At 44.3% G+C, this 143,570-nt stretch overlaps 2 protein-coding genes, 1 long non-coding RNA gene and 2 other non-coding genes across 9 annotated transcripts; 3 read left to right on the top strand and 2 right to left on the bottom strand.

The window, feature by feature from the left end:
• Nucleotides 1-40,296: 40,296 nt before the first annotated feature.
• Nucleotides 40,297-48,815, top strand: GGCT (gamma-glutamylcyclotransferase). The gene is made up of 4 exons (XM_028119289.2): nucleotides 40,297-40,548; nucleotides 44,593-44,738; nucleotides 45,827-45,962; nucleotides 48,026-48,815. Exons 1-4 carry the CDS (start codon nucleotides 40,408-40,410, stop codon nucleotides 48,167-48,169), a joined length of 567 nt encoding a protein of 188 aa, XP_027975090.1. The 5' UTR covers nucleotides 40,297-40,407; the 3' UTR covers nucleotides 48,170-48,815.
• A 12,470-nt stretch (nucleotides 48,816-61,285) lies between these two features.
• Nucleotides 61,286-124,551, top strand: NOD1 (nucleotide binding oligomerization domain containing 1). Of its 5 annotated transcripts, none has more exons than XM_088018300.1 (13): nucleotides 61,287-61,485; nucleotides 81,422-81,651; nucleotides 83,236-83,547; nucleotides 84,668-84,842; nucleotides 86,836-88,660; nucleotides 91,519-91,602; nucleotides 93,942-94,025; nucleotides 94,898-94,981; nucleotides 98,782-98,865; nucleotides 99,755-99,838; nucleotides 102,991-103,074; nucleotides 106,592-106,675; nucleotides 109,634-109,695. In XM_088018300.1, exons 3-13 carry the CDS (start codon nucleotides 83,347-83,349, stop codon nucleotides 109,641-109,643), a joined length of 2,799 nt encoding a protein of 932 aa, XP_087874426.1. In that variant the 5' UTR covers nucleotides 61,287-61,485; nucleotides 81,422-81,651; nucleotides 83,236-83,346; the 3' UTR covers nucleotides 109,644-109,695. The 5 variants fall into 5 exon arrangements, with proteins under 5 accessions (XP_087874427.1, XP_087874426.1, XP_027975158.1 ...); XM_028119357.2 differs by lacking the exon at nucleotides 109,634-109,695 and adding an exon at nucleotides 123,535-124,551 and having other exon boundaries at nucleotides 61,289-61,485; nucleotides 81,422-81,474; XM_088018298.1 differs by lacking the exon at nucleotides 109,634-109,695 and adding an exon at nucleotides 123,535-124,551 and having other exon boundaries at nucleotides 61,290-61,485.
• LOC114221227 (uncharacterized) lies at nucleotides 109,095-125,530 on the bottom strand. The gene is made up of 6 exons (XR_003611705.2): nucleotides 124,653-125,530; nucleotides 123,928-124,093; nucleotides 121,566-121,694; nucleotides 119,345-119,461; nucleotides 118,468-118,631; nucleotides 109,095-110,910 (listed from the first exon to the last, which is right to left on the bottom strand). It is a non-coding gene; the product is annotated as an uncharacterized LOC114221227 (long non-coding RNA).
• On the top strand, nucleotides 115,650-115,742 carry LOC114221261 (small nucleolar RNA SNORA24). Its single transcript, XR_003611717.1, has one exon. It is a non-coding gene; the product is annotated as a small nucleolar RNA SNORA24 (small nucleolar RNA).
• Nucleotides 125,531-135,014: 9,484 nt separating the features above from the next.
• On the bottom strand, nucleotides 135,015-135,084 carry LOC114221263 (small nucleolar RNA SNORD2). Its single transcript, XR_003611719.1, has one exon. It is a non-coding gene; the product is annotated as a small nucleolar RNA SNORD2 (small nucleolar RNA).
• Nucleotides 135,085-143,570: the final 8,486 nt, after the last annotated feature.

Below are 143,570 nucleotides of genomic sequence, written 5' to 3'. Positions count from 1 at the left end.
CTGCACATATTCATACCTGGAACATTTTCTTTCATCTCTATTTCCCATTACACCCTCCCACCTAGCATATGCCTTCTACCAGGAACGGTTCTTGGATACAAACAAGATCCCATTCAGGCCAGCCCCAGTGACAGGACATGTATTAGGGAGACAGCAGGAGGACTCACAGAGTCAGCAGGAGCCTGGAGGCCACGCTCAAGAATGAAACAGCTCTGAATGGCCAAGAAGCAGAGGCCGGGGTATTAGTTAGAACTTGCATTTGAGGGACGCCTGGGTGGCTCAGTCGGTTAAGCGGCTGCCTTCAGCTCAGGTCATGATCCCAGGGTTCTGGGATCGAGTCCTGCATCGGGCTCCTTGCTCAGCAGGGAGTCTGCTTCTTCCTCTGCCTGCAGCTCCCCCTGCTTGTGCTCTTGCTCACTCTCTCTCGCTTATGCTCTCTCTCTCTAGCAAATAAATAAATAAAATCTTTAAAAAAAGAACTTGCATTTGACTGTAAGTCACAGAGACATGAAATACAGACACAGAAGAACGCAGTGCTCTATTTTTCAGCCATCTACAAAGAAGCTCAAAGATGAGAAATCCAGGGCAGGCTCAAGACTTGAGGATGTTGGGGCTGACTTCTCTGATGGTTGATGAAGTTCTAAGTGATGTAGGAAAGACATTAGGGTTCGAAGCCGATGGCCAAAAAAAATTCTTGAGACTCTTTGGTGCAAAAAGGTGGTTTTATAAAGCATGGGGACAGGACCCGTGGGCAGAAAGAGCGGCACTGGGGTCGTGAGGAGCGGCCCATTATATACTTTCAAGTTGGGAGGAGGGTGGGGATAGCGTAAGTCTCTAAGGAATTTTGGAAGCAAGGTTTCCAGGACCTTGAGGGGCTAGCTGTTGTTGGGAAAAGGTCATTTATTACTGTCTTTTACTGAGTCATGAGAGCCTTCAGATGTATATCGGTGGATCGTATGCTTGGGGGGTTATTGCCAACATGTATTTTGGGGGGTTTAGAGATAAACGAAATTTCTAAAGGAATTTTTATATGTTAAAGTAGACTTACAGGATCCTGGGGGGTCGGGCTAAGATTGCTTTGCCCTTAGCAAAGTATTAACATTGAGGCAGCTGAGTCCCTAGAGGAAGGTCACTCTGCCTGTTTCAAGGACTTGTCAGTGGGCTGTATGTAGGTAGTAAGGAAATTTAATACTTTTTCTTCTGCCTTTGTTTCCCACATCACCAAGCATTAGGCCCACGTCTTAGGCAGAAAGGATAAGGAAGCAGGACCAGCACATGGACCCTCACAGCTGCCTCCCTCCTCAGGGGCACTCACAGAAGCCACATGCAACAACTTCTGACATCTCATTGACAAGGCAGGAGGGGAGGGGAGGAAACTGGCATGAGAGCAGAGGGGGATACTGGCAAAAGAGAAGTCCTTTAAATCTTCCAGGGACAGACGAAAGGAAATTCTTTGATGTTACTCAACCGTTCACCTGCCTGGAAGAAAAGGGTGAAAAGGTCTGGTTAGCTGGAAAGGTGTCTGCCATCTCAGGGTCGGCCTGGCATGCTGGCCAGATGCTAAAATGCATTCAGCTCACTGTGATTTGTTCCTCCTGAAAACAGCAGATGGAGACTCTCTCTCAGCACCATGGCAACCAGATCTCTCCTGTAACAGGAGAATTGGCGAGTGCCCCTGCAGGCGCTGATCCATTAGCGTGCACTAAGCTCCGTTCGAGGCCCGGCCCTGTGCTGGGTGGTTGGAATGCAGAGATGCATAAACCGAAGCCCCCTGCTTTATGGGCGTCCACAGGCTGCCAGAGGAGACAGACATGCACAGCCAACAGCATACTAAGTAATCCACAGAAGGGACAGACCCAGTGCTGCCAGAGTGGCGGCTCCTCCATGAGATCCAGTAACTGACCAGCGGGGCTTCTCCGAAGAGCTGTGCTTGACTCGAATTTGGCAGAGTCGGTCACAGCTGTTCAAGAGCAGGAGCTGGGGAAGCTTGAGGGTTGTGGCACCTTTGAAGAACAACAGGCACAGCCAGAGCCCAGGGCTCTCGAGGGTGCTGGGGACAGACCGGGAGAGACGCACGGGTGCTAATGCAGAGCACCCTGCAGCCACTGCCCTCGCTCCTGTCAGCCACAGCCTAGTGCCCAATCCAGGCGCCAGGTTCCAACCCCCCCCCTTTTTTTAACCCCTTCCCTTCTTTTATTTTTTTTTAAGATTTTATTTATTTATTTGAGTGAGAGAGAGCACAAGTGGGAAGGAGAGGGAGAGAGAATCTGAAGCAGACTCCACACTGAGTGCAGAGCCCAACGTGGGGCTCGATCCCACAACTGCGAGATCATGACCTGAGCCGAAACCAAGAGTCCAGTGCTTAACCTTCTGAGCCACCCAGGCGCCCCACCCCTTCCCTTTTAAAAAAATCCTCTCTCGATATCACAATGATCACGATAGCATGATACCACCTTCTCCTCCACCTTCTTCTGCAGTTCTGGCTGCCCATTCTCACTCTTCTTATTTCCTCCCTCACCTCCTTAAATTCTGACCTTTTTCTCAGGCTACGCTGCCTCTGGACATATTAGAAACCTCTCCATCTCTATTTTTCCTTGTGTATTGGTCTCAGTTTCTTCTACCACAAGATGAGCCCTCTACACATGTCTGGAAACATGACAGCAACAGTGTGGCAAACATTATGGAAATCCATTTCCCCCATATCCATCTGTTGATCCTGGGGAATGATTCTGATTGGCATTGGTTGGGTCATATGCCTGCCCTAGGACCTGTCACTGCTATCATAGTGATGGGGCAGTATGGTTCATGATGAGGGAAATCAGGCTCCATGACTGGCCCCATCAAGGTCACATGGAGTGAGTGAAAGGCAGTTTCCAAAGGCAAGTGTGTCAGTCAGGGCTCTGGTCAGGAGACGGAAACTACATGATATTAACAGGGAGAGTTGAATATAAATGATTATTAACTGATAACAGAGGCTTAACCACCAAGGGATAAAGAGAGCTCTAAAAAATACAGGAACAGATGAAAACAAAATGTGGTGTATATGTGTTGTAGAATATTATTCCACCATTGAAGGAAGGAAATTCTGACATACACCATAGCACAGATGAACCTTGAAAATAGTATGCTAAGTGAAATCAGAAAGATACAAAAGGACAAACACTGCATGATTCCACTTCCATGAGATCCCTGGAAAAGGCAAGTTCATGGAGACAGGATGTAGAATAGAGGTTACCAGGGCCTGGCGACAGGGAATGGAGATGGAGTTTCAGTTTGGCATGATGGAGAAGTTCTGGAAGTAGAGAGTGGTGATGGTTACCCAACATTGTGAGTGTACTTAATGCCACTGAATTGTATACTTAAAAGTGGTTACAATGATTAATTTTATTTATGTAGATTTTACCACAATTTTTAAAAGTCTGCAGGTGTGGTGGATAGAGTAGCTGACACTAATCTAGCACTGAAGTAGAAGACCCAAGGAAGAAACCGACTGGGAAGGGCCTTCCCCCCTGCCACGCTGAGACTCAGATCCCCTGGAGAGACATTCTGTGGCCCTTCTCCCTCACACACAAAGGTACAGTTTAAAGGGGCGCAGGTCACTCCAGTTGGGCTTGTTGTTGAGTTTGATTTGGACCACCGTTGCATCAGTTTGGTTAAGGAACATGAACAGGTCTCTGATTGCCATACATGGCCTCACCCAAGACCCCTTGAGCCTGAAGATAAGCAAGTGAATTTGTATCCATCAGGGAGAAACAAGGTTGTCCCAGTCAGGTGTTTGAACAATACGAGGGGATGTTCAGAAGCATGTTCGCCGGTGCTGTCGGAGCATCAGGCCCAGAGGAATACTTGAGAAACATCCGTGACCTTGTGAATTTTCCTATTTCTGTACCGTGCAGGCAAGGATGACCAACCCCACAGGAGGGCAGGCGGGAGCAGTAGGGGCTGCCTGGCCCAGGCAGACCATGTGACCTCGCCCAGTTTCATGGACAAGGTATGGGGTCATTGCACCCCTGCCCTCACAGCTCAGCACCTCCAGGGTCCAAGGTGTGTCCTCCCCAGGTGCTGGGGATTGCTCTCCCTCTACCCCACAGAATCGGCACAAGCCATTCTAGCGCCTGTACCTTCATCTTTCGTTCAGCCATCCCCACCACGTGCCCAGACCTTCTGTCCAGAAGGGACAAGTGCAAGAGTGACAAGGGCATTTTTACAGAATTTAAAGAAACCTACTACAGAGCTGTATGGGTCACTGCAGGAGGATTCGGGGAGCAGGGTTCTCAACCAAGTGGCCATTATCTTTGAGATCTAGGACCATCTCAGGCCAACAAGAAAATCCAGGTAGCTGAAACAGCATTAAGTTTGTGTCCTCTCATTCCATTTTGGGGTCTCTTTCTTGCTATTAGGGGAAAAAAAGAGCACTGTGACCAGGAATGGTCAGGGTAGAATCCCAAATTTTCAAAATAGGCTTATATGGCTCACCACCCCTTTTGTCCTGATCATTCCTCGGAAAGCACCAGGGAGAAATGATCCCATGCTAGGCATGGCACATTGAGGGACCGTTAGTCGGCTTGAGCTGCCATAACAAAATGCCACAGCCTGGGTGCCTTAGACAATAGACACTTACTTTCTCACCCTTCCGGAGGCTAGAAGCCCACCATCAAGGTGCTGGCGGATTCATGTTCTGGTAAGAGCCCTCTCCCTGGCTTGTAGGGGACCACCCTCTCACCATGTGCTCACATGGCCTTTGGTATTAGCCATGCCCTGGTGTCTCTTCTTCTTTTTGTAAGGACACCAGTTCTACTGGATCAGGGCCCCACATATGATCTCATTGAACCTTAATTACACCCCTAATGGCCCTATCTCCTAATACAGTCACATTGGGGGCTAGGGCTTCAACCTGTGAATTTGGGGGGAACACAGTTCAGCCTGTAACAGTAACCCAGCTGAGGAGGAGGTGACAGGAGTAAAGTTAGATATCTGGATGTTAAGTTTGAAGGACACTGTTCCAATGCCAGATAACGCCACATGCCTGCAGATGACAGGAGCATGACAAGACCGTGACATACCTTGACAATGGGCTATCTCTTGGGTGGCCTTTGCATTATCAACCGCAGGCGATATGGAAAGCTGAAAACAAAACACGGTTTTGTTTCAAGGGCCATAAGGGCCCATGTCGGTTATGGAGCTGCTGTATTCCTTAGTGCCTAGAACAGTGCCTGGCACATCACATGTGCTCGATATATTAATAGTCATTGGGCTTCTTTGCCTATCTCATTCTTTTAAACTCTTTTATTTCCATTTTATTTTGTTGAATTTTTGTCATTCCTGTCTTCTGTGTCCCTAATATTTTCAGCAGTGTTTTTTCTCCCTTGGGCTGTTTTGTTTTTCTTTTATTTCCTTTTTCCACTTTTTCCCTGAGCTCAGGTTCACCTCCTGGGGTCTTCCCATCTTTTCACTGTACTCTTTCTTCGTAGAGGCAGTCCCTTCATCAAGTCTTTTAAATGCCTGACAATTGTTTAGTTACAGCTTTTGTCTGCTCTATGGCAGCATTTTCCTGGTAAGCATTTCACATCTGCCCCTCGCTTTTCCTATCCCATTGCTGTGCATGGAGAGATCCTCTGCATTTTCCTTTTGATGAATCATCTTTGAACAAGTGGAGTATTCCCTGGACCAGCTCTTTGCAGGAGCATCATGTGGGATGGGTCAGAGCAATGCTCCTCCCTAGCCGGAATTTTTCCTGATGACCCAGGGTTCACACATGAGCTTGATCAACCTTCACTTCTCAGCTCAGGCATGTCTCGGCAAGTTTGGCAACCCAGAATGCTGGCCTCTGCCAAGGAGATTTGCATGATTTGATTTTCATTTATTTATTCATTTGTTGCCTGAATGACACGAGAGAAGAAGTTTATGTCCCAGTCCCTGGGGGCAGAGAGAGAGGGTGGAAAGACAGGGTGTCTGCAGGTGTCCTCAGGAGGACCAGGTTTGTAGCCGTCTTGCTGCAGGCAGCAGAAGACAGAGCGCTTCTGCTTTGGGGCCAGATGCTCGTGTGAGAGGCCACAGTATGGCAGAGAGGGCAAGCGCTTCTCCCAGCTCCTGCCAGGAGCAGGGGCTCAGGAACAGGGGCCGAGAAGAATGCAGCCCTGCTTTGGCATCATGTGAACTGAAATCTTGGGTTACAGGGGACAGAAGCCAGCCTGACCAATGTGTGCAAGCACCCAAGCTTTTCTTTCTCCTTCCACCTTCTCCACATTTCCTGTGCCGCCATCAACAACAGGACCACCCTCCCCATATCTTGCCAGCCTGGCCTCCTCCTGGTCCTGGACCAGGCTTGGCCTAGCACCTTTTAAGACCTAGTTAGGAGTCTGAATGTTTGAACATCTTAATCAAAGAGGAATCTATTGTAGATCACAAGATCAAAGGAGGAATTGAGTATCAGACTCTGTATAGATGGGGCTCTGCCTCAGGTGGCTCAGCTGGAATCCTCTTTGGACTTCCCTTTAGGTTCAAATTCCTGGAGAGAGAGTCTTATGTTTATCAATAATGTGAGGAAAGAACTAAAATACATCAGCCGCCAAGGGCTAATGTCATCTTTTTTGTGTTTGCTTTTATAGAAGAAACACCAGTGCAGTATCATGCTTGAGCCTGTCCTTCCTAGAGATTACCTGACCATTTCATTTATTCAGTTAAGATCAAAGGAACCAAATGATAGCAATGGCCAAACTTTTTTTTTTTAAGATTTTATTTATTTGAGAGAGAGAGAGCACGTGAGTATGATCGGTGGGGAGGGGCAGAGGGAGAGGGAAAAGCAGACTCCTGGCTGAGCAGGGAGCCCCATGCAGAGCTCAATTCCAGGACCCTGGGATCATAACCTGAGCCCAAGACAGATGCTGAACCGATTGAGCCACCCAGGCATCCCAGCAATGGCCAAACTTAATCATCAATAACCCTATATTTTGACATGGGTAAAAATCAACCAACCACTCTTTTCACTATGGGTTTCAAGTTAAAATATGATATTTCTTTGGAAATGTCTGTTTCCTTTTATAATCTTTATATAATCCAGGTTACTGTAGCCCTTGGTTCTTCATTTAGCTACTAAAAAGATTTGATCTCAACTCAGTCCCATCCATATCACCTATTGGCATGAGTTGTGTGGAGCTCAGATGAAAGGCTTGCTGAAAGCCTGCCTAAACCCAACTCAGCAGTCTAAGGGACATTCTGATGGGGAGAATTTGGAGAGGACTAAATTTGGGGAGGATTCAATTAAATCGATAAAAGGATTAGAAATTGGACCTAAGTAAGAAAAAGGAATTCATGAAGAAGAAAAAGATGTTTCGTTACACAGAGAAATTAAAACCTGAAGCAATTACCATTGAGATTTTTGTTCAGGAAATGAGTATCGACTGGTGCCAAATAATGTACTTCATGCTAACAGTACCAAAATAGATAAGACCTAGGCCCGGAGCTCATTGAGCAGTGGAGAAAGTATTTGCATGTTTCTGAGGAATCATCAGGAACTGGGATCAACAGTCTATTATGTTTTAATTGCCATTTTTTTCCTGATTATAAAAACAATGCATGCTTATTGAAGAGAATTTGGGAAACAAAGAAGAAATTTAAAATGGTCTCTGATGCTGCCAGCAGAAATAATCACTGTTAATGTTTTTTGTAAATATATGTGGTTATAATAAACACTGGCATTGATTAAGTGCATTCCATATGCTAGACTCTCATTTCATCATTAGCTCTATGAAGTGGGTACCATCATCATCATCCTCATTTTACTGATGAGGAAACAGGTTTTGAGGTTAATCTCAAAATCCCATGGCTAGGAATTGGCAGAGGTAGAACTAATCCAAGACTCATCTTGTCTTCTTCTCAAGCTCTCAAAGCACCCCCCAGGGACCAGAAGGACCCAGCAGCCAAGCCTTTGTCATCAGAGGGGCAAGGCACTTCTGAATATAACCCCATGGCTGCTGCTCAGCTCTGACTTTCAGGGGCCTAATGCCCAATTCCTGTGGAGAGACAAGGGCTGAACTAGCTGTACTGTCTAAAAATAAGAACAAAACAAACCAGAAAAACTTGGTCTCTTTGGGGACTCTTCAGTAGTAATGCAAGGGGCAGAAAAGAACGTTTGTCACACTCCGGGAGGAGGGCACTGTGAAGCCGAAAGGCAGTACCTGCTGATGTAGTGCTGCCACCTGGTGGTCTTAGTGGTATAGGACACTGTCCAGCAAGACCAGCCCTGAAAACACTCCGTGGGAGGAGGAGAAATATTTGGAGAGAACTTTACAAGAAGTCCGCAGTCTTGCATTAGCAGGTAGGGACAAGAGTTATAACTGCTAATGTCACCCCCTCGCTCTCCCTATATCCTGATGGGGGATGAAAAAACTCAGATGATGTATATTTTCCTATAATCATAAAAAAGTGTTTTCTTCGATACTTTATTATAATGAAATTACCTCTGATGTTCACACACCTTAAATACTTAGTAGATCTACTAGGTCATTGTCAGGAGTTGGTGGACTAGCATCTAACATCAAGAGCAGGGCACAGAGTAAGGGATCAAAAAGTGCCACCTGGGGGCACCCGGCTGGCTCAGGAGGTGGAGCGTGTGACTCTTGATCTCAGGTTTGTGAGTTTGAGCCCCATGTTAGGTATCGAGATTACTTTAAAAATGAAACAAAACAAAGTGCCATGTGTTGGGTTCATCCGTTTCACCCCGCCTGGGGTGAGAGGCTCTCAATCTTGCAGTACTAAAGAGAGCAGAAAGCCCTCCTGCCCAGACACTCATGTATATTGACGACCTGACTCACTTGTCCTGGTGAGTCCCTTTTTGAATATAACTTAGAGGATTGTGATCATTGTTTTACATCTCCGTTCATTAGACAAAATAAGTTGAAAATAAAGAGATGTACGTCAAAAACGAAAAAGTGTTGGTTTTCTGGGTCTTCTGTCAAAAAGTGAGATGAAATTCCCATGCAGGACGTCTGTGGGATTAGATATATTGTAGAACACAGGCACGGAATCTCAGGTTCAGGGGTGGACTTCAAGGAGTCTACAGAACCCCCAAAATATTAGGCAAAATGGAATTTGTCTGAAACTGTGGTTGTTTGTTTGTTTGTTTGTTTGTTTTCCCTGGGGAGAAGATCAAGAGCTTTCATCAGCTTCTGCAAATGATACATACCCAAAGAAAAGGTTCAAAATCATTGCTGGGAACCCCTCGGAAGGTCCCTCAGATCATAGGGTTCTCTACTGTTGATCCAACATCACATGCACTACTGTTGGGAATTATCAGAAATTTTAGCTTTAAATAAGAAAGTGATGATGGTGGTCAGGCAGACTTTGATCCTTTTCCCCTTTAGACCTGCAGACCCAACTAAAGACAGAGGGCACTGGGCAACATTAAGGGCCCCCCACCCCCTGCCCCCGGTTCTGAGTTTGGCTCTGCCCTATAAAAGCTTGGTGACTTTGGGTACTTAATGCCCCTGGCTCTCATTTTCCTTATCTGAATAGTAAAAGCATGTGATGATATAATTTTTAAGTTCTTTTGCATTATTAAAATTCAATGATTTAGGAGAATGGCTTTCAAACTTTTTTTTAGCTTTAAACCCCATCCTAGGTTTCTGAAGAGTCCCTTGGGCCACTCCAAAGATTTGATTTAAATTTGGAAGTCCTAGGGGCTCCAAGGAGCACAGTTTGAAAATTACTGTCTCTGGATAATTATGTGAGTCATTGAATTGATACGTGAAGAGGGAACTAACATTCTTAAAGAAGATTTTGCCAAAAAGTTGTGTTTAAATTGAACTTGGATGACCTAGTAAGATTTCCTATTGATTTAAATTAAATCTAGAATTAGGAGCCCCTGTGTCTTTCCTTTCCAATTGAATTTCTGATTGATAATCAATTAACAGAGTCTTCTCATTTAGCATTTTGCATTTTTTTGCTTTCCAGACTGCCACACATCTAATGAAAGAAAACACTTAAAGATTATTGGGTTTAAATGAAGTTCTGGAAAAAGCAAATTTAATCTATGGCAGAAAACCAGAAGAATGGTGGTTGCCTCTGGGAGGAAGGGTGAGGGTGAGGATTTGCTGAGAAGGAATACTGGAACATTTGGGGGTGATTTGGGGTTATGTATCGGTCAAAACTTAATGGATATGCACAAAGATTTTTTTTCATTTCATTGAATTTAAATTTCACATTTAAAATATGTGAATACAGGGGCGCCTGGGTGGCTCAGTCGGTTGAGGGTCTGCCTTCAGCTCCGGTCATGATCCTGGGGTCCTGGGATGGAGCGCCACATCAGATTCCCTGCTTAGCAGAGGGCCTGCTTCTCCCTCTCCCCCCTGCTCATGCTCTCTCTCCCTCTCAAATAAATAAATAAAATCTTAAAAAAAAAAAAAAGAAAACTAAAGAAAATCTTGTCACTTGCTATTATGAGGATGAGCCTTAAGGACATCATGCTAAGTGACATAAGCCAGTCTCAAAAAGGTCTTGTTCAGATGTAGCCTTATAGCATCTGCTCATGGCAAACTGACCATCTCTGATTTTTGCAGCCAGGTACTTAACCCAGCAACCCTATCTAGACGAGGATACTACATAAGTCAGGATCTGGCAGGAGAAGGTGACTCACTCAAACAAGGCAACTGAGGAGAGTTTAATGAAAGGTCTATCAATAGAGATGTGAAAGGTTCAGGAGATGGTTCCCCTCCACCAGGACCCCACCAAGGTCCCCACTCTTTATACGACCTTATGCCCCAGCCCTCTCCCTACTCCATCCTTGTTCAGGTGGCCCATCTTTAGTCCCTCTGGGGGTGGAGGTGTGGGCTCTGCCAGTGGTTGGCAGTCGCAGTGAGCAGGAACCTTACCTGGGGAACCTTTAAAATATGTCAGTGTCTGGGCCCCACCCCCAGAAGCTCTAATTTAATGGGTCTCGGGTGCAGCCCGGGCATTGGTGCTGCTTAAAAGCTCTCAGGAGATTCCAACAGGCCCAGATCAATTATTTCAGACTCTCAGAGGTGTAGGAATGGGTACTTCTTCGAATCTCCCCAGTACAGCCAGAACCGAGAAGCTCTGTTCTGTTTTCTATCAAAATCTGTTGCTTTGGCATAAACTTGCAGGCATAAACTCTGTTGTCCTCAGACCTTCCTTTCAAAGTGGATTTCAGAAGTAAAATAATTCAATTTAAAAACGGAGCACTGATTAATTTCATCTTAATAACACTACTTGGGGTATTGTCAGTAGCTCTGGCCAGAGCAGAGTCGAGAACAAGGGAATAGAGAAAAGCAACATCCATATTTCAGAGCATCATTATGCACAGTATCCAAGAGGTAGAAACACCCTAAGTGTCCACTGATAAGTGAATGGATAAGCAGAGTGTGATGTGTGCATAAATGGAATACTACTCAGCCTTGAAAAGGAAGGAGCTTCTGACACACGCTACAATATGGACGAACCTTGAGGACATCATGCTGAGTGACATAAGCCAGCCACAAAAGGTCAAATACTATTTAAGAACATTTTTAAAGCAGGAATATTTAAATAGTTCAAAATACCTTCATACACACGTTAGATGAGAAAAACTCCTCAGTCTTCCTCCTGCCCCAGCGCCTGGGCTTGCTCTGGATACTGGGAGAGCAAATTTTACCATCTTCCTTTCCTCTTAATCTGGCCTGGTGGGAAGACCCCACTAGTCCTAAGAACATGAACTCACTGGAAAAGAAAAACAACTTCGCAGGGTCCTCCTAATTCACCATGTGGTCAGCGAGGGTGTCCAGAGTGAGGGGCTTAGCTGTCCAGAAGCAAGCCAGCAAGGACTCCATCACGGGTGGGACCACCTGGGGCAGGGCTGGATAGTGGAAGAAGAGAAAAGTGGGAGTAAAGCTTCTCTGCATAGTAAGGTAGAAGGAAGCAGATGTTATTTCCATGCATACTGCTGCAGGAAAGTGTTCTTTGTTGACATGGATTCCCCACTGGACTGTCTCTGAGCAGTGTTTATCCTGCAGTTGTGTATGTGGGCTTCTGGCCAAGAGTTACCCACAGGAGGGCTGGAGGATCCCAAGGGAAAGGAGGCACCATGACGTCACCTGGCCCTGGGGAGGAGAGCTGGCAGGGCCTGAGAGACCGGGAGCAATGCCCATGCTGGGCTCCTCTGTTGGAGCTCTTTGGTGACCAGATTCTAAACTCACCCTCAGGGAAAGGGATTGCTGTGGTTTACTGTGTTCCACTGTGATGTTCAGGATAAAGGTACAGATTCCAGAGCAACACCAGTCTGTGTATGCTTCCCTGGATGGCCTACAGAACCGAAGAGGAGGGTTCAATTTGAGAAACCGAAAATGAGGCTAGAGTTCGCTATGCCCATGAGAGGACTCTTATACAGCATTTAACATTTTCCCCCTTTTTAAAATTTACTTGTTTTTATTTTTTTTAATATTTTTATTTATTTATTTGAGAGAGAGAGAGAATGAGCATGAGTAGGGGGCGCAAAAAGGAAGAAGCAGACTCCCCACTGAGCAGGGAGCCCGACGTGGGGCTCGATCCCAGGACCCTGAGATCATGACCCGAGCTAAAGGCAGATGCTTAACCGACTGAGCCACCCAGGTGCCCCTCGTTTTCCTCTTTTGATTTTAGGAACAATAGTTAGCATCTAGTTTTTAGACACTTTTTCTGCTGTGAAAATCAACAAAGACCAACCAAATGAGATCATTTATTCAGGGTTTGCTATAGCAAAGGAGTCAGCCACCATCACACGTTTTGGCAGACCCAGAAGCAGGCAGAGGCATGGGAAAGCTTTATCATGGAATGAGGGGAGGGCTGTGGCCAGCCCCAATTGGAGGCTATTGGCCTGTGCGAGCTGTAGGCTGGCTAACTAGAAGTAGGGTGTTTTATGTGACTGGTCAGGAATGTATACTTGCTTTCTCTGGAAAAAGGAGGGGCAAGAATTAGGGAGCCTGTCAGTTATTAATAAAGTACTGACCCTTTGGGTCTGATTGTTCCAGGGATTCTTGCTTGATTTCCTGGACTGGTTGGTGGAGAGAGAGGTCTGACTTTTCTTTACAAGTCTGACATAGAGAGTAGATCGGCTCCCTGGGCTGGTTGCTGCAGGGTGTAGGTTAGAGGTCTCTTGGTGTATGTGGTCTGGCCATTGTCCATTGGTATATTCAGTCTCTCACTACCAAACCTTGAAGTGTCTCAGCCCAACAGTCTAGTGATGGTGGATTGCAGGAGTACGAAAGGGTGGGCAACCGTGGGAAGCGGAGCTTTCTTTGCTTCCCCTCTGCTCAGGCCATTGTGGCAAAGGCCATATCAGATCAAGGGGACCAGTGGTCCAGAAGTTCCAGGTGTGGCCACCACCAAGGCCAAAATCGAGGAGTGGCAGGTAACAACAGGGAAGCTCCCTCCGCAGTGTGAACCGGCTCAGGAGTCACAAATCTGTAAGAGGAAGGTCACCTTGACGGCAAAAGGAAGCACTCCAGTTCTGCTGGCTTTGGAAGATAAGGGAATTCCCAGAGAGCAAAACCCTTTGAGAAAATCCCTACTACCCCTGAGTTATTTCAGAGTTTGCCATTGAAAGTGATGTCAATCAGTCAATCTGTCCTAGCATCAAATTGTAAACAGCTTCTTTGCCCCCGCCCCTACCATCAGCTGGGCCCAAGCTCTAACTAGAAATCTTTAGAGGTGTCTCTGAGAATCATTTTCCGCCATCTGACACCCTAAGATTTGGTTTGATTCTCATATGGCTTCTGGACTGCTGTATGGCTTGTTTCATTCATATTTACTTCTCTTAACCTCCACCAGACTGTAAGGTCTCTTTATCATCTGCGGTGCTGGTGCAGGCATTGCAAAAACACGGACTGATCCGTGTCTCTGTGACAGATGACACATTCATTCTCCCAGTACATACTGAGAGGCTTTTTCCTGCCAAAGCAGAAGATAGGCGCTGGAGGACACAAAGACAGCCACTGCCCACTGGCCTCAGGGTGTGAGAAAGCAGCCAAGTAATTAAAGACAATGTGGTAAGTGCTAAGTAAAGGAATGGAAGTAAGTACAAAGTAGCTTGGGAACACAAATAAGGAAGTGACTTGCTTTGATAGGCAAATCAGGTCTCCCAGAAGAAGAACACTTGAAGGCTGAGTGGAGGTTTTCCTTGGCAGAAAAGGAGTTAAGACATCCAGGTGGAGGGGGAGGTTTTGGAATGCAGAGTAGCTCAAGTGGTGGAGTACCTCAGGTGGTGGAGTACCTCAGGTGGTGGAGTACCTCAGGTGGTGGCATCCAGGGGACAGGGTGGATGAGGGCTGCTGGAGATGGAGCTGCCCATGTCCACAGGAACCAGACTACGAAGGGCCTTGTTTGCCTTTTTTTTTTTTTTTTGAGATTTTTATTTATTTGTCAGCGAGAGAGAGAGAGAGAGAGAGAGAGAGAGAGAGCGAGAGCACAAGCAAGGGAAGTGGCAGGTAGAGGGAGAAGCAGACTCCCTGCTGAGCAAGGCGCCCAGCTAGGCGGGATTCAATCCCAGGACCCTGGGATTGGGACCTGAGTGGAAGGCAGACGCTTAACTGGCTGAGCCACCCAGGCGTCCCTTGTTTGCCATTTTTGTAAGGCATTTGAATTTTATTCTAGTGACAACATGGAGTCTAGGCAGGCTGCTAAGCAGAGGAATGTCAAACACCTGTGTTCTATTATAATTTTGGTGTCTGTGTGGCAGATGGATGGGGATGCCCAGTTAGGAGACCGCAAATTATAAGGACCTGAACTAGGACAGATGATGAGGGTGGAAAGGGAAAATGGGTTTAAGAGGTATTAAGGAAGCAGAATTAATGGGACTTGGGAAGATGATATGGTTTTGGAATGTTGGTGAGGTCTAGAGCCCACGGCCAAGAAAGAATTGTTGAGACGTCTTTGGTGCAAAGAGGTGATTTCGTTAAAGCGCAGGGACAGGACCCGTGGGCAGAAAGAGCGGCACCGGGGTCGTGAGGAGCGGCTGATCACGATTATATACTTGGGAGCTGGGGGAGGTAAGGAAGAAGGAAGGTTTTCTAAAGGACTTCGATATGCTAAAGAAGACTTGGGATACTGCCCGCCTTGCTATTGTCAAGCTAAGGTTGTTTTCCCTTCTAGTAAGGGTTTAACTTTGAGACAGCCAGGAGCTTCCTGGAGGAACGTTATACTCTGCCTGCCTCAAGTATTTGTCAATGGGCTGCAGGTTATAAGGGCATTTCCTATGTTTCCTTCTGCCTTTGTTTCCCACATTAGAGGGAGAGAAACAGAAAATTGGGGGTGCTAGGTTTTTAGCTTAGACAACTGGATTCGTGGTAAGGAATTGAGAGGTTCAGTCCTGGGGCGCCTGGGTGGCTCAGTTGGTTAACAAGGTCTGCCTTCAGCTCAGGTCATGATCTCAGGATCCTGAGATCGAGCCCACGTAGGGCTCCCAGCTTAGCAGGAAGCCTGCTTCTCCCCCTCCCTCTGCTGCTCCGCCTGTTTGTGCTCTCTCACTCTCTCTGTCAAATAAATAAAATCTTTCAAAAATAATAATAATTGAGAGATTCAGTCCTGGCTCACGATGGACATGCCCAGGGAAGGGTACCAGTGGCCATTAGAGAAGGAGAGCACACCATATGCACTCCATAGCCGAAATCACAAGGTGTCTCTGAAAATCTGTAAATCACTGCAATTCCCTTCTGCTCCTGTGGTGCAAACTAGATCTTCCTAGGTAGTTTTCAGGCAGTCAGCTTGCCAGAAGGCAAAAGGGAAGTCCCACGGTATCACCTCCTGTGTGGTGTTTACCTTGATAGACCCCACCCTGCCTCTGTTCTATGATGGTCTGTGCTTGATTTGGTCTCCCGCATATATGAGTAAGTATCTGCTGTGAGAAATGTCTCTGAATTATGCCTTGAGAGTTACTTCTGGAATCTCCATCGAGATCGGCCCACTTTGTTCCCCAATTGGAGCCTATATGTGGCATCTCTTCTGGATACCTTGAATTCTGAATTGTCTTCCCTCAGCCCCTCTGGGGGGCCTCTTTGGGTGGCCATTAAGATTTGGGACTCTTGCATGCTAAACCTGGTTTCTGAACAGTTCTGACTCCACAGCAGCTGGTTTGTTGTCGTTGTTGTTGTTTCCACTGGTGGAAGAAAAGCTGGTGGTTAAGCTTTGATTATCTGATCTCTGTCAAGTGACAAATGACTGGGAGCCTGGTGTCTCTTTGTCTTTTTTTTGTTCCCTTGAAGATTCTAACACTTGGGAAACCGGTATGTATACCTTAACATCACAAGACAATGGTTTAATCAAGCACTTGCCACCCTCAACTATAAAGTTGAAAATTCAGTTATGTCATATCCAACACTGTTGATTTATTATATTTTTTGACTATTAATACAATCCTTTGTGTTCTTTGTCTTATGCTCTGTGTTTAGTTTTGCCAGTGTTCTGAGTATCTATAAATGAAAAAAGCCTTGCCCCCCTTGCAAAGGAAGGAAATGTTTTCTTATTTAAACAGTCTGTTAATAAGTATATTTCTCTCGTATTTGTGGAAATTTATTTTTTTTAGTGATATTTTCTTATTTTTTTCTTTTCTTTTTTTTTATTTTTTATTGTTATGTAAATCACCATATATTACATCATTAGTTTTTGATGCAGTGTTCCATGATTCATTGTTTGTTCATAACACCCAGTGCTCCATGCAGAACGTGCCCTCCTCAATACCCATCACCAGGCTAACCCATCCCCCTACCCCCCTCCCCTCTAGAACCCTCAGTTTGTTTTTCAGAGTCCATCATCTCTCATGGTTCGTCTCCCCCTCTGACATACTCCCCTTTTCTTCCTCTCCTGTTATCTTCTTCTTTTTCTTTTTTCTTAAAATATGTTGCATTATTTGTTTCAGAAGTACAGATCTGTGATTCAACAGTCTTGCACAATTCACAGTGCTCACCGTAGCACATACCCTCCCCAATGTCTATCACCCAGCCACCCCATCCCTCCCACCCCCAACCACTCCAGTAACACTCAGTTTGTTTCCTGAGATTAAGAATTCCTCATATCAGTGAGGTCATGTGATACATGTCTTTCTCTGATTGACTTATTTCACTCAGCATAACACCCTCCAGTTCCATCCACGTCGTTGCAAATGGCAAGATCTCATTCCTTTTGATGGCTGCATAATATTCCATTGTGTATACATACCACATCTTCTTTATCCATTCATCTGTCGATGGGCATCTTGGCTCTTTCCACAGTTTGGCTATGGTGGACATTGCCGCTATAAACATTGGGGTACACGTACCCCTTCGGGTCCCTACATTTGTATCTTTGTGGTAAATACCCAGTAGTGCAATTGCTGGATCGAACGGTAGCTCTAATTTCAACTGTTTGAGGAACCTCCATACTGTTTTCCAGAGGGGTTGCACCAGCTTGCATTCCCACCAACAGTGTAGGAGGGTTCCCCTTTCTCCGCATCCCCGCCAACATCTGTCGTTCCCTGACTTGTTAATTTTAGCCATTCTGACGGGTGTGAGGTGGTATCTCATTGAGGTTTTGATTTCGATTTCCCTGATGCCGAGCGATGTGGAACACTTTTTCATGTGCCTGTTGGCCATTTGGATGTCTTCTTTGGAGAAATGTCTGTTCATGTCTTCTGCCCATTTCTTGATTGGATTATTTGTTCTTTGGGTGTTGAGTTTGATAAGTTCTTTATAGATTTTGGATACTAGCCCTTTATCTGATATGTCATTTGCAAATATTTTCTCCCATTCTGTCGGTTGTCTTTTGGTTTTGTGGACTGTTTCTTTTGCTGTGCAAAAGCTTTTTATCTTGATGAAATCCCAATAGTTCATTTTTGCCCTGGCTTCCCGTGCCTTTGGCGATGTTTCTAGGAAGAAGTTGCTGCGGCTAAGGTCGAAAAGGTTGCTACCTGTGTTCTCCTTTAGGATTTGGATGGACTCCTGTCTCACGTTTAGGTCTTTCAACCGTATTTGTGGAAATTAAAAAAAAAAAAATTTTTTTTTCAAGTAGGCTCCACGCCCAGAGTGGAGCCCAACATGGGGCTTGAACTCCCAACCCTGAGATCAAGACCTGAGCTGGGCTCAAAAGTTGGACACTTAACTGACTGAGCCACCCAGGCAACCCATGTATTTGTGGAAATCTTTTTAAGCAGCTTTATTGAGAGGTAATTCACATACCATGAACTTCATTCATTTGAAGCATAAAATAAAGTATGTTTTAATATTAGCCAGAGTTGTGCAGCCATCACCACGCTTTTAGAACATGTTTATCACCCCAAAAAGAAACCCCATACTCATTAGCAGTCATTCTCTTTTTTTCCCCAACAGCTGAACCCGCACCCCTAATCCCAAATCCTAGGCAACCGCTAATCTACTTTATATATAGATTTCCCTAATCTGAACGTTTCACATAAATGGAATCATACAATATGTGGTATATGACTGGTTTCTTTCACTTAACACAATGTTTTCAGGGTTCATCCATATTGTAACACATATCAGTACTTTATTTCTTTTTATAACCAAATGGTATTCCATTGTGTGGATATACCACATTTTGTTTATTCACTCATCAGTCGATGAGCATTTGGGTTGTTTCCACTTTTGGGCTATTATGAATAATGATGCTGTGAACATTTATATACAAATTTTTGTGTAGACATGTGTTTTCATTTCTCTTGGGAATATGCCAAGGAGTGGAATTGCTGGGTCATATGGTAACTCTATGTTTAACTTTTTTGAGGAACTGCCAAACTGTTTTCTAAAGTGGGTGCACCATTTACATTTCCATCTGCAGTGTATGAGGGTTCCAATTTCTGCATATCCTCCCCAACCCTTATCACTGTCTTTTTGACAATCCTAGTGGTATAAAGTGGTATCTCATTGTATTTGGCGTTTCTCTGATGGCTACCTATGTTGATCAGATATATGATTAGCAAGAAGTTTCTCCCATTCTTTGGATTTTCTTTTCACTTTCCTGTTGGTGTCCTTTGAAAAGCAAAAGGTTTTAATTTTGATGAAGTCTAATTTATTTTTTTTTTCTTTTCACTTGTGCTTTTGATGTCACATTTAAGAAGGCTTTGCCTAGCTGGTGCAGTCACTCTGGAAAACAGTATGGAGGTTCCTAAAAGTTGAAAATAGAGCTAACCCTATGTGATGGTTAATTTTGTGTCAATTTATAGGGTGTTTGGGATGAAATTAACATTTAAATCTGGATTACCCTCCAAAATGTGGGTAGGCCTCACCCACTCAGTTGAAGAACTGAACAGAGCAAAAAGACCAGCCTCCCTGAGCAAGAAGGAATTCACCAGCAGACTTTCCTTGGACTTCATCTGCATCATCCACTCTCCTGGGGCTCAAGCCTTCTGGCCCACACCGAAGATTTGGACTTGACATCCTCCCTAACAGGGTAAGCCAATTCCTATAATAAGTCTCTCTATATATGTATACCTCCCATTGGTTTGTTTCTCTGGAGAACCCTAATGAATACAGGGTATAAATAATTTCTAAACAAATGGATTGGTGTATCTTTGCCTACCTCCAGAGAGAATTTATAGATTGCATTATAAAACACCTTAAAATTAAAGGCACCTCTATTTTGATTGACTTATAGGAACTAATTATCTTTTTTTTTTAAAGATTTTATTTATTTATTTGACAGAGAGAGACACGAGAGAGGGAACACAAGCAGGGGGAGAGGGAGAGGGAGAAGCAGGCTTCCTGCTGACCAGGGAGCCCGATGCGGGGCTCAATTCCAGGACCCTGGGATCACGACCTGAGCCGAAGGCAGATGCTTAACAACTGAGCCACCCAGGCACCCCCTAATTATATTTTTTATTGAAATGTAATTGACATACCATGTTATATTAGCTTCAGGTGTACAATACAATGATTCAGCAATTCTATACATTACGCAGTATTCATTATGATAAGTGTGCTTTTAATCCCCATCATCTATGATGGGATTCCCTCTGGCAACCATCAGTTTGTTCTCTGTATTTAAATTTCTGGTTTTTTGTTTGTCTCTTTTTTGTTTGTTTGTTTTGTTTCATAAATTCCACATGTGAGTGAAATCATGTGGTATTTGTCTTTCTCTGTCTGACCTATTTCACTTAGCATAATACCCTTTAGGTCCATCCGTATTGTTGCAAATGGCAAAATTTCATGCTTTTTTATGGCTGAGTAATATTCCATGGTGTATATACACCACATCTTTATCTATTCATCTACTGATGGACACTTGGGTTGCTTCCATATCTTGGCTGTTGTAAATGCTGCAGTAAACATAGCAGTGCATATATCTTTTTGAATAAGTATTTTCATTTTCTCTGAGTAAATACCCAGTAGTGGAATTACTGGATCATATGGTAATTCTATTTCTTATTTTTTAAGGAAACTCCATACTGTTTTTCTTTTTTTTTTTTTAAGATTTTATTTATTCATTTGAGAGAGAGAGTGAGAGAGAGCACAGAGGGAGAGTGAGAGGGAGAAGCAGAAACCCTGCACCCAGCAGGGAGCCCAAGGTGGGACTTGATCCCAGAACTCCGGGATCATGACCCAAGCTGAAGGCAGACACTGTACCGACTGAGCCACCATACTGTTTTCCGCAGTGGCTACACCAATTTGCCTTCCTACCAATCGTGCAGTAGGGTTCCTTTTTCTCCACATCCTCACCAATGCTTGTTTTCTCCTTTTTGATTCTAGCCATTTTGACAGGCGGGAGGTGATATCTCATTATAGTTTTCTTTTTTAAGATTGATTTATTTATTTTACTTTGAGAGAGAGAGAGCACAAACAGGAGGAGGGCAGAGAGAGGGAGAGAGAATCTAAAGCAGACTCCATGCTCAGTGCGGAGCCCGACACAGGGCTGGATCCCACAACCTCGAGATCATGACCTAAGCTGAAACCAAGGGTCTGTCGCTTAATCTACTGAGCCACCCAGGCGCCCCTCTCATTGTGGTTTTGATTTGTATGTACTTGAGGATAAGTGATGGTGAGCATCTTTTCGTGTGTCTGTTGCCCATTTGTATGTCTTCTTTGCATGTCTATATAGAACCTCTCCCCATTTTTTATTCAGATTATTTATTTTTTTGGTGTTGACTTTATAAGTTCTTTATATATTTTGGATATTAACCCCTTATTGGATAGCTACATCGTTTGCAAATATCTTCTCCCATTTGGTAGGTTGTCTTTTCATTTTGATGATGGTTTCCTTCACTGTGCAAAAGCTTGTTATTGTGGTGTAGTCCCAATAGTTTAATTTTGCTTTTGTTTCCCTTGCCTGAAGAGACATATCTAGAAAAATGTTTCGGGCACCTGGGTGGCTCAGTCATTGAGTGTCTGCCTTCGTCTCCGGTTGTGATCCCAGGGTCCTGGGATCGAGCCCCGCATCAGGCTCCCTGCTCGGCGGGAAGCCTGCTTCTCCCTCTCCCACTCCCCCTGCTTGTGTTCCCTTTCTCACTGTCTCTCTCTCTTTCAAATAAATAAGTAAAATCTTAAAAAAAAAAAAAAGGGGGGAGCGCCTGGGTGGCTCAGTTGGTTAAGCGACTGCCTTCGGCTCAGGTCATGATCCCAGCGTCCTGGGATCGAGCCCCGCATCTGGCTCCCTGCTCAGCAGGAAGCCTGCTTCTCCCTCTAACCCTCCCCCCTCTCATGCTCTCTCTGTCTCATTCTCTCTCTCAAATAAATAAATAAAATCTTTAAAAAAGAAAAGAAAAGAAAAATATTTCTACAGCCAATGTCAGAGAAATTACTGCCTATATTTTCTTGTAGGAGTTTTATAGTTTAGGTCTGAGATTTAGGTCTTTCATCCATTTTGAGTTTATTTTTGTGTATGGTATAAGAAAGTGGTCCAGTTTCATTTTTTTGCATGTAGCTGTTCAGTTTTCCCACCATCATTTGTTGAAGAGACTGCCTTTTCCCCATTGTATATTCTTGCCTCCTGTGTCGTAGATTAATCAACCATATAAACATGGGTTTATGTCTGGACTCTCTATCCTGTTCCATTAATCTGTGTGTCTATTCTTTTGCCAGTACCATACTGTTTTGATTACTACAGGTATGTGGTATAACTTGAAATCTGGGATCTTTTGTGGTTCCATATAAATTTTAGGATTATTTGTTCTAGTTCTCAGAAAAATGCTGTTGGTATTTTAACGGGGATTGCATTAAATCTGTAGATTGCTTTGGGAAGTATGGACATTTTAACAAGATGGGTTCTTCCAATCCATGAGCACAGAACCAGAAACTAATAATCTTTCATATAAATATAGGAGAATTCAAGAAAAGAAAAATATTTAATTCCATATGCCATAGGTCTACCGACTTGACTATTTTGATTTAAAAACAGTAATATGTTTTCTCTGTTTTTAACAAGGAAAAAATAAAAAAATAATGGTAGCTAATATTCTAGCTTTTGCAAGACCTGGATTTATTTATTCGTGGAAAGTTTTACTAATCTGAACTTCCTAAATCATGTACTGGTCTTGCTCTTCCAATACGCTTACGTTACTAATTATTTGACAATATGAAAACGTTAAGAAATGCATATGCCCAACTACACTGAGTTATAATTAGATCTTTTTTAAAGATTTGTTTTTAAGAATTTTAAACAATGTTAAAACCTACTTAGAATGAATCACTCCACTTCCACATAAAATTCATAATATCACCTCTCTGACAATATTTGATGGCAACAGTGATTGTACTATTCTATAGCCTCGGCTTAAATCATAATACCAAGATCCTAAATTGACTTTGAGACCCTGGACTAATTGACTCAATTAATAACTAACCATCTTTGGATGCCCAATTTCTTAACAGATCAAAATTTCAAAAAGTAAAGAATATAAAAACAAGCAAGCATAATTTTAATATGTCTGCTGGTGCTTCCTACTTTTATGCTTTAGAGAGTGACCATCAGTTAGTAGATTAATAAGTGATATACCTATGCCTTCGGGTCATATTAGCATGCATGATACCATTTGCTACACTAAGGACTTGCAGAATGAATGAATGTGGAACGTGTGTTTACAGTACACAACCAGGTGTCCTCGTAGAGTGCTGGTCTGCTAAGGTACTTGAGTATGGTAGAGTGTCCCCAGTTACTTCCCTCCCAGTTTTCTCTGCACCTGAGAGGGAACAGAAGTTAGTTTCTTTGGTTAAAAGCTGTCATAAAACGAGTACCTAAATATTATTTGCAAGGAGATATAAATATGTAAGGTGATGGGTATGTTTCATTGGGTTTTCAAGGAAATTGCTGTAGTTTTATTACGATGGTAAATTCAATGTGTATGTTTTATCTTCTAAAGCTATAAATTTATCACTTAACTATATATGTATGTCTAAACATGTATGTCTAAAGTCATGTGAATTAATAAACAAAGTTTGTGAATGATAAAAAATAGTTCAGAAAAAGATGATCTTTGAATATCCTTTATTTTGCTTTTGCCATGCTTCAGGATCATTTTTAAATAAAAATTCTTTACTTCTGAGAAAGTTAGGATTCTTAGGCATTATCATTGCTTTTTCCTGTTTTTATTATAAGTTGTCCATCTGACAGAGAGTGTTATAACTTTCCTATTTTTAGGTACCTATTATTTGTGCTCTTATCTTTAAGTATGTTCATATCTCATCTAATAACTCTTCTATTTCCCATATTCAAGCTCTAATTCAAGATGGTAAAGCTGTTAAGATACCCTCTGCAATCTTGACACTCTTCAGGTGACTACTGAGTAGCACCATTTTTTGTCTCTTTACCTTTCAAGGAGAGATACTAGAGATAATTAGACATGTTTGGCTTTTCCATATTTCTCTTAGCCAAATCACCACAAGAGCTTCCTAAAACACATGTTCCAGAACCCCTCCCTTGGGAACCAGATGTTAAATAGGCCTTTTCCTTTCCTGAGCAGACACTATAGCAACTCCTGACTTCAGGCAACCTGACCATGCTAAATCATTTGCATTGCTTGTACAGAAAAGGCGAATGCTATGCAAAAGCTAAAAACACATCGCAAGCCTATGGCCTACCTTGGATAGGTTTCTGTACCTTGTTTCTTGCTGTAGCTAAGATAGTTAAACCTCGGCAGGAATTATTCTAGCTCTCCTTCTCACCCACTGCCCTCATCAAATTTGTCCTTCAAACCTAATTGCTTCAAAACAATGCACAACAGTTATCTGCATTTTTTTTTTTAGTTATCTGCATTTTACCTGTGACATTTTTCCATTGTCCACTTCCCATGTAATTGTCAAGTACCACTCCAACCTCAGCAATCCAGTCTAAGGAAGCCATCTCATAACGCCCCCTCTTAATACAAGTGAATCCCATGACTGCTGAACTGCTCTTCAGACTCTTAGCATTCCCCCTCTTGACTGATATTACCTTGGCCAATGCTGATGCATTATTTTTTCATGGTTCTGATATTAAAAATGATCAAAGTAACGTTCTGTGCCGCATAAACTATAACTTCAGAACTCTCTGCCTCTTGACAAGAACATGCCATCCCTTTAAAGATTTAAGAATTCAAAATGCCCTGATAGTAGATATACCTTTGGATCGTTCAAGATCTTGGCATGTTTTGAAAGCAAATGGGTCTTCTAACTTCCTTGGGCACCTGAATCAAAGATGGAAAATGAATTAATAACTAACTAGAGACAAGACAACACCTGAAAAAAATATTATTTTTAAGATACTATTAAAAATACTGCTTAAATACTACTACAGATACATACGAATAATACTTTTGAAGCTAAAGTAAATGCCCTAGCCATCTACTGTGCAAAACAAACAGCCCTTACTGATTTTCCCACGATTGTTATCATAGGGAGAGCTACTTAATATGATTTCATCAATCCAGAAGGATTTATTTGAATACAATGATCTGCCTCTACAGAAGGAAAAAAGGTCATAACTATATCCTAACTCTCATACAGAGCTTTGGGTTTGGGACTTCCCATGATGGCCACCTGGTGGCTCCCAAGTACACCTACAAACCTTTATTACATTCGTTACAGGGAAGAATCTGTGAGGCCAAGGATGGATTCATCTAAAATGCAAAAATACAGTTGGGGAAATTTTACCTGAGGCCCAATGGGTGACTGAAACTTCCTTTGTCTGTAAGTATCAAAATCCAGGAAAAACTGTAAAGAAAGGGCAAAGTTCAGAATCCCACCTAAAGATTCACTTAAACATTTACAAGTGGATTCATTCTTTTTTTCTTTTTTAAGATTTTATTTATTTATTTATTTATTTGAGAGAGAGAGAGAGAGAGAGAGAGAGAGAGAATAAGCAGTGGGGAGCTGCAGAGGGAGAGGGAGAAGCAGGCTTCCACAGGGAGCCCGACGTGGGGCTCGATCCTACAACCCTGGGATCATGACCTGAGCCAAAGGCAGACACTTAGCCAACTAAGCCTCCCAGGCATCCTACAAGTGGATTCATTCTATTGCCCAAGTCATAAAATTTTAAGTATGTTTCAGTAATAGACTTTTCTTATGCTTTTTCTTATTGGGACAAATGCTTTGTTCTGCTAAAAGGATAATACTTTAATTGATTTTAAAAAACAAACGGGATTTTGTTTTTTTCTACCTGAAAGGAGGAGCTTACAATTTCTATACTTAAGGATCTATGTAGAATCTTCAAATAAAACAGAAACTTTATTGTCCCTTTTATCCCCAAAGTTCTAAAAAGGTAAAACTAACTAATGATATTTTAAAATCAAAACTGTTGAAATTTCTAGAAGAGCTTAACCTTTCTTGACCTTAAAGATCAAGAAATAATCAGATACGGGGCACCTGGGTGGGTCAGTTGGTTAAGCGTCTGCCTTCGGCTCAGGTCATGAGCCCCGGGTCCTGGGATCAAGCCCCGCATCAGGCTCCCTGCTCAGCGGAGAGCCTGCTTCTCCCTCTCCCTCTGCCTGCCACTCTGCCTGCTTGTGCTCTCTCTCTCTCTCTCTCTCTGTCAAATAAATAAATAAAATCTTTAGTTAAAAAAATAATCAGATAGTAATGTGATGTACACTACAAAAATCTCAAACTCTCACCATAGGAAATTCATATAAGAAGACCCATAAGGGGGGCCGCCTGGCTCAGTCGGTAGAGCATGTGACTCTTGATCACAGGGTTATGAGTTCAAGCCCCACGTTGGGCATAGTTTATTTAAAAAGCAAAAGAAGAATAAGATTGATGAGGCTCAGGTTGACTCCTCCAAGAGACTTCACCTTGTTAAACAATCCAAACTTGTCAGCTATTGTCAAAACTAATACCATGTACTCAATCACAAGGTGCAAGCTGCACTTGTGACGTGACAAGTGACAACATCAAACACATTCCTACATGATATAAAACCAGGAAACTGGGTATATCGAGAAGGACACCAAGACACCAAGACATCAGCCTTGGAGAGGTCATATCATGGACTTTGAACTGCCAATTCCTCTTAAATTCTAGGGATTAATGATTCCCACTGTACAGATTCTACAGCGTAGACATCCAATCCCACTGGAGATATATAACTCTGAGGCTTAGTAAAAAGCTTTCAGAAGCATGCAGCTCTGGAAATAGATAGCTACTCCGAGATTTATGAATCAAAATGATGATATGAGATGTAGACAGTTTCTACATAAGGTTTCCAAATTAAGATCTGTGGTTAGGACTGTGTTATTTGTTTCCTCCTTTATTACTTCTATGCTTTCCTTTGTGTGGGTCAAAGGATGAGATTATAAAATGACTGCCATAATCCTGTTTGCTTTTCCCTCAGCTATCTTCTTTCCCATAGACTCTTTGAACTTCCTAATTAACCTATCTCAAGCAATGGCAATGGCTGCCAGTGTTAATAATGGATGGATTTGCCAATGGCGTTAGGCTCCTCTAATAAGACCCCCTAACATATCTATATATCTTAACTGAACCGTTGGCCTCTAACCACTAGCTGCTGTTACTGAAATCTACATAAGCCTCAAAGAAATGCGGGATTTCTTCGCCTGGTTTGGTCTAAGCCAACTGGGAAACTTGGATACAAACTGGATTTCAAATGTTTTTTTATTTTATTTGTGATTGTTCTCATACATCGTGAGCTCCTCCACTGTCTGATATCCAGTTACTTAAATACTACTCTGAGCTATGATGTCAGTGCAACATCCAGTGGGTGATACTGCATCAGGAAGACACTCAAGTCTTCATGGTCAGCCATGGCTCTGAGTTTGACCACAAGAAAGGAATGAGTAATTATAATGAGAGAAATGGGACAGTCATAGCTTAACTATGGTATAGATACCAAAGGAAGGACATCAGCAGCCAACACCAAAAATGAATATACTCCCTACCTCTTCCACAGCTGAAATCACAGGATTTCCGTGGGGGGAGGGAATCACAAATAACTAAAATTGTCTATCCTGGTAATAATGCAGTCTGCTTGGGTGCAAATAACCCCCTTGGTAGTTTCAGCCGATTAGCATGCTTAAGTTCAAAACAAAAGAAAAAGCTTTCTCATTTTTCCACCGACTAAGGGTTCCTGTTTTGCCTCTTTGGTGACAATCTATATATGACTAGATCTCCCCATATGATAAATGTCAGCTGTGCTTTAAACTACATGTCTGTGAGATACTCTTCGACAGGACGTTGTCAAGATCCAAGACAGGCGATAAAACCAGGACAGATAGTCTGGAAAGGGGTTAAGGATCAGCACATGCAGAGTTTGTGGTACTTGTAAAACGTACAGGAAATAAGTAATTAATTAAAAGGGAAGATGAGGCTGGAGAAGAAATTAGGAGTTATTAACATAAAAGTGGTATGGGAGATATTTTAAAGTAGATTACCCACAGTGCAGGAGGAAAAAGAGTGAATCACCATCAAACTATCTATACTGTCATCTAAGGGTTTGTCTGAGGAAGAGGAGTCAATGAAGAAGACTGCATAGAGCTATCAGAGGGGGAGGAGGGAAGCCTGTTCACAGGGATGTCGGTGGCACAGGAACAGAGAGTTTCTGGGAGAGGGGAATGGGCACGGTATGAAATATAAAGAAGGGCGAAGAAATGGAATTTTCCAAATACAAATACAAAGTACCATTGATTTTAAGACATCCTGCTCTCAGAAATGTGAAAATTATGTGTGTTAGAATTGATTAAACACAGCAGAATGTGAGCTGAAAAGAAAGCACTGGATTTGGAAATTAGGAAGGCATTGCTTGCCTTACTTAGAGAAATCCCTTTTGTGAAATTGCTAAGTGTAGAACTGATGGCTGTGAGCTGGAACAAAAGGGAGGTGTGGAAGTAGGGACAGCACGCTGACCACTATTTTGGGAAATTTGTGATGGGAAGATGTGATGAAACTGGAGATGAGGTAGAGTTTAAAGGAAGGTAATGTTTGTATGAGGAGGAATAGAGCCTGTTTGAAAGTGAAGGAGAAGATGATGGAGGGGAAGAAATTAAAGATCCATGCAAGGCAGTGTAGAATAAATTAGTGGAAGGAAGCACAGCTATGGAGTCAGTCTGGGCTGGATTTAAATAGTGACTTCTCTACTTGCTAGCTCTCTGACATTGGGCATCTCACTCAAGCATTCTGAGCTGGGGTCTTCTCATTTATAAAAGTGGAGTAATCATTCCCCCACCTCATGTGGTTGTACGTACTAAGTGAGATTATCTACATACAGTGCTTAGCACAACAGCCAGGATATATCAAATGCTCCATAAATGGGATCTACTATTAAGAGATTAAGAGAGAGCATAACTGATTAGTCAAGTCCAGATGGGAAATGATAGAATCAAGCTTATAGGTGGATGAATTACCCTGAAAAGGAAGAGGGATCCCTCTGTGGTGGTTCTGAAAGATGGCCACAAATTCTTTGATACCCCTGCCTTCAAAATATAGAGGCTAATTCCCCTCCTCTTGAGTGTAGGTGGTACTTAGTGACTCTAATAGAATGAGATGGAAGTGACAATGTGCAGCTTTGGAAAGGAAGTTATAAAAGGCATTGCCATGTTTCCCATGCTCATTCTCTTAGATCATTCAGTCTAGGGGAAGCCAGCTGATATTTCATGAAAATATGCAAGCAAGCAACCCTGTGAAAAGGCTTATGCGGCCAGGGACTGAGGTTTCCTGCTAACAGCCACATGAAATTTTCACCTGGGAAGTTGGTCCTCTGGCTCAGTCAAGCTTTCAGATGAATGCAGCCCCAGCTGATATTTTGACTATATGAAAGACCTAAGCCAGACCATCCCAGCTAAGCTGCTTCTAAATTCCTGACTCATGGAAACTGTGAGATAATGAATGTTTATTCTTTTTTAGCTCTAAACTTTAGGATTGTTACACAGCAATTTGTTACCACTACTTTCTCTGAGTCAGAAGGAAACTGAAGAATGACAGGTGAAGACATGCATGATATGGAAAAGGAAAGAAAGTAGATGCCTGACAGTGTCTCTTTTCTCTGTAAATTAAAATATGAGCGACGCTACTTGCTGAGCATACAGTCGCTTGACAAGACTGGCGGGAGGTTGAAAGCCATGCAGAAAACAGGAAAGGAAATCAATGAGGAATGCACATAAGATTGATGGTTTTCTTTTGTGCTTGTCTTGCTTTATGCCACACCCAACCACAGAAATCACACTTGCCACTGAAACTAGATCAGACTCCACGTAATAACCTTTCATCTCAAGTGTGAAATTCAGAGGCATTGTAGCCTGTCTGGGCCAGCCCCAGAGACTGCGGTGTGGGCAAACTGCTGACGGGCAAATTCAAGGCTCAGAATGGCTCAGGCTCATCTTGGAAAAATACTCCCTGCTGTCAAAAATGATTTGCAGCAGCTATGTAGGGCCTAGCACATTATGAAGAGAGAGAGAGAGTATCAGAGGAAGTATTGTAAGAGAAAAATCAACAGGCGTTATGTTTTCTGCAACAAGAGTATTGCAGTATGGGGGAAACCCACAGGCTTTTAAATGTCTTGTTTGCATTATTCTTTCCTCCTCAATCCAGTGCCCCCACCCACCTCTCTCTTTCTCTCAACCCTAGTTATTAGCAGGGGAGCCCTGGGAATTCTCCTGATTTAGCCAGCCTTCATTCTTATCTCAGAACCGATCCAGCACATAGAAGACACCAGGCTAGGACTGCGCCCTTCTAAAGTTATACCACTTTATAGCCCTTGGTATCTTTAAACCTCTAAGGTCCCCTAGGAATTGAGTCATTGGTCTCCTTGCAGAATGATAGGTCTTGCTCTCCTTGAGAGCTTAACTTCTCTCTGCACTGATTCTGTTTGCAAATTGGGAAGCTAAAACTTCCTGCAAAACTGGTGCCTTTTCTACCGTATATAATCAAGTCCATTCATTCATTCATTTATTCATTCATTCATCCTTTCACTCACTCAGTTACTCAATTATTTAGCAACTCATAGCTGCGTGCCTACTCAATAATGGGACAGTCAGGTACTTAAGTGTTGGGAATAAAAAGATGAATGTTGCGGTTTTAAGGAGGAGGAAAATGGCCCCTGCTGGCCCATAATAAGCACTCTATAAATATGTACTGAATGAGTAATGATTCTCACCCTCTGTGGGTATCTAGTCTAGTAGGGGAAGAAAGCATGTCGACAAATGATTAAAATAAAATGGTTTTAGTGCAAGAGTAAAGGAATCAATCAAGTGTTATAAACATTGAAGACTGAATCTAGCTAGAAGTTAAGGATGGCTTGACATAGGAAACAACATTAGTTTGATCTTAAAGAACAAATAAGAGTTTTCCAAGAAAGTAGGAAAAATCTTTGCAGACAGACTGAAACTGTGCACAGGGCTTATTTTTAGCAGGTTTATTTCACTACAGCCCAGTCTTACTTTGCTAATGTAAATATTAACCAGTATCTTGTGGGTTTCAGTCTTTTGAATTTATTTTTGCTTTTGTTCCCTAGGCAGTGATAGCTTGGCAAAGTAAGATTCAAAACAATTCTATAAAAGAGATTAATTTTGACAGAGTGAATGAAATTAATTCAAGGAAAAAAAGGATGTATTTTAAGTTTCTTCCTGATAAATATTCTCATTTCTAAGCCAGATGGAAGATATTCTTCTTAAAAATGGTCTCCCTGTTACTTCCAAGCATTCCTCTCTGACACCTGACTGAAAACCCAGGAAGCACCCCTGTTCCGTGTCACATCGGTGTTTACTGTCATTTGCTCCCTTTGGAGAACATCAGATATTGTACACACTAAACCAGATTGGCAGAAGGACTTGAAGCAGCCAGATGCAGTAAATCTGATTTGTCATTATCAATTCATTAGTGATTTTATATGTTGAAGAAATTCTTAATTGCATGGCAGCTTGGAAAATCATATTACACCAGGGAGTAGAATTTGCTAAGCCAACACTTTTCTCCAAATGGGAATTTAGAAGAACTCTTATTTGCAACAGGAAACATGAATCAGTACTGACATTTACTAAAATGTTTTAATGAGTAAGCTCAAGCATTTTGTTTCAAGAAGCTACTGGCCTAACAAGACCTGCCATTGTTATCAATGGTAATTAGGTACATTTCCATGAAGTTGTCTAACCTGTTTTATTAAGCCTGTAAACTTCTTTGACAATCTTAAAGGAACTAAGAAGGGATAAAATAAGAAGGGTGGGAAATAGAAAGAGCCAAGGAGCCGAATGTTTTTCCAGTTTGAGAATTTTGGAAACTATCACTTTTGCTTTCAGCCTTGCAATCAAATTCTTATTTTCACCAGCTTACAGCCATTATTGCCTTTAATAGAAGTTGGTGGTTGATGGGTGTTTTTATACATGACTCTGCAGCTTCAAATTATCAGTTATCTTCAGTTTCTGGTTATCAGGTCTTTAGCCAGCAAAGGCATACACCATTTCCATGAGTCAATCCGTGATAAGAGGTTATCTATCACCCACCAAACCAGGCAGTAGCAAACCAGAACAGTACGATGATTTAGATTCTTCCCTTTCTAGCTCACACACCATTATTGCTTGTCTTCAATTTTCTGGATAATTTAGGGTTTTATTTAATATGATTCTTCAAAAACTTAATAGTCATCCTAAACAAATCAAGGTCAGCCTATCAACACAGAGCAGCATTTTCCACACTCTGAGTAATATGCTTTCCACATCCAAGGGGTTCTGTAACTAAAGAGGTGTGGACAAACATGTCACCAGGTTTCTTTACTACAGGCATTCTCAGATTCCTTCATGTGGTAATAGACATCGTGAATCTCTAAGAGGAAATACAGAGTATACTGTTTTCCAGCTCATTTGACTACAGAGCTGTTTTTGGATGGAGGACCATCTAGTGGGGTCAGTGTCCCAAGCATCATACTTTGGGAACTGTTGCTATTCAAGTATAATTGTTATTCTTGGACACCTCCCTATTGTTAATGGAGCACCAGACACTATAAGGAGACTCCAAGGAAGGAGCAGCATAGTAGGTAATGATCGATTTTCCCTTCCCACAATATCCACCAAGCACCTACTGCAGGCCAAGGTTCTGCCATCATCCCTTGAAAATAGTAAGGGCATCACATTCCTTCAGTGAGTATATATGGGAACCAGAGTGACCTGTCAGGGAGACATGTCAAATCTGTTAAACTCCTCACCCTCACCTCATATCAGAGGAACTTGATGTCCAAGTTATCCACCAACATTATCATTTTTTTTTTTTGTCCTCAACTCCTACTCCTTGATCCACCAACATTTTACTGTCACTTCTCACAGCACTGATGAGAAATCCTGGAAAATAAATGGGGTTTTTGGCTTTTCCTTTTTTTTTTTTATTAAGGTAAAATTCACATAATCTAATATTAACCATCTCAAAGTGAACAACCTGGTGTCATGTAGTACATTCATAATATTGTACAACCACCAACTCTTTCCAGTTCCATTTTCATCACCCCAAAATAAAACCCTGTACCCAATAAGTAGTTACCCCTCTTCCCCCCCAGCTCTTGGTAACCACCCATCAACTTTCTGTTTCTATGGGTTTACCAGTTCTGGATATTTCATATAAATGGAGTCATATAATTTGTGACCTTTTATGTCTGGCTTCTCTTGGTTACCATAATGGTTTTTTTTTTTTGGACTTATCCATGGTGTAGCAGGTATCAGTACTTCATTCCTTTTAATGGCTGAATAATATTCCATTGTATGGATATACCACCTTTTATTTATCTATTCATCAGCTGATGGACTTTGGGTTATTTCCACCTTTGGGCTGTCACGAGTAGTGCTGCTATAAATATCCGTGCACAAGTATTTGTTGAGTCCCTGTTTTCAATTTGTTTATATACCTAAGAGTGGAATTGTTGGATCATGGAAATAAAATTCTAAAGCATATGGATTCTAATAAAATTCATATGATTCAGCTAGCTTGAGACAGTTTTTAATGCATCTAAAAAAGATGCATATAAAATGCACTACCCTCAGGGAGCTTAGAGGATAACTTGCTGAAGCAAGTTTCTTCTCTACACAAAACACACCTATTTCTCCCATGAACAACTGTCACTTTCAGTGAGCCATCGGAGTTTCTGTTACTCAGCTATCTAGAGTTTCTGTTGTCTTCTCATCCAATAAGCATTTAACAAAGACAATAAGTAGAGATGCCTTTTGGGAGCTCTATTATTGGGATGTGTTGTATTCATGTGAAAGCAGAAAATAATGAAGAAGAAAAAGGGTTGACACCAGCACTAGGTCAGCTATTCTGGAAAGATTTCCAAACATCCAGAGTTGTTTTATAGTCAAGTAAAATGCTTCATTTGAGTGTATGTCTCTGAGAAGTGTTAATTGTTGATTAAATATTGTTGAATAGACTGAAAACATGAAATCCAAGCATATTAATTAAGCAGAGAATTCAAGCATAGTTCTCACTTTCCATAAATGTTTCCAAATGCTTAAACTAGGCCTCATTCCAAAGCCGTTCTTCCTATGGGGACATGGAGAAAACCTTGGCTCTCATCTAATTATGATAATGATATTAAGAATTTACTGAGTTTAAATTTCCAGGAAGAAAAGAATGAGGCCTATCACCAAGGGAAACACTGGGATTCTCACTTAAGTAAATCTATATTCTAAAGTGTTGTTGCTTATATTACAGCTGTTATTGGCAGTAGAAATATGCAGCAATAGTCTTCCTTTACGTTTTAATTCAGTTAAACTTAAGATGTTACAAATATTATGGAAATATAAACAGAAGAGGTGAATATATTAATTATGATACAGTTTGTCAGACTTTAACATTAATGGTAGTAGATCTTGGGATTGGTACATCTTGATCGAATGTAGCTATGGTAAATGACATGGAGATGGCTGAATTGCTATTATTTCCAGAACTTCCTGGAAGGGACTTAAGGTCGGCAGTAGGATCTAGCAGGTCATTGTCCTAGAATATCTGTGTGGTCTTCCCCAAAACCAGACTGGGAAAATAGTCTGGGTCTTGTATCCACTGGCATCTCACAGGGCAAAGAGGGACTAACCGGATAGACACATGGAGATTCTGCCGCTGCAGGCCTCTCAGAATGGGGTTGCACCCTTCCGCAGAGCAAGGTTGACCTGCTCTGGCCTAATTATCTGATGTGTTGAGAGGCGAGCCACTTGGGAATGTGTTTGCTGGGTCTGCTTTTATTTTGGACGGTTTATTTAGTCATCACCCTCTTTTTACCCTCCTGACATTAGATCTCCAGATATTGACTTAAAATTCCATAGGATATGAATTTAAGAATTTATGTATTTTTAAATAATAAAAGTAATACAGGAATGCATGCTCAAACATGGAAAAAATACCAAAGAATACAGAATGAAGAAAATGAAAGCTTTTTGTCCAAACTGCTCCCCTATTCCCCACCCCTCCAATTCCGTTTCCCTTCCCATAGGTAAGCCCTGTTAGCAGTTTGGTGCATGCCTTTCCAAAGTATATGGTTATAGATAAAAATACATATAGATATAAAGATAAGCACCCTTTTTTTACTAAGCACTAAGCAGTAAAAAACTGTATTGGAACCACTTCCCAGGGTTAATCTCAAAACAAGAATACGGATTATCTGTCAAACATCCTGAGAAATTACTGCCTACCAGAATTTTACTCTTTTTTTTTTCCCCCAGAGCACTTCTGATTTAATATCTTCTGGCATGCTTCCCAGTCATGTGGCCATGAGCTGGGAGGAGATATAAATACCACTATGGCTAATAAAATGTATGCAGAATCCTGTATGTTAAAGCATTAGTATGAATTTTTTAAATCTTAGAGCTAAAGGACAAATGCCTCTCAGTAAGTCAAGGAAAGCTGGAAAAAAAAAATCATAAAGAAAAAAAGGTTTGGGCATCTCTGTGAAGGGCAGGGGAGATTTTGACTCTGATTTGATTAATCAGCAAATATTTATTATTCATCTATGCTGTGGTAAGCGCTGTAGGTGTACAGAAAGATGAGCTGTAGTCCCTGCCTCCAGGGGGCTTACCATCGGCGGGAAATCAGACTGGCCAAATAGAATGGAATCAGGTGAGAAAAAGTTTTCACAAGAGCTTGAACTTGATAAAGTAATAGACAGCCAGCCTCACAAGGTTTCTGCACAAAGGAGTGATACAATAAAAGCAAATTAAAAGAATATGTCTTTGGGAGCCCCTGCATGGCTCAGTTGGTTAAGTGTCTGCCTTCACCTCGAGTCATGATCCTGGGGTCCCAGGGTCCTGGGATTGGGCCATTTCAGGCTCCCTGCTCAGCGGGGGAGTCTGCTTCTCCCTCTCCCTCTGCCCTTTCCCCTCCCTCACACATGTGCTCACTTGCTGTCTCAAATAAAGAAATAAAATCTTTTTTAAAAAAGGAAAAAATATGTTTCGGGCGCCTGGGTGGCTCAGTCAGTTAGGCGTCTGCCCTTGGCTCAGGTCATGATCCCAGGGTCCTGGGATCAAGCCCCGCATCAGGGAGCCTGCTTCTCCTTCTCCCTCTGCTTTCCCTGTCTGCCTGCCTGTGATCTCTCTCTCTCTCTGTCAATAAAATCTTAAAAAAAAAAAAAGATTCTCTCTCTCTCTCCCCCTCTGCCCCTCCCCCCACTTTCCATCCCTTCAATTCCATTCTGTAACTACTGCCTTAGCTCTGACTTTTAGGACCTTGCCAACTGCAATGAACTAGTGTCCAGCACTCAGCTATCTCCCCATCCCACTTCTTCCCAGGCCATCCTACGCGCAGCCACAAGAATGTTTCTAAAGGTGCAAAGGGCCCCTTTCTCTTCAAAGGTCAAAAATGTCTCCCCTTTGACCACCAAATAGTCTGAGCTTTTTAGTGCAAAATTCAAGACCCTCCCATAAATTATGCTATCCTCCTTCCAGACTTGTCTCCCATTCCCTAATATGAACCTATTACTCCACTGAAATTGAACTACTTACTATTCCCCAAACCTCTTCCGTGCTGTCCTCATGTGATTCCCCCACCCTTACCCCACCTCCAGAGAAAAGCAGAGTCGGGGAAAACAGCTGGGAAGCTGTTGAATAATCCAGGTGTGGGCTGATGCCACCAGGGAGAGGGTAGTGAGTGTGAGAATGCAGAAGACGGCTGATGGCAGCAGATCTTCCTGATTGGACACAGGGTTTGAAAGAAAGATGAGTCAAAGTTTAACTCATTTTGGGCTTGAGGCAGCAAACACAATTCCTTCTCCATAACTGCTTTTTCCTCATCCTTGCAGTTGTTGGAGGTTCATATTTATTTCATACTGCCTGTGTAACCTGGGACCACATATAATTAATGATTTCTCTATACTTTAGGTCACTAATATATATTTATTTAAAATAATACAGGCAGGGGCGCCTGGGTGGCTCAGTCGTTAAGTGTCTGCATTCTGCTCAGGTCATGATCCCAGGGTCCTGGGATTGTGCCCAGAGTTGGGCTCCCTACTCAGCGGGAAGCCTGCTTCTCCCTCTCCCACTGCCCCTGCTTGCATTCCCCCTCTTGCTGTCTCTCTCTCTGTCAAATAAATAAATAAAATCTTTTAAAAATACAATAAAATAATACAAGCAGAACAAAATACTTTAGGAGCTAGAAGTCTTCAAGACACACTCTAAAATAATGTTGTGGGATTAAATATGCCACATTTCACATAACCTATGTGCATTTAATAGAATCTTTCATTTCATTATCAGTGTGGTTTGGAATATAAGGCTTATGAGACTATCTCATGAAAACCAACATGAGATATTCATGTGGGTCTGGTAACAGCTGGAGCCAGGCACCTCAAAGCTCAGGGCTTGGGTTTCTCGAGCTCCCTTCTCTTCTTAGGTGGGGTCAGCTTTCTTCTCAGTCACTCAGGTCACCTGCCTCCTCTTCCCATTCCATCTGACACCAGCTCTGAGACCACCAGGTTTTACAGTTTGAGAAATCTGGGAGTCAGTACCCAGTAATGACTCTTAAAATCAGAGGGCTTGGCTGTTGAATTATGTGCCTGTCATTGCTAGCTACAACCTGGGGCAAGTGAGTTAACCGACTGACCTCAGTTTCTTCAACTGTAAAATGAGAATAATATTAGTACTGTCTCAATAGGGCTATTTTCAGGATTAAATGAGTTAATATGTATGAGTTTAGATTGGAGCCTGGCATTTGATAAGTGCTCAGTGAATGTTAACTACTAACCAAGCTTTGATTAAATTTGGAACAAAAACCCTTGCTATCTACTAACTTAGCCAACAGGGGTCAGTACACAGCAATCCACATGGGAAGCTAAATAAAATGATTAATGGGCGTAAAAAAAGATTTTCAGTGTTTGAGGAAACATCAGTGCTTCAGAAAACTTTTGTAAAATGGTGTTAAGAAAAATCAGTAACCATAAAATTAAGCAATTAGTGAGAAACATAGGAAGAGAAAAAAAGGCAAAGTAATTAAATAATAAATACATTTAGAATGTCTAAAAGCAATTTAAAATGCAGAAGGACATTTTAAGTGGGAATGCTCCAAAGCAGAGGCCTTGAGGATCCATGATGCAGTAGAGTACTATCTTGCCAACAAGAGCAACTTGCTCACTGAAGTAACCAAGTACGTATTTCAAGTTCTACCTTGATGTTTGGGGGATGGGAGAGGGTATGAACCGTCCTATTTTACGATTACATGACAACAGTGTTACTGCTTATTGAGTGTTCACTGTATGCCAAGTGCTTTACACACATCACCATATTTCTTTGACTTTTTAACATGAAAATATTGAAATATATAGAAGAGGATAGAATAATAAAATGAACACCCATATACACATCAATCGAGCACTGAACACTTTCCCTATTTTAATTTTTCTAAATTATTTTAAAATAAATATAGATACCAAAATTTTACCCCAAAATACATTAATATGTATATCTAAAAATAGAGACGTTTTTCTACAACGGCACAATGGTTTTATCATATCTAATAAAAAAGCAGTTGTTTAATATCATCTCATGCCCTAGTTCGTATTCAGATTTAATTGTCCCCAAAATATCCTTTATATCTGGTTTATTGAACCAGAAACAAGGACAAGCCATTGCATGTAGTTATTGTGTCTCTTAGGTTTCTTTTAATCTAGAACAGCCTGCCCTCTGTCCTGCTTTTTTGTTTGCTTGTTTTGTAATTACACTGACTTAAGAGACAGCCATTGGTTCTGCAGGAAGTTCAGAATTTTTCTGTTTCCTCTTGGTATCGTTGTATTCTTCTATCCTTGTACTTTCTGCGTGAGTATGACTATATAGAAGGGAGAGCGTTTGGGAAACAATCCTTCACAGACAAAACTGGGGCATCATATTGTATCACATCAGGAGGCACATAATGTCCGATTGGTCCACTTTTAGTGATTATAAGATTGATCTAGGTTAAGATGGGAGGGACCAGATTCCTTCATTGTCATTATGTTTTTCTTCTGACTACAGCTAGCAATCCCTGGAGGATAATTTGGCCCTAGGTGACTATTCTGTTCCCTGTCACCCTTTCACCACATGGTTTCATTGATGGTCCTGGCATGAGAATCAGTTATTTCATTAGGGCCTACAAGGTGGTGATTTTCCAATTCTATCATTCATCTTACATTATTTAGCTGGAAAACTTTTGTAAAGAGAACTGTTTCCTCATCAACTGGGACTATTTGGTTACCCTGAAATACAGCTTTAAGTAGGAGGGCAGGATAAATGTTTATTTTCTTAAATTACCACTTTTCAGAGTAAAGAGTTGCTGTAACAGTCACCATGGCAAATGAGGCTTTTAAAAAATTGTTTTTTATATTTGGTTTATTCTTTTGGTGGGACTTCTTTGTTTGACATTTTCAATCAATTGCAGTCATTATTTTTGGTGCTCAAATTGTTCTAATTTTGGCCAGTGGGCATTCCCTCAAGCTGGCTCCCGTGTCCTTTTGAAAGGACCTCGTTTTTTTTCTTGGATACCTCCAGACTTCACTGTCACAAGATGTCCCAAGCGCTCCTATTCATTCCCAGCTTTTGACCTGGCATAAATCATTTCTCCAAGGAGCCCTGGGACTTTTTAGTGGAGAGTGGTATTTATTTAGAGATCAAAGTCTGGGTGCCAAGGATAACCACTGCCCTGAGTTCAAATTAATATTTTCATTTCAAAGTTAAGATAAGGTTTTATTTCTTGTTTTTATACTTTTATATCTTATTTTACACTGGAGTTTTTGCGCCTAATAACATTAACAAAATTATTCTTTAAATACTTAAACCAACCCTATGAGATAGGGGATAAGTTATATAACTGTGATCATAATTTATGTTAAAATCGCTGTTTTACGAGGAGGAAACTGACAAGAGGTGCCCAGGCTTACGTGGCCAGTAAATGGCAGCGTCGGGATTTGAACCCGGCACGCTACTTCCACCAGGGAAGGGAGTCCCAGACATTCAGAGGGTCTTCTCCACTTTAAGTGATCAGGGCTGGGGATGCGAGAACCAGCATGAGGGGGAAATTGACCCATCGTGACCGACTGCTTCAAATGAACCGGGAGGGCAGAGTGGGGGCGAGTGCCCTAAAGAGCACGAAACGCCTGGAACCACACATGCACCACCTGAAGGTGAGAAAGCCTGGTTCGGAACCACGCGGCGCAACCCCCAAACCCAACCCACCGGACCTGACCCGCCTCCGCGTAGCGCCCGCCCACCCACCAATCGCACGGAGCCTTGAGCATCGGGGCGGGACAACAGGGGAGTATGTCCAATGAGGAATCGGCTCCCGGTCGCCTCAGAGCTGAGCACTTCAGAGTACTAACTGGAGAGCGAAGAGGAGGTGGCGGGCTTGGCCAATCATAGGGGGAGACTCAATATTTGGGCCCCGCAGCCAATCAGAAGAGCGGTCGCATCCGATTCGTTCGGCCCACGCTTCCCGCCTTTACGCCAACTCCAGAGGCCCCGGCTAGTTGGCCACCGGAGTTGGGGCGCTCGCAGTCCTCTTCTGACAGTCGTACCTCCGACCCCGGGGCCGCGCGGGTGTCTGGTGGAGCATGGCGAACTCGGGCTGTCAGGACCTCCGGGGCCAGGAGGGGGAGAGTTTTCTGTACTTCGCCTACGGTAGCAATCTGCTGACCGAGCGGATCCACCTCCGAAACCCGTCGGCCGCGTTCTGCTGCGTGGCCCGCCTGCAGGTCAGTGCTGCCCGCGCGCGGCCCCTGCAGCGTCGCGCCCACCCTGCGGACGAGAGGGCAGGATTTCGGGAAGTCGCTTTCTCGGGGCTGGGAATGCAGCTCTTGCTGATGAGAGCACGTCGGAGCTGTCTTCACCGTCTGGCTTCTGCCCTCCTCCCGCCTCGCCCCCACAGCGTTGTGCCCGCCTGGCAGCTGTGCGCCCCCGGGCCGCCCTGAGCCCCCTGCTGACTTTCCCTGGGAGGCTCGTTCTGCCCGGACCTGGCCGCCTCTGTCTTGCCCACCGACTTAGGGGAGCGCTCACAGCATCCATCCGCTCCGTGCCTCCCAGACGCCTTCTCTGTCCCAAGTCAGGGAACGCGTGGCTTTCTCTTCCCTACCACACACCGTCGCTGCAGGGCTTGTCCGCTGGTATTGTAAAACTCAGTTCACCTGGCTTTCGCTCCCGATGCCAGAGGTCCTGACAGCCGGCACCGGCACCGGCACGTATCGTAGTCATAGTAAGAGCCGTGCTCAGTTCAGTCAGGTTGCTGGGTGAACCATAACACACCTTGGTAAAAGTCATTGCTCTTCAGGGGCGCCTGGCTGGCTCAGTCGGAGGAGCATGTGACTCTTGGTCTCAGGGTCTGAGTTCGAGCCCCAGGTTGGGTGTAGAAATTAAATAAATAAAAACTTAAAAATAATTGCTCTTCAGTACAATCCGTTCATTCCTTTGGTGGATTTTTTTCCCTGCAGATACAAAAGTGATAAAGTGGGCTGCCCGGAGGACCTGTCCATGTCTGTAGGAGGGACACACCAAAAAATTATGTACGAAAGCTTTTGACATTGTCGGATTAGACAAACATGGTCTCTGCTGCCCTTGTCAGGGTTCTTAGTTGCAAGCAACAGAAAGTGGCTGATTTAAGCGGAAAAAGAATGGGTTGAAAGGCTGTTGGAGGGCTCACAGAATGACCAGGAAGGTAGGACCACAGAACTGACAAAACAGGGAGGCATAGGGGTGCCTGTCTGAGTCCGTGGGTGGAGCATGGGACTCTTGATCTCAGGGTTGTGAGTTCAACCCCACTTTGGATGTGGAGCCTACTTTAAAAACAAAACAAAAAACAGGCAGGCATAAAGGGCGGTACAGCAACCACCACAGCCAGTATCACAGATAGACCCAGCCCAGGAGGCCACTGGTGCGCCTCTGCTGAACTTAGTAAACATGGACACTAAGTTGTGCATCACTGACCCTGTCTGCTCCGGACCTTGCCTGCTACTGTCACTACACCCCTGCAGTTCCTGAAACCTAGATGTGGCCACCACCTCCAGGATGTAGTTTCTGCTGTCCCTGGGCACTAGCACTAGCTTCTATTTCAGTTGCAGGTGGGTGTCCTGATTGGCTAACCCATGGCCACGTGCCCATGCCCTGACTGCAAGCAAAGCTGCGAGAACCAACTGCTGGCATTTGAAGCCTCAAAAATGGGAGTTGGGCTCTAACACTTTCTATTACCCAGACTCCTAAGGTAGGGAACTGCCCAAATGTGGAAAAGAACTTCAGATGCTTATAGTTGGGACAAGTGGAAGAGCTATCAAACAAGTGATTATTCAGTTACAGATATGGTGAGTTTAAAAAGGAGACATGTTGTACCTTCCTCTCAGTTTTGCTGTGAACCTAAAACTGCTCTAAAAAAAGTGAAGTCTTTAAGAAAAAGAGACCTACAAGGTGCTATGGGAGTGTATGACTTGGAGGTCCTGTCCTAAGAGCTTAGTAAAGCTCTTCCTGAAAATACGACTTTAAAGCTGAGACCTGAATGATTGGGCAAGGGGAGACAAAAGAGAAGGAACAGCATGTACAAATGACCTCAGGAAAGAAGAAGCTGGATCATCAGCTGCTGTGGCTGGAGTTTAGTGTGTGAGGAGGATATTGCTTGACAACTAGAGAGGTAGGGAAGGACCACATGTTACAGGATCACAGAGGCCAAAGAGGACTTTGGTCTTTATCTTGAGAGCAATGAAAAGATCCATTGCAGAATTTAAGCAAATGAAAGATTAGATTTACAACTTTGAAAGCTCATTCTGGTTGCTATGGAAAATGGATTGGAAGGAGAGACAACAGTTGATGTGGGGAGCCCAGTTAGAAAGCTTTTGTAGCAATCCATGCTAAAGATAATGGCACCTTGAACTGGAGTGGTAGCAGTGGCAGGTAGATGGGTTGGGGAGATATTTAGGAGATAATAACGTTAGGCCTTGGTGATTGATTGTGAAGGGAGGAAGAGGTAACGGGTGACTAAGGTTTTTGGTGCAATAGGGTGGATGATGGTGATATTTGTAAAGAGGAGAGTCCGTTTTGGAGGGAAAGTCAAGCTCAGCTTAAACATAACTGAGTTTGAGATGTTTGTTATACATCCAAGTGAGCAGAAAAATATTAGTGAGCATTTATTAAGTACTCACTGTGTGGTAGGCCCTGTTCTAAGCATTTTTGAAGTTTAGAAGAGAGATCTGGGTTTGATTAAAAGATGATTGGAATATTGGATGGTATTTGAAGTTATCAGAAGGGATAGATTGTCTTGAGCAAATTGATGATGAACAAGAAAAGGGGCCTAAACTGAGCCCTTAGCAACTCTACCATTTAAAGACCAGGTATGGAGGAGGAGTTAGCAAAGGGAATTGAGATCAGGGAATAGTCTGAAAGTCAGGAAGGAGGCAGAACAAGACAGGGTGGTTAACTCTGTCGGAAGCAGCTGAAAAGTGGAGCAAGAGGAGGAATGAAAATTGCCTATTGGATTTAGACAACCAGTACCTAATGTGGTTGTGACTTTTTATCAGCTCTCCTGATGTCCTGCCAGGGCTGCTTGGCCCTAAAACATCTAGTATACCGATTGAAGATATTGGTCGCTCAAACCAACCTTTTTCCTGAAATGTGACATTTTTAAGAAAATAAAGGTGACAGGGATAAAATATAAACCTTAAATTTAGTATCTAGTCCAACCTTTTTTTATTATTAAGGAAACTAAGCTCTGGAAAGATGGAAAGAAATTTTCTACACCAAATGGCCAAGTAAGAGTTTTTAATCTTCCCCAAGATTCTCTCCTCTGATTACCCATCTCTATAGGGAAGAAGCTAAACTAGAAACCTGGCAGGATGCCTGGGTGGCTCAGTCGGTTAAGCGTCTGCCTTCAGCTCAGCTCGTGATTCCAGAGTTCTGGGATCAAGTCCCACACTGGGCTCCCTGCTCGGCGGGGAGCCTGCTTCTCCCTCTCCCTCTGCCGGCCGCTACCCCCGCTAGTGTTCTCTATCTCTCTGTGTGTCAAATAAGTAAATAAAATCTTTAAAAAAAAATAAAAATAAACTAGAAACCTGGCTCCATTACTTATTAGTTGTGAGACCTTGGGCAAGTTGCTTAATCTTTATAAGCCACAGTTTTTCTTGTTAAATGGGTATAATAAAGTTGTTGGCAGGATAAAAATGAGTCCACATAAAGCTCATAATGCAGTTATAGAACCTAGTAATGTACTAGTATTAGCTGCTTTTAATGTTTATTATAGATATGATAGTACAATTCATGAGTGCTAGATTAATCACCCTCCAATGCTGGCTCCTTGAGGGCAAACATGGTGATATATGCTAGTAGGATACTCTCTATATACATGAAAGTAGGTTGTAACCCCTATGTAGCTACCCAGCTTCAACAATTATGTATACTATGGTTGCCTCTAAGTTAAAATCTATGCGTATGTAGGTAGACTGGGAAGAAATTTTTAAAAATGAAAATAGTTACATTAAGGCATTGGGATTATGGGGTTTTTTTTAAACCCATTTATGGTAAAATATATATACATATATATATTCAGTATACATTTCATTTTTAAAGAAAAATATGAAAAAATATAGTCCTTGAGATCCGGGTCTTTGTTTATCTTTGTATTTTTTACAGCTTCTTATGCAGAGAAAGAACTCAAAGTTTATGTTTTAATTGCATGGAGTTCAAGGTAAATTTTTTTTTTACACTGAAGAGGGAAATTTTGGTTCAAGTGGATATTGATCGTATCATTTTGGTTTCCTTTGTAGGATTATAAGCTTGACTTTGGCAATTCCCAAGGCAAAACAAGTGAAACTTGGCATGGAGGTATAGCCACTATTTTTCAAAGTCCTGGCGATGAAGTATGGGGAGTAGTATGGAAAATGAACAAAAGCAATTTGAGTTCTCTGGATAAGTAGGTGCCTTCTAATTATAAGTTAAATAATAACTAATTCAGAAAGTGGATCATATGCAAAGATGTGTGTGTGTATATATATATATATATATATATATGTTGGTTTTTCAAAACCATATACTACATTCTTTACACTGTAGCATTAACATAAAAAGTATAATGTGCATATCCTAAAAAGAAAAGCCTAGGGGTGCCTGACTGACTCAGTCTGTAGAACATGCAACTCTTGATCTCAGGGTTGGGAGTTCAAGCCCCCCATTGGGCATAGAGCCTACATTAAAAAAAAAAAAAAAAAGCCTAGAAGGGTCACTTATTCCAGTTGAGATTTGGGGGATAGTTATAATCTCTTCTGTAAAAAAAATGGAAGTCTTTATTTTTGTTTTATTTATCTTTTATTTAAAAAAATCTCTTTGTAGTTTCATATTGTGAAAAGGCATGAAGATGTTTGTAATTGTTATATCTTTTTATCGGTTTCAAAAGCAGTTCAGTTTTTACTAGAGTCAGTTTTTAAAAAATAATTATTTAAGGTGGCAGTTGAATCAGTAAAAAAGTAATAATTTGTAAAAACTTTGACAACATACTAGAAATGTTTTGATACTGTTTATAACTAGAACTCTCCAGTTGTGTGGCAGAGCATGTATGCAAAGAAAGTTGGCAGAAAAGAGTAGGACTTGAAAAGAACACATTTTCTGATATGCATGATACTTTAGGTCACTGGTGAATAAGAGGGAGCCATTCTCTCTACTTTTCTCTGGGTGGATATTCTCTTGTTGTCAGAACACATAGTCATTTTTTGTAGCCTAGAGAGCAGTGTTGAAGGGGTATAAAGATTGAAATAACTATATTCAAGCATGGGTTTATATAGGATAAATGTAGAGATCTGTTAGAAGTGTACTGAGTAATACTAAATCTGAGGCTTTCCAATTGAAATGCTGGGTTTACTTTTGATGTGGTAGTATTTATAATATGTTCTACCATATCCTAAAATACAAAGGGAGCAAGTACATCCATATATAGTCAAATTTTTAATCCAATAAACTAACTTGGCTAAATCATATATGGTTAAAATTTGACTGTTCTGGTTTCAGGCAAGAAGGGGTTAAAGGTGGAACATATGTCCCAATAGAAGTTAATGTTTATACTCAAGAAGGAAAAGAAATAACCTGTCGAAGTTATCAGATGAAAAATTATGAGAGTGCTCCCCCATCCCCCCAGTATAAAAAGGTAAGCTACTTACAAAGACTGTTGGAGATTCCTTTTTTTCACTGAGCTAAACTAAAAAATATCTTGCTTTAAAAAGACTATGTGTGCATTAAATTCTACACGAACACTTATTTTTTTGCCTGCCCTACCCCTATGAACACTTCATTTTAATAAAAATGTTTTTAATGCAAAAATGATAGTTATTTACCTAACATGCAAATTGAAAAATATTCAGATTTATTTGTAATGATAGAACCATGTTCCTAAAACAGATTTATTAAAAAAGACTTCGGAAATCTATATGAGCCATAATTCTAGATATGTGTTTTCTTTCCTAAAGTAGAAAATAACATGTATGCATGTATTTTTAGTGGATTTATTCTATGCATAGGCTTTTATAATCATTTTTTCTCCACAAAACAGTATTTCATAACACCAAGATTCATTTTTATGGGGAAAAAACACATTTCCTATTGCTGAAATGTTTTCCATCCCTAGATGGAGGGAAAAAAGTCACACTTTTTTTAAGATTTTATTTATTTATTTGACAGAGAGCGAGACAGTGAGAGAGGAAACACAAGCAGGGGGAGTGGGAGAGGGAGAAGCAGGCTTCCTGCTGAACAGGGAACCCCCCCGATGTGGGGCTCAATCCCAGACCCTGGGATCACGACCTGAGCCGGAGACAGATGCTTAACGACTGAGCCACCCAGGCGCCCCAAGTCACACTCTTTCAAAATCAGAGAAACTACTCCCACAAGCATAGGAGAAGAATGTGGGATAGAAACCCCAACATCCCTTTTTAGAAACCCAAACTTAGGTACTATTGGAAGGCCCAGTCAGGACATGGCACGTGGAGTGGATCACCCAGTTCCTCGGCCTAATCTGGAATTTTCTAGTATGGAACCTAGAGGAATTAGCCTGGTATGGATCTGGGAAGTACCCACCGAACATGGTTGCCATCTATTAGCTCATTTCATATCAGAGGTAGAGTAGACTCCCAGATTAAACTAAAACTGCTCCCTGTAAACTTTACATTTTTTTTTAAAGAATGGTGCTTTTTCTTAATAAATCATGCCAGTTCTATACAATAAGTTTTTATCTTAATATAAAAATATTTTAAATTAGAATGACTAGAATCAAAAACACAAGAAATAACAAATGTTAGCAAGGATGTGGAGAGAAAGGAACCCTGATGCGATGCTGGTGGGAATGCAAGCTGGTACAGCCACTATGGAAAACAGTACGGAGGATCCTCAAAAAATTAAAGATAGAATTACCATATGACCCAGTAATTCCACTTTGGGTATTTACTCAAAACGAAAACATTCATTTGAAAAGATATATACACCCCTATTTTACTGTAGCATTATTTACAATAGTCAAGATATGGAAGCAACCCAAGTGTCCATCCATAGTTATGGCTAAATAAGACGTGTGTGTGTGTGTGTGTGTGTGTATACACATACATACATACAATGGAATATTACTCAGCCATAAAGAAGAATGAGATCTTGCTATTTACAGCAACACGGATGGACCTAGAAGGTATCATGGTAAGTGAAATAAGTTAAACAGACAAATACCATATGATTTCATTCATACATGGAATCTATGAACAAACAAATGAACAGACAAAAAAATACCCAGACTCTTATCTACAGAGAACAAACTGGTGGCTGCCAGAGGGGAGGTGGGTGGGGGATGGCTGAAATAGGTGAAGGGGATTAAGAGCACACTTACCATGATGAGCACTGAGTAATGTAAAGAATTGTTAAATCATTATATTGTATACCTAAAACTAATATAACACTGTATATTAATTATACTTTAGTTTTTAAAAATATTTTAAGCCATATTATCGAGTAAAATTAGATACTCCATGAGAATGTATCATGTGGCCTTGAAAACTCCCTACACATTTATGCTCACTCTAAGAGGAATGACTCTATTTTGTTCTATAAGTGTTTATTCTAGAGTTATCTGAAAGCTAATATTTCATACTTTGATACTGCACATAAAGCTGTGGTATATTAAATTGTGTTCCTAATTAAAAGGTGCTTTTGGTTTCTTTTAACCATTTCTAGGTCATTTGCCTAGGTGCAAAAGAAAATGGTTTGCCACTGGAGTATCAAAAGAAGTTAAATGCAATAGAACCAAATGACTACCAAGGAGAAGTCTCAGAAGAAATTGAAGACATTATCAAAAAGGGAGAAACAAAAGTTCAATAGAACATAATAGATATTTTAGATAGAAATCTAAATTATAATAGAAAATACAGATATTTCTGTATGTGCTAATATATTTTTAACATTTAGAAAAGAGATCTGAGGTATCTCTATGTTTAATATATTTTCAACAGTGCTCTAAAGGGATATCTTACTTAGGTAATTCCTTGTTTTCAGACGCAAAAAAGAAACTTGGTTAGAAATTAGATAATTGAGGGGCGCCTGGGTGGCTCAGATGGTTAAGCGTCTACCTTTGGCTCAGGTCATGATCCCAGGGTCCTGGGATGGAGCCCCACATCAGGCTCTCAGCTCAGCGGGCATCCTGCTTCTCCCTCTGCCTGCCGCTCCACCTGCTTGTGCTCTCTTTCTCTCTGTGTCAAATAAATAAATAAAATCTTAAAAAAAAAATTAGATCATTGAAAAGGAGGCCATGATGCACTGGAATGCATGACAAATGGATGTGGGTACTCCTTCCATGAACACTTAAAGTTATTTTCTGGAGTTGAGTGTATTCTTGCTCTGTGACAGAGGAGATATTTGCAACTTAACGATCGTGCCGGTGAATCGCTCTGCTCTGGGATTTTTTTAAATCAGCTTAATAAGAGCAAGCAAACTACAGAGACAGTTGATAATTTTTTTTTAATTTAAAAATGGCATACTGTTCTTAGAGAAATAAATGTATTTGTGGTTTAACCTGTCTTCCCTACTGAAGTACTATATTTCACTTTGTTAGAGACTCATATCCTCACCCATACTGGGTCTGATGTTGGCTATACACAGTCCATACTAGAGGATTATTGCACAGACTCTGGAACCAGACAGACAGCCTAGGATCAATTGTCAGTTCTACCACGTTCTAGCTGGGAGACTTTGGGTTATCTGACTCTTTGCCTCAGTTTGCTCATCTATAGAGTGAGGGCAGTTGAAACACCTATGTCATAGGATTATTTTGAGGCGTAAATATATGTAATAAGCTTAGAACCGAGCCTGGCACGTAATAAGTATTAGAAATCACTAATGTTCTTATTGAAGAATTAAGTTTATACAGAGCCATCCTTGGAACAGGATTTTAAAGTAGAAGAGTTAAGATTATGAGCGGAAAACGTTTTTTGAAAGCTCCAGTTTGACTCTTGGCTTCCTAAATTTATTTACTGAACAAATGGAAGAAAGAAGAGTCATGAATAAAACAGCACTGGTTATCAAAAAACCAGGTCTCTGGAATGCAGTGAGCTAGACTTTTGAAACAGGTTATTGGAATGAAATGAGCTAGCTGCAGGAACATAAAGATTTGTTTCTCTTGGGAAAAATAACCAAAGAACTTTTCAGCTACAGCTGCTGAAGTGGAACTGAACCATAGACTTCAGGTTAGATCATGTTTTATAGCTGTTACACTTCTAATATTCTAGTTTCCTCCAGTTCGTAACTCCTCCCAAGAAGACCAAGTTTGTCAGTACCTAGAACTCAGTTATGGTAATATAATGAGCAAGGCTGAGCTTTGATGTAAAAATAGAATATTATTTTCGTAATCTATCTCACCCACCTAAAATGACAAATTTCATTAAGGAATTTAAAACACTAACAATAAAACCTTCATGTCTGGCCTTTTAACGAAAATCTGGTAATCATGAGGAATACTGTTTCTCCAGTCATTTTCAAGGTAGTAATACCAAATATCATATGTAAGGACGTTGCATTTCTACTGGTGATTTTGGCCCTCTAACCACAATACAACCAACTGGATAAACTGTAACTGAAGAGCATTTCTGGGCTTGCAAGAAAATAAGGGAAATCAAGATATACCTGTCCCTGTACCACAAAAAGAAAAAGACACTTTTCCAGCACTGGTAAACAAGTGACGCTGACATCTTTGGGTACAAATGCCAATAGTAGCCCTGGAATTTGACTGTTAACCCTTGAGCAATCCCGCTGCAAGACAGGAAAACAACCTGAAAATTCTATATGAAACTGGGATCCCTGAAGAGAACTAAAATGGTCTCTAGTAAGCCTCGTAGCTTCCAGCAGAGATGCAAAACCTCTCTGAAGAAAGCAATTCTAATTTAGGTCCTCAGAATGTCCACCTGAAAATTTAAAAGATAATAGGAAAATGATGCATCATAAGTGAGAGCAGGAAAAACACCTAGATCCCCAAGGTTTTGAGATATTGAAATGATCAATAACAGTATAAAATAAGCATATATGGAGACTTTGACTTCTGGAAAGATGGAGTAGACATACTCTTCCTTATTCCTTCTGTTAAGTACAACTAAAATCCCTGAACATTATATATAAAACAAGACTCTGAGAGGGAGAGAGAAAGCAGACTAGACAGAGACAAGACACAACATGGTACTGAATTCCCTGGGTTTTCTCTTGCCTCCTACATCTCAGAAGGAAAACTAAAAAAATTTGTTGCTAGCAGGAATGGCTTAGAAAAGGAATGGCTGAAGAAAGTTTTCTAGACAGAAAAGAAGAAATAAAAAAAGGAACTGGAACATCAGAAAGGAAAAAATAACATGGTAAGCCAAAATATGGGTAAATATGATAGACTTTCCTTCTCTTGAGTTTCTGAAATAATGGTTGAGGCAAAAATTATAACATTGTGCTTCTAAATATATGTAGAAGTCATATTTAAAATAATTATTAAAGGACTGGTATGAATGATGACACCAGTAGACTGAAAAATTATATGTATATATTGAAATAGCTAAAGAAATAGCTTAAAAAGGTATACAAACAGATAACACTTAAAAAAAACTATAGAGGGGCCTGGGTGGCTCAGTCACTTACATGTCCGACTTGATTTCAGCTCAGGTCATGTCTCAGCGTCCTGAGATTGAGCCTTGTGTCAAGCCCCACGCTCAGCATGGAGTCTGCTTAAGACTCTCCCTCTGTCCCTCCCTGCCTGAACACGCTCTCCCTCAAAATAAATAAATCTTTAAAAATTTTTTAAAAAAGAATATGATCCAACCTTATCCTGTCTATAAGAAACTCACTTCAACTATAACAATGTAAGCAGTTTGAAAATAAAGGGTTATAGAAATATATATGCCGCAAACATTAATTAAGGGAAAGAATGAGTGGCTATATTAATACCAAATAAAGTAGATTTCAAAGCAAAGTATCAGAGATGGAGGGGCATTTTGGTAACCCTTACCAATTCATTTTAGGAAGTTAGTATTACCCTGGTACCAAAACCAAAGACCATAGAAAAAAACAAGCAAACAAAAATAAACCTACAGACAATATCCCTCATGAATATAGATGTAAACATTATTAACTAAATAGTCATAAATAGAATTCGATACTACATAAAAAGAATTACACATCATGACCAAAGAGGGTTTATTCCAGAGATGCAAGGCTGGCTTGATACTTGAAAATCAAATCCACTGTATTAACAAGCAAAATAGTAAAGTCACATGTTCATATCAGTTGCAGAAAAAGCATTTGGCATCGTCCATTCATGATTTAAAAAAAAAGTTCTCACGACGCCTGCCTGGCTCAGTCTATTAAGCATCTGACTCTTGTTTTTGGCTCAGGTCATAATCTCACAGGTTGAGATGGAGCCCCCTAGTTGGGCTCTGTGCTCCGCGGGGAGTCTGCTTGGAGATTCTCTCCCTCTGCCCCTCCCCCCGCAACATTATACTTAATTGTAAAAGACTGAATGAATGCTTTCCCCCTAAAACCGGGAACGAGGCAAGGATATCTGCTCTCACCACTATTATTCAAGATGGTGCTAGAAGTTCTAGCCAGTGCAATAAGAAAAAAAAAAAAAAAATGAAGGCAAACAGATTGGAAAGGAACAAATGAAACAGTTCCTATTTACAGATGACATGAATTGTCCATGCAGAAAATTCCTGGGAATCTATAAAAAAAACTATCACCTAGAACCAATAAGTGAGTTCAGCAAGGTCACAGGGTACAAGATAAACACAAAAATCAATTGTATTTCTATACACTAAGATACACGGACACTGAAATTAAAAATGTAATAACCATTTGCAATTTCCTTTTGTAAAACTAATATTTCTTATTGAGATGAAATTCGTGTAACATAAAATTAACCATTTTAAAGTAAACAGTTTAAGGAGAACACACTAGTGGGGGGGAGGGGCAGAGGGTGAGAGAGAGAGAATCCTCAAGCAGACTCCCTGCTAAGTGTGGAGCCTGATGCAGGGCTCGATCCCAGGACCCTGAGATCATGACCTGAGCTGAAATCAAGAGTCAGCCACTTAACCAACTGAGCCACCCAGGTGCGTCAAAAATGCTCTTGATATTTTTATAGGGATTGCATTAAATGTGTATATTGCTTCGGGTAGTATAGACATTTTAACAATATTTGTTCTTCCAATCCATGAACATGGAATGTCTTTCCATTTTTTGGTGTCACCTTCAATTTCTTTCATCAGCGTTTTATAGTTTTCAGAGTACAGGTGTTTCACCTCTTTGGTTAGGTTTATTCTTAGGTATCTTATCATTTTTGGTGCAATTGTAAATGGGATTGTTTTCTTAATTTCATTTTCTGCTGCTTCCTTATCAGTGTATAGAAATGCAACAGATTTCTGTAGATTTGTATCCTGCAACTACTGAATTCATTTATCAGTTCAAGTAGTTTTGTTGGTGGAGTCTATGGGGTTTTATATATATATATATAGTGACATGCAGTGTCATGTCACCTGCAAATAGTGAAATTTTACATCTTTCTCACCAATTTGATGCCTCTTATTTATCTTTCTTGTCTGACTTCTGGCTTGGACTTCCATTACTAAGTTGAATAAAAGTGGTGAGACTGGACATCCTTGTCTTGTTTCTGATCTGTTTTTTTACTATTGAGGGTGATGTTAGCTGTGGGATTTCAATATATGGCCTTTGTTATGTTGAAATTTTTTATCGTGAATGTGTGTTGTACTGTGTCAAATGCTTTTTCTGCATCTTTTGAGTTGATCATATGGTTTTTATCCCTTCTGTTGTTAATGTGATATATCACATTTAGTGATTTGTGACTATTGAACCAGCATTATATCCCTGGAATAAATCCCACTTGATCATGGCAAATGATTTTTTTTAATGTATTATTGAATTCAGTCTACTAATATTTTGTTGAGGATTTTTGCATCTATGCTCATTAGAGATACTGGCCTGTAGTTTTCTTTTTTTGTAGTATATGTGGTTTGGGGAGCAGGGTGATTGATGCTGGCCTTCTAGAATGAATTTGGAAGCTTTCCTTCCTCTTCTATTTTTTGGAACAGTTTGAGAAGAATTGGTATTAACTCTTATTTAAATATTTGGTAGAATTCACCTGTGAAGTCATCTGGTCCTGGACTTTTGTTTTTTGGCAGTTTTTTGATTACTAATTCAATTTCATTACTAATAATTTGTTCCAATTTTCTATTTCCTCCTGATTCATTTTTGGAAGGTTATATGTTTCTAGGAATTTATCCATTTCTTCTAGGTTGCCCAATTTTTTGGCACATAATTTTTATAATGTTCTCTTATAATTTCTATGGTGTTGGTTCTTATTTCTTCTCCTTTATTTCTGATTGTATTTGAGTCCTCTCTCTCTCTCTCTCTCTTTTTTTTTTTTTTTTTTTTGATGCGTTTGGCTAAAGATTTATCAATTTTATTGATCTTTTAAAGAATCAGTTCCTGGGGCTCCTGGGTGGCTCAGTTGGTTAGGCATCCAACTCTTAGTTTTGGTTCAGGTCATGATCTCTGGGCCGTGAGATCGAGCCCTGCATTGGACTCCACGATCAGCATAGTCTGCTTGAGATCCTTTCCCTCTGCCACTACCCACCCCCCCCCCCAGTCAGGCCTAGAGCTTACTTAAAACAAAAAACAAAAAATGAAAATCAGCTCCTGATTTCATTGATCTGTTCTATTTTTTTAGTCTCTATTTCATTAATTTCTGCTCTAATCTTTATTTTTTCCTTCATTCTAATGACTTTGGGCTTTGTTTATTCTTATTTTCTAGCTCCTTTAAGTGTAAGGTTAGGTTGTTTATTTGAGATTTTTCTTACTTCTTGAGGTAGGCCTGTATTGCTATAACCTTCCCTCTTAGCTTTTGCTGCATCCCAAAGACTTTGGACCATTGTGTTTTCATTTTCATTTGTCCCCATGATTTTTTGATTTTCTCTTTGTTTCTTGGTTGACCCATTCATTGTTTAGTAGCATGTTATTTAATCTCCATGTATTTGTCTTTTTTCCAGATTTTTTATTGTGATTGACTTCTAGTTAAATTTCTAGTTAAATATGATTTCTGTGCATGATATGATTCCTATCTTTTTAAATTTATTGAGATTTGTTTTGTGGCCTAAAAAGTGATCTATTCTGGAGAATGTTCCATGCGCACTTGAAAAGAATGTGTATTTTGCTGTTTTCACATCCATCTGCATGACAAATGTTTCTCCATCCCGTCACTTTCAATCTTCATGTGTCTTTAAGTCTGAAGCAAGTCTCTTGTAGGCAGCATATAGATGGGCCTTGCTTTTTTATCCATTCCATCACCCTATGTCTTTGGATTGGAGCATTTAGTCCATTTACATTCAAAATAATTATTGATGGGCATGTACTTGTTGCCATTTTGTTAGTTGTTTTATGGTTGTTTTTGTAGTTCTCTGTTCCTTTCTTCTCTTGCTCTATTCCCTTGTGGTTTGATGACCTTCTTTAGTGATATGCTTGGATTCCTTTCTCTTTATTTTTTGTGTATCTTTTACAGGTTTTTGATTTGTGGTTACCATTATGATATATATAACATCTTATGTATATAGCAATCTATGTTAAACTGATGGTCACTTAAGCTTGAACCTGTTCTAAAAGCATTAAATTTTTACTCCCATCACCCACATTTTATGTATGTAATATCGTACTTTATATCCATTTATTTTGTGAATCCCTGGACTAATTTTCATAGATGTAATTGATTTTACTGCTTTTGTCCTTTTACCTCTGTACTGGTTTTATAAGTGATTAATCTACTACTTTATTATGTTTATAGTTGCCTCTGAAATTTTTCCCTTTCATAATTTTTTACTCCTGATTATGGCCTTTTCTTTCCACTCAAAGAATTCCATTTAGGGGCACCTGCTGGCTCAGTAGAGCATGCAACTCTTGATCTTGGGGTAGTGAGTTCAAGCCCCATGTTGGGTGTAGAGATTGCCTTTTAAAAATTTAAAAAAAAAAATTCCATTTAATGTTTGTTGTAGTGCTGGTTTAGTGGTGATGAATTCCTTTAACTTTTGTTTGTCTGGGAAACTTTTTATCTCTCCTTCTATTTTGAATGCTACTTGCTGGGTAGAGTATTCTTCATTGCAGGTTTTTTTCTTTCAACACTTTGAATATATCATTCCACTCTCTTGTGGCCTGCGAAGTTCCTGCAGAAAAATCAGCTGATAGCCTTATGGTGTTTCCTTTGTATGTAACTGTTTTCTTTTTTCTTGCTGTTTTTAAAAATCTCTCTTAATCACTACTTTTTTCCATTTTCATTATTATACGTCTTGGTGTGGACCTCCTGGGGTTGGTTTTTTTGGGAAATTTTTAGCTATTATTTCTTCAAATACATTTTCTGTCCCCTTTACTTTCTCTTCTCCTGGGGCCCCTACAATGTGAATGTTATTACACTTGATGATGTCCCTGAGTTCTCTTAACCTAATCTCATTTATTATTATTATTTTTTGCTTTGGCTGGTCAGCTTGATTATTTTCCATTACTCTGTCCTCCAGGCTGCAGGGATCCATTCTTCTGCCTCCTCTAATCTACTATTGATTCCCTCTAGTGTATTTTTAATTTCAGTTATTGAGTTCTTCATCTCCAGTTGGTTCTTTTTAACATTTTTAATCTCTTCATTGAGGGTCTCATTGAGATCCTCCACTTTGTTCTCAAGGCCAGTAAGTATCTTTAAGACCATTACTTTGAATTCTTAATCAGGCATATTGCTTATCTCCATTTCATTTAGCTCTTTTGCTGTGGTTTTGTCCTGTTCTTTCCTTTGGGACATATTCCTCTGTCTCTTCATTTATCTAACTCTCTGTTTTTCTTTCTACATATTAGGAAAGTCCGTTACATTTCCTGATCTTGAAAGTAGTGACCTTATGAAGAAGGGTTCCTGTAGTGCCCTACAGCACAATGTCCCCTATTCACCAGAGCCAGGTGCTTCAGGGTGTCTCCTATGTGGCTTTCATGTGCTGAGCCTTGTTTTGCCTTCTGTGCAGTTGACTGCAATGGCTCATTTAGTCTGTGGTGGGCTAGGTTTTATCACCGTGCTGTTAAAGGGCCAGTCTGAGACTGTGGTGGGCTTGTATTTGGGTGGTGTCAGCAGTTAGACCAGATGCCTGTCCTCAGCCCATTTGCTGGGGCTGCAGTGCCACCAACTTGCAAGGTGCTCTTCTTGCCTCATCCCCCGAGAGGCTTTTGCTGGTGGGTGGGCCTGGCACCAGGCCAGATGCCTGCTGGGGCTGCAGATGCACTGATCAGCAGGGCACTCTCTCTGCACTGCCAGTTTAAGGTTGGGCTGCTAGGGCTGTGAGTATACTGCTTTGTTGTTATCTTCCCTTCTCCCTGGGGCAAGATTTACTTTGGAGTGCCAATGGTCTTGCAGGGGCTGCTTGCAGGATGAGATGTGGCAGGAGCTACTTTGGAAGCACTCCTACCTAGGGGGGCGGGTAGGAGGGCCAGATCGGCAGGAGAATGTGGTGTTACCAAGTAGGTGGAGAGTGCTGGTGCTGTTTCCTGCAGGTGTCTGGCTATCTAGGCTGGGGAAGTAGAGGGGGAGAGAAAATGGCTCCTGCCAGCTCTTTTGTTCTTAGAGAGTCTCCTAAAGATCTCTGCCCCTCCAGCACACATTGCAGGATTAGTAAATCAACCTCCTTCACGCATACCCCAGGTGCTTTTCAAACTGCTGCTTCTATGCTGTGTCTCAGTGGGGTTCTTTGTTATACTGTCTCTTTCAGAGTGGGGACTCAGTTTCCTATCACGCTCCAGGCTGTTGATTTTTAAAGTATGTGGAGTTAAGCCCCACTGGTTATGAAAACTCATGAAGTTAAGCACCACTGGTTTTCAAAGCCAAATATTATGAGGACTCATCTTCCCAGTGCAGGTTGCCCATGTCTAGGGTGCCTGATGGAGAGTCTGCTTCTTTCCCTTCTCCGTGCTTGTGGTTAATTTCCCGAGGAGTTTGGTTCCCAACCCCATCTCTGCCCCTCAGACCCTTTTTGATGTGGCCTCCTCTCTATGATTAACTGTGGAATGTCTGTTCTGCCAGTCTTCAGGTCATTTTCTGGGTTGGATGCACTGATGTGGCTATTATCTGGGTGTGCCCATGGGACAAGGTGAGCTTAGGATCCCACTAATCCATTACCTTCCCAGGACTTCCCAGAACTTCTCTTTTCAATTATTTTGGGTTTATTCCTGGGAGTGGAATTGCTGGATCATATGGTAATTCTATGTTTAAACTTTTGAGAAACCACTAAACTATTTCCCACATTGACTGAACCATTTTACATTCCTACCTGCAATGTATACAATTGCTTTTTTAAAAAATGCAATACTTAAATGTAAATCTTACAAAGCATATGTAAGCCTTGTATGCTGAAAAGTATAAAATACTGATGAAAGAAATCAAAGATCTAAATAAATAGGCATACCATGTTTGTGGGTTGTAAGGCTCAATACAGTAAAGATGTCAATTCTCTCTGATACAGGTTTAAAACAATTCCTATAAAAATCCCAGCAAGGGGCGCCTGGGTGGCTCAGTCCATTAAGCGGCTGCCTTCGACTCAGGTCGTGATCCCAGGGTCCTGGGATGGAGCCCCGCATCAGGATCCTTGCTCAGCGGGGAGCCTACTTCTCCCTCTCCTGCTCTGCCTGCTTGTGTTCTCTCTCTGTGTCAAATAAATAAATAAAATATTTTTAAAAAAATACCAGCAAGATTATTTTTCCAAAATTTATGTTGAAAGTCAAAGGAGTTAGAATAGATAAAACAATTTAAAAAAATTTTTTAAGATTTTTATTTATTCATTTATTTGGGGGCGGGGGAGGAGCAGAGGAAGAGGGACAAGCAGACTCCATTCTGAGCACAGAGCCTCATGTGGGGCTTGATCTCAGAACCCTGAGATCATGACCTGAGCTGAAATCATGAGTCGGATACTCAACTGACTAAGCCACCCAGGCACCCTAGGTAAAACAATTTTTAAAAAGAAGAATAAGATGGGAAGGATCATCCCAATTTTAAGACTGTATAGTATTGGCAAAGGGATAAACACATAGATCAGTGGAACAGAAGAGAGAACCCAGAAATAGACCCACACAAAGTTGCAAAGGTAATTTAATGGAGGACTGGAGGGAAAATAACCTTTTAACAAATGGTCCTGGAGCAGCAACTGGACATCCACAGGCCAACAACAACAAGGGAAGAAAGGAAGAAAGAAAGAGAGGAGAAAGAAAAAATTAACCTTAACTCAAGTCTCCTACAAAATTTAACTTGAAATGGATCATGGGCTTAAATGTCTGACATAAAACCATAAAACTTCTAGGGAGAAAAAGAAAAATCTTTGAAATCTAGGGCTTGTCAAAGAGTTCTTAGACTTAATACAAAAAGCATGATTCATACAAGGAAAAATTGTTCACTGGACTTCATCAAAACTAAACCCTTTGCTCTGTGAAGGATCCTATTAAGAGAATGAAAAGACAAGCTGGGAGTGGAAGAAAATATTTGCAAACCACATATCTGACAAAGGGCTGGTATCTAGAATATATAAAGAACTCTCAAAACAATAGTAAAAAAGCAAACAATCCTCTTCGAAAATGAACGAGAGATGTGAAGAGACATTTCACCCAAGAGGAGATAGCAGATGGCAAATAAAGCACGTGGAAAGATGTCCAAATCATTAGCGAATTAAAACCACAATGATATATCACTATCATGACACACCTCTCAACATGGCTAAAATAACACATTGTGACAGCATCAAATGCTGATAAGGATGCTACGAAACTGGATCACTCATACATTGCTGCCGGGAATGTAAAATGATACATCCATTCTGGAAAACAACTGGGCAGTTTCTTGAGACACTAAACATGTCGGGGCACCTGGGTGGCTCAGTCATTTGAGCATTGGACTCTTGGTTTTGGGTTAGGTCATGAACTTGAGATGGAACCCTGCATGGGGGCGGGGAGCGGGGTCTGTGCTCAGCGGGGAGTCAGCTTGAAGATTCTCTCCCTCTGCCCCTCCCCCTACTCTCTCTCTCTCTTCTCAAATAAATCTTAAAAGAAAGAGAAACTAAACATGTGGGGCGCCTGGATGACTCAGTCAAATGTCCGACTTTTGATTTTGTTTTTCTTTTTTTTTAAGATTTTATTTATTTGAAAGAGAGAGACTGAGAGAAACACTGGGGAAATTGGGTTAAGGGTGAATGGATCTGTCTGCATTATTTCTTCCAGCTGCATGTGAATTTGTAATTATCTCAGTTAATGAAAAACAAAAAATAACTATTTTTTAAAGTGATGGAATTAGCAGACTATTAAAAATGACCAAGAAAACCGGAAATAGAACCAAAATTCTTAGAAAGTAAATATATTGTTAAAATTAAGAACTTAAGTGGATGGTGTATTGTTTCCTAGTGCTGCTATAACAGGTTACCACAAATCTAGTGGCTTAAAACAACACAAATTTATTTTCTGACATTTCTGGAGGTCAGAAGCCTGAAATTGGTCTCACTGTGCTAAAATCAAAGTGTGAGCAAGACTGTTCCTTTGGAGGCTCTATGGAAGAATCCATTTTGTTGGCTTTTCATCTTCTAGAAACCTCCTTAGTCCTTGGCTCAGAACCCCATTCCTCCATCTTCAAAGCCAGCAACATCAGGCCAAATTCTTCTCTGCTTACCATCTCTTTGATTCTCCTTTTTTCTGCCTCCCTCTTCCACTTATAAGGACCCTTATGACTACATTGGGCTCACCTGGATAATCCACCATAATTTTCCCATTTTAAGGTTAGCTGATTAGTATCCTCAATTCCATCTGCCACCATATTCACAGTTTCCAGGTATAGGCCATGGACATCAGGGGGCCGGGGGAAGGGTATTACTCCGCCTACCACAGATGCATTAAAAAGCAGATTAAAATATTTGCAAAATAACTGATGAATGGAAAGACAGAAATGAAGAGGTTACTCAGAATGCAGCCAGAGAAACAGGATATGGAAAACAGTTAAAAGCCGTGGAAGATAAAATTCAGAATCCTAGAAGAAAAGAGAATTTTTCTAACTTTTCTCCCAGAGGTTAATATAAGGGTAAACTGAAAGAATTAGTATCTTTTTTGTCTTCGTTTTGGTGTTTACAAGTTGCACTTTGTATCCCATCAGTTTTACATTTGCAAAGTTTTTTACTTTTGAGTTATGAACGTGTTTTTCTCAGAAGGCAGCCTTTGGTAAGAACTTAAATATTCATGAGCATTTGTGGTCACATGACTGAACGTATTTTAGTGTGAATGACAACTTACAGAATCAGTATGCCTTCTGTAGACCTTCCCCGTTTAAAACGTTTAAAAATACTTTACTGGGGAAATTAAAACTTATTTTATTGGGGAAATCACTGATTAGTGTATACAGTATAAAATGTACACTGCCAAGAACAAATTTAAGAACAGGAAGAAAGGCTTGGATTTCAAAAGTATAAATCGAAGTAAATGGTCTATTGTAAAGTTTGATTACTTTGAGCCACTTTTCATCCAGGCGCACGTGTCCCATGTTTCACAGTCGCGCCCAGGCTTCGCCTCTGGTTGCAGGATCGGGGGTGGTACTTTTAAGGGGACTGGCTGAGCTCGTGGCCACCGTGGCGCAACTGGCCCGTTGAGTTCGCAGGCGTGAACTTAGGAGCGCCTCTTCAGGTTGCTCGCGGACACTTTCCGCGCGTCGCGTCTCCAGACTTCCAGCGAGCCAGCGGCCGGAGCGCCGACCCCGCCTCGTCCGCCGGGCACCGCCTCCGCCCCTCCGCGCTGCCCGCGAAAGCGAGCGGGCGCGGCCGCCAGTACCCTCCCGGCCAGTTCCCGTTCCGGGCCGGGGCGCGGCTGCTCCTGCTCCGAACCTCCCGCAGCTGCTCGTGCTGCGAGATCCCCCGGCCTCGGCGCTCCCGGGCCTCGGCGCTCCCGGGTCTCGGCGCTCTCGGGCCCCGGCGCCCTGCGGTCTCGGCGCTCCCGGGCCTCGGCGCTCCCGGGCCCCGGCGCACCGCGGTCTCGGCGCTCCCAGGCCTCGGCGCTCCCCGGTCTCCGCGCACCCAGCTCTCGCTCTGGTTCCCAGCTGCTGCGAGGTCTGCACACGTGGAGCCCAAGTAAGTTCCAGCGACCGGGGATGGTTCGCACGGGGAAAGAAGTTTCCTAGGGTCCTGGGCGCTGCCAGCGAGGAGGCGCAGAGAGGAGGGATTCTGTTTGTGGGCGGAATGCAAAGCTCCCCTGGAAAAGCTCCTGGTGGGACAAGGAGGATAAATAGAGGAATGCAGAAAAAGTTCAAACGGATGAACTTCAGCCTCTGCGGAATCATTGATCCCTCGTTAGGGGATTTTCTTAAATCCTGCGTGCAACTTGGAATGCCCCGTCCGCATCCCAGACCACTTACATCCGAAGGCGTGGGGGTGGGACCCTGGCCTCTATAGCGTTTCAACTCCCCAGGTGATTCCAATGTGCAGCCAGGGTTGGGAACAACCAATGACCAAATAAAGGACGGCTGCCAAGGAAGGTTTGGCCAGGGACCTTGATGGAGTCCGGCTGCAAGACGGATCCCGCTGCACCCAGTGTCCTGTGTGGTCTTGGGGACCCGGCAGCGGGCTTCCCTCCGGCTTTCTGGGCTTCAAAAAGGGGAATGAGGATACGCTTGACAGGGTGAATAGCGTGTTCAAAAGAACCTCCTATATTCACCCAGTCTTTTGGCCCATTGTGAAAAATAGAAGGACTGCCGGCTCCTTCTCTTATGATCCCCGATTGGTTCTGCATTCTGGAAAATGACGCCATTGTTGCATTTGACATGAAGTTGGGGGAAACCAGTAATCTCATGGCCTCGACAACTTCTGGGTGATCTGCTTTAAGGGTGAGGCCGGGTGTGTTTGCCACAGCTTGGCTTTGTCCCTCCTTCTGAAAGCCTCCATGTGGGTTGTACCATATCCAGCGAAGGGTAACTCTACTGTGAATATCTAGAGAGGAGTGGATTTCACAGGATGGACCCTTCCTCATCCCCCGGGGAGGTGCTGGGGGCAAGTAGCTATAATCTCAGAAGCAGGGCCATTGGACAAGACACAGACTTGTACCACATGTGCAGGGCAGATAAAAAAGGTGGATTTGAAATAAACAACAGCCAGGAGGTAGAAGAAAGGACTTTAAAAGGTTTTAAGAAGAGTACATTTAATTTTTGTGGAGTGAAGAAATAAGTTCAGAGTTTTGGAGTCCATCAAACCTGGACCCGAATTCAGATTCTGTCACTTCTGTGATACCATAGGTAAGTTACCTGAAAACTGGGGGTAAAAATAGTAACTCTGTCCTGGGACTAATATAGTTAAGTGTAGCAAATACCTGGCAGGGCAGGGGGCACATGGCAGGTGCTCTGTGAGCAGTGGTTATTTGTGTCCAACAGCTGTTTTCTTTCTTCTTTTTTTTTTTTTAAAGTATTGCAAATACATCACTACCGATAGCCGTTTTCTTAGCACGGCCTGGGGTGGGGGGGGGGGGTGTTTGTCCAGAAGCTGTCTCCCTCAACACTCCATTCCCCAGCTCTTCTCCTGCCCTGCTAAGGGGAGGGCTCCTTCCCCCTTGGGCCTCTGGGTGCTTTGATGTCTAGAATCTCAGGCCACCAGGTCCCCCCACCCCCGGCCCCCAGGGCTAATTGATGGCTCTGGAATATAGCTTTACTGCATGTGATGGGAATGAATTTCTTGACAAAAGAAAGCAGTCCTGGGCACCTGGGTGGCTCAGTCGTTAAGCATCTGCCTTCAGCTCAGGTCATGGTCCCAGGGTCCTGGGATTGAGCCCCGCATCGGGCTCCCCGCTCTGCAGGAAGCCTGCTTCTCCCTCTCCCATTCCCCCTGCTTGTGTTCCCTCTCTCGCCATGTCTCTCTCTGTCAAATAAATAAATAAAATCTTAAAAAAAAAAAAGCAGTCCTTAATCTTGAGACTTCTCCACCCCGCTGTCACATAGATAAAAAAAATGGGCCCCCAAAAAAGCTGGGCTGTCTGTAGGGTCTCAGACACACGCACACACACGTGGCTCTCTAGCTGGCAGCATCCCCAGACAATACCCAGGCTGCTCCTGTTTTGCCTCTGACTCTTGGCCTAGGGATAATGAATCAGTGAATGAATCCTGACCAAGAACAGTCAGGAATTCGGGGAAGGGGGACCCAGATCCTACGATTGCCAATGCCAACACCCCAGATGAACCTTTCACCCTGGGACCTGCTGTGTGTGTCACTGACCATTAGGATCACTTACGGTAACAGCAACACTGTTTAGACATTGGTAATATACACAGTGATGTCGCATAAAAATTAAGATCAAGTGTTTTTACAGTATATGTGCAATTGCTGATTTTTGCTTAAACAAGAATATCAGATTCTTGTCTTTAAAAAAAAAAAGATTTATTTATTTGTCAGAGAGAGAGCACAAGCAGAGGGAGTGGCAGGCTCCCTGCTGAGCAGGGAGCCCAATGCAGGACTCCATCCCATGACCCTGGGATCATCACCTGAGCCGAAGGCAGACGCTTAACCGACTGAGCCATCCAGGCATCCCTTCTTGTCTCTTTTTATCTAAAGAAAAGAGTTCAATATTTCTTCGAAATCTAAGGCCTAAGCCTAGAATTTGAGGTTTAAGTTACCAGTTTATTTTACGATTCCCTTTTTTGGGAGGATTTTAGGCAAGATGAAATTAGAAAAGCTAAAATTTGTCCTTGTGCTGAATTTTTGTCCTGCAGAAGCTGTAGATACTTTGCACGTTTCTGGAAGTCCTGTTTTCTTTCATCATCTGGGCAAAGTCAATTGTGTCCCACACAAAGGGCCTCCTTTCATCCAGCCACAAAGTCTGAACTTGTTTGGAGGAAAAGTCTTTGGTGCATCAAATGCTCATTGAGGGCAAGTGTTTTTTTTCCAAACTTGCCTCTTATAGTAAGAAGTGAGTAGTCACTGCCATTTCAGTTAATTTATGGTTTTTACCCAGCGCTATAGAGTTTGTCAAAGCAAGACTTCCTGGCTTGAATACTTGTTCTTATGTTTTATCTAGAATGGCCACAGACCAAACTGTGGGCTGAGATTATGTTGCAGAGTTGGCCAAGCCAGTCTCGCTACCACCCCTGCCTTTGCCCTCCCCCGACCTCTGATGCCAGCCGCATCTGGGGGGCGGTCACTCTGAGGGCGTCTTGGCCCTCTAGTGCCCTCACAAGGGGCAAGCTGTTGTAAAGCCAGCAAGGCAATTTTGTGTTGCACTTCATTAAAATCTGAAGGGTAGTCTAGTAAACTGCCATTTTGGAATTTGTTAGGCTGAGTAGTCCTTTTCCTCTAAATTATAGAATACTATAGTTTAAAGAACTAATAAAGATGTCATCATAAGGGCCCGGGTAATTGCAAAGTGAGCACCAGATTAGCACCGGGTTTTAGTGGGTCGTTATTTTATTTTTTTATTTATTTTATGTAGGCTCCATGCCCAGCGTGGAGCCCAGCATGGGGGCTTGAACTCACAACTCCAAGATCAAGACCCAAGCTGATATCAAGAGTCAGACCTTTAACCGACTGAGCCACCCAGGCACCCCTAGTAAGTGGGTCGATACTTTAATAAAACACGAGAAGTCACGACATTCTTTTTGTTTCAGGATGTTGGTAGTTGCCCTCTTTATGTGTCTTCATCACTAGGCAGGTATGGGGCAGAAAACAGTTGGGACGATTGTAGATATTTTCAGAGCCACATGCAACCCGGTAGGACAGTCCTGCATTGCTAGGGAAAATCCTTCCATGGCAGAAGAGCTGTGAGCAGATGATGATTTACTTGAAAAAATATTTGTGTTGTTCTAATTACCAAAAGGTTAATTTGTTTCATGACTAAGAACTCCCTGTGCTTTGTTTTAACACATCCCCCAGTTGCTGCTTGTGACCCCAAACCAAACCTTCTAGAAGGAACTTGGTGGAATGCTAGGCTTTTCTTTGGAGATATCCTTGATTCGTACAGTTCATGACAATGGGCTCTTTCATTGGGATGGAGCCACTCATGGACCCCATTTATCAAGGAAGTGTTTTACATTTAATAGGAATTCAGGCACGTTGATGGTTTCAAGTAGAGATAGGAGGTCTGTAACAAAGACAGGCAGGACAGAAATGGAAAAAAACTATGGAATTGGGGTCAGAACTGAGCTCAAGCCCCTGCTTTGTTCCTTAACTGTGTGACCTCAGCCAAGATATTTAACCTCTTCAACTCTGTGTCCTCCTTTGTCACACAGTTATAAGCATTCTTTCTTTACAGAGTGGTTTTGAGTATTTGATGAGCTAATTGGTGTGAAGTGCTTAGCACACCACCTGGCTTTCAAGAAATGGTAATTATTATGATAATGTTGATGAAGATCGCTTGGGTTGGAGGGCTGGTCTTGCCCTGTCTAAGCTGTGTGGCTTTTGATAAGGTACCTAACACTCCTGAGCCTCAGTGTTTGTATATGTAAAATAGGGATAACTCTACCCGTGTGGAAGGATTGATTTGAGGCTTGATGAAATGATGATGCACCTGACCTGGTAGACCCTAAGTAAGAGCAAACACTTACATAGATTTACTGTGCACAACCCTGATCCAACAGCCCTCTGGGCTGGTTATCATTCCGCCCATTTTACAGATGAGACAGCTGAGGCTCAGTGAGATGAAATAACTAGCTTGAAGTCAACAGATAGTAAATGCTGCACCCAGGATTGCAAGCAGAACCCTGTTACCGGCCCGAAGCCGAACTCTGGGAGCGCCCCTCCCTCTGCTCACCTCCTCCACTTTGCCATGCTCGCCTCCTGTAATCCAGGAGCTCTGTTTCTCACACAGGACCCCAGCTTCCAAAGAATTGTCTGCTTACGGAGTGAAAGTGGGACTCCTTCCCCACCCCAGATTTGCAGCTTTTCAATCTCAACCGTTGCTTCCACTGGTGGAGCTAATATCCACTGGGTGTGGTGGGGTTGGGAGAGGCCTGATACTCACCTGGACTACTGTCCTTAAGAGTGGGTTGTGATGTTTATTTTGAGAAAAACGTCATCTCCGTGCACTGAGATTGTTAGCCTGGGTGTAATAAAACCTACCTTCACCCAGACAGGTGTGCGGGGTACTTGGGGCCACAAAAACCGGGCCTGGAAGTTTCCGGTGGGGCTCAGGTGGGCACAAGAGTATTTAAAGGACATCCCCCTCGAAAGTGTAGGGCCTGTTCCAAGTAGATTGCCTTTTCTGAAATTTCTTACTCCTCTCCCCTCTTCTGTACACCTCCGTAGCTTTGCCTCTTTGGGGAATCTGGCAGTCTTTTAAAGATTTTACTTATTCATTTGAGACACAGAGATAGAGAGAGAGAAAGCACAAGCAGGGAGAGAGGCAGAGGGAGAAGCAGGCTCCTCACCAAGCCAGGAGCCCGATGTGGGGCTCGATCCTATGACCCTGGGATCACGACCTGAGCCGAAGGCAGACGCTTAACCGTCTGAGCCACCCAGGCGCCCCGGGAATCTGGCAATCTTTCAAGAGGCCTGAGCCAGTGGAGCTGGGCCCAGATAAGCAGATTCTCCATTGGGTGCATTGTGGATGCTTTCGCCTTTCAGATAATGAGGTGGTAATGGTTTTTCTGGCTTTCCCCTGGGTGTGAAGTGCTTTGCTGGCTCCCCAGCCTGGTGTTGGGGGCTGCTAGAAAGCTCTTTGTAGCTCCTGGTTCCTCCTGGCTCATGGGGCCTTCAATTCTTCAACACATTAATTCAACAAATATTATCAGAAGACCTTGCCAGTGCCAGGAGTCTATGAAAATATTTGGGCTACAGCAGTGAATGAAACAGACCCAGCGTCTGGCCAAAGGGAGTTCACAGGCTAGCGGAGGAGGAAGGGGTGTGACACACCAGTACATAGTTCTGAACAGTGCTAAGTGCTGTAAGTGGACACAACAGTATGTCAGGAGACAGTATCAGAGCTGGACTAGGATTCAGGAAGTCAGGGATGTGCCTTTCCAAGAACGAGCCTTTTCAACTAGGACTCGGCATGAAAAGGAGTTAGAGCATGCCAGACACAGGGACCGGCTTGTTTGAAGGCTCAGAGGTGGGAAAGCATCAGGTGTGTTGGGGAATGTGCAGAGAGAGCTAAAGAATGAACCAAACTCAGGCCAAGAAGAGCCTCCTCGGCTGGAAAGGATTTGGAAGTTTACTGTAAAAGGCAATGGGAGGCCTCGAGGAGATCCTCCCTCCCCCGCCTTTTCTGTTAGTAATCTACAAGAAAAAGATAATGAGCAACCCCTATTTGTTAAGCTTGATAAAACTTTTCTCGATGTGTGAGACAGTTCTGGAGACAGAAATTATGGTTTTCAATTTCTAGATGAACCAACCAACTAAAGCTCAGAATAAAGTAAAAGCGGGCAGAGCCAGGAATCAGAGCATCAGCTCTGTGGTTCTCCGGGGCCGACGTGTAAATGCGTGTGGGCCTCCTAGGTGCCAGCATCCTTCAGCAGGAGCCTCCACGGGTGGATGCTAGTGGATTCCAGGCCTTCCTGGCTCCTTGAAACAGGAACAAAAGGCCCTGAAGAGCAGAGGCAGGTTGGGAGTGTGGTTGTCAGAGCATCAGGGTCTGTAGGTACAAAATGCTGGGAATCCTGCCCCCCCCCCGCCCCCGGCCAAGGGCAGGGGCATCGGACAGTTTTTTATGCTAGTCTGCTCTCCCTCTGGCTTTTGCCCAAAAGCCCTGAAAGAGGTGCTTTCTCCGCCCTGTTCGTCAACCAGGGAAATTGCATACACTTAAAAGGCACCGGGTTTGGAAAAAAAAGAAAATTATTTGGAGCTTTCAGGTCACAGAAAAACCCTCCAAACCAGAAGGGGCTGAGACCTCACCACGTCATGCCAGCTTGCTTTGGGGGGTCCGCACTGCCCCCTTTCTCCATACTCCTGTGATGTTTTCATGAAGTCCCAGAGTGAGAGCCCATGGCAGGTCAGGTGTATTTCGGTTGGTGAGGGGCCTGTTCCCTAAAATAGGACACACTGTATGAGGACTCTGGAGGGCCCAGGCCCTGAGTGTTGCTGCCTCGGGAGAACTTGGCATCTTCTCAACCTCTCAGCACCCCTCAGGGCCACCCTACACACATCCCAGATACCCTGCGGCCAGGCTCCGGGGTAGATTTGTGTCCCAGGCCGTTCTGACTGTGGCTACATGTTCAAGTGGAGTGAGTAAGAGTCTCTAGTCTCAAGTGTTTTGACCAGCGGTCAGCAGTGTTTATTTACTCAAGGTCAAGTTTCAGCTCAAGCCTCTGAGATGACTAACATATTCTGTTCTTATGGAGCACCTTTCCTTTGGGAAGCCCCAGACACTTTCTGTGTTGGTTCTAAATGCCATCTCCAGATGTCCTGGGGCTTCCGGACCTGACACTTTCTTCCACCTAAGTACTTAAACCCCCTTACAGAGTTCCAGATCTGGGTCTCTGATTCAAGGCTCTGTTGTCTTCTGTTGGCTTTCTTTATTGAGATATTTCTATTCACTGACCCCTCAGAGATGAATACCAAGCAGGGTGTTTTTGGAACTTTGTTTTTCAAAGCCTGGAGAACACCAGGAAAATATAAATCAACAGTCGCACATCAGCCCCCTAAGGCATCGTGGGGGGCATTGTCACAAAGCAGAGGTGATTTTGTGCTGAGAGTGTGCATAGACAATGCCCTGGAAGTTGAGAGCTGAGCTCTGGGTGAGCTTTTTAAGGTAGCAGCTAATATAAATGCCTTCGAGTAATAGAAAGTACTGGTGCCTGCAAATCTGAATTTATCCACTGATGAGCTTAGCAAGTGACCTCCCCTAAGCGAGTGTGTGAACTCTGGAAATCCACATGTTCGTTCAGTGCATGTTAACGAAGCACCTGCTTTAAGCAGGGCATTGTGCCAGATTCATTCATTCAGTTTTTTATCTAGCAGCCTCTATGTTCTAGAGAGATGGTGACTAACCAGAGAGACACCACCCCGCACAGTCAGATGCCGGGCCTCAAGGATGAACCAGACTGAAGTCCTAGCCCAGTCTCCCTTCTTGACGGTGATAAGTGCTCACAGTGGGACCAGTGCTGTTCCAAACGCCGTGTGTGTATTCACTCATTGAACCCTCACAGCAGTCTTAGGTGGTAGGTGCTAGTATTATTTTTTTTTAAAGATTTTATTTATTTATTTCAGAGAGAGAGAGAATGAGAGATAGAAAGCACAAGAGGGAAGAGGGTCAGAGGGAGAAGCAGACTCCCCGCTGAGCAGGGAGCCTGATGTGGGACTCGATCCTGGGACTCCAGGATCATGACCTGAGCCGAAGGCAGTCGCTTAACCACCTGAGCCACCCAGGCGCCCCTAGGTGCTAGTATTATTATCTGCATTTTCCGGATAAGACCACTGAAGTGCAGAAGGGTGGTATGCTGTTTGTCCAAATCACACAGCTCGTGACTGGAATCAGACAAGCTGGTTTTAGAGTCTTGGCCCTTCACTGCCACCATCAATCAATGTGAAGGGAGAAGTCAGGGAAGAAAAAAGTAAAGTACCTGCCCTCTGAGAGAAATGGGAATAAAGGACTGTGGGAGTTCCCAGCAGGGAAAGCGGGGCTGAGGGGAGGAACAGGGTGAGGGGGGCCCCCCCTTCCCCAGTGGGACAGCTGTCAGTCCCTGCTGGGGAGGGGGGGAGGGGGGGAATGTGCTGCTGCCGCCCAGGCAGCTCTTCTAACCAGAAGTAAACCAAAGAAGGATTTGCCTCAGTGCCAGGAGACCTGGGTTCTGGTTCTGGTTCTGGTTGGCCCACTCTGCCCTGGGCCTCAGTTTCCTCATCTCTAAAATGGGGGCATTGAACAACATTCTGTTCCACCCTGGAAGTCCGTGGTTCCAGCAGATAAGGGAGGGGCTGGCTCTGCATGCATTCTCCACAGGGTTTCTTGACCAGAAGGTTTGACTCTGAGTGATGTGGAGTCAGACATTTGACTTCCCAGAAGGTCCCGGCAGTGTGACAGGATGTCTGCGTTTCATCAGCGTCCAGCCCATCCTGAGTGCTTACATCAGCTGGGGCTGCATTCCTTCCTTTGTAGGCAGGGTGGCAGAGTCTGCATCTGGAGTCCTGTGGCACTTTCCCAAGAAAGGAAGATAGAAACTCAGATAGATGGAAGGGGAGGGGGTGGGGGAAGCCGGAGGGAGGAAGAGAGGGGAGGTTATGAGAGACTGACTGATTTCTATATCTGCTTTGAAATTCTGAGGGATTAAGGGCTTTCAGATACTTAAAGTAAATGAGTGTTAATGGAGCTCAAAAGCTTCAAATAATAACTGTAGCCTCATCCATCTGCTAAATTTTCTCCAGAGGGAACTGTCAGTAGTTTTCTGGTGTGACAGAGGCATACAGGAGTTGGCTTGTTTTCCAGGATAAGAAACTAAAAAGAAAGAAGAAAAATGAAAAGAAATAACAACACCAAACCCGAGAGAGAGAGAGAGAGAGAGAGAAGAGAGAAAGAGAGAGAGAGAGAGAGAGAGAGAGAGAGCTGTAGACCCATTAAAGAATGGCAGCTTGTGTTTATCTGTCAGAAGCCTGGGAGCATGATTGAACTAATGTTTTTGTGGATTGTGCAGCACGGAAAGTGGGAGCCAATTTGAGTTGACCCATTGCATGTGTTCTCTGCACAGCTCCACCAATATAGTGTAGAAATATGCTGGGCATTTGCTTTCGGTGAGATTGCCGTTGGGATGGGTTAGTCCACCCACTTGTTGGGCACCTTGAGTATCCAGGTGCTTCAAGTCAACAAACACAGTATAATCTTCATCGTTTTAAAACTGGTCTGAGGAAGCTGTGGATCATATTCACCAAAATGAATCTTATTCAAGAGAGGAGAGATTTCCTTGAGGAGAATCCAGATAGGACCCTCAGTGCTCATGGGTGTGGGGGTTCAAGTTTTGCTGGGATTTACCATCAGGGTGGCAGGCTCTATTCTAGTTGATGTGTTACAATCTGGTAATATCTCTGAAGTAGGCAGGGAATGGTGGCTTTATTGAACTCATCTTAAATCTGAATTCAGTAAATAACTACCAGTTGTCTATTATCTAATGTCAGTGATCGATTTCTGTCGTCCCGCTCTGTGGGAGTGAGAGTGTTTTAGAAACCCATATCGTGCATGGCAGCTTGGGGCTTTGCCAGAGATACTGTTTGCTGGTTAGACCTTCATGACTGGAAAGAGGAAAGAATCTAAAATGGTTTCATTGGTAATGATACCTTTTGGGTGGGGAGCAGATATTGGGTGGAAAACTCTGAGGTCCTTTGGGCATCATCCATCAAAATGAAAACATCACTCGGGGTCAGAACGTTCCACAGAAAGCAGTTGAGCCGATATTGTTTTAAACTGTGCAGAGGTTTGTGCTGCATGAAAGGAAGGGAAAAATACAAAGGGAAATGAAGTATTTAGTAATCATGGAGTATTTCTTCAATAAGATATTGCTTGAGGTCCTAAGATTGAAAAAAATCTACCCGGAAGTCAGTTTTGTTGATTCTTTTGCTCTGTAATTTTTGTGTGAGGATTGATATTTTCAGTTTAGATTCCTTGTTTCAAACCAGACTTAATGGCAGTACCATGAGTGGACAGCCTCCTACTAAATTGAAGACAAAATAAAACTGTTCCCACCCACAAACCTGTCAGCTTGACTGTGATATTTCACCAAACCAGAAGGAGCATTTCATTTATTTACAAGTGTGCAGAAAGAGCCGTAGCATCCCATCTGAGTTTGTTTGGTTTTTAACGAAGCATCACTTCATTTAATGGGGATGGGGCCTTTTTGGGTAGGGGGGTGGGTTTTTTGAGTTGAAAGTCAAAGTTCCTTAGGACAAAGTGATTGCTGAGAATGTTTCGCTGACCTGTCTCAAAATGGCCTAAGATGCCCTGATGATTAAAAAGTTTCTAAAGTGGGGCTCCTGGGGGGCTTAGTTAAGCATCTGACTCTTGGTTTCAACTCAGGTCGTGAGCTCAGGGCTATGGGGTCAGGACCCATGCTCAGCTTGGAGTCCGCTTGGGTTTCTCCCTCCCTCTCCCTGTGCCCCTCCCCACCACAGGCATGCATGCTCTCTCTCTCGCTCGCTCTCTAAAATGAATAAGTAAATCTTTAAAAAAAAATAAGGCTCTAAAGTAACTTTAAATGACGCAAGTATATATTCTTTTTCTGAAAAGTTAAAACATTACCAATAAAAGTACGACACAATCCTGGTGCCCTCGTTCCCCGTCCAGAAGTAATCTCTACTCATAGAGTGCGTTGTCTTCCAGATATTTTCTTTGCATTTATGTTTACAGATGTATGCTTGTAGAAAATATATAGTGTTTTGTGTGTTTCTAGGGTAGGTGATATGGGCAAGTTATATAAATGTTATACTCCGTATTTCTTTCAGCAACTTGCATTTCTCAAGTGACGCCGTGCCTTGAAGATCTTTCTGTGCCAGTACATACGGTTCTGTCACATCCCTTTTCATCACTGATGATGGTTCATACCCAACCATCCTGACAGTCATGGTGGTGGTGGCCAGGGCTGAGGTGCAGCGGTTCTGGGGCCCGGAGCTGGGTGGAATGGCAGGATGTGGGACCACAGCAGGCAGAAGCGGCTGCCCCAGCCCCAGTCAAGAGTATGCGTGACTTCCTTGTGTGCCTTTTTCCCTTTTTAATATATTAGTATTTTTTTAATAGGTGACTGTAAGCCAGAGGTAAGCAGAGGATGGTGTTTTATTTTAACTTTTAATAAATAGAGTCAATTTTATGGTACCTGAAAAACCATTGTAGCGGCTTATCTTTACTCCAGGTGGTCCTTCAATGTCATGGGGTTGTGTCTTAGAGAAACTGCCGTCTTGTGAAGGAAGGGTGAGGGCTGTGGTGTGCCTCCTGCCCTGCCTCCAGCCGGCTGTCTGGCCTGTGACAACTCACTTCACCCGCTGGGCCTCAGTTTCCTAACGTGCTGAATGCTTTTCTTGCCCAAAAGCATGGTATCTGTCAGGCTGGGCTCGGTTACAGATAAACCCCAAATCCCAGCAGCTCAAACAACAGAGGTCCGTGTCTTGCTCGCACTGTGCCCATCACAACCTGGCAGGAGGCAGTCCTCACTGCCCTGACTTGTGGGCCCCGGGCGGATGAAGCAGCCGCCATCTTGTAGGAGCTGGTCAGAGAGCCGGAGGAAGAGGAGTTGCATGTCAAAGCAAGGGACTTCAACGGGGGAGGGAAGTGTAACCCTACCCGGTAACTATTTGTTTATTTTTTAGATTTTATTTATTTATTTATTTATTTATTTATTTATTTATTTATTTATTTCTGTGAGAGAGAGAGCGAGTGACCATGAGCAGGGCTGAAGGGCAGAGGGAGAAGCAGGTTCCCCGCCGAGCAGGGAGCCCATCGCGGGGCTCGATCCCAGGACTCCGGGATCATGACCTGAGCCAAAGGCAGATGATTAACGACTGAGCCGCCCAGGTGCCCTAAAGATTTTATTTTTATTTAATCTCTACACCCAATGTGGGGCTTGAACTCACAACCCCGAGATCAGGAGTTGCATGCGCTGCCAACTGAGCCAGCCAGGTGCCCCATTAGTCCAAACTATTTAATGAGCCACCCACTTCCATCCTTCCATCACTGTGCTGTTCTGTAAGGAAGCAGGAGAGTCTGTGAGACTGTCCCATGGTCAGTTAACTCATATCCCATATGCTGATCCTCTCTATGTATAAAACCATTGCCCTTTTTTGTTTCCTGTAGCCTCCCAAGTTTCCAGAAAGCAGCAGCCTGTTTGGGAAACTCACGTTTTGAGAAATGAATAGAACTTGGCAGCAGGGGTTCAGGGGAGGGTGGTGGCAAGTAGCGATGGGGTCAGTGTAAGTGCAGAGGCTCAGAGTCCTGGCCAGATTCCATAGCACCTGATGCCAGCAAAGCTGGCTTTGATTTTGCTCATGTTTGTATTTTTTTTCCAGTCTCCATGTGGCAAGTGTCCGCAGCAGAAATGCTTGCAGAATGGCCTGACTCCACCAAGCTCACTGTTGAGAGCGCTCTGGGTCATAACTCTAAGTTGGCCTCTGCTGCATTGTTAAGGAATGTTTGAGGGAATAGGCCTCAGCTCTGTTAGGGATCTTACTTGGTGTTGAGACACCAATTTGTGGAAAGCTATGTCATTTATTCTGAAATCTCTTATCTTTCAGGCCCACGATGAATGATGATTCCCAGCAACTGGGTGTCTAAGAAAAGAATGAAATCATGGGTCCAGCGTAGATGACGGGAAAGGATTTTCTTGAGGTTTCTGTTCTTGATCTAGGCTGTGTCCGTTGGGATGGAAGCCAAATTCTGTCTACTCATTCTGGGAGTTGACGTTCACAGTTATACTGTGGGCTGGATGACCTCCGCGCCCCGGCTTTGCTGGGTGATTCTGCGTAGAGTGGACGTGTTTGCCAGCGTCTAACTGACCATCTCACTCAGAGATAACCCCGACGCTCTCTCTGTTCAAAGAGGTTTATTATAAAGATGCACAGGATAAGGGGTGGCACCCCTGGGTGCCCGAGGAGACTGTGTCGCTCAGCAGTGGGCTGCCTTGACCGAGCACTCGTGTGCTGGGGGTTACTGGGACTCCATGTGTTTCACGTTCCAACTCCTAAGGGACAGGGGCTCTAAGCACTTGTCCCGGTCACCTGCCGCCGGAAGCCCCGGGGGAGCTGCAGGCGGTCACTCTGGCTTCATCGCTCATTTGGTGTGCTCACTGCGCTTGAAATCTCTTGTTCTATCCCATCTGTCCTGCCAGATTATAAACTCTGTGACTCTGGGAAGATAGTTAACCTCGTGGGCCTCATTTGTAAGTCGGCGGTAACAGTGACCTCTGCCACCTCGTGTTGTCCTAAGAATTGAGTGAGATAATAGAGAAGATTAAATCAGGTGATCATTACTGAGTAGTTACTCAGTGCTTGGTCTAGACACTTTGAATATGAACTCAGTCCTCACAGCAATACTTTGAGGTGGGGACTGTCCCTGTGAGGAAACCAAGGCACAGAGAGGCTGGCTGGCTCCGGAGACCACCTCTAAGCCCTGTGTTACTGTATCTGAGTGGAAAGCATTAGCTGGATGCTGGGCCCCCAGTAAAGGGCTTATTCAGTGTTAGTGATGGTCCTTCTGTGTCCTGCTGGGGCCACCACGCAGCGCAGGGCTTGACACCGGACCTCTGGAGAAGGACGCAGGAGGCCGGCATCCTGGAGTCTTCCCAGCGCCCCTCCCCCGCCCGGTCCCTGGTGGCCCTTCCACGGGTCCCGTCGGTGATAGCAGGTTGTCCTGCCGACTGGCCGCAGATGGGAGCATCTGGGTTTGCTGAGGTGGTGCAGGCAGGCAGGCAGGCCGTCCCAGGCCAGGGTGGGTGTTACTACTACTGGGTGTCATCTTTGATCCTCCAGTTTGGCACGTGGAATTTCTCGGTTATGGGGCTTTGAAAGATCAAAGAGTGGCAGGTGGCTCTTACTTTCCTTTATAAAATAAAAACCCAGTAAGTAAAGTGTCTGTCAGAAACTAGCTTCTGCAGCTTGAAAGAGGGCCTTGGCGGTTACCTAGAAACACAAGATAATGGTAAAGGTACAGCAGATGTATACAGTGTGAGGCCAGCAAGCAAAGGATCAGTGTAGGCAGAACTGCACATAGAGAAAAGCAGAAAGGGAATATTCCAGAATGGTAACAGTGGTGTAGGTGATTTGGTTTTCTCTCTCTCTCTCTCTTTTTTCTTTTTGCATATCCCGAAGTTTCCACGGTGAGCAGATAAATTGCTTTTATACTTGGGGAAAGTTATTAAAACATAAAAAGGAACATCTGTGGAGATGAACAGCTTTATAAAGTGCTTTTTATCTTAGCATCTCGGTTACAAAGAATGCACATTGACTTTCAGGGTCCCTGGGGATAGTAGAGAAGGAAGAAAGCAGCGGCACTGGGCAAAATCCCTCTTTAGAAAGTGAAACGGAGTGTGGGGGAAGGGCCTCCCCAAGACTCCGGGACTGAAAGGCAGCAGGTCTGCACAGGAGGCCCGGTTGCTCTGTCCCCAGGTGGGATTCCTTTCTCAGTGAATCCTTTCCCCGACGTGCCCCTGTGACCTCCGCACAGGCATTCTGACCTTGGGTCAGCCACAGAGCCCTGCTAAGCCCCCCGGGCCTCCCCGGCCTCCCCCAGACTTCTGCCTAAGGCAGACCTCCCTCCATTCTGGGGTTCCAAGTTCACCTCAGGTGGAAGTCTTTGCTCTGTTTCCCCCATTCTTCAGGTATTTCGTTTTCCTTGCATCTGGTGCCGCTAGGTTTCTGTTGATGATGTCGTCTCTCTTGTCTGTGAGCCCCTTGATGGCAGGGGGACAGTGGCCTTTATGCCTGAGGAGTGTAAACGAGCCAGTGAAGGACCCTGAGGTCTCTGCTCTCAGGCAGGCCTGCTCACCTTCACCGTGCTCTTCAGCTGGGAGGGTGCCCCGGCTGAGCACTGCCTTGCAGTAGCGCTCTCTAAGAGTGGCTTCATAGTACTCCTCACCTACTTCCCCTCCAGCTTCTCCTGGTGGCTGGCCAGCGAAGGACAGTGCGGGGGCAGCCGGAGAATACAGGGACCTGCAGTGGCCATGTGCTTGTTCTAAATAAATTCCTGATCTTAGAGGAAAAGCTCTCAGTTTTGCACCATGGAATGTGACGTTCACTGCGGGTTTTTGACATATGGCCTTTATTATGTTGACATACGTTCCCTCTAAACCCGCTTTGTTGAGAGAATTTGTTTTTCTTTTTTTGAGAGAGAGAGAGGGAGAGAACAGGGGTGGTGGAGGGGCAGAGGGAGAGGGAGGGAGAGAATCCTATGCAGGCTCCACGCTGTGTGTGGAGCCAGATGCGGGGCTCCGTCTAACGACCCTGAGATCATGACCTGAGCTGAAATCAAGAGTTGGACCCTTAACCGATTGAGCCACCCAAAAACCCTTGTTTTTCTTTCCTTTTTTTTCTTTAAGATTTTATTTATTTATTTGAGAGAGACATTAAAAAAAAAACAAATAAAACAGTCATACTTTTGCCTAGCACCAGAAAGTGCTTTGACCTTAGAACACCTTAAGTCCATTTATTCTCCTCCACCTTTTGTGTTATTACTGTTACACATGCTAATTCTGTGTGTGTGTGTGTGTGTGTGTGTGTGTGTGTGTGTGTGTGTGTATTATTTATTTATTTGACAGAGAGACAGCGAGAGATGGAACACAAGCAGGGGGAGTGGGAGAGGGAGAAGCAGGCTTCCCGCGGAGCAGGGAGCCCAACGTGGGGCTCGATCCCAGGACCCTGGGATCATGACCTGAGCCGAAGGCAGACACTTAATGACTGAGCCACCCAGGTGCCCCTAATTCTGTATATATTTTAGACTCCCCAAGATATTAATTAGTGTTGTTTTGTTCGGTCAAATCACATTTCTATTTACTCACGTTAACCTTTCTGTTGCTCTCATTTTTTGTCTTAGGATCATTTTTCTTCTACCTGAAAAACTCATTTCTATACACATACCCACATATATGTGACCTATATATAGCACTTCAGTCAAGATAAAGGGTATTTCTATCTCCCCAGAAATTTCTCTTATATCTCTATGCAGTCAGTTTCTCCTGTCTTCCCACCCCCCACCACCCCAGGAAACCACTGCTCTGATTTCAGGGTCAGAATTCTAAATTATATGATTGGAATCATATATTATATACTCTTTTCAGTCTGGTTTCTCTTATGCAGCATAATAGCTGTGATGTTCATGTTGTATTTCATTCATATTTCTTATTGAATTGTGCTCTACGGTATGAACGTACCCCAATTTGTTGATCAGTTCACCTACAGTTGGCCTCTGTAGGAGTCACAAGCTACTGTATCACAGCCAGAAGTAGAAGAAACTTGTTTAAAAAAAAATCAAGGCGCCTGCGTGGCGCAGTTGGTTAAGTGACTGCCTTCAACTCAGGTCATGATCCTGGAGTCCTGGGATCGAGTCCCGCATTGGGCTCCTGGCTCAACGGGGAGCCTGCTTCTCCCTCTGACCCTCTTCCCTCTCATGCTGTTTCTCTCTCTCTCTCTCTCTCAAATAAATAAGTAAATAAAATCTTAAAAAAATAAAAATAAAAAATAAACACAAAATTGTCAGAACCTCTGAATCTTTTCAGAAGGCAGATTTCTAGAACAGGAAATATTTGCAGAAGGCAGATTTCTAGAATGAGAAGTTACTAAATCGAACTTTTCACAGGCTCTTGATACATACTGTTAAATGGGTTCCCAGATGGTCTTTACCAGGATACATTCCTACCCACAGTGTCCGAAAGTCCCTATCTCACTGTACTATCAGTAGCATTTTTGACAAAAATGCTTTGACAAAAAATTGTTCTTTTAATCTTTTCCGCATGCAAAGCTTGGATTTGTTATCTGATAGTTGAAAGGAATCATATGCCGACTATAGACCAGTAGGTGCCATACTTCTTTCCTTTCTGAGTTCACAGAACTGTCTGTGATCTCACCTCTTTAACTACCTGCCTCAGTGACTTTCTGAGAAATGAATCTGAAAAGCCAATTCAGAGTCCTTCCTGGCATCAGTCTTTTAGATGGCGGTGGGGACGGGGCAGGAGCTGTGATGTCTTCCTACCCCGGCTTCTAGTTGTTGCTCTGGATCTACACCATCCAACACAGTAGTCGCGGGCTGCAGGTGGTTGTAGAGCACCTGAAGTGGGGCTGGTCCAATTCGAGAGCTGCTGTAAGTATAAAATGCACACTGGATGTCAGAGCCTTAGTATGAAAAAAATGAATGTAAGACATTTCATTTAATTCTGTATTGATTACATACTGAAATAAGATATTTAATATACTGGGTTAAGGCATTATGAAAATTAATTTCATTTCTCTTTTATTACTGTGGCTACTAGAAAATCTTAGATTACACACATGGCTTGAATTTTGTTTCTATTCAGCAGTCTGTTCTATAGTCTTACAGAGTTTCTCTCTCCTGTCTCTACTTTTTTCCTCCGAATGCCTGCCCTCTTGTTTTCTTCAGAGAAGCTTCCCTGAGCCTTTTTTTGGAAGCTCTGCAGACTTTATATTTAGTTCAGAAGATCATATTGCAAGATGGGACCTAGGCACAGATCTCCATAAGGAGCCTGAGGTGGTGGATTGAACCTGGGATTCGGTTACCTGGGGACTAAACCTCTCTGAGGGCAGATCAGAAAACCCGGAAGAAGAGGAGGGGTTGGGGGTGCCATGTAACCCCTCAGCTCCCAAGGGGCTCCCTGCCCACCAATAGGCTCTACCCCCACTTGCCTTTGTCTGAAAGATGGCTTTAGGTGGTAGACCAGCCCTCCCCTGACCTTTTCTGCTTCATTTCTCTGCTTCATCTTCCTCTTTTATTCTGTGATGGGTCTTGTTTTCTGGCCATCTCCACTGGCTTAATGGGGTTTGTTTGGTTGTTTCGTGGCCTTTCCTCACCAGGATTTCCACCTGCAGTCCTCTCTGCTCTACGCCACTGCCGCAGGGGAGCTCCAGCCACTGGAGCAGGTCCAGCTCACTAAACCTGACTCTGGCCCAACCTTGCTCTTCCTGTCTGCCTGGACGTGACAACTTGACCGTCTTCACTAGCCAGACCCACCTTTTACCAGGTGAAGACCGTAATGGATCCCCTGTGAGAGCCAGGAGATCCCCAGTTCGGTTTGGTATTTTGGTTACCAGATGCCCATGAAGTGCATTTCTCTACAGTGCCCCAGGATATAGATTTGGTCTACCCTTGGATTCTGTTTACCAGGCCAGGTTCAGCCTTCTGTTTCCTCTTTTTTTTTTTTTTTTTTAAAGAATTTATTTGAGAAAGAGAGAATGAGAGACAGAGAGCACGAGAGGGCACAGAGTCACAGGGAGAAGCAGACTCCCTGCTGAGCAGGGAGCCCAATGCGGGACTCGATCCCGGGACTCCAGGATCATGACCTGAGCCGAAGGCAGTCGCTTAACCAACTGAGCCACCCAGGCGCCCCTTCTGTTTCCTCTTCTACCATCCACACCTTAAGTTCCCACTGAATTGAGCTCATTCTGCAAACCTGATTAAATCTCCACCAACCGGGGCTTTGGAAATTACAGAACAGCCTCCTTGCTCGCTGGCTGACATGTGATTTGTTGCTTTGCTTAGGTGGCCGTATATCAGGGCATGGAAGTTTCTGCCTTGGATGGCAAGAGGAGATGTCTGCGGGGTTACCATGGGCAGGCTGAGGGGCAAAATCACTGATTTTGTGTGAAATCACAGGCTCAGAAGAGACAAGAGCTGTGAGTAAAATGGGACGGACGTGGACTAGGTCTGAACAGATGAAACGTAACACCCATTCCCAGCCTTCTTCCGGCACGGCAGCTACGCCTGCCCAGCGCTGACTCATGAAGTAGGCAGGCAGCTCTCTTTCCAGTTCTCGCAGATGAAGGATCAGCGCAAAGAAATTCTCGCTTTTGTGCTATTATGTCTTTAACACCCTCAAATGCTCCTGCGAGCAAACAGGCCTCAGACCTCGGATCTTCCCATGCAGGACTGTTGAGGTGGAATACAATAGCATAATTTTATTTCCAGCAAATTTATTTTTGTGTTACTTTCTATTTATTGAAATGATAGTTTTCATTTATAATGGTGATATAATATTTCCTTTAAAATTAATCTGAGTTTTAAAATAGTCAATTTATGGGGATTAAGGAGTGCACTTGCTGTGATGAGCACAGGGGAATCACTAGAGTGTCCATCTGAGGTTAATATAACACTGTGTGTTAACTATACTAGAACTAAAACAAATGAAAAACTAAATAAATAAAACAGTCCATCTAAAGCACAAAGTTAAGCAAATAAAGTACAGCTAGGACTCAGTTATAACCAAAAATAGATATATATAAGTGAATATGTTGCCCGAATGACATTTAGAAAACATTGTCCTGAAGGAAGAAGGTACAGAGAAGACTTCAATGTCCTAGAGTTCTGGATTTAAAACTATCCCGTCATCAATTTCATTTGTTCGTTCACCATTCATTACAATAGTATTTTCAAAGAAACCTGTCTTTTTTTTTTTTTTTGATTTTGCAGATTCCGGGAAGAAATTGAAAACTGAAGATTTCAGAAGAGGAAGTTGTTTTAAAGTATTTTGATTTACTTCAAAGAATAATGCCAGAAACTTAAAAAAGTATCATTAACCCCTAATTTAATTTAATATTACCCACCGGTATCCCTTCAGGGAACCAGTTTTCTAAGCCGTGGATCCGAAAATTGGTCATACAGTTGACCACAGTGGAAAAGGCTGAATTAACATCTAAGGGGCAAGTATACATCTAGTACAGTAGTAACTAACCGTCATTTCCATCACTGAAAGTTCTTTTCAGTAAGGGTGTCCCGCCCTCCCGCTGCTTAGAAAGTTAAATTGTGCTATCTCTTGCTCAGTCACTCAGGTTATAAAAGGAAAGTTGTTGTGTGGGGTTCCATTGAGAAATCTCGGTAAGGCTTGCAAAGTTTAGGAAATTGATAGATAAAAGAAGGAAAAATGGATGTGTGTAAAGACCAGGAGACTCATCTGTGACTTGGGGGCGGAAATCCAGAACCGCTGGACTTGACTGTTAACAGATGTGGGCTTATAAGAGCTACAGTAATGACACTGACAGGGTTTAGAAGTCTATCATTTTGGGGGCGGCGGGGCTCAACGAAAAAGTTTAAGCACTATCTCTCTGGAATGTGAGTTTTCCTACCTTGATGAGGCACTAAGTGGCCTGTTCAAGGCCTTCTACTTCCAAGACAGTGACCCAATTTATATATACAAGGATGAGTGGAGAAGTGGAAGGGTCTTTTGGGACAAGAAAGGGAATCAGTGCAATTTGGGGGTAGGGCAGATGAACCCAAATGAGTTTTTAATACACAAATAAAACGGCTTGGGTCCCCGTTTCTACCCAGATAGGAAGTTCAGCAGGTACATGAGATTTTCAAGGATTTCCAGGGAGATGGCTTTTCCTGGTCATCTGCCACTTGGAAGTCCAAGTCCCCTTCCCTCCTGCCCTCCCTCTGCCCCGCTAAGGGGTGTCGTGTGTCACTCCACACATGGCCATTATTCCTCCTTCGTTCCCCACGGTGCTTGGTATATGGCAGACTTTGCTGGAGGTGTGAGGATCGCTGGAGCAGTGGTGCAGCAGGGCTACAGAACAACCCGAAACGGGCAAGAGTGATGGCAACATCCCTGTTCCCAGGTTCTTGGGCTCTGGCTGCCAGAGGAGACTTCATGCTGGCTGTCTCCCTCCTTGGGCCATTTTGGGCTCAGACCTTCTCTCCCACCAACCCTCAACACCCCCCACAACCAATCATGGTTCCTTTGCTCCCAATTCTGGATGCTCCCACTTCCTTTTTATGGAACATAATATACCTTTTATCTCTATCGCAGGCTGGGATTGAGGCACGCTTTTATTATTATTATTATTTAAAAGATAAGAAGTTTTGCTATACAAAAGGTTGTCTACCTCTGGTCACCCTCCCTAGGCATGTGACCCACAAGCAGAAACAATTCAATTATGATTTTTTCTTTAATATATCTCAGATCACCATCTTTTTTTTTCATTTATTTTTTCATTAATTTTTTTGAGAGGGGGAGGGGCAGAGGGAGAGGGAGAGAGAGAATCTCAAGCAGACTCTATCGCAAGCGCAGAGCCCGAAATGGGGCTCAATCTCACGACTGTGGGATCATGACCTGAGCCAAAGTGAAGAGTCCCATGCTTAACTGACTGAGCCATGCCGGCGCCCCTCATATCACCATCTTAAGCATGACTCCTCCTGCTGAAGTACAGAAATTCCAGGACCAAAGAGAAGGGGAGGGATATTTCCCATAGCTTTTGCTTCATTGGTGATTTCGTTTGTCTCTTCAGGGGCGGCACAGAGAGAGAGGCAGGCGCCCTGGATCCTGATTGCCCTCCTGCCAGGAAGACACATGTAGCCAAAGATGAATTTGGGCAAAGTAGTCGCTTGCTCCTTTAGCCATGGAAAAGCAGGGACAGAGTGAGATGGGGATAATCCCATCAGAGTCTCACTCCCATATTAAATTGTTGAAAATCAACCGGGAACTTCTGGTCACTCACATCCGCAACACTCAGTGTCTGGTGGACAACTTGCTGAAGAACGAATACTTCTCTTCTGAAGATGCGGAGATCGTGTGTGCCTGCCCCACGCAGCCCGACAAGGTGCCAGTGACAGGGGCTGGCGTTGACGGGCTGTGTGTCTCGGTCGCTGAAAGGGGCCTCTCCCAGTGACCTGAGTGAGGACCTCTGGGCGTTTGGCACATTGGTGGGATTTCCCGTTGGCGTCATTTATAGGACAGAAACACTTGGGTTATCAGCTTATGACACAATTACGTATTTTACTTCTGTGTTTGTGGGGAGAGCAGACTCTGCTTACCTCACTGCCCTCCTTGCTACGTGTATTGCTTTCCAAGCCAGTTGTTTTCAATCCACTTTTGACGGGGGGGTGTGGGGGGAAGGAAATGACCATCGAACACTAGCAGTGATGTTCATTCAGTGCCTTTAACCTCCAGACAGCTGCTCACCACTGGGTGAGACTCTAGAGAATGGCCTTTCTCCACTTTAGGAGCAAATGCATCCCAGGCTGGGGCCACAGTAAAGACTTTTCCACCCTCCACTGTGGGAAGTCCTAACGGCCCTTAATTTCCTTTCAGCTTTGTGTCCTCTCCTGAAAAATAGAATTGGCAAGACCCAAACCTCTTTGGTTGGAAGCGTGACAGAACTTGTTTATAATGGGATTGTGCCAGGCTCCGGGGAAACCAGAGGATTTCTGGGGGTGGGGGGGAGATAGTAGCTGACTTGTGTGGTTCCCCCCGCCCTGCATTTTTAATAATACAAAAAGCCTTTTTTAGGGTATAACTTAGATGGGGCCCTGTGAGCCCCTTGCTGTGTGGCCCAGCACCCGCCTCATGCCGCCTGTGCCGTAACTTTGTCCCAGCAACACTCGTTCCTGGCCAACAGCAGCGTGAGCTTCAGACGGACAGGAGACACAGGGAGGATTCCAGGGGTGGGCACAGCTCTCGTTTTTGAGTCTGACCTTTTCACTTTGAGGTTCATGGAAGCCTCCCGGCTTCTTAGAGCTGTGTGGTTTAATTTCTTACTACGGGGTCGGGGGCGGGGTCCCCTTCACAGATACTAGGTCTTCAACAGGTAGCATCTCACACTGCCGGGTGGACGGTCAAGCTCCAGGCTGTCGTAGGAGCTTGGAGCCCTGCATGTGAGTTTTTCTGGTAGGACTCCCCAGGCACTAGCTCACCACCCGTCATGCTTATGCCGCCACCAGGTCCGCAAAATTCTGGACCTGGTACAGAGCAAGGGCGAGGAGGTGTCCGAGTTCTTCCTCTACGTGCTCCAGCGACTCGCAGATGCTTATGTGGATCTCAGGCCTTGGCTGTCGGAGACTGGCTTCTCCCCCTCCGAGCTCGTTCAGAGCAAAGTTGTCGTCAACACCGACCCAGGTATGAGTCCGCCCCGGGGAGGACTGCAGACGCCCAGCAAAGCCCTGGGGTTTGGAAATGCTATGGCATGTGGGCTCAGCAGGGCATGAATGTGTGGCCCACTGTGGCCCTCCACCTCAGGCAGTAGGCCCAGTGCTATGTTCACCGTCATCCAAGGGCCGCCCCCAGGGCTGAACTGACCACATATAGCTAGTCTGACTTATAAAGAGGCCTGTGAAAGTGTGGGAAGGGCCTCTCTTCTGACTTCCTGCTTGCTTCCCATTCAGACACATATAGACATTTTAATGGTTGCACAAATTCAAGGTTGCATTTTTTTCCTTTTAAAAATCATTCCAGATTTTCTCCTAGGCAAACTATTCTGCTATCTCCCCTAGTGGCCAGTCCTGATTTCCCAAGCACAGTGGGACTGCATTAGCTAATCAATTCGTTTAACGAGTATTGATGGTGTCCCTACTATGTGCCAAGGCATGGTGCTGGATGCCAGGGGTACGATGGGGAGCAGACCGGATATGGTTCCGGCTCTCAGGGAGCTCGGAGGCCAGTGCGGGAGGCCCAATAGCAAATGGTCGCAGGAATGTGTGATGGCACGTGGTGACCAGGACGAAAGGAGTCCAGGCTGCTATGAGCGCACGTAACTGGGGCCATGATCTGGTCTGGGCGCCGGGGAGCCTTCTTTCCATGTCTGAGTGCTCTCTAGTTTGAGATACTTGCTGGCAGTATACCAGCAAAGGTCCCCAACTCTGATGTTTAAAGAATCCAGTGTGACCTTGAACACAGAAACAGAGGACAGTGTCCCAGACAATCAGGGGTGTTTGGGGGAAACCAGGCCAACGAGCAGGGTCAGGGCCCAGCTCTGCTGTGGCCGCTGTTGGCTTCTTACTTTTCCTGCCCCTTCCCAGTTCAGTCTGCTTCCTTCTCCGGGAGCAAAGGAAAATGTTCCTGCCCGTGATCATTCTTTCAAAAAGACGTCTCCGCTGGTTCCTTTAGCCAACTACTTCAGTAGCTTTTAAAGTATAAGTCACTCTACAAAGCCAGATGTGAAAGATTCCATCTTGTGTGATTCTATTTATATGAAATGTCCAGAAAAGGCAAATTAATAGAGACAGAAAGATTGGCAGTTGCTTAGGGCCAGGGACAGAGATTGGCTAGAAGTGGGCTTATGATGGAGAGGTTTTAGAACTGGATTATAGTGATGTTTGCATAACTTCGTAAATTTACTAAAAGTTATTGAATAGTCCACAATGCCTATTGTAAAATATGTGAATTTGTGGTATATAAATTATGCCTACTGAAAAGATGTAAGAAGTAAAATTCACAAATTTTAAGCAGACAACCAAGTTGGACTGAGTTGATGGGGAAGAGGTTATAGATGAATTTGGAAATGGGCATGTGTGTCTCATTTTTGTTAACTGAATTATAATTAAAATCCCGAAAGTATTTTAAAGGAATTTATGGAACAGCCTTTGTCTGGGGAAGGACCACCTCCCTCTCGGTGTAAGCCCCGCCTCTAGCTCAGGTTTGCTGAGCTCCAGGCCCATGTGAGCATGTTACCCTGTCTGCTCCCCTGGGGGCAGGTGCTAAGTCAGTGACCCCCAGGTGTGGGCTGGGGGCCTGGGGCTGGTGTGCTCTGTGCTGTTGAACAAGGTTTTTATCTTCGTTTACTCTCTTTTTATGCTTTGGCACAGCTCGTTTGTAATCCAGATTAATGTCGAATGGTGTATCTTCTTGCTCAAAGTTTTGGCATTTAGTTTTGAGACTTCCCGTTGTTTTCAGAGCCATGTGATAAGCAAAAGAAAGTTTAGGGCAATTTCTTCCCCAACAATACAAGTTTCCAGCTCCTGGGCAGCTCAGTCCCGGGAGCCCGTGGCCCTTGATCTTGGGGGTGGTGAGTTGGAGCTCCACGCTGGGTGTAGAGATGCCTTAAATAAATACATACACTTCTTTAAAAAGCGTTTCCCTGGGACCTGGCTGTCCTCCGTCCCCCACCCTCTAGTGAGCAGGTACACGGAGAAGCTGCGACAGCAGCTGGGCCATGACTCCAAGTTCGTGCTGTGCTACGCGCAGAAGGAGGAGCTGCTGCTGGAGGAGATGTACACCGACACCATCGTGGAGCTGGTGGGCTTCAGGAACGAGAGCCTGGGCCCACTGGGCAGCCTGGCCTGCCTCCTGGACCACTGCACCGGCGTCCTCAGCGAGCAGGGCGAGACCATCTTCATCTGCGGGGACGCGGGCGTGGGCAAGTCCATGCTGCTGCAGCGGCTGCAGAGCCTGTGGGCCGCGGGGCTGCTGGACGCCGAGTTCAAGTTCTTCTTCCACTTCCGCTGCCGAGTGTTCAGCTGCTTCAAGGAGGGCGACACGCTGTGCCTGCGGGACCTGCTCTTCAAGCATTACTGCTACCCAGAGCAGGACCCCGACGAGGTGTTCGCCTTCCTGCTGCGCTTCCCCCAGACGGCCCTCTTCACCTTCGACGGCCTGGACGAGCTGCACTCGGACTTCGACCTGAGCAGTGCGCCAGACACCTGCTCCCCCTGGGAGCCCGCCCACCCACTGCTCCTGCTGGCCAACCTGCTCAGCGGGAAGCTGCTCAAGGGGGCCTGCAAGCTGCTCACGGCCCGCACAGGCATCGAGATCCCGCGTCAGCTCCTCCGCAAGAAGGTGCTTCTGCGGGGCTTCGCCCCCAGCCACCTGCGCGCCTACACGCAGAAGGTGTTCCCCGACCGCGTGGTGCGGGAGCGCCTGCTGGCCCAGCTGGAGGCCAACCCCAACCTCTGCAGCCTGTGTGCCGTGCCCCTCTTCTGCTGGATCATCTTCCGCTGTTTCCAGCACTTCAGCAGTGTTTGGGAGGGCTCTGCGCAGCTGCCCGACTGCACGGTGACCCTGACTGATGTCTTCCTGCTTGTGACCGAGGTCCACCTGAACAGGACTCAGCCCACCAGCCTGGTGCAGCGGAACACGCGCAGCCAGACCGAGACGTTCCGCGCCGGCCACGGCGCCCTGCGCTCGTTGGGGCAGGTGGCCCACTGGGGCATGGAGAAGAACCTCTTTGTCTTTGGCCCGGAGGAGGTGCAGGCGGCTGAGATGCAGGAGGCGGAGCTGCAGCTGGGCTTCCTGCGGGCTGTGCCGGAGCAGGGCCTGGGCGGCGACCAGCAGTCCTATGAGTTCTTCCACCTCACCCTCCAGGCCTTCTTTACCGCCTTCTTTCTCGTCATGGACGACAAGGTGGGCACTCAGCAGCTGCTCAGGTTCTTCCAGGAGTGGGCACCTCCTGGGGGGGCAGGAGGCCAGTCCTGCTACCCCTCCTTTCTCCCCTTCCAGTGCCTGAAGGGCAGTGGCCTGGCAGGGGAGGACCCCTTCAAGAACAAGGATCACTTTCAGTTCACTAACCTCTTCCTGTGCGGGCTGTTGTCCAAGGCCAAGCAGAAACTCCTGCAGCACCTGGTGCCCGCCGCAGCCCTGCGGAGAAAGCGCAAGGCCCTGTGGGCACACCTGTTGGCCAGCCTGCAGACCCACCTGAAGAACCTGCCCCGAGTGCAGTCGGGGGGCTTCAACCAGGTACAGGCCATGCCCACCTTCCTCTGGATGCTGCGCTGCATCTACGAGACCCAGAGCGAGAAGGTGGGGCGGCTGGCGGCCAAGGGCATCTGCGCTAACTACCTCAAGCTGACCTACTGCAATGCGTGCTCGGCCGACTGCAGCGCCCTCTCCTTCGTCCTGCACCACTTCCGCAAGCGGCTTGCCCTTGACCTAGACAACAACAATCTCAACGACTACGGCGTGCAGGAGCTGCAGCCCTGCTTCAGCCGCCTCACCGTCATCAGGTAAGGATGCTGGGCACAGGGAGCAGCCAGTGGGGCCAGGGCGGGCCAGGCTCAGGAGACACCAGGACGTGCCTCGAGGCGTAGGAGCTCCTGACTTACCCTGGCACTCATGACCACTGGTCCTGGAACACCCGGACCTGTTCTGTTTCAGGATGGTAGAGGGCAAGGAGCACAGCTTCTGTGGCAGGAGGCCCCGGCTGGGTGTCCTTGAATGAGTTGCTTAACCTCTCTGATTTCTCGTCTGGCTAAGGGAGTTGCTGGTATCCTAGCAGTTACAGTAGTAACAGCCCGCATTTATTGAGAACGGGTGAAGTGCATTTCAGATTTTACGTGAGTGAATCTTCCACCCTATATATGGTAGGCACTCTTGTCTTCATTTGGCAAATGAGGAAGTGGAGGCACAGAGATGTTCTCGAGGGCACACGGCAGGGCCACGATGGAACCAGAATCATAAAGAACCAACCTTTTGAGATTCGTGGGAGGCTCAGAGATGGCCCGTGAACGGTTTCTGGCACGTGGGAGCTTTTGTGATTGCAGAAAAAGCAGACTCTGTGTGCTTTTCGGCCTCAATTACTTTCCGTGATCAAAGCCAGCAGCCTTGAGCTGCCAGGGATCCTAGTACAGAGTGCTGACTCTTGAGGGGTTTCCTGTTTGATGGTTTAGAGGAAAGAGAGGCCAGTCTGCTTTCTTCTGTTAGCATTTCCTCTATAAAATACACCTTGTAAATCTCTGTGAGGGTTTCAGTTCTCATAACTTGGCTCATGCATTTCTGAGGAGCAGAGGGGATTTGGAATGGATCCTGGGTGCCTGTAACACCAGTGCCACAGTGTACATTATGTGGGGGATGGTGGGGTGCAGGGAGCCCAAGGCTGCCCTGGACTGCTCTCTGTGCTCTCAGCCTGGGGTGCACTCACACTCCAGGCCCCCAGTGCTCATCTCACGAGATGGGGCACACCAAGGTGGTGCTCCTGCCCCAGGCGGCTGTCCTTGGGTGACATTTTCCTCCACACCAGTAAAGGAGAGAGCAGGAGGAAATGGGCAACTCCAGAGAAGCATTTTGAGCTTCTTGAGACCATCAGTTAGGGTTAATTTTGACTGAGAGTTAGTGAAAGCTTAGATAGGTTACAAGCTTGTCTCCCATGGAAAAGTCCAGAGGAGGGCAGTTCAGGGCTGCTATGGTGCCTCCATGACCCTCAGGAGCCCAGGCTCTCTTCTGCTTTGCAGTGGCCCTGCTACCCTCACTACCTGATTTCCACCTCTTGGCCCAAGATGGCTGCTCATTTCCAGCCATTCAGTTGACATTCCAGCCACCAGGAAGAAGAAAGGGCAGAGAAGGACAAACCTCATTCTTTTAAGAAGACTTCTCAGCTATTGCTAATGAGACTTCTGCTTAGATTTCCCAGGGCAGAACTTAATCCCATGTGCCCAGTTAAAGAAATGGAGGATTCTCCTTCTAAGGAAGCACAGATACTGGATGTGACTAGTAGCCTCTACCACCCTGAGGCGGCCATGCAGTGTGTGTACGCCCTGTGCCCCAGCACCAAAGTGGGCACCATGGGAGGAGGGGTCCTGAGTATCGGACCTGATCATTTTGATGTGGCCTGAAAATCTAACTTTTACTTGTTCAGCCTTTCATTTATTTTTTTTTAAAGATTTATTTATTTATTTATTTGAAAGAGAGAGAAAGAGAGAGAGAGCACATGAGATGGGGGAGGGTCAGAGGGAGAAGCAGACTCCCTGCTGAGCAGGGAGCCCGACGCGGGACTCGATCCCAGGACTCCAGGATCATGACCTGAGCTGAAGGCAGTCGCTTAGCCAACTGAGCCACCCAGGCGCCCCAGCCTTTCATTTATTACAGAGGTCAGCTTGTGGGCCCAGGTTGGCCCAGGGCTTGTGTTTGTAAATAAAGTTTTATTGGAACACAGCCACACCCATTTGTTTACATATCAGCTGCTTCACACTACAGAGTCAAGTAGTTGCAATAGAGACCACACAGCCCTCAGACCCTAAAATATTTGCTCTCTGGCCTTTTAGAGAGAAGTTTGCTGACGCTTGGATTATTATCTCACCCACCCCTGATAGATCATTCTCATCCATCCCAGAGCCTTACTGTGTCCTTCAGCCTCACCTAAATAATGGGGTGGAGGGTTGAAAAAATCAGGGTAGTTTGTTATACAGATTACTTGGTAGTAAAAGCATTTCACATTTTAGCCACATCAAGATATCCTGTTAGTATGGGGATTGTGCAGAACAATTCCAGTGCGTGGCTGGTCCTTGTGCAGGAGACCACCATCATCCTGAAGGCTCTCTTTTCCTGCCCCCTCTGTGGATGGGGAGGCTGTCGGCATAGTGGCTGAGACCGTTCTCTATTTTCTGCCTTTTGCAGGACACACACTATCTCTGGCCCCACTTGCAAGACGGGGGAGCGTTCCCTCGTCCAGCTTTTCATCACTAGAAGCAGCTCCGCGCGGTTCCAAATCCCACAGCCCCTGCTATGCAATGAGAACCACAGAGAGGGCCTGGCTGACACGAGGCCACCCACAAATGACAGATGTCAGAGCTGGCTGGCCTCCCGTGTCCTTTATGTGTCCCTCTAGCCCTCCTGTTGGGTCGGGGCTGTGCCGTGCCTGCTGACCGGCGGGTTCTGGGTGGGTCTGTCGGCCCCACGACAACTGGGCTTTTTAGGAGCTATTTGGCTGACTGCTCTGGCCACCCTCTCAGGGGGTGTTTCTAGTGGGGGGGGGGGAAGAGGGGGAGAAACTTCAGGACCTACAGGCTCCTGGGTCCTTGTGGCATTGATGCTGCTTCATAGTGAGCAGCTGCCATGATTTGTAACTTTCTTTGCTGTTTCGTTTCAGACTCAGTGTAAACCAGATCACAGACAGCGGGGTAAAGGTGCTATATGAAGAGCTGACCAAATACAAAATTCTGACCTTCTTAGGGTATGTATTCCTGAACAGTGCCAGGCCAGGGATATAGCAATAAAACAGAGGAGTGGGGAACTGCCATTCGTGTGGGTCGCTGGACGGTTGGGATGATGGCCGAGGCACCAGGAAGGTCCCGAACGGGGAGCCGGGAGTCCTGGGTCCTGCTCTTGGCTCGACCAGCAGCCCACTCTTTGAGCAAGTCAGGAAATGTGGCAGAGCTGCAGCCTTTTCACTTGTGTATTGGGATCTTAACATAGGCAAGTGTTTGACGGGTGGTGGTTGGGGGCTGCTGAGGGAATAGCTGGGGATTTTTTTTTTTTTTTTTAAGATTTATTTATTTGAGGGAGACTGAGCTGAGTGGAGGGAGGGGCAGAGGGAGAGAGAGAATCTTAAGCAGACTCCCCACTGAGAGTGGAGCCCGACATAGGGCTCGAGCCCAGGACCCTGAGATCATGACCCGAGCCGAAATCAAGAGTCGGATGCTTAACCAGCGAGCCACCCAGGCACCCCTGGGGCTATGTTTCATAAATGCTAGATACTGTTTACGCATTAGATTCACCACTGTGGGCCCATGATCTCTCATCCAGAGCCCTGAGGGCCAGACACCAATCAGAATTCAGTGTACGTGCTGTATTGTGATGATAATGACCAGTGAGGTCAAGGGCATTCACCTTGGTTTCAAATACTTTAATATTTCTGCAGCAAAATGTATGAATAGTCAAAGCAATTAGGATAAAGACCACGAATGGCGCCACATCAGGGGCCAGAATGGTTGTGAAAAGCTTTGGGTTTTCAGAGCCTCTGGGAGTTGGAGTGTGAGCGCTGGTGGCCTCTGCTGACTGAGCTGCAGCCTGTCGGCAGCCCCTGGGCCCCCCCTCCCTCCGCGGTGGAGCGAGGCCCTGGAAGCACACGATCGCAGGCTGCCGTTCGGCTCGGGAGCTGTGTGTGACTGAGGGACACTTGAAACCCGTCTAGTTACCACCTTCAGCTTCTCTCTGCCTTCTTGCTGAATTGGTGTCGGGGGTAAAATGACTAACAGGGAGCAGTGAGGAGGTTCCAACACTCAAACATTTTCCCCTCAAGATGCTGCTTGTAACCTCAATCGAACAATACCCATCACGTGCCGCCGGTTGCGCACGCAGCCTTGGGGTGATCACACGCAATTGTCCTGATGCCCCTGTGGGGGAGCCGTGATTGCTGCTCCTTATTACAGATGCTGAGCAGAGGCCGGGCCCGTGGCAGAGCTGGCTCTGAACCCGGCCTGCGAGACCCCGGAGCTCCAGACTGCTCTCCGTGTGTCCTTCCTCTCTCCTTTCAGCCCAGACTTTAGAAATCGGCAGCCAGCACATACCCATTTTAAAAATGGTCATTAAGATGACACTGGGACACAGGAATAAAAAGCACAGAGTAAGGAATATAGTTAATGATATTGTTTTGTTTTTCAATAGAAATATTTTAATTTAAATTCAATTAATTAACATATATATATAATATAATGTATTATTGGTTTCAGAGGTAGAGGTCAGTGATTCATCAGCCTTATGTAGTACCCAGTGCTCATTACCTCACATGCTTTAATGCCCATCACCCAGCCACCCCATCCCCCCACCCCTCTCCCCTCCAGCAGCCCTCAGTTTGTTTCCTGTGATTAAGAGTCTCTTATGGTTCGTCTCCCTCTCTGATTCTGTCTTGTTTTATTTTTTCCCTCCCTTCCCCTATGCTCCTCTGTTTAGTTTCTTAAATTCCACATACTAGTGAGGTCATATGATACTTGTCTTTCTCTGCCTGACTTATTTCGCTCAGCATAATACCCTCTAGTTCCATCCACGTTGTTGCAAACGGCAAGATTTCATTTTGTGATGGCTGCATAATATTCCATTGTGTATATATACCACATCTTCTTTATCCATTCATCTGTCGATGGACATCTGGGCTCTTTCCACAGTTTGATTATTGTGGACATTGCTGCTATAAATATTGGGGTGCAGGTGCCCCTTCGAATCACTACATTTGTATCTTCGGGGTAAATACCCAGTAGTGCAATTGCTGGGTCTTAGGATAGCTCTATTTTCCACTTTTTTGAGGAACCTCCATAGTGTTTTCCAGAGTGGCTGCACCAGCTTGCATTCCCACCAACAGTGTAGGAGGGTTCCCCTGGTCAGTGATATTGTAAGAGCATCCTATGGTGACAGATGATAGCTACACTTGTAGTGAACATAGCATAACTTACAAACTTGTGGATTCACTATGTTGTACACCTGAAACTAATGTAACACTGTGTCAACTATACTTAAAAAAAAAAAAAAAAGCTGAGGTTGGGATCCTAAAGTCTCATGCTGTGCTTTCTCTCGAAGCCTATACAACAACCAGATCACTGACGTTGGAGCCAGGTACATCGCCAGAATCCTGGACGAGTGCAAAGGCCTCACACACCTGAAGTAAGTGGGGGGTAGGCGTGGCAGGTTATTCAGTAGCCTCTGTGGTCACCCCTTCATTATGCAAACAGTATAAATGTCACCATAAAGAGCACTCGCCCTAAAGCCTTCTGCTTGCCCAGAGCCATACTGGTCAAGTGAGACCTGTGTGTGGAAGGTAAGCTGTCTGCACAGAGGAATCATGGCCTAAGGGGGAGGCTTGAGTTTCCGCAGGGCCAGGGGAGGGTCTGGCTTCTGGTTCATGGACAGGGCCTTTCTGCTGGGTCCTCACATGGTGGAAAAGGAGGCAAGGGAGCTCGGTGGTGGGGGGGAAGGGGCTCTTATAAATCACTGATCTCATTCACGACAGCTCCACCCTCACGATCTAATCACCTCCAAGGGCCCTGCCTCCTAATACCATCACCTGAGGGGTTAGAGTTTCAGCATATGGATTTTGGGGGGACACAAACATTCAGACATGACACCCATCTGGTTGCCAGGAAGAGCTGGATCGTTGGGCCTGTCCCAGACATGCTCTGCCAGAGATGACCAAGCTCCGGGCTCGGAGGAGCCCTTGGTGCTGCCCAGGTGACAGAACGCACACCTTGGTCACTTGCAGCTGAGGCGGGAACCTCCTGGGTCTGCTGAGGGAAATGAGGGACACACCGAAGGCCATTTAAAGAACCTCCGGGAAAGCTTGGGTCCCTAAGTTTCGTCAGAGACATCGACCAGTGTCCTGGAGAGGATTCTGACGGCTCTCTCTAGGGCGGTGGGGCCTTCCTTGCGAGGAAGCCAGGGGCATGGGCGCCGCAGGTCCCAGGAGAGCGGGTGACGAGGAGCTGACAGTGGGGTCCCCCCACTGCTGGGGGCTGACCTGTGCACGGCTCTCTTTACAGACTGGGGCAGAACAAAATAACGAGTGAAGGAGGAAAGTGCCTCGCCCTGGCTGTGAAGAACAGCAAATCGATCTTTGAGATTGGGTGAGTGGAGGCGAGCGCGCGTGTGCACGCACGTGCAAGTGTGAGTGTGTGAGATACACGCTGCTCGGCGTTCGAGCGTGCCACTGCTGTTCTCTGATGTAAATATACCCAAGCCCCAGGCCGGACTGCAGCTTCCCTTGTGCACACTTACTTCATTCATGCAAAAGTCCGTTATTCTCACCGCCAGCGAACAGAGGGAGCCGTTCTAGCCTATGGGGTAACTTTCCACAGGCAGACGGTCTTCATCTTAGCAATGTTCTATACTCCCTGGAGGCTTTTTTTTTTTCTTTTTTTTTTAAAGATTTTATTTCAAGGGTGCCTGGGTGGCTCAGTTGGTTAAGCAACTGCCTTCGGCTCAGGTCATGATCCTGGAGTCCCGGGATCGAGTCCCACATCGGGCTCCCTGCTCAGCGGGGAGTCTGCTTCTCCCTCTGACCCTCTTCCCTCTCGTGCTCTCTGTCTCTCATTCTCTCTCTCTCAAATAAATAAATAAAATCTTTTAAAAAAAATAAAAATAAAAGATTTTATTTATGGGTGCCTGGGTGGCTCAGTTGGTTAAGCGACTGCCTTCAGCTCAGGTCATGATCCTGGAGTCCCGGGATCGAGTCCCACATCAGGCTCCCTGCTCGGCGAGGAGCCTGCTTCTCCCTCTAACCCTCCCCCATCTCATGTACTCACTCTCTCTCTCATTCTCACTCTCTCAAAATAAATAAATAAATCTTTAAAAAAAAATTTTATTTATTTATTTGACAGAGAGCACAAGCAGGGGGAGGGGCAGGCAGAGGCAGAGGGAGAAGCAGGCTCCCCGTGGAGCAGGGAGCCCGATGCGGGGCTCAATCCCAGAACCCCGGGATCATGACCTGAGCTGAAGGCAGACGCTTAACCAACTGAGCCACCCAGGCGCTGAGGCCATTTCTTTTTAATTCGGTTTTTTTTCCATTTTTTTTTAATTGTGGTAAAATACATATAAAAAGTTACCATCTTAACCATCTGTAGGGATACAGTTCAGGGGCATTATGCATCCTCATTGTTGTGCAACCATCACCACTGTCCATCTCCATAATTCTTTTCATCTTGCAAAAATCTCTCTCCCCATTCCCAGATAACTCCCGTCCTCCCTCCCTCGAGCCCCCACCCACCACCCTCCGACTTCCTGTCCCTGTGACTTTGCCTTCGATAGGTACCTCACAGAAGCGGCACCATACACTATTTGTGTCTTTGTGCCTGGCTTACTTCACTTGGCCCAGGGTTCTCAAGGCTCATCCACGCTGTAGCTTGTGTTGGAATTTCCTTCCTTTTTAAGGCTGAGTAACAAACAGTCCACTGTATGTATGCACCACATTTTGTCCGTTCGTCTGTCAGTGGACACTTGGGCACCTTCTGCATTTTGGCTCTCGTGGGTAGTGCTGCTAGGAACATGGGTCTACAAGGATCTCTTGGATTTCTTTTGGCTGTATACCCAGAAGTGGAGTTGTTGGATCAGCTGGTAAGTCTATTTTTAGGTTTTTGAGGAAATGCCACACTGTTTCCCACAGCAGCCGCACTGCATTACATGCGCACCCGCAGTGCAAAAGGGTTCCGGATTGTCCACATCCTTGCCAACACTTGTTATTCTCTGTTCTTTTGGTAGTAACCATCCTAACAGGTATGAGGTGATATCTCATTGTGGTTTTGATTCTGGAGGCTTCTTCAACCTTTTTGTATTGTTATAATTTTTATATTATTATAAAAGAAACAGATAATTTTACAAAATTGATTTTATGAAAAATATACTAAAAATCATCTCAAATATTATCAACATTTGAAGTCAGTTAAACTTTCTTGCTCTCACATGCAGGTGTGTGCTCTATTTTTTTTTTTTTAAGATTTTATTTATTTGACAGAGAGGGAGTACAAGCAGGGGGAGCAGGCAGAGGGAGAAGCAGGCTCCCCACTGAGCAGGGAGCCCAATGCAGGGCTCGATCCCAGGACCCTGGGATCATGACCTGAGCCGAAGGCAGATCTGTTTTTTTTTGAATATAGTAAAGGTCAAACTGTATGTACAGAATTTTATTCTTTTTCATTTAATCTCATATCACAAGTAGTTTTCCACTCTATTAAAAATTTGATACCATTCAACCATATAGTACACATACCTTTTTTTTGTAGTTTCAATTTTTTATTTAAATTCCAGTTAGTTAACATATAGTATATTAGTTTCAGGAGTAGAATTTACAATACCCAGTGCTTATCACAAGTGCCCTCCTTAAAGCCCATCCCCCATCTAGCCCATCCTCTCCCCACCGCACCTCCCTCCAGCAAACTGAGGTTTGTTCTCTGTAGTTAAGACTCTGTTTTATGGTTTACCACTCTCCCTCGCCCATGTTCATTTATTTTGTTTCTTAAATTCCACATATGAGTGAAATCATATGGTATTTATCTTTCTCTGACTTATTTCACTTAGCATTATACTCATTAGCTCCATCCACATTGTTGCAAATGGCAAGATTTCATTCTTTTTGATGGCTGAATAGTACTCCACTGTGTGTGTGTGTGTGGTGTGTGTGTGTGTGTGCACACACACACAACATCTTCTTTATCCCTTCATCCATCAATGGACATTTGGTCTCTCTCCATAGCTTGGCCATTGTAGATAATGCTGCCATAAACATTGGGGTGCATGTGTCCCTTTGAATCAGTGTTTTTATATCCTTTGGATAAATACCTAGTAGTGCAATTGCTGGACCACAGGGTAGTTCTATTTTTAACTTTTTGAGGACCCTCCATACTGTTTTCCAGAGTGGCTGCACCAGTTTGCATTCCCACCAAGAGTGTAAGAGGGTTCCCCTTCCTCCACATCCTCCTCGAATACACATACTTTTTATGCAAAACACTGAGAACTCATTGCAGGGCTCTAGCATCTCCAGGAGCATGGTGGCGGGTCGCTGGTGCAGTGAGAGGCCATTGCCCAGGCAGTGCCAGGTCTGCTGTGCGTGGGCCGGGCACACAGTGCTCTCCACCTATTAAAAATAGGTATCACTTGCTGTAGGCCAGGCGCTATTCTAAGTGCTCTGCATATATTAATTTAATCCCCACAATAACTCTAGGGGGAATGTTCTTATTAGCCCCATTTTACAGATGAGGAGACTAAGTTCCAAGAGATAATGTAATTCACATAATCTTAAATCCAGATAAAAATCCAGTTAACACGGGAGCCCAGCATCCTGCCTCTCAGAACCTTGCAGGTTATACGCTGTGGGAGGGTATGGGGCTTTGTTATTGCAGCTCCCCGCCCAGCCCCCCAGACCACAACAACCCACTAGCACGCTGGAGTAGGGTCCTCTTCACCTAAAAGCAGCATTGCTGGTGAGGTTTCCGAGGGTGCTTCCCGATCTTTGCTTCTTGGAAGACCGACTGTGTCCTCACGAGTGTCTCAGAGCCCTGCAGAGGGTCAAATGGATGCTGGCAGTTGGCACCTCCACAGGCTCCCTTTCAGGTTGCTGCCAACCCACATCCTCGGTGGTGGCGGGGGCATTTCTGCGACAGTCGTGTGCTCGGGCCCTCTGACAGCTCTCTGAAAGCCCACGGTGATCTTAGTCTCTCATGGTGCATCTACCCAATGGGCTTCTGCTGCTCTTATCCCTTTGCATTTGAAGCCTAGAGCAGCTTCACTAAGCGGCTGGTGTGGGAACATTCCCCGGGCCGGGGCTCCAGGGACAAAGCCAAGACCTCTGCCTGTGAGTGTGCAACCAAGCGTGACCACCAGCAGCAAGTCAGGGGGGAGCACGAGCTCCCGTTCACCGTCTTGCCTCTGCCCTCAGGATGTGGGGCAACAGAATCGGCGATGAAGGAGCAAAGGCCTTCGCAGAGGCTCTGAGGAACCACCCCAGCCTGACCAACCTGAGGTACCTGCTGCTTTCTGAGACCCGCTGTCCCCAGGGTCCAACCTGGGCACTCTGTGTGCCTCCTGGTTTGCGAGGGGAGGAGCCAAGGGGAAGAGAGTGGTTGGCTTTCCTAATGTGTGGGGGGGATTTTTCTTTCGTAAACAGTTTTATGGACATGTAAGTAGCATAGCACATTACTGTTCAGCTTGGCCACTTGTCATATGTGCACACCAATGTACCCGTCACCCGGATCAAGACCTAGGACTTTGCCAGCTCCTCTGCAGTCTCCCCAGGCTCCTTGGCAGTGGGGGAGTGGGGAGGAATTCTCAAGTCCAGATAACACTGAAAGGGATGCCCCTTCCTCACTCACAGGACGGTGCTGAGACAGAAGGGAACCTTCCTCCCTGTAAAGACCTACTCCTCCCTGGCCTTCTTTTAGTCCTCTGGCCAAATCTCAGAGCTTCGGGTGTCTCCCTGTTGCCCGGGTTCTTCCTAACACTGAAAAAGAAACCCAAGTTAGTGGGGGCAACAGCAGAGTTTCTTCTTCATGAGAACAGAGGACGCTTCTCCAGGTCTTATTGATGGGCACACTGAAAACATCAGCCGCCTGAAGCAGAGCCCTCCCAGCCCCTGATCTGCTTGGGACCAGGTCTCGCTGATGTTCCATTTCCTGTCTGGCCTCTCCTTGAGCGGTCTTGTGCCTGTCCTCCTGCTCAGAGCGTGTGCCCTGGAGCAACAAAGCTGGAACTGCTGCTGGCCCGGCTGAGCACTTCTGCTTCCTGCCTCAAGTCAGCTTCCGTCCAGGCAGGGGCCGCCTCCAGGCAGCATCTTCTGGGTGTTTCGGTTGCTGAAGCCAAAGCCAAATGTAGACGTGTCTCTAACGATTGATCCCACGTGTTTTCCTTCCTAGTCTTGCATTCAACGGCATCTCCACAGAAGGAGGAAAGAGCCTCGCACAGGCCCTGCAGCACAACACCTCTCTGAGAATATTCTGGTAATAACCAGAGTCCCTTTGAAAGGTTGGATCTCAGGGATTATTCCAAAGACCGTACAGCCTGGAATCTTAACTGAAAAACCACCTTTTTAATTGAAAAGGCTCTAGGCCTTTCCTCAGTGTTGAGTTGATAATTTCCTTCTAGAAGAGAAAACAGCCATTCCTAGAAGCACAAACAGGTACAGAAGGGGGGAGGTGGGCCCCAGGAGCATGGGTTTGACCTTTGCCAACCCAGACCTCAGGAAAACCCGAAGGCTGGTCATTCTGTCAGGATTATCCTCAGAGCACCTTCACGTAGGCCTTGCAGAGTCCAATTTTGGTGCACTTGGCTCAGACTTTTCTCCCTTCCTCCTCTTAAGCTGCCTTCCTCCCATGCAGCCCCCTCACAATCTGGCCCTTCGTGGTCCAGCTTCCCAGTCACAGGAAGCGCACATTCCTCACTCCCTGTCTGTCCTCCAGGGGTACTAATTTAGTGTATGTTGCCTTCTGACCGTGATTTGGGGGGGGGGGTTGTTTTTCCTTTTGTCATTTACTCTAACTTATTTGAATTTTATTTACCTGCCTGTATCATAAATTCCTTACGGGTGAGGGAACTGTATTAGGGACTCAAGGCACCTGAGATACCAGCTGAGTTCGTTAATATTGACAATATCATCATTTTGAGAGTTCTCCTACTAGACCTGCTGGCCAGTGAATGCATTTTTAATTCTTTTCCTCTAAAAAAAACCTTTAAAAATACTTTGAAATATTTTTAAAAAACTGTAAGGAAGTCAAAAAGTAGGAAGTGAAAGTAGTTCCTCCCTCGTGTTTTCCAGATCAACCTTTTTCTTCTAGCCTTTGAATGTATATTCTAGCCTTCTAGAATAATAGAAATAGCATCTTCTTACAAAATAGAATAGCATTTAGCAAGTGCCTTTTATTTATTTTTTTAAGATTTTATTTATTTATTTGACAGAAACAGCGAGAGCAGGAACACAAGCAGGGAGAGTGAGAGAGGGAGAAGCAGGCTTCCTGCTGAGCAGGGAGCCCGATTGGGGGCTCGATCCCAGGACCCCGGGATCATGACCTGAGCCGAAGGCAGACGCTTAACCGACTGAGCCACCCAGGCGCCCCAGCAAGTGGCTTTTAAAAAATATCTTAAGGGGCGTCTGGGTGGCTCAGTTGGTTAAGCGTCCAACTCTTGATTTCAGCTCAGGTGATGATCTCAGGGTCGTGAGGTCGAGCCCTGTGTCAGGCTCTGCACTTAGTGCAGAGTCTGTTCAAGATTCTCTCCTGGGTGGCTCAGGCATTAAGCGTCTGCCTTCGGCTCAGGTCATGGTCCCAGGGTCCTGGGATCGAGCCCTGCATCAGGCTCCCTGCTCAGCGGGAAGCCTGCTTCTCCCTCTCCCACTCCCCCTGCTTGTGTTCCTGCTCTCGCTGTATCTCTCTCTGTCAAATAAATAAAATCTTTAAAAAAAAAAAAAAAGATTCTCTCCCCCTGCCCCTCCCCACTGTGCATGGGCACGCTAAAGTAAATAAATCTTAAAAAAAAAAAAATCTTAACCACATGTCCACATTTTACATGTCCTTTTATGTCAGGGGTATCTCAGTCTCAACACAGTTGACATTTTGGTCCAAATCATTCTCGGGAGGGGCTGTCCTGTTCATTATAGGATGTTTAGCAGAATCCTGGGCATCTACCCAGTAGACACCAGCAGTACCCTCCAATTGTGATGATCAAAAATGTCTCCAGATGTGGACAAATGTCCCCTAGAGGGAAAAGCACCCAGTTGAGAACCCCTGCTCTATATTATTAGTAGTAACAATGTTACTACCGAACGTTTCTCGAGTGCTGACTATGCCATGCATTCTTCTCGGCCTTTTACCTTTTTTTTGAGAGCGGGAGAGAGAGAGAGAGTGAATAGTGTGGGGGGCAGAGGGAGAGAGAGAGAATCTTTAGCAGGCTCCACGCCCAGTGCAGAGCCCAACACGGGGCTCAGTCTCACAACCCTGAGATCATGACCTGAGCCAAAATCAAGAGCTGGACGCTTAACTGACCGAGCCACCCAGGTGGCCCTATTCTCAGCCCCTTATATGTGTTCACTCCCCCTCATAGCCACCCCATAATGTCTATACTGTGAGTGTTCACCTTATTTCTCTGGTGAGAAAACTCAGGCCCAGAGAAGTTAAACCACCTGCCCCCTGGTTGTCCTGCTAGTGAGTGACACACACTGGGCATGTCTGGCTCCTGAGTTCTCTTAAATATCATGTTCTTTTGCCTCATTCTCTCTACCTCATTCCCTCTAAAGGTTGTACAACGTCCCATTGAATGGATGTTTGCAATTTAGTTTCCCAGTAGCCTCTGCTGATATTCACTGGTGTTCCCACTTTACATTATGACCGATACCACTGCGGTCGATACCGCACACACAGATCCTTGTGTGCACATGTTTGCACACTGCAGGGTCAGTGTCCAGAAGTGCCACTGTGGGCTCAAAGTACAACACGTTTAAAATTCAGACAGATGCCGCCAAATTGCCTTTTGAGGAATGATTTTTTTTAAGATTCTGTTTCATTCTTCTTCTTTATTATTTCATCCACTGGCACAACAGGGTCCAATCCTATTTACAGAGCTAAGAGTCCTCTATGCTTTTATCTGGATTTCTTCTGGTTTCAAGAACAGCTGAGAGACTTCCTGAACTTTGAGTCCCTGAACATGGGTCCTTCACGACGGGCTTCAGACCAGAGCATTGAGCACATTTTAACGTGTAGTTGACAGGCTTTTCTAAGTCTTCCTACGACTGACTTTGGTAACAGGCTGTCAGAGATGTTCAAGGGGCTTTGGGGGCTGGAAGAAGCCTGGGAAGCAGGCATTGGCCCCTATCTTCTCTGGGATCTGAGGCCCCAGCAAATGGGAAGGGAGCTTGGGCTCTGCTAGAGAAGCAGAGCTAAGAAGTAGGAGCTTGGGTACAGGATTTGCACGAGAAATGAACCACCCTTTATTGTCTGTGGGGCTCAGAGGGTAGGATTGGGACCTGGCTGTTTGCTCAGTTCAGCTAGTGATTAGCAACCTAGGCTGGAGAGATCCGGGCCGGGATCCCACTTCTGAGAACTCATTTAAGAATGTGTGCCAGGTATGGCTCTCCTGAGTAAACCCTTCCTTTCTTTTCTAGGCTCACCAAAAATGAACTCAATGATGAAGTGGCAGAGAGCCTGGCAGAGATGTTGAAAGTCAACCAGACGTTGAAACATTTATGGTAACTCAGAGAACCTCAGAATTCCAGGCTGTGCTCCTTTTAAAACACATTTTTTGAGATGAGGTGCCTGGCTGGCTCAGTTGGTAAAGCATGCGACTCTTGATCTTGGGGTTGTGAGTTCAGGCCCTGTATTGGGTGTAGAGATTACTTAAAAAAATAAAATCTTAATAAAATGTACAGGTCGGTGGTCTTTAGCGTATTCACAAGGTTGTGCAACCAGCACCACAATCTAACTGTAGATCGGTTTTACTTTCCCACCCCCCAGCTGGAGTACAACCCCATGCATTAAGCAGCGCCTCCCCATCTTTCTCCCTCAGTCCCTGATCGATTGTCTCTATGGATTTGCCTATTCTAGGCATTTCACAGAAATGGAATCCTATAACATGTGACTTTTTGTCTGCATTCTTTCACTGGCATGAGTGTCCGAGGTTCATTGACATTCTGGCATGTGTCAGAGCCTCATGGCTCTGTGTGGCTGATATTCCTCTGTGGGGATCGTCCACAATCTGTCCATCCATCGGTTGGTAGGCATCGGGGTTGTTTCTACTTTTTGACTGTTGTGAATAATGCTACCTTGAACATTCCTGTGCATGTTTGTGTATGGACATATGTTTTCATTTCTCTTGGGTATACACTTAGGAATAGACTTGCCGGGTGATATGGCCACTCTGTATGTAACTTTTTGAGGAGCCACTAAAGTATTTTCTGAAGTGGCTGCTCACTGTACCTTCCCACCAGCAATGTGGGAAGGCTCCCAGTTGTCACATTCTCACCAGCAACACTCGCTGTTGTCCACTTTTTTTGTGGGTGTGAATTGGTATCTCATTGTGGTTTTGATCTGCATTTCCCTGCTGACTAACATTGGGCATATTTTTTTTTAAGATTTTATTTACTTCTTTGTCAGAGAGAGACAGACAGATACAGAGAGAGCATGAGCGGGGGAAGGGGAGAGAGAGAAGCAGGCTTCCCGCTGAGCAGGGAGCCCGATGTGGGACTCGATCCCAGGACCCTGGGATCATGACCTGAGCTGAAGGCAGACGCTTAACCGACTGAGCCACCCAGGTGCCCCTGACATTGGGCATATTTTCATGTACCTGTTGGTTTTTGTGTATCTTCTTTGAAGAAATGTCTCTCTATCCTTCCTCCAAATTTAATTTAAATGTTAATACATTTATTTGCCTTTTTACTGCTGGGTTGTTAGAGTTCTTTATATATTCTGGGTACTAGACACTAGGTAGACAGTTTGCAAATATTTCCTCTGTGAGGTTTTTCACTTTCTTGTTAGTGATCTTTGAAGCACGAAAGTGTTTAATTGTGATGGAAGTCCCGTTTATTTTTTTCTTTGGTGGTTTGTGTTTTAGGTGTCTCACTAAAACTGTTGCCCAACCCAAGGTCACAAAGATTTACACCTAAGTTTCCCTTTAAGTGTTATAGTTTGGCTCTTACCTTGAGGTATTAGATCCTAAATGTTAATTTCTGGAGTTAATTGTTGTGTGCAGTCGGAGGCGTAGGGCCCAAATTAATTCTTTGGCATGGGGCTATCCAGCTGTCCCAGCACCTCTTGTCGAAAAAACTATCTTTCCCTTTTAAATGGCCCTGATACTTTTGCCAAAAATCAATTGACCATAAACATACGGGTATATTTCTGGACTTTCTATTCTAGTTCATTGATCTGTTTATCCTTACGTCAGGATCACACTGTCCTGATTATTCTAACCAGGTAGTAAGTTTTGAAATCAGGAAGTGTGAGTCTTCCAACTTTGTTCTTCTTTCTCAAGGTTGTTTGGGCTCTTCTGGGTCCCTTGTATTTCCATATGAATTTCAGCTCACCTTGTCAGCTTCTGTGAAACAGCCAGTCTGTGCTTTTACATCTGTTTTGTTGTTTTTCTGGCCTGTAGACTTTCTTTTCTCTCCTGCCCTTGGTGCCAGGCCAGCCCCTGCAGGGAGCTCTGAGCAAGACCAGGGCTAGAGAGCGAGTCTTGGCTGCTTCCTGCACGCACAAACCGCACTGCCCTCATGAAGGAGGCCCCGGGGGGCGTGTGTGCCTGAGCCCTGCCACACTCTTTGGCTCTCTTACTACCCGGCCTCTTGCCAGCTCTTGGTTGAAAGCAGCTCTCCCAGCAAAGTGGAGGTGATGCCAGTGCTGGCAGCCGTGGAGGTGATGAGGAAGCAGCAGTTTAACCCGGTGCACGGTTCTGGGTCCACTTCCAGGTTCTGTCTTTGCTCCTTTTGCCAAAATGTCCACGTTACGTTGTGGTCGTCCTTACCCAGGGGGTCATCACCTCTGCCCCTGAGCCCAGGGGTCCCGCTTTGGGAGATGTGGCTGAAAGACTGGGGCACGGTCCTATGTGCTGGGGCAGCAATGGCGACAAGAGCTCCCTGCCCCTGGGCATGGGGGCAGAAACTGTGAGAACGACTTCCTTCATACACATCCTCCCACTGAGACCTCACACACCCAGGGAGGGGGTGTTCTCTTGCTTCCATTTTACAGATCAGGCCACTGAGGCATAGATAGCGTGAGCTTATTTCTTCAAGCATCTGTGACTGAGAAGTGGGGAGTGGGTGTGTGTGGAGGAGGGGAGCTTTGAACCGCGACACTGTCCTGCCTCTTCAGGGGGTTGGCCTCTTCTCGCTTAATTTCTATAATCTCATCAATCACGACGGTGAAGCTCTCATCTTCCTGGTAGGGCTGCCTTGTTGGGTCAGTGCCCAGGATTTCTTAGGGTCAAGTTCAGTAGTAACCTTATTCTACGAATAGCCGGGAGCGAGGAGTGGGTATGTGATGACGCATAGACACATCACCGCCTTGTGCGGTGTGTAGCTCTTGGTTGGGTTGGAAGCCCAGCTGCCCAGGAGAGCACTTGAGAAATTGTCCAGGCTCCCCGGCTGTATCAGAAACCTTGGGATCACTGCTACCTGACCTAATGGGATGCACTCCTAGAGGCCCCGTTATGGATGCTTTCCCGCTGGGACCCATGAGTGGCAGCAGGAGAATCCTTCTCTTCCCACCCCTGCCAGAGGTTGGACAGGACAGGGTGCATTCTTAGGAGCCTTTGTTTCTCCAATGAATTGAACAGCCAGTTAGCAGCTACTTAACTTTAAAAACTGCCTTGCCTTCCCCAGCCAGCTGGAAGGCCACCAGACTGCCTGTCCGCTGGGTGTTTCTTAGAATTTGTTGTTCAGACTGGTGGCCTCCAAACATTTTTGACTGGGCACCCCCTGCAGTGAAGAATGCCAAAGACACACATAAATGCATTCATGTATTAAATTATCTATGTATGAATGCACAGATATATTATGCTCATTCTAAAAATATACCGAAAAATTAAACATTTTAAAGGATGTCCTTTATTCTGGTAGATCTGCTCAAGACAGTCTTCGCCAGATTAAAAGTCACGCGGACACCGTTCTTCCCCCAACCGTGTCTCATTCCCACCATACCCTTACAACTCCCTAATGGAGGGGGCAGAGTTGATCCAGTACTAAGGATCTGCTACAAGATATGTTCTTCTTTCAGGCTTATCCAGAACCAGATCACAGCCAAGGGGATTGCCCAGCTGGCAGACGCCTTACAGAGGAACACTGGCATTATGGAGATTTGGTAAGACTCATCCACCGCTGGTCGTAATAGTAACAGTGCTCACTTACTCAGCACCACCATCTGGGTGCCAGGCACAATGTGCAGGGGAGCTCTTTGCACTTATTCCTCATCTTTCCCATTATCTTGTGAAGTAGCTGGTATTATTTCCATTTCACAGATGTAGAAACTGAGGCCCAGAGCAGTTAAGTAAACCTGCCCAAGGTGCCACCTAAGAAGAGCAGCTGGAATCTGGCCCAGTTGGCCTGCCCCTGCTCTCCTCCGCGGTCCCCTGCCCTCCTCTGCTTCCCTCAGGTTCCGGAGCAAACAGCTCCAGAAAGGCATTCCCACTGCGAGTGAAGCACTCAGGGACTCAGGAAGCTGAGACGAACGAACGTGCTAGCTGGAGTTTGGGGCCCGTTCTTCTCCTTTTCTGGGCTTCCTGGGCTTGAGGAGCTACTTCCATGCTGATTTGAGCTGACCTGTGCTCTTCCTCAACTTCCTGTTTCTGCTTTGAGGCGTTGCTTCTGGGGCTAGTGGGAGCCAAATCGTTTGCTTTCTACAACACTGAGCCCTATTCCACCCCGCTAGTGCCTCACAAGACACATACCCCCGCCCCTGTTTGGGTCTGGGCTTGTAGAATATGCAGGGCCAAGTGGGGTTTGGGGGGAGTTCCCATTAGTAACAGTTGCAGCCACGGTTTGGGTGCTGGGGAAATGGCAGTTAGTCAGACAGAAAGGACCCTGATTGCTTAAGAGTACTGAGCCCAGGTAGGCCAGGCTGCAGAAATTTGCAGGCAACGGTTGGCCTCTACTCTTCTCAGACGCTGTTGAGGACAGTTGTAAGGGTCCACAGCTACTCTTAAGAGCTGAGAACTGGGGACTGAACAGACTCCTGAGTGCTCTGGAGTTTTTCCTGCACCTCCAGCGGGAAACAGCCCTGCAAAGTGACCGTGTGGAGGACCCGACAGGGGGCAGAGCCAGACCTCCCTAGAGGACAGACGAGAGGAAGAGTTCACGCTCTTACTGGGGCTGCTCTGTGAACTCAGATCCTCAGCTCAGGGGGTAGTTACTCATTAACTACTTTATTTCTTCATGACTGGGGGAGAACTTCCCAACCAAAAAAAAAGTAAATCGAGGTACAGTCCCTTGACCTCGGCTCCGAGAACAGTGCGTTTTAAACTTCTCTTTGGAACTTGTCAGCGGAGCAAAATGAGTTTGGTGGGTTGCAACCAGCATTATTTAAAAAATGAACTTGAGCAGAGTACCAGCAAGCACTGTGCGTAGTATGAAGTGTGATTTTTTTTTTTTTTAAGATTTTATTTATTTGACAGACAAAGCGAGAGAAGGAACGCAAGCAGGGTCAGAGGGAGGGGGGGAAGCAGGGACTCGATCCCAGGACCCTGGGACCATGAACTGAGCCCAAGGCAGACGCCTAATGACTGAGCCAGCCAGGCGCCCCTGCCGTGTGATTTTATAATCTTGTTTCAGATATGGGTATGTGCGTATGAACAGATTGGTTCACAGTGTTAAATGTAATTCTTACTCGGGTCGTGGTTTAAAAAACGCTTGGAAAACACTTCGAGGGAAGAAAGCCGGAGGCGCTGTGGCCTCTGCGCCTGCGCGGCCGCGCCCCCTCCTCGGTCCGGAAGGCCTGTGAGAGCTCGGTGGACTTGAGTTTGCGTTCGTCCCGAGCCCCTCCTGCCTGTGGCCCGTTCCCCAGAAGCCCTTCATGTCCTGCTGCTTCTGTGCTCCAAGGACAGCGGGCGGAGGGGGAGGACGACGTAGGCCAGGCTGCAGAAGTTTGCAGGCCACGGTTGGTCTCGACTCTTCTCAGAGGCTGAGGAGGAGAGTTGTAAGGGTCCACAGCTGCTTTAGTGAACTGTCAAGCTTGAAGAGGTGCATTTGTCCCTACACAAGGGACGGTTCGTGCAGGGCCAGGTGTCTTTAACTTCCAGGTGTGCTACCCAGAGCTGGAAGGAGGCACTTTGTGTGTGTATGGGGGCAGGGGGCGGATTGAGAGAGAAGGCAAGAGGGAGAGCTCAGGGGAGGGGCTGGCCTGGCGGCGGCTTCACTTCCATCCCTAGCTTACCCCACGTGGGTGACGCCATGGATCTGGACTCTGCGAAGTCCCGTCCGGGGGTGGGGGGGGGGGTGCTGGGCGCGGTGAGGGAGCCACCCTGTCTGCAGCCACCAGCGGCACAGTGACTCGCTTTCGGGACTGACATCTGGTTCTGCTTTGCCCTTGGCCCAGTAGAACTTGCAGCCCTAAGTCCCGCCGTGGGTTCTGCTGCAAAGACAGGAGGTCGGGTGCTCCGTGACTTGACATTGTCCGGCATTTATCACACACCTCTGTCCTGCGAGGCGGTCTACTCCAGCCCGCAAACTCTTTGAGGGTGGGGCCCGGGTCATGGTGTTAAAGAAACAAGATTCAACTGAGTAAATTGGAAGGTCGAATTGGCTTTATTAAACAATTCAGGAGTTGGGCAGCATCCCACCTAGCAAGTACAGGGGAGCTCTGCTGAGCCGAATGAGAGAAAGGTTCTTAAAGGCAGAGGCATAAACAAAGACGAATTTATTAGCAGGGAATGCATTGTTTTAGGTAAGTTTGCCCTCCAAAGGGGAGCTGAAGGGGCCTTTCAGTAAATTTCCTAGTATTGACGAGGAGATTCTATGTTGACTGACTAAAGGTTACATCCATTCCTCTCAGCTACTGCTCTGTAGTTCTCAGAGCCTCTGTTGATCTTTGGCATTCTCAGGTCATGATGTTTTGGCTTTATCTCTGTGACATTCACAGGTTATGACTTCAGATTTATATTCCTTTAAGTCGGTTGTCCTCTTTGTACCTTTTTGTTGGTCCAGTCTGAGGGAGACCATTTGCTTGGTGGTTAGTGGCTGCAAACATGCATTTAAAATTTTTGAGAGAATATAATGCACCAGGGAGATTATTATGATATGATAAAGTAATTCCCAATGTTTGCAGGGTACTTTGAAGCTATGGTCTCCAATCCAATCAAAATCAAATCAAAGACCCCATGGGAAGGAATCATCTTTTTAAGGCAAGTGGCTTATTTTGTGATTTGATGTAACTGAGTTTCAAATGTCCCAGAATGGTGAATCCAGGTGTAGCACGTGGTACTGGCTCTAGCAGGCACCTCCGTGCTCAGCTGAAAGACAATCAAGGGATATTCTGTTATCGAGAACAACTTTGGCCAGAGAGTCTAGGGATCTTTGTTGGGCAGTTCTTGCTTTTGTGGCAATTTGGCAAACATTTCAAGAATTGAGAAATTCCTGATTAGAGCCTCATTATATTTATCCCTGGGAGTAGGGATCTGCCTTTAAAAGGAGAGTCATGAATCACGAAAGCCTCCTGGTAGTTCCCTTCTAACTCACGATGTAAATTCACAGGACTCGACCCATAATAAAGGTATGATTTTCTCCTGAAAATAAAAGGTGGCTCTGAATTCCAGAGGTTGCCCCCTGAGCGGTGACCTGGGAGGGAAAGATAAGGGTGTTACCTCGCCAAGCCAATGCCAGAGGGAAGGGAAGGAGAAGAGGGCAAATGGTGTCCTGTTCAGTTCCGGTGTGAAGTCTTGATCCGGCATTGTGAGCGGAGGCAGTCTACTTTGGTGGCCAGTGTTTCTCTCCCTGGTCAGGGTAATTGGTCAGTCTCCAGCGTCTGTCCAGGACCAGGGCTCCAGTGGAGCTTTCTTCAGTTGTGTGAGGGGGACTCAAGGCTCAGTGCCTTCTAGTTGCGCAGCGGTGTCACTGGTCAGGAGCATTCCCGAAGGTCCCAAGAGCTGTTTTTCTCTGGTGATGTTTCCAGAATCCCTAATCATCACCAGGCTCTAGACTGTGCCTAACAGGACCCTTTGAATTGGGATCCCAAATGGGTTTTTGAAGCTGTTCATAACAGGCTGGAGCACAAGACACGAAAGACTCACAGTGGCTGGTCACACTGGCATGAAACAACAAGGTTGTACACGGATAGGGTTCCAGGAAATCTGCAAGGTTCTCGTTAAGTGAAGAGGGTGCCTCGATCACTGGAGATTATACAAGGTATACCCCAAGTGGGAAACAATTTTAATAGTTTTTTTATTTCCTACTCTGAGGACAACAGTCTTGTGGGACGGAAAGGCTTCCACCCTTCCAGAAAACACACATGCAATAACACGACCATTGGGGACCTGGACCAAGAGGCAGTTGAGTGCGGTGCAGCTACCGGTGTTCAAAGGGTCCAGAGCGGGAGGTCTGAGGCCTCTGGGGACAAAAACGGTTTTTTCAGGATTGTGGACCCGACCAGTCAGACATTGCTAAAAGACTGTTTTTGCAATTTTATAAGACATTTCCCCACTAATGTCTATTTATAATGTGAGTCATCTTGAATGTACTTTGATGGGCGCAGGATGGCAAAACGGGGTTTGTTAGGGAGCGAGGAAGAATCAAGTGGCCATCCTGGGTTTCCCATAGCCCAACTGTTAGTTTAATTTCTCTGATTCTGGAGCAGACCTTTGCCATATTATAAGGACGTCAGGATGGCAAACGTCTGGCACTGAGAGGGCCATTTTCTGCAGAAGGAGAATGGAGTTAATCCACATCTTTATAGATTCTGTTGCTGCTGCCTTGCACAAAAGTTACCTGGTCACATATAAAAATGGCTTCCCAAAGACTTCCTTCCACAAATCTTCTAGAACTTTCCTTTTTTACATTCAGATTTTGTCCCAAGTTTTCCCTTGTTAAATAACCAGTCTCACTTTAGGACAAAATTACCTTCTTTTCCATCAAAGATATATTTCTGTTTTTCGTATTTTTTCTTACCAAAAACACATATCCTTCTTTCCTTACATACAGAGTTGTTTCTCGTATTTCCAGTAGCCTTAATTACATTAGAATTTTTAAAAAAGCTTTATTTAAGTAATCTCTAAATGCACCATGGGGCTCCAACTCATGACCCCGAGATTAAGAGTTGCACGCTCTTTCGACTGAGCCAGCCTGGTGCCCCTTTATGAGAATTCTTAACTCTTAAAAATATGCCTTCTTCGATTTCTCAAAGTAGCCCTAACATATCAAAATATCTTTTAGTTTCTCCGTAATAAGTACCCAAACATAGATAAACCTATGTTTAGTAATTGTTTTAAGGAAAGTTTTTATTTTAAAATACTAAATCTGGAAAAACAAAACATTTTTTAAAAATCAATGTTTTAACCAAAAAGTTATAAAAGTTATCCTCCTTAGTTAAAACTTAGTCACATATTTTTCTGGTTCTGCTTGAATTTAGTTCTTCCATTAGTTCGGGAAATTCGTACCCAGTTTAGTTTTATGAGCTGAAGGTTATCAGAAATCTGTACTGAGAGGTCTTTCCATGAGTCTCATTTAAGACAAAATGTATTTGCGGGAGGCATCCGTAAAAGCAACTGAGTAAAAAGTATAACTGTAAACGATAAAAGTCTTAAAAATGGCCATGGTTAAAGATCTTAGAGTTTATTACAATGCAAGTGGCAAGGAAATTTGGTTATTTCTGTGACATATAACACTTTAAGATAATATATCAGGACATATCAGATTGTTTGGAGTTTCATATAAGTTTTAGAACACTTATTTTTGATAACTGACATCTACACAAATATAAAGTTTGGTAGCACTTATCTGACAGTGCTGTCCATGGGATTAAACACAACAAACAAGCCTAATGAGTTTAATTATTCACAAAAATCTTTGAAATGTACAAGGGGCCCTCTGGAAAATTTCAGATTGTGGCCAGAAAGACTTCATTTTAGAATTTGATTTTGGGAAGTATGTCAAAAATATCAAAAGGTTTGGACATTTGGTTAAATAGGATCACGAATTGTTATAAAACAATAGTTAACTATCCATTTAACCAAAGTGACAATAAAAGATGATTTAAAAGGCCAATACAGTAGGTTACGTAGTTGTAAGCAAAATTTAGCCCTTTTAGTATTAAGACTCAGTTTAAGTAATCCAAAGACCTGATAAACATAGGAAATTATTTTGGCAAAACACAGAATCCTTGTTTTTTATAAAGAAAAACTTTTGTTTATAATTTCTTACTAAGAGCAGACCAGGAGTTCAAGAGAAGTTTGACCTTTTAACAAAGAGAAAACAGTTTTAATTTTGTACCAGTGTACTTTCGAGGATAAAACTCATTTACTTAAATTTACCCTCATCTTACCCAGTACTAGCCACACAGAAAATTTCTTTCCAAAGATTTCTTTTCCAGGGGCACCTGCGTGGCTCAGTCGTTAAGCGTCTGCCTTCGGCTCAGGTCATGATCCCAGAGTCCTGGGATCGAGCCCCGCATCGGGCTCCTTGCTCAGCGGGAAGCCTGTTTCTCCCTCTCCCGCCCCGCTGCTTGTGTTCCCTCTCTCGCTGTCTCTCTCTCTCTCTCTCTCTCTCTCTCCCTCCCTCTCCCCCCCCGCCAAATAAATAAATAAAATCTTTAAAAAAAAAAAAGATTTATTTTCCATACATCTTCTACAATTTTTTTTTCTTTACATCCAGATTTTGCCCTAAGTTTTCACTTCACTTCAGGACAAACTTATATTCTTTTTCCTCAACAGAAATGTATTTTTATTCCTCATATTTTTTCTCACCCAAAACACACATCTTAATTTTCTTACATATAGATTTGTCTCTCTTATTTTCAGTTGCCTTAATTACATTTATTAGAATTCTTAACTCTTAGTTTTCACTAGAAATTAAGGTTTCTAACTAGTAAGCCACTGTAAACTGTTACAGCAGATTTCTTTAGATTGGCAAATTTTTAAAAATTTTTTGAAGTAAGCTGTATGCCTAATGTGGGACTTGAACTCATGACCCTAAGTCACATGGTCCACTGACTGAGCCAGCCAGGTGCCCCTAGATTGGCAAATTTATGAATATATTTCATAATTTAGAAACGTGTTTCTTCATAGTACAGCAGCATAAAACAGAACCAAATTTGTTTTATACAGAGAAACTAAAAATAGGTAAACCTATATTAATACTTAATGTTGTATTACTTTTTCTTACTGGGAAATGATCTAGATACTCAGTGAATTTTTTTTTTAAGATTTTATTTGAGAGAGAGAGAGTGAGCACCAGTGGGGGAAGGGGGAGAGGGAGAAGCAGACGCCCTACTGAGCAGGGAGCCCAACGTGGGGCTCCATCCCAGGACCCTGAGATCATGACCTAAGCCAAAGGCAGACACCTGACTGAGCCACTAGATACTCAATGAATTTATCCATTTAATTTAGCAAAACCTTTTAAAGTTTTGGGTTACCATCAAAAAGATTTTGGAAGCTATTTAAAAGTTTACCTAGCCTGGGTGGCTCAGTCGGTTAAGCATCTGCCTTTGACCCAGGTCATGATCTCAGCGTCCTGGGATGGAGCCCCTATGTGGGGCTCCCTGCTCAGTGCAGAGTCTGCTTCTCCCTCTGCCTCTCCCCCCAACTTGTGCTCGCTCTCTCAAATAAACAAGATCTTTAAAAAAAAATTTACCTAGAAACCTTTTTATCTTATTTACATTTATTTAATTTACTTGTTATTATATTTGGACTACCCATAAAACTTCATGAGGCATTAGACTCAACCATTATTCTGGGTTTTTTTTCTGACAGATTTTGCAACAGAGAGAACATGAAACTCATTTGACTTTCAGTAAACACAGGCAGAATAAAAGTTTTATATTTAATGCCGATAACGCTAAAGACAGGTCTGTTTTAATTAAACCAATAATCTTAAAGTAGCTTTAATACCAAATATTTTCCCAGATCACGTGAACTTAAACATTTGGGTTAGTTTTTAGCTTTCTGAGTTTTACAGATTTATTTTTTTTAATTTTTTATTGTTATGTTAATCACCATACATCATTAGTTTTGGGTGTAGTGTTCCCTGGTTCATTGTTTGTGCATAACACCCAGTGCTCCACGCAGAAGGTGCCCTCTTTAATACCCATCACCAGGCTAACGCATCAAAGACTTATTTATTTTAGAACTAGGGGCAGCGGTTGGCAGGGGCAGAGGGAAAGAGAGAATCTCAAGCAGACTCCCCTGTGAGCACGGAGCCCGACACAGAGCTCCCTCTCACAACCCTGAGGTCATGACCCCGAGGTCATGACCTGAGCTGAAATCAAGAGTTGGACGCTTAACCGACTGAGCCACCCAGGCACACCACGAGCTTTCTGAGTTTTATAATGCCCAATTCTTACCAGCACATGCCTTCAGACAAACTAAATAGAGCTCTGTTACAAATTAATTTTAGCCATACCACCCAGAAATACGGAAAATATCTCACAACCTACATGGACACACATACAAATACACAGACCAGAGGCAAACAAAATCTTCTAGCTTTTGGTTTTACTTGTGTTTATAGAGCGATTATAGGCCCAATTTCCAAATACTTCCCTCTCTCCCTTTTTCTAATGAAAAACCTCTCTCTCAAGTTTGCATTTCTAAGAATGGTTCCTACCTAGGTCCTACAGAAGATGGGGTAGAAAATGTACAGAGAAAGTATCGAAGTTTTGTCCAAGGTGGAGATTTGGAGCTTATCTGCCTGTTATCAGAGGTGCTCAAGTGGGCACGAGAGCCCTGTTATCGTTTGTATTTTATTTTATTTTTTTAAAGACTTTATTTATTTATTTATTTATTCATTAGAGAGCGAGAGCGAGAGAGAAACAGCATGAGAGGGGAGAGGGTCAGACGGAGAAGCAGGCTACCTGCTGAGCCTGGAGCCCAATGTGGGACTCGATCCCAGGACTCCGGGATCATGACCTGAGCCGAAGGCAGTTGCTTAACCAACTGAGCCACCCAGGCACCCTATCGTTTGTATTTTAAAAAGGCCGCTTCCCCTCTCATTTTTCCTTCAGCCTCAGGTAATGGTGGGCTGTGTTCACATTTCAAAGACATAAGATTTATGATTTAAAGGGACAGAAAGAATGCAAAAAACTTTAAGAGTTTTGGGGTAATTGTGACTTAAAATTGACCTTTTCTAAACCGGTCAGCTGTGTGGTCTTCCTAGCCACGGAAGAGCATATTCTTGTTTATTGGCAAAGCCGTACCCTTTTAATGGGGATCCGATTCACAGGTAACCTCTTCACTTATGAAAACCTGGAGGGTGCTGGGTTCTTGGGCACACATCTAGCTATTGGTCAAATGCTTCTAGGAAGCTCAGTTGTTCCGATGGGCAATGGAACACAGGACAAGATATTAAGAAATTCAAAGTAATGTGGGTGAAGACTTGTTTATTTAGCGTGCTGTGGGACATTGCCAAACATGATTTTAAATCTCAACAGCTAGGGTCCTGAGTGGTGAATAATGTTCTGGAAACTATTGGGGCAGTATTTTCAATATAGGCCTAAATATTATTTCTGCCGAAATATGGCATTTAAGGAGAGAATAATTGAGTGCTTCCTTGTTATAATGAAATAAAATGCTTGATTGCTCTGGGGGGAAAATATTACCTTTTTTTCCCTTAACTACAGGGCAATTTTGTTCCAATACCCTGACCTTTGATAATATCCACAAATATTTTGAGAGGAATGGAGGAGGTTGGTAAAGATAGGTGGTTTTCGACATATTTCTGGAGTTGCATTTCTAGTTTTACAGAGATTTGTAAGACAAAGACAGTTGTTTTTAATCCCCCCAAAGAACTGGATTCCAGCCTGAATATCAAGGGACTGGCCTACCTCTTTAACTAAATTTGCTTCTTTATATCAAGGGGAATTTTATGCTTTTGTACAGTCTGTATAAGGCATTTTAACAAAAGCCTTCATGGTTACACAGTTCAGCCAGGACTTCTACTAGCCCGTCAGCATCAGCCTTCCTCTGATCATTTCTAGGAGAGCCTAGGGGAAATTTTATTGGTCATCTCTGTCCTCTGTGAAGTGGAGGTTGTGAAGTCAAATCTTTTTAATGTTTCTCTAAGTTTGGTAGGATCTTCTGAAAATGGAGGAAAAAGGGCTTTATAAAGATTTGCTGCTGTTTGGGGGACATGAATTTTTTGCAGTAGGGGGCAGGGTCTAGAATACACCTGACAAAGGTGAGCATATAAAACGGTCTGAGGCTGGGGCGCCTAGGTGGCTCGGTCGGTTAAGCATCTGCCGGGTCATGATCCCAGGCTCCTGGGATCGAGCCCCGCATCGGGCTCCTTGCTCGGCAGGGGGCCTGCTTCTCCCTTTGCCTGCCCGCTTGTGCTCTCTCACTGTCTCTCCTCTCTCTCTCTTTCAAATAAAATCTTAAAAAAAAAAAAAGAATCTGAGGCTGACAGAGGTTGATTACAGTAAACCAAACCCTCCTGTTTGTCCTAGGTGCTTCTGTTAAATTCACTTTCTGGCTTCTAGCATTTATAAGAGTAGTCTGTATACTTTGAACCTAGAGGCTGGGCTAGATTTTAAAAGAAGGGGAATTTTCATGGGACATTTATCTGTCTTAAGTCTAATTTTTGTTCTTTTATCTTGTCAAGGGAATCCCTAAGACTAGCCATTATACTAATAAGACAATTGAGAGTTCTTTATAATTTTTCTTTTTCAAATAGCTCTTTTAAAGGATCTAGTGTTTGGCCATTGACAAATTGGATCTTATTAATTTCAATAGTGATTCAAACCCATAAGCCTTTTAATGGCTTAAGAGGTGTCCCCAGAGCAAGCATAGATGATGCAGCCCCCATGATCCAAAAGCCTACTCCCAAGAATAGTCTGAGAAAGCAACCACCTTCGTTGTACAAGCTGTAAGAATGAGGTAGTGTGTATGGTGCCTCTGGTCTCCCAGAATGTAAGACACCTCTAGTCACAGACCTGCTAATCTGTGACATTGGGCTGGTGCTACTGGAATGAGATTTCTCTAGCACTAAGGAGCAAGAAAGGTTGAAGCAACAGAGGCCCCTCCCTTAGGGGCTGGGGCCCCTTATGACAAACTTTCCTGAGAGCTGGTGTGGCCGGACAGAGAGCGCTGCTTGTAATTGTGTGTCTCGGGTCCCCGGTCTATTGAACCGCCATGATGCACCCCAGTTAAGTGTGCCCTCCCAAGTGAGGGAGACCAGAGAAAATACGCTCACTGGTCACAAAGCGTCACAAAGCCAAGCGCTTAGGACACAGAACTAGACAAAAGGAAAAATCTCTTACGTTCAACATTAACAGCCCTGCCTAAGCTTTGGGGCTCCGGGGGCCAAACCAAGACCTTAGAAGGGCTGTGCCTTGAGGTTGGGGACTGTGTGGTGTTTACTGTGTACCTCACTGCATGGATGTTTTCTTGAGGCCGGCAGCAGACTGAGTGTCAATCTAACCCATTCCATGACCAGGTTATCCTAACGGGGGGCGGGGGGATCTTTGACTTAGATGACAAGCAATCTAACAGCTTCTAACTGCTGATCCGTGACCACCAATTTTGTTGCTTGGGTTTCCAAGATGTTTCTTTAGCAACAGCCTTTACCTCATGTGCGTGTTAACCCACAGCAGAGTTTGTCTAAACAGACCCTGTTCTGAGGAGAAATGTGACCTCACCAGTCTGTGAGGCCGGCTACAAAGCAGGCTTATAGGGCTGAAGCCTGCGTTCTGTCTTCTTGTGAGGAGTCCTTCCAATGACACTCAACAAAAAAGACACAGATGAAAAAAAAAACAGTGACCACCTCTGGGAGAATATGATCAGTCACCCAAGAGTACACTACCAAATTTTTACCAAAAGTTGTTCAGCCCAAGGAACTAGTTCTACGGTATTTTCTCCCGCTAACTAAATTTAGAAAAAGAAAGATTGTTACCACTCTCAGGTTCCACCAGGCCCTGCGGATAGAGAAGCCGGGAGGCTGGCATGGTCAGAACCTTACCTTCTGCTGGATGTGCGTCAGCTGTCCCAGGATCTCTGGGCGAGCCGCTGTCCTGCGAATGAGTATCCACCAGCTACGCCAACTGAAGGGAAGGGAATGTTCTTCCTCTACCTTTCAAGTTCTTCCAGCTGGACTAAGAGTTACATTTTCATAAGACAGATTAACTAGAGGGAAAAAAACAGACTTTTATTGTGTGTGCACAGTGGGTCAGTAATGAAATTCAGACCTAAAGAGATGACCAAGGCAGGCAGTTTTTGTATTTTTAGGCAGAGACAATAAATAAATCCATGAGGAATTGACAGGACGAAGAAAACTTAACTTTGGGAGCTCCAATTAGTAAGGAATTCTAGGCAGAATTTGGGGGTGTGATATTAAATTGGTAAAAATTAACAAGGGTTGTTTATACAGCTTTTTTGGCTCTAAATTTCCTGTCTCTGATGCTAAGAATGTCTCTACCAGCCTGGCACAGGGAGGGTGACTTTCACATGGGAGATTCATTTCACATGGGAGATATATCTCCTGCTTTCAGTGGGACAGAGGAGGGTCTGAGTGTCCTTCTTGTACAGGTTGTCTCTTAGATATGTTTTCTTTAAAACAATCAGTAAGTGGTACATTTTGGAGCAGCCTGCCCTTGGGCCCTACAAAACCAGCAAACCATTTCTGTAGATATTCAAAGCTCTGGCACTGTGGTTTTTAGACCTAAAATGAGCAGGTATGCTGGAAGGCAGCATGTTTGACTCTTCAGAACTTAAGGATCCTATTAGCTAAGGCTTTGTTTCCACGATCTGCTGTTTTACAAACTGATTTTAGTAATACCATCCAGAAACAATATCTCACATTTATGACATACATACAAACACACAAGAGGCAGGAGCACCTGGATGGCTCAACTGGGCGTCTGCCTTCGGCTCAGATCATGATCCCAGAGTCCTGGTTCAGGTTCTCTGCTCAGCAGGAAGTCTGCTTCTCCCTCTTCCTCTGTGTTCTCTCTCTCCTTCAAACAAACAAATAAAATCTTAAAAGTACAGAGGCAAAGACTCCATAGTTACTAATATTTGTGGAGAAGATTTTTTTTTTTTTTAAGATTTGTATCTGTCCCTGGAATCAAGCTTAAGGAGGCTGTGCTAGAGTTTGGGCACAAGAGCCCTTTTTAGCAGTTTGTACTTTAAAAAGGCCTCTTTTTTCCCTTCTGTCTCAGGTGATTGATGGGTTGTGTTCGATAGATGTATAACTTCAAGGGACAGAGAAAGAATATAAGTTCCTGCAAGAAGGACTTGGGTTTCCCAAGACCAGTAATTTACGAGCCTTTGAGATAAATGAGGGAAGTTTCAGAATAGGTGTAAAGGAATAGGTGAATTTTGAATTGTGCCTGGAATGGACTTTTATTTTGAGGGGGGAAAAAAAAAAGATAAGGACAGTTGCTTTCAATTTCTCAAAGAATTGGGCTGGAACTTGAATGACATCATAGGTCGGCCGCCTGTCCCAACTACATTACCCTCATTCATTTTCTTTCCCTCCGGGTACAGATTTGAATTTCAGATATTTCTGGCAGTACTGAATAAACCCCCTTGGGTGTTAAGACGGGTTCCCAAAGAGGCCGCGAAGGATATTATCTTCCCGAAATCCAGAGTCACTCCCAAAGACAGCCAAAAGAAAGCAGCAACAACCTGCACGTCCCAGGCAGGCAGAAAGCCAAGCCTGGTTATGCAAAATGAGACAAGGAAGAGGGGGACAGCCGCCCCCGGGAGGGAGGGCATCAGTGGACAATGGGTTTAGATTCGGGAAGGAAAGGGCGACGTGCAGTTTTCTTTTCCCCTCTCCATGGGCACCGCGGGCACCTTCAGAAGAAGTGATTCTGGTAAGCATTTTCACCCTTCACTGGCTTCTGCCAGTTTTTCCAGGGTCCCCTGTGCGGGCTCTGCTGTCTACGGGAGGTTCCCCTTAGCTATTTATTTTTTTAAGATATTTATTTGAGAGAGAGGGAGCACCAGTGGAGGGAGCAGTAGAGGGAGAGGGACAAGCAGGCTCCCCGCTGAGCAGGGAGCTCAACGCAGAGCAAGATCCCAGGACCACACCCCCCACTGACCCCCACCCCAGATCGTGACCTGAGCCTAAGGCAGATGCTTAACTGACTGAGCCACCCAGGCGCCACCCCCTGCCAACCGCTTGGCTGTAGCAGTTTACCAAAAAATTTCTCAGTTTCATTAACTCTGAGAGGGGCCCTGTATGGCCAATATGGGGGCCGCCTGTAAGGCCAACACCTTGCCAGTTTTGTTTCCGGTGGCATTTTCAGAGCGGGGAAAAGCAATGCAGACAGAGGATTAGCAGAATGAGTGCTCAGAGGACAGAGGGGGACAGCAAGAGTTCCTTCTGTCTTGCTTTATGTCCCTCTTACACCTTTAATTTTCGTGAGCCTTTTGCTAAATCTTTTTATTAATCTCTTAATGAAACTATTTCAGAATTTTGAAACCTTTTGGAGCTTCTGCTTGCCAATGTAAACAGGCATCCCATTCGGTTTGGGAACTTGTGCTTTCCAGTGTGCTTCTTAAATGACCTTGTCGAATGGGACTTTGTGGCCAATGTACTGCTAGGTTGTCTTTAGCAGAGTTTTGCCATTTCTGTAGAAATTCACAGTTCCTGGCACCATGGTTTTTTGACCTAAAATGAGCAGGTGTGCTGGAAGGTGGCATGTTTGACTCTTCAGAATTTTAAGGATCCCATTAGCTAAGGCTTTGTTTACACAAAACAAGACAAACATGCACCTTAACACACCAGCAGTAACCACAAGGTGTTGCCACGGAGTGGCCAAGAGAAGGCCATGCCCAGCATGGGCAGTTCCCTGCGTGGACTGACCCAGTGGCCTCCAGCGTGGGGGCTGCGGACTGGAAATGGGAAAGGATTCAAGCAGCAAAGCCCAGTAAATGGGGACTGCGGGTGGGAGCCCGGAAGAGATTCCAGCGTGGCCTGGCGGGCTGAACCCAGGGCTAAGCACTGGCGCTCTATGAGAGCCCCCACCAGTCTCTGCTGACCTGGACTGGAAAGCCAATCAGGTCGGTAGCTCGAAGGCAAAGAGGGGAGCAGAAACTGAGAGCACTCACTGGCGGCACCCAGGCAATGGCGAGAAAGGGGAACGTAGGAGGGCTCGCAGGAGGTCCCCGTGCCAGTGATTCTCCCTGTCCCCACGGGCCGTCAGAAGCTCACTGCAGATTCCAGTGCCGCCGCCAAGGCTGTGAAGCAAAATTCAACCACATAAACTGGAAGGTCTGATTGGCTTTATTCAACAATTCACGAATCAGGTGGCATGCCGTCTACCAAGTGGAGAGGAGCTCCGCTGAGCCAAACAAGAGAAAGGTTTTTGAAAGGCAGAGCAGAGAAGGCATTAAAAAGCATTAAAAAGGCATTATTTACTAGCCAGAAATGCATTGTTTAGGCCAGGTTGCCCTCCTAAGGAGCAGAAGGGGACTCGGGAAATTTCCTGGTCAGGTTGCCTGGCTAAAGGCTGTATTCCTGGGGAGGTGAAACTGCAGTTTGATTAGATTTTAAGTTCTGGTTTACTGACCTGGGGCTTTAACCTCAGTGAGGCCACTTGGAGCCTGTGGGTTGTTTCTTTTAAAACCAAAAAACAAAACAAAACAAAACAAAAACCAAGAGTCACTGCTGTGTCCTCGGGGCTTAGTGCTGCATTTTTATTTGCTGAATAACAAAGTGCTTGAGTGCCAGGCACAGTGCTAGCACCATCCAGTGGTGACCAAAATGGATCTGATCTCATTCATGGGTTTACCACCTAGTGAGGGAGATGCACAGTAAAGAAAAAAAATCATTCAAGCAATTCATTGTGAATGCTGTAAAGGAGAGAGCTAAGAAGGGAACCTAATACAGACGAGGTTTCAGGGAACTTCTCCCTCAGGAAGTGGCATTAGGCTAAGCCATGAAGAATGAATAGGGAAGTGTTCCAGGTAGAGGGAACAGCTTATGCAAAGGCTCTGAGGCAGGAAGGAGGAGCATGGTATCCTTGAAGAACAGCAAGATGTTGATGTGCCCTGGGGTTCAGACAGTAGAGAAGAAGGGGCAACGGGGGGCAGAGGAATTGGGGCACACTAGACCGTAAGAGATCTGTGGGTGGTGGTACATATTCTGGTCTTTATCCTAAAAGCAATGGAAAGTCATGGAGGGATTTGAAGCAAAGAGGGATATGATCAGCGTTGCATTATAAAAAGACCACTCTGGATCCTCCAGGAAAATGGATTTGAAGAGGTCACATGGGTACATGTAAAGGGACCAGTCAGGAGGGCACTGCAGTGATCCAGAGAAGAGATGATGGTGCTCAGACCACGATGGTGGTGGTGAAGATAATGGAGGGGTTCCGGGGAGGTATGCTGGAGATGTTTAGAGAATGAGACAGAACTCTGGGATAGACAGAATGTGAAGATGAGGAAGGGGTCAAGGCCCATCCAGGTCACTGACTTACACAGCTGGATGAAGAGTGGTCTGACACGGAGTTAGGGGCCCTGGGCTGGCATGGCCACCTTGAGGTGCCTGGGAGGCATCCAGGCGAAGATGTTGAGTAGGTAGAGCCACACAGGAGAGGTCTGGGCTGCAAGTCCACTGACGCAGGGATGAGGTCACCGGGGGGCGTGATAGGCCCTTCCCCCCAGCCTGAAGGAAACCCAGTATTTAGAGGCCACATGCAGGAGAAGAGGGGAGGGGAAACTGGGACCGAGTGGCAGACACAGGAGAAAACCAGAAAGCCTAATAGCAAGCCAAGCGAGTGTGGTGTTTCAAGAGGCAGAGGGCAGGACAGCCAAATGCCTGTGAAGGACAAGACAGACCAGGCCTGAGAGATGTCATTAAGTTCAAGTTTATAGAGGCTACTGGTGACCTTAGTGAGAGCCAGTTCAGAGAGTGACGATAGCTGGAAAGGAGTAATATTATCACACAAGTGTCTGAACAGAGCACGTCTCTTAACTTCAGGGCCATGTGAAGAACAGGAGTGCGTTAGGACACACACTGGCAAGGCTCCTACAAGTTCCTAACATTTTACTTGTGTTCTTTGTTTTTCTCCGACAGTCTAAATGGAAACTTGATAAAGCCAGAGGAGGCCAAAGTCTTTGAAGATGAGAAGCGGATCATCTGCTTTTGAGAGGCAGGGGTCCATGCCCAAGGAGAAGCCCGCTGCCCTGATGAACAGAGGGGCCTCCCTGCATAGCTGTTACAATTTTGCAGGGCATGGGTGCGCCTGGTGAGCCATTTTAGTGACTGTAAATGCACCATGAAGAGATGTAATGCATATCCAGGATTATTTTTATCGGACAGGAGAGGAATAAGACTGAGCTCAAAACCGGCCCTCAGGACCAGGGAAGTGAGTTCGTCATGCTGTCTTCATGGAAGAGTTGAGGACAACGGTAGAGAGTTAGTGCCACGCTTCTTGCAGAAAAGGTGCTCAACGAACAAGTGTTTTACCTGGAACATTCTCTTCCTCCTTAGTACCTCCCTACAGGTTGACGGTCTTCCCACTTCCCAGCTGTAGAGACTGAGATATGCGCAGTGTCGGGATTTGGCGCTTCCAAGGTTTTGCCAAAGCAAAGACTCCTAGTAGGCTTCTGTTTTAGTCCTTGGGTCTCAGTGTCTGTTGACGGAGATCACAGGGTGCCCTCTTAGGTCTAAGAGAAAGGGTGGGGTCTTCATAATGCGGAGTTTCCACTCAGAGCTTCCTCCTGCTGGGCTGACCTCCTCAGGAAGGCTGGTAAGTGTGGGCATAAGTGCTCTGCGTCAGGAGGAAGAACCCGTGCCCTTCCTCTAAAAGGAATAAGGCCTGGCTTGTCTTTGTAGCCCTGGGGTCCAAACAGAAGCTTCTGTCTCTCTTGCCCTCCTGAGGAAGGGAGTTCTCTCCCTGCCCCGGAGTAGTTGTGAGGATGACTGAACCTGACTGAAGGCTGAGGGAGTTGCTGAGAACCCAGCTAGCAGAGCATGTTACATGGACCATCACGGCAGGCACGTGCTGGACATTACATGGAGGAGGGGTGGTGATATTACCAGATAACTTGTTCTTTTGCCAATTTGTTTAATAAAGTACTGAAAACATTATTTCTAAACGCCCGAGTCTGGGATTTTTAAAAGGGACTTTAGTCTGAGAAGCACGGGAGGGTCCCTGGACTCCATGCCTTGACTCCCTTCAGGATACTCACTGCGTTGGGTGGGGCCCTGGCGTGTAGTGCTGTGAAGAGCCCGCTGAAGGAAGGGCCAGAGGCGTCATCGTTATGGTCCTTTGCAGGCCTCTCCACCTACCAAGGGATCAAAAAAAGCCAAGGAAGCAACTGAGGCCTTTTCCTCCATCTGACCTCTGAACCCATACAGCTGGCTTCTCAGAGGTGTGGACTTGTTCTGGGGTGGCTGGGGCCAGGAGATGCTGCCTGGGCCAAATTCCACAGCCCTCACCACTGTGCCTCGGCAGACCCTGGCAGGCCAGGCTCTACGTCTACTACCTTCTGGGGCGGTTTGCTGCTGAGTGGACCTGTCACCCTCTGTGGCAGGAGGCACCAAGCTGGTAAGGACCAAACACGAGAGGGGAAGGGACGAGGGGGCCTTCCAACAGTACCTTTGAGTTCTTGGAGGTCCAGTCTGGCTTTGTGCAGGAGCCCCTGTCAGGAAGTGTGCCACTGAGCAAGTTAGCTCTAAAACTCCTGTACAGTCATTCAGCTACATGGTGGTTGTTCCCCTACGGGGCTGCTTTGGTAGCTCTGACCCACCCTTCCCTTCACCCCAGATCTGAGTATTCACCTAAGAGTCACCCCCTGAGGCAGCAACTCTCTCCCTACCAGAGATTCCGGGCAACAGGTATGGAATGAGCGTGGCGAGCTGAAGGCCAGGGATGCTTAGGACCGACTTTAGACCTCCCGAGTAAAGAACTATACTCAGCTGACAGATTCGGGTTTTGTTAAACCACTAAAACCAAACTTTTGAGAGACTAAAGTTTACTCAGAAACTACCAAATAGTGCTGCTTTTACAGATTATCAAAATTAAAACTGCTGTGTCTAAGGAAATTAGAATTTGTGTAGTGTTGGCTTAAATTCTGTTTGGAAATACTTCTGGTCTTCCAGATGGTGAGCAGTAGGATTTTCGATTTCTCAGTCTCCTACTTTGCCGGAAAGGTTCCCCATTACTCACTGGTGAGTTTCTGTGCAGAGAAGTGGAGACTTTTCCTCATCAAGAAAAAGACCATTGAAAATTGAAAGGAAAAAAAAAAAGGCCACAAACTTAGGATAGGATTATTTCTTCCCACGGGACATCTTGGTTGGTTTTGGGAAAGGAAGGACAGCTCCTATATTTCAGACAAGCATTTATGGCATGTCTGGGCTGATTTGGAACTTATAAAAAACAACAAAAACCCTGTCGAGTCGCCAGGTGGCTTTGGTCCAGGTCCTAAGACTCGGAATCTCAACCTGCATCTTGAAAACGGGGCCTCTTAGGGTAGCCTCCCACCCCCCCTGCCCTCCCCCGCTCTGGGCCGCCGTGAGGAGCAGACGCGCTGAAGCTGGAAGGCGGGGTCGCTGCTCAGTACACACCACTGGCCACCGTGAAACCAACGCCGCTCATTTCCGCTCGCCAGGGAACGCCCCGCTGCTTCTCTTCTCAGCTCCGGACCTTCCCGACAAGGTCACCTATGGGCCTGGAAGCTCTCCAAGTCAGGCCCAAGACTATGATTCCACCTCGGGCAGCTTGGACTAGTCTAGCTTCATCAGCGAAGGCACAGCCATTAGTGTTCACCGTTGTCACCCAAGAGCCCTACCGCTCAAGTGTGACTCACAGCCGCGTGGTCCTCATACCGGGAAGGACGGAGCAGGAGCCCACGAGCCTCCGCCAGGTGTCCCCTTCTGCTCCCCACTGGACGCGGGTGGCTCACGGGATCTTTTGGTCCACTTCCAGGTGTGCCACGTCTATTTCCGGCAGCGAACTGCTCCCTCACAGGAAAACCCCCTCGCCCTGGAGCTGAAAGGCAAAACCGTGATCATTTTAACGAAAGCGGAATTCGCTGGCGAGGAGGCTCGTGTTCCCCCACAGATGGCCCCGGGGGCCATCCCAGCACGAGTCTCTCAGCCTTCACATGCGACTGACTGCACCCAAGACCAGCTTAAAACTTTTAGAGGCACTAAGCACTGACAAGGTTATGGGCCCCCAATGATCTGTAATAAAAAAATTTTTAAACAATAGTAAATGCATAAACGGTAAATAAGTGCAACGATGTTAAGCAAGTTTTCCCATGACTCCTTGGGCGTTCTCTTTTGGTTTGTTTACGTTTTTTGTTTTTGCTTTTTTGCAAATAACAAATATCAAAAGATCTCAAACTTTTTTCCTTGATTTTTTTTCTGCCAGTGCTTTGTTATAAAAGTATCACAATATTAATAGTAAAATATTAAAGGAAAATTTTTAAGTAATGCTTATAAATAATACTAAGTTACTTCAATTTTTACGTGTCATCTTCCCATGTTTTGCCTACTTTGTAAAGTTTTTCCCAATTTTTTTTATTGTGGTAAAATACACATAAAATTTACCATCTTAACTATGTTTAAGTGTACAGTGCAATGGTATTAAATATATCCATAATGTTGTGCCACCATCACCACCATCCAGCTCCAGAATTTTCTTAGAATCCTGAAACTCTAGACCCATTAAAGAACACCCCATTCTCCCCCTCTCCCCAGGCCTTGGCAACCACCCTTTCTGTTTCTAGGATTTTAACTACTCTAAGTACCCCATATAAGTAGAATCACACAGTATTTGTGGTTTGTTATTTTGTTTTTTTGTAACTGGCTTCTTTCGCCTAGCATAATGTCCTCAGGTTCATTTTCCCACATTGTTACATAGGCTTTATAATGATCATTTGTGTTCTGTTGGTTTGCTTAACTACATTCCAAATGTTAGAAATCCAGTCTTCCAGATTGGTTGTCGTGGTGATTATTTCATATAACGTTTCTGTGGAAGTAGAAAATTCTTTAGGACTATTTCTTTGGAGTAGGATTATCAAGTCAAAGATTCTTGCTATGAAATTTTCTTTTTCAACCTATGTCAGCGCAAAGTCTAGGGGTGTACCAAATTGTCTGGAAGCAGATGGAAGTTACAGAACAATGTAATGTGAAGCCACCAATGTCTTCTTTGACCCCATCCTGGACCCTGACCCTAGACCTTTAGGCACTGCCCCTGTTCCCCCACCCTACAGATTATAGCTACAGACCGGTACCGGTGACCACTACAAGTTCTGGGAAGAATGAATCATCCACAAATCAGCATCTGTTTGAAACTGGTACTGTGCAAGATAATAATTCATTAGTGTGGGTATCAGTATCTTCAAAGTCAGTTTTCCCTACTTTAAAAATTTTATGTATGTGTATAAACATCCAAACAGACCTAGTCTGACTGAACCCATTCACTGGGTCAAATGGAAACTATCTCTTCCCTACAACTCTACAAAGTAGGAATTACTCCATGAATGAGGGAAACTGAGAACCCATGACTATGGGTATAGGTCTTCGTACTAATCAGGATGTGCATAAAAGTGTGTGTGGGGAGGTGGGGGAGCAAAACCCAAAGGAATTTTGGCAAATGTAGAAAGCCATACCTGGCAACACCTGAGATTCTGAGCTCGGTTAGTTCAATTCCCTCACTCTACCACTGAGGAGACTGGTGCTGGAGCAAAAGCAACTTGCCTAAGGTCACACAGAGCATTACTGGTAGAGCACAAACTAGAACACAGGCCTGTCTGGCTGTTTTCCCTCTGTTCTGATAGTTTGTGGCCTTCAGTTCATTCTGCAACTGACCTTCTTCCTGCTAAGTCTCCTAAATCTGGTCCCAATCCACTAGGGCAACTTAAACAAAATAAACTCTCACCCTAAGAACACAGATGGGGTCTCTTTAGTGTCCCTGGTGCTAAAAGTTACAGGACTCTGGAGTCACATTTTCAAGCCTCACTGAGAGTCACAAGGCTAGGAACGTCCTGGAGAAGGTTGAATGACACAGGTCTGACTCTACAGAGCCAACAGCTTCCTCACTGGCCACTCATCCTCCATCCCCCAACCACGGATCTGGACCAAAGGAAGTGAGTAGGTGTATTCCAGAGAGCTGGAGAAGATCCCCTTTGGATGGTTTTCATCACAAGAGGGCAGCATGTGCCAGCAAGCAATTAATCCATTATGTCAGTGGCTCCCGAGGATCCAGCTGTGCTGGGGGCCTGGTGACATCGTTCTTTAAGACTCCATACCAAGTACATAATGTTAAAAGGAATTTCCTTTTAAGCCTATTCACCCTTGTGTCCAAAGACACTGGTAAGCAGAGAGCTGGCCCGAAGGCCCGGTAAAGAACAGTACTGCAAGTCTCTGGGTGCCGAGGGTTTAGGTTCAAATCTCAGTCCCGCCAGTGGTTGTGTGACCCTGGACAAGTAACTTAGCTCTTCTGTGCTTGGCTTTCCCATTGTAATACTAGTACTCCCTTCAGAGGGGTGTTTGCTTAGAGGAGTAAATTAATATATGTAAAGAACTTAAGACAGTACCTGACCGGTAGTATGGGCTCCAGAAGTAGTAACTCTTATCTGATCAGAACCTTTTCCTTCCAGCATGGCCTTAATGGGCACCAGGGACAAGGCAAGAGAAAAGAGCGGCCTGGCCTGGGCCATCCTTCCCGTCCTTCAGAGCCCCTCCAAAACAACATCACCATTTTCAGACCGATAGCAAGCTCTAGACTTTTAAGTGACCTAGAGCCAGAAGCCATTTCCAGGGCTGAGTACCTATGGGATAAGAACCATTCCCTATACTTGACATCGTCTTTCATTCTTACTTTGTTAAGGAACTGCATATCTGTGTCATATCCAGAAACATGGATTAGGGAGGCCAAAAGCCTGTTTGCATTTTGATTTGATTTCACAGATGTTAGCGAGTATTATCTGGCCTTTCATACTACAATCATGTCGCTGAAGGTCATTTCTTTAATGTGAGCCCTTGGTTCTCTGTTTCCAGCATTCTTTTCTTTCACTCATTAGCACTGCTACTGATTCCCCAGCCTGTTGAAGAAATGAATGCTGGGAGTCTTGAGAGGAGCAGGAGGAGAGCAGAAAGGGAGGTAGAGCAGGGAATAAAGCCAAACAAGTCGGGAGGGTGGGAGATGGTGGGGGAACTCCTGACTCCTGACTCGCACCCAGCTTTGCCTGCTCCTATGACCTTTTCGGGGAACTGGCCCAGTGTGTCTCAGGCTGTCAGCCCAGTGTCCTGGGCACTGGTGTTTATGGAGGCGGCAGCTCATCATCGATTGAGCAGCTGTGGGGTATTTCCCAGTGGATTTGATTTTCTATTTCCCACATTCCTAGGCAATGTGTAAGGTCTTTTTCCTTTCGTCAAGATAATGCATTTATTTCTAATTCATTTTCCCAGGAGGACCCATCGGTGATGAACAACATTCTTCCATTTGAATCTAGTCCAGTGTTTCTCTTTTTTTTTTTCCTCAACATTTTCCCTTCAAGGAGACTTTTTTGATATTTTTTTCCTAATCCCTCTTCCCACCATGGAATTCTAACACCACAGTTACGCTGTATTTCTCTTTATGCCCCCTGGGCACAAACCACTGAATACCCAAGTTCTTTTTGGTCCCCCATGAACCAATTTTCACCCTCTTAGGGGTGATATCCTCCCGGTTGAGAATGCTTGATCCAGTCAAATCCTAGATAATTCTTGTTACCCTTGCCATCTCCAAGAACCCCACTGTCACCCTAAAGACCATTTGCCTTTATACACATTATTCAGCTTCCAATCCAATAAATTTTAGTAGTTACAACGTTCTTATTCCTTCCTTCACTCTTTTATCTGAAACAATATTAATCATTGTGCAAAAACATTGCTTGTGTTGTTTAAAAAAATGCTAAGTGTAAAAGGGGAACAGGCTGTCCTAACAGGGACCGTTCCTACCTGAAGCATTCTGGCACCAGCAGCTTCAGAGCTGAATTTCGGTGACTGCCACCAAGCCTTCGGACAGAACCTGAGGCTGACCAAATTTGCCTTTGCTGTTGCCCCACTTCCCTTTCTCACTTCCTAATTCCCCTACCCTCACAACCTATCCAAGAGATCCACAGAACCCAAGCCACTGCCCACCACCCCGGGTGCCTACCTTCTACATCAGCATCCTCCTGCTCAGTCAACTCCCTCACAACCCCCGATTAATTCCAGAACACATTTGGCTCTTTTGAAAGGGTTTGATCTCTGCAACGTCTTAAGCAGAGCTGAGAAAGCCCACGCATCCATCCATCCATCCATCCATCCATCCCTCCTTCCCTCCCTCACTGTCCCCCGCAACCCGCCCCAGATAGATACTGAATACCTACTTTATCCCAGGTGTTTTGCGGGCTGGTAAGAATACAGTGGTTAGTGTCATGTCTGAGATTTGATTTTTACCCTATTTACAAGTTAATAAGTTAAGACTGTTACTGTTTCATGGATGCTGGCATGACACACGAGACTCCTGGGTCAGACACACAAGACTTTACCATCCACAGAACAACAGAGAGCTGATGGCGAGTAAAATGGTTTCAATAAGGAAATTAGTCAACACTGAAAGTTTTGTAAGGCCAAAGTGAGATTAATCCTGAAAAATGCCCACAGATTTAGTGACATGGAGGTTAAAGGTCACCTTGATAACAGCTCTTTTGGTAAATTGACAGCAGGGAAGCCAGACTGGAATGGGTCAAGAAGTAATTGGATTAAGGATGTCTTTCAAGAAATATATGATGGAGAAAAGATTGGACAGTGCTCAAACGGGATATGGAATTTAGGGGTTTACTTCATCTGAAGTAAGACCAGTTAAATACACGTTAACTGGGAGGGAGACAGGCGTAGGAGAGAGAGAGAAGTGGTGACTGAGAACTCGAGACTCCTGAGGTAAGTAGGACCAGGGCCTACAGCACGGATGAGACACTGAGCCTCTCAGAAGAAGCAGGGCTTGGCCAGGGTGAGGTGCAGAGCAGACGGGTGTGTGAGGCTAGAAGGAGGGTGCTGGTGACTGTCAACATCCAGGGTTAATACTAGACTCTATGAAACAATCATCTCTTCAGGGAGAAGGGGAACCAAAAACAGAGTAGAGTAGAATATATTTCTTCTAAATGTGGAAACGTTTTTCAGGACAATATTTGCCCATTTTGTTTCTGAAAAGACAAAAAGGAAAGGTATTAAGTGAGCAGCACTTACAGTCTTCCCCCAACTGCCCTTCCTCAGAAGGAAGACTCCAGGGCCTACCATCACTGAACATCACTGAAGGAAAGAGGTCAAGGATACTAAAACAGTACTGGAATTGTGGTAAACTCCCATAGAAGGTTCACAATATGTCAGACTCTCTTCTAATTATTTATATATACTTCTTTTTTTTTCCCCCACTCCTCACAGTCACCCTATGAAGTCAAGGAAACTGAGCTACAGAGGTTTGTTTTTTTTTTTTAAATGTTTTATTTATTTATTCATGGAAGTCTGAGAGAGAGAGGCAGAGGCAGAGGGAGAAGCAGGCTCCCCGCCTAGCAGGGAGCCCGATGCGGGACTCGATCCCGGGACCCTGGGACCATGACCTGAGCCGAAGGCAGACGCTTAACCATCTGAGCCACCCAGGCGCCCAAGCTACAGAGAGTTTAAAGTAACGCACCCAAAGAGCCACACAGTTAGTGAGATGGCAGATAAGCCAACATAGGCGGTCTGGCTCCAGTTGGTATGTTCAACCACTTACGCCATGCTGCTGCTATTACCGAGGACCCAGTAAAGAGTGATCCAGGGATGAGCAGAGACAAGAGGTGCTGGAGGGAGAGATGAGGAGACAGTTTATGGCTGGGGGAGAGGTGGATCCATTAAACCCCAGGTACAATGCGCCACCTTAATTTGGACTATAAGCTAAAACACCATCACTACAGTGGTTTAAACAAATGATCAAGACTCGTTTATTTAGGGGAGCCTGGGTGGCTCAGTTGGTTAAGCAACTGCCTTCGGCTCAGGTCATGGTCCCAGGGTCCTGAGATCGAGCCCCACACCGGGCTCCTTGCTTGGCGGGGAGCCTGCCTCTCCCTCTCCCACTCCCTGCTACTCCCCCTGCTTGTGCTCTCTCTGTCAAATAAATAAAAAATCTTTTAAGACTCATTTATTTAAATGTCAATTCTACTCAACTAAATTTATAATGCATCAGTAAATATTTCATTTTGATAAATAGGCCTGAAATGTAATTTTGAAACAAAATCAGTATGATTTTTATTATAACCAAGTGATATTAGACCTTGATTCGGATTATGAAAACAGCCTCATAGCTGGAATAGATCATCAAATATGTGACTAAGATGTTATAGATATGTGACTGATTTGCCCAACTTGTGCATTTGTACTATGATATGTATGGTAGATTCTTATAGCAAATGCTCCCCAATAAACTACACTTCCCTCTACCTATGTGACTACCTTCGTGATGGGTCACGAAATGATACACTGGCAAACACATGCAAGCAGAAGCCTGAAAAGGGCTTGCAGATCGGAGCTTGTCCTCTCTTGCTGCTGGGAAGCCTTCCACTGCCAAGTGAATAATCCCAGGCAAAGTTGCCAGAAACACACGGGCCAGCCAGCAGCCAGCCACCAGCCAGCACTTACCACCAGACATGTGCAACTAAGACAATGCCCCCAGCGGACCCACCTGCTGGCTGGAGCCACATGAACAAGTCTAGGCAAGAGCCTACATTTCTGACACTCAGAACTGGGAATTAAGTATGGCTGTGCTTTTAAGCTACTAAATTTTGAGGAGGGGGATTGTTACTCAGTGAAGGATAATTGAAACAATACATAAAAATTGAGGAAGGCTAGCTGCTGTATTAAATGACCCCAAATGCACAACGGCTTAAACACAATAGATGTTTACCATTCATAGAAACAGTTCAAGAAGGTTTCAGATTGGTGACAGGGCCTCTGTTGAATACAGTCACTTAGGGACCCGGGCTTTCAGTTTTTGCCATCTTCAATGTGTGGTTGCCATGGTCACCTAGGCACCGTAAACCAGATAGCAGAAGCAGAGAGAGCACAGAGGGCAGCAGATGGGAGATTGTATGGGCCCACTCAAGAAACAGGGCATGGCCCTTCTATTCATATTTCAAAGGTAGAACCAATCACATGGCCAACCCTAACTGCAATCAAGGAGTGTAGGTGTGGGACTGGGAAGGTGGGCAAACAGTCTGATGAACTCACAGTTCGATGCTACAGACTTATATTAGCTTTTTAGGCACAATGAGAACACAGGGAACCTAATCCATGTAAATCTTCATTTCTTCATCTACAACACAGGGAAATAATTGTTTTTGCTAGGTTGTTATAAGGATTAAATGTAAAGTACTCGGTAAGAGTGTCTGGCACATGATAGGCATTCAGTAAATGGTAGCTATTAGCATTCTTACTGTTACTAAGTTGAATGGTGTGAGAAATCAAAGAGTATGGAGAGGAGTTACACTAAGCTATCCGGAGAGCAGTAACATTAGTCATGACATGTCTAAGTGCAGTCACAAAAGTCTAACTCAAACCAGTGTTATCAAAAAAAGGAGGGGACTTATGAGGATAGAAAGACAGGGTGTAGCTCTCCATGTCAAAGGAAGACCTGCCAAACTGGAACCGTCTCCAAGATTTCAGAGGTTGGAACTCTTTTCCCTTTTCATGTTATACGCCACTTACATAGATCTTTGCTTCATTCTCTCCAATGACACACCCTTTGAATGTTTCAACAGGTTCCAGAATTTTTCTGCTGATTTTCTAATATATAATATTGTTGTAGTTGTATTTTTAAAGGGTGTCTATTGGCTATGAGTTGGTAATTGCTGAAGTTAGGGGATGGGGACATGGGAGTTCACTACACAGTCCTCTCTACTTCTGTACACATGTGAAAATTTCCACTAAACAAACAAAAGAAAACAAAAGCCCAAGACTGATCTCATCCTGACTTAGAGATTCAAGAAGAAGGAGAGATGCACTTGACTGGCCCATCTTACATCACATTTTTAAGCAGTGATTTTCTGCTTTGATGAAAACTCTACGAACTACAAGGGGAATGCTGCCATGATCAGCACTATCATCTGTTTGGCTGTGGGTTTTCTGGATTTTGAGAGAAATGGCTAAAGTGATATAGAGACATCAGGACTTGACAGGGTTGGATGAATTCAACTACAACCTTTTCTTGACCTTACTGATGGCTAGAACACATTCCCCACTTTCCTCACATCGTGTCACCTTAAGAAAGGTTGAGCTATCTTGGCAGCGTTTTCCTTGAGCACCTTCATATTTAATAGTCTCAGGAGAGAACAGATCAGAGAAAAAAAGCACAAGAACTATAAAAATTACAGATCTACTTTCTAGTGATGGGGAAAATGAACTCAGGATAGTCACGTATGTATTAAGGGTACCTAATCAGAATATCCAGTACATAAGAGATCCTCTGGTCAGCAGCAGAAAATAAAAGAGGTTGAGAACAGCTACTACTCTTTCTTATAAGATTTTTTCCCCCCCAAATAGCCAAGTGATTAGGAAGGAGTATTCCCTTCATTTCAGGTCAGTCCCAAAAGATGATTGCTATCATTTTCACTATAGGATGTATTTTCTGAAGAAAAAAAAAATCAATTTCTCTGCATTACATTCTTCATAATCATATCCTACGCATTGGTTGATCTCATCTATTATACTGACCACATAAAAAATAAAGGCTGAGGGGAAAGATGCTGATAATCTTAGAAAAAATTCTAAGGATGTAGGGAGCATTTGTTGACTATAATCTAGTACTCTGTCTAAAAAGAAAGAGCATATTGGAATATAACCTTTACAACTAAAATCTTTGCTAGTCAGTCTTGATATTCAAATCATTTTGTATCCAAGTCAGACTTTTTTTTCACAAAGGTGAAAGGACTGTCCTTTCCGAAGACAGATATCACAACATATTCCATCCTACATTTTTGTTTGTTTGTTTGTTTGTTTTACACACTATGTAACATTCACATTCCTTCCATTGGGTGGTAGAGTCTGTGTCTTCTTCCTGTGAACTTGGGAAGAACTTGTGTCCCCCTCGACCAATGCGGTACAACGGAAGTGACTCTCTGTGACTTTGAGACGAACTCACAAGGAAGTCAGGCACTTCTGCTTTGCCCTCTTGGGGCAACTGTTCTTGGAATTGAGCCACTGCTCTATGAAGAAGTCATGCAGCTACACGGACATGTCATGTGCAGATATGCCAGCAAACATCCCCCAGTGAGGCCCCAACCAACACCTAACATCGGCCACTAAATGTGAGAGTGAGCCTTCAGCGCTGATTCTGGCCCCGGCCCGCTGAGTCACTTCCATCTCTAGCTGATAATGCGTGGGGCAGAGACGGGCTGTCCCTGCAAACCCAGCCCAGGTTGCAAATTTGGGAATAAAATAAATGATTGTTATCTTAAGCCACTAAGTTAGAGGTGATTTATGATGCAGCAAAAATAATTGAAAGAATGAATATGACATTATTAAATAAGTAAAACTCTTGTCTTTTGTATATGGCAGAATAAATTGTTGAATGAGTATGAATAAGTGGAGTATTTTGAAGCAGTCATGAGGGATGAATTAGATTTATAGGTAGCCACATAAATAGATCTCAAAAAATATAGTGAAAAAAAGTGAATAATCCAAATGATATATAGACAAGAAACATTTACATACATTTTAAAAACATACCCAAAGCAATCATATATATTTTTCAGAGATTCATAAAATCTAATTAATATGTAGAAGGTAAATCAGAAGGACATACATTAAATATACTAGGGTGTAGGTCTATGGGAGTGGGAATGGGGACAAAGGAAGAAAATAATTTAAAAGAAAGAACCACAAAAAACCCAGAACAAAGAGTGTTGTTATGTAATTATAAAACTTAATTCACATTTCTTCTGAGCACACAGCTAAAATCTACTTTCCAGCCTCTTGTGCATTTAAGTGTGGGCACATGATTGCATTCTCACCAACGGAATGTAGGCCGAAGTGATATATGCTATCTCCAGGCCAGGCCCTTAGAAAGGGCAAAATGGCCTTGACAACTTAATAGAAAGGCTGTAACATTCCCATTGGAATATAAACAATGATCACAGTATGTCAACAATGACAAGACAACTCTGTGACCGCAGTGGACCGAGACAGAGCACAGTCACTCTGTGAGCATGTCTGAAACAAGAAACTGACAAAAACACTGCAACTGCAAATATAATTATACACCCCCATTCTTCTAACAGTTGGTTTTTTGGCAATGATGATTCTAGCTCAGCTTTAAGTGTACTGCCTTCTTATATAAAATTACCAAAGTATACATTCGAAGAGCCCCCAACAGGACCCAAATCACTACTGGTCTCCACTTCCGTTAACCCTTCCTGAATCACCCAGGACAAGTTCAAACCTACCAGCTTGTCCAATTCTCTTACAAGGACGCCCCTGGTTTCCTCGGCTAGCTCAAGAAACCTCACCTTGTTTCACCTCAGTTGTGTGCTGGGTGGTCTCTGGTTGGTGAGCTTTGACAAAAGTGGAGGCTCTGGAGATCTGGCTTCAACCCTTCCCCGCCCAAACTCTGACCCGTTGACCTGAAATTGGTTGTATACACCTCAAATTCCTTGAATCTCCATATTCTCAAGGCCACCTTTTCTGAGACAATAGCAGCTGAGTATGAGCTCCAAATAATCCATTGAGCCCTTCAGTGTTAGGTCTATATTTCATTCCTGGGACTTTTGAATTCTGATCAGTTTGTACTGTTCTTTGTGAAATTTTGCTTCTAAGCATTTAACTCAGCATTCTATTATCTGTCTGGTCTTAACTATCACTCGTCTATAAGAGAAAAGTCTTAACTATCCACAGTCTTAACTATCCACAGTCTTAACTATCACTCGTCTATAAGAGAAAAGCCTATAGGGAGGGACACAGACCAGATAAACTCAATGAGGCTGGTCCTGATGGCTGATGACTCTCAGCCCTGCATCTTATCTCATCAGCCCTGCATCTTTGGAACAGATTTTGCCTTGGGTCATTATTCGTTTGCTAGGGTTGCCACAACAAATTCAACAAACTAGGTGGCTTAAAACAATAGATACTGATTCTCTTACAATTCTGAAGATGAGAAGTCTAAAATTAAGGTGGCAGCAGGGCCATGCCCACTTTAAGGCTGCAGAGAAAAATCTTTGCTAGCTTCTGGTGGTCGCTGTAATCCTTGGCTCTCCTTGGCATATGCCAGCAGTGCTCCAATCTCTGCTGCTGTCATTACGTGGCCTACTTCCCTCCTTGTGTGTCTCTGCATCTCTAAACCTCCCTCTCCTAACAAAGACACCAGTCATTGGACTTAGGGTCCACTGTGATCCAGTAGGACCTCATCTTAACTTGATCCTACTTCCAAACAATGTCACATTCACAGGTACCTGGGGTTTAGACTTCAACTTAACATTTTGGAAAAACAATTCAACCCACAAGATATTTTAAGAATTACTCTTTTTAGTTTTATCTTCCTAGAGCTCTTTTTGTTTTGTTTTTATAGGAGTCCTCAGTTGGCACCAGCTGGTCCTTGGCCCAGATGCTGGAGACATGTAGTTACACAAGCACATTATCTGTGCAGTAATGCTCAAGAGGTCTTTGTAGTCAAAGTCTGCATTCAACTTCAGACATCTTTTCCTTCATGGTATCTTGTTATTATTGATAAATCATGCATACAACTTTCCAAGTTGCACAACTGCATCAAGGACAATCCGGTATTGCAGTGGTCACTTTGGGGAAATCTGACATGAGCAAACTGTTCACTTGATAGGCACCTTAGCACAAAAAGGAAACAAGATCCCAACTATCCAATGGTATGATTCTACCTGAAATGGTAGAATCATTCAGATTCTATCTGAAGTGGTATCATGTTGATAACGGTAGACTGTGATTAAGTTACATATGCAAATGTAGAGTAACCACTAACAAAATTATACAAAGAAACAGACTTATAAACACTATAAATAAATCTAAATGGAATACTAAAAAATGTTCAGGTGACTCACAGAAGACAGCAAAGATCAAAAAGGAACAGAAGGAAGAAACAGAAAAATAAAATAGCTTACTTAAATCCTAACATACCAATAATTACATTAAATGTAAACAGTTTACATACATGAATTAAAAGAGATGGACACAATGGATAAAAAAGCATTTTAGCGCCTACAAGGAAGAGACAAGACAAATTACCAACATCAGGAATGAAAAAGGAGATATCAGCAGACATTACAGACTCAGCAGACAGTGAAAGGATAATAAGGGAATATTACAAACAACCCTATACACATAAATTCAACAACTTAGATGAAACTGACCAAGTCCTCAAAAGCTACAAACTGTCAAAACTTACCCCAGATGAAAGATAACTTGAATAGTCTTACAACTACTAAAGAAATTGAATCAACAGTTTAAAACCTTTTGATAAAGTTATCTGTAGGCCAAACGGTTTCACTCCTGAATTGTACCAAATATTACAAGAATAAATAACAGCAATTTTACCCAATTTCTTCCAGAAAACAGAAGAGAAGGAAACACTTAAAAGTGAGTTTTGCAGGGTCACAAGATAGAAGATTCACATACAAAAATCAACTGTATCTCTGTTTACCAGCAACAAACATATCAAAACTGAAATTAAGAACCACAAAACCACTTATAATTGCTCCCTCTAAAAGAGAAATACTTTAGTCTAAATCCTTTTTTCTTTTAATTTAAATTCAATTAGCCAACATATAGTACATCATTAGCTTTTGGTGTAGCGTCAATGATTCATTAGTTTTATATAACACGCAGTGCTCATCACATCACGTGCCCTCCTTAATGCCCATCACCCAGTTACCCAATCCCCCCACCTACCTCCCTTTCCACAAGCCTCAGTTTGTTTTCCAGAGTCAAGAGTCTCTCATGGTTTGTCTCCCTCTCTGGTATTCAAGATCTATAAAGAACTTACCAAACTCAACACCGAAAAAACAAATAATCCAGTCAAGAAATGGGGCAGAAGACATGAACAGACACTTCTCCAGAGAAGACACGCAAATGGCCAACAGACACATGAAAAATGCTCCACATCACTTGTCATCAGGGTAATACAAATCAAAACCACAATGAGATATCACCTTACACCAGTTAGAACGGCTAAAATTAACAAGACAGGGAACTTCAGTCTAAATCTAACAAAATATGCACAGGATCTATATGGAGAAAATTGCAAAACTCTGATAAAAACATTTTTAAAAGACCTTAATAAATAGAGAAACTTACTATGTTTATGTTTTGAAATTCAACAAACTAAAGATACCAATTGTCCCCAAACTGAATTATAGGGTTACTACAATTTTATGAAATCTCAGGGTTTTTTTTTTTAGTTCTAGAGAAACTGATTCTCAATACAAAAAACAAACAGAAAATAAAAAGGGAAAGAAAGAAAAGTTGGTGGAATCACACTACCCAATTTTCGAACAGTTATTATATAGCTACAATAATCAAGGTAGTGTGGTAATGTGGATTACACAGATCAATAGAAAAAGAGTGCCAGAAATAACCTACCCAATGTAGCCAACTGATGTGTACAAAAAGGCAAAAGCAAGTCGAAGGAGAAAGGATGGGTTTTGTTTTGTTTGGTTTTTGCTTTTTCCAACAAATGGTGTTAGAATAACTGTACATTCTTAGGCATAAATAGGAACCTTGACTTAGACCCTCACACCTAATACAAAACTTAACCCAAATGGATCATAAATCTACATGTAAAAGTGAAACCATGAATCTAAAAGACAATATAGGAGAAAATCTTATGAGTTAAGCAGAATTCTTAGACATGACATCAAAATCATGATCCATGAAAGAAAAATACCAATAAACTGGACTTAATCAAAACTAAATCCTTTTGCTCTGAGCAAGACCCCGTTAAGAGAAAGACTTGGAGCAATATTTGCAATTCACAATTCTGACATGAGATCTATATTCGGAATATATAAAGAACCCTCTAAATGCAACAGTAAGAAAATAAAAAATTCAATTAGAAAATGTGCAAAAGACTTAAGACATTTCACCAAAGAGGATATTCAAATGGCAAATGGTATTTAATGGTAATATAAGCCATGTAAAGATGTTCAACACCATTACCCACTAGAAAAATGCAAATTAAAGCCACTATACATCTACTAGAATTGCATAAAATAAATTCTACAATGCTAATCGCTGGTGAGGATATAGAGCAACTAGATCTCCCATACATAGATGGTAGGAATATCAAATAGTACAGCTACTCTAGAGAAGAGTTTGGCAGTTCCTTATTAAGTTAAACATAGACTTACGACAAGACTCAGCAATCATACTCCTGGGTATTTATCCTAGAGAAATGAAAACACACATCCACATAAAAATCTGTACATGAATGTTTATAGCAGCCTTATTTGTAATAGCTGAAAACTGGAAACAATCAAAATGTCCTATAAAAAGTGAATGGATAAACTGTAGTACATGCATACAATGGAATATTACTCAGCAATAAAAAGCAACATGATACATGCAACAAACTATTGATACATGAAGGGATTTCAAGGCCATTATGCTCAGTAAAAAAAAGCCAATTTCAAAAGTTTATATACTATATAATTCCACTTACATAACATTCTTAAAATGGCAAAATTATACAGATGAAGAACACAGTGGTTACAAGTATGGAGAAGGTATGATTATAAAAAGGTTAGCATCAGAGAGTTTCTTTGTGGTAATAGAACAATTCTGTATCCTGATTGCTGTAGTAATTTTAAGAATCTATATATGTGAGTAGGGGGTGCCTGGCTGGCTCTTTTGGTGGAGCAGGCAGACTCTTGATGTCAGGGTTGTGAGTTTGAGCTCCATATTGGGTGTAGAGATTACTTAAAAATAAAAATCTTTAAAAAAATCTATATATGTGATAAAATTCCATAAAACTACACAGAAATTCAAGTAAGGTCTGTCATTATAAGTATTATACCAATGTCCATTTCTTGGTTTTGATAATGAACTATGCTTATACAAGACATCACCACTGAGGTACCTGGGGAATGCTGGGTGAAGGTACACAGGAATTTTTGGTACTATTTTTTGTGATTCCTTATGAGTATAAAATTAGTTTAGAGGCACCTGGGTGGCTCAGTCAGTTAAGCGTCTGCCTTCGGCTCAGGGCATGATCCCAGGGTCCTGGGATCCAGCCCCGCATCGGGCTCCCTGCTCAGCAAGGAATCTGCTTCTCCCTCTGCCTCCACACCTCCCCCCACTCGTGGCTCATGCTATCTCAAAGAAATAAAATCTTTTAAAAAATTTATTTTTAAAATACAGCTAAGAAACTGATGGTGAGGCTTCTAAATACAATCTAGACTCTAAAATTTCCCTAAAATTGTTTACCTAGACCAATGAGATATGAGAAATTTTATCTGCCTCAGATATGGATCCACCTAAGTCCTGTTCCACACTTTCCTGTTTATCGTTCCTTTCTCTTCCCCCTTTTTCCATCTTCAGAACGATCCATACTCAAAGTCCCTTAAAATTGCAACCTCCATATGAAGAGGTGCCTCATGTTTCCTAATGTGTCAACTTCTGATCCTAGCTACATTCCAATCTTTGTGTCATTGTTAAGGACTTCCCAAATTCCATGTTGGCCCATACACTCCAAACTTTCCTGAGCACTATCAAGCAGGACTTCTTTTGGTGGGTCCGGGAGATACAGAAACTTCATATTGTAAACAAAAAGGTCTCTGGAAAACTGTCCCATTCTAGCCCCAAAGAGGAAGAACTAGAGCTTCTGAGTGATTTTATAAAGGAGATCCAAGGGAACCTGTAGTATCCAAATCCCAATGGGTCCCTTAGCCTAACAAGGTGATTTTTTTTTTTAAGATTTTATTTTTAAGTAATCTCTACACCCAATATGGGGCTCAAATTCACAACCCTGAGATCAAGAGTCACACGCTCTGCTGATTGAATCAGGCAGCCCTCCCACCCCCACCAGGTGGATTATTTCTGATGGAAGGACAGAAACCTTTCAAAGTGACACCAGTTGCACTATAAATCCTACAGCTGTTTCTATAATTATAAAAGTGTATTTTTCAGAATTATAAAATTATCAGGTGGTAGGTTAACTTTGCCCCCGTCTGATCTACCTATAGCTGGCCCTTTCTCACTTCCTCTCCCCCTCCCTTCTCCTTCCCCTTCTCTTGGAAAGACTTTAGGAATAAAAAATCAAAAATGGATCAAAAAGTATTCTGTTGTTATTCACATATTTATACAGTCCAGATAAAATTCAATTTTTTTTAAAGTCTCAAGCTTTACACATAATGGCTCTTTAAATTTTTCTTGCTAATATACAGGAGGAAAAGCTGTTTGAATAAATGATCTTGGTTACTAGGTTATCAGATCCAAGAAGTAGGAAAGTTAAAACTTGACATGATATGAATTTTTGGTTTATGAACACAGAGGTTAATTGTATATCAGAAAATCTTTAAAAGATGCAAAATGTATAGCAATGGAGTAAAAAATATTAGGTTTATGTTTTTTTGTTTTTTTTTAGTTCTGTGTTTGGAAGAAACAAAATGTGTTATTTTGGTTAAGGTATTAAGTAATAAAATGTTTGAGACTATGCTATAGTACAGTTATAAAACAATATATCTCATACATATGAGATAATAGTTGTGGTCTATTTGTTAAGGGAACTGTTAATTTTATTAAGATGGTAAATTCAATATACTACATGTTTATTTAACATGCTCATCAAGGCAACTGTATTTTAAAACTGAATTAAAACTGTAATCTTAGTATGTGTTTACATGAGTCTAAACAAATATTTGGGAGGGCTTGAGAAAGGTGCATTAAGGGAAGGCATACAAACCCTTCACTGCAAATCATCACCTGATATAACAAGAGTCATATTAAAATTAGGGTTTCTTTCTGTAAAATGACCCAATTCATTCTGTACCCAGATAGTAGAGTTTCTTTTTATTTAAGTTTTTTAGGATTTATTTATTTGAGAGAGAGAGAAAGCACAAGTGGGAGGAGCAGAGAGGGAGGGA

Source organism: Eumetopias jubatus, unplaced genomic scaffold, assembly GCF_037043125.1.
Source record: "Eumetopias jubatus isolate StellerSeaLion01/CBP00866 unplaced genomic scaffold, mEumJub1_p1.0 scaffold_14, whole genome shotgun sequence".
NCBI lineage: Eukaryota > Metazoa > Chordata > Mammalia > Carnivora > Otariidae > Eumetopias > Eumetopias jubatus.
Note: the sequence above shows the minus strand (reverse complement) of the source record. Positions and strands in the feature narration are given on the sequence as shown.

Coding starts and splice junctions, on each gene's coding strand:
- GGCT (XM_028119289.2), top strand. CDS start 40,408: ATGGCGAACTCGGGCTGTCAGGACCTCCGGGGCCAGGAGGGGGAGAGT. Junction 44,739..45,826: donor AATTTGAGTTCTCTGGATAA/GTAGGTGCCTTC, acceptor TTCTGGTTTCAG/GCAAGAAGGGGTTAAAGGTG. Junction 45,963..48,025: donor CATCCCCCCAGTATAAAAAG/GTAAGCTACTTA, acceptor AACCATTTCTAG/GTCATTTGCCTAGGTGCAAA.
- NOD1 (XM_028119357.2), top strand. CDS start 83,347: ATGGAAAAGCAGGGACAGAGTGAGATGGGGATAATCCCATCAGAGTCT. Junction 91,603..93,941: donor AAAATTCTGACCTTCTTAGG/GTATGTATTCCT, acceptor TTTCTCTCGAAG/CCTATACAACAACCAGATCA. Junction 103,075..106,591: donor CAGACGTTGAAACATTTATG/GTAACTCAGAGA, acceptor TTCTTCTTTCAG/GCTTATCCAGAACCAGATCA.